This window comes from Homo sapiens, chromosome 2, assembly GCF_000001405.40.
Source record: "Homo sapiens chromosome 2, GRCh38.p14 Primary Assembly".
Lineage (NCBI taxonomy): Eukaryota > Metazoa > Chordata > Mammalia > Primates > Hominidae > Homo > Homo sapiens.
Window position 1 is genome coordinate 238,710,816 of NC_000002.12, and position 142,864 is coordinate 238,853,679.

At 44.9% G+C, this 142,864-nt stretch overlaps 1 protein-coding gene, 3 long non-coding RNA genes and 1 pseudogene across 7 annotated transcripts in view, besides 11 other annotated features; 3 read left to right on the top strand and 2 right to left on the bottom strand.

The window, feature by feature from the left end:
• Positions 1-684: 684 nt before the first annotated feature.
• LOC105373963 (uncharacterized) lies at positions 685-5,119 on the bottom strand. Its single transcript, XR_001739237.1, has 3 exons — positions 5,063-5,119; positions 1,696-1,949; positions 685-882 (listed from the first exon to the last, which is right to left on the bottom strand). It is a non-coding gene; the product is annotated as an uncharacterized LOC105373963 (long non-coding RNA).
• A 4,054-nt stretch (positions 5,120-9,173) lies between these two features.
• Positions 9,174-33,311, top strand: LINC01937 (long intergenic non-protein coding RNA 1937). 2 transcript variants are annotated; one of them, XR_924050.2, is made up of 3 exons: positions 9,174-9,606; positions 29,511-32,852; positions 33,098-33,311. It is a non-coding gene; the product is annotated as a long intergenic non-protein coding RNA 1937 (long non-coding RNA). The 2 variants fall into 2 exon arrangements; XR_007088244.1 differs by lacking the exon at positions 9,174-9,606 and having other exon boundaries at positions 28,937-32,852.
• Positions 19,649-20,148: an enhancer, noted in NCBI's record as "H3K4me1 hESC enhancer chr2:239639105-239639604 (GRCh37/hg19 assembly coordinates)". NCBI's record gives its function as "activates a minimal SCP1, AML or CMV promoter by ChIP-STARR-seq in naive and primed H9 embryonic stem cells {active_cell/tissue: H9 hESC(naive and primed)}" and the evidence as "EXISTENCE:reporter gene assay evidence [ECO:0000049][PMID:30033119]".
• Positions 61,039-61,539: an enhancer, noted in NCBI's record as "H3K4me1 hESC enhancer chr2:239680495-239680995 (GRCh37/hg19 assembly coordinates)". NCBI's record gives its function as "activates a minimal SCP1, AML or CMV promoter by ChIP-STARR-seq in primed H9 embryonic stem cells {active_cell/tissue: H9 hESC(primed)}" and the evidence as "EXISTENCE:reporter gene assay evidence [ECO:0000049][PMID:30033119]".
• Positions 64,784-65,284: an enhancer, noted in NCBI's record as "H3K4me1 hESC enhancer chr2:239684240-239684740 (GRCh37/hg19 assembly coordinates)". NCBI's record gives its function as "activates a minimal SCP1, AML or CMV promoter by ChIP-STARR-seq in primed H9 embryonic stem cells {active_cell/tissue: H9 hESC(primed)}" and the evidence as "EXISTENCE:reporter gene assay evidence [ECO:0000049][PMID:30033119]".
• Positions 65,285-65,785: an enhancer, noted in NCBI's record as "H3K4me1 hESC enhancer chr2:239684741-239685241 (GRCh37/hg19 assembly coordinates)". NCBI's record gives its function as "activates a minimal SCP1, AML or CMV promoter by ChIP-STARR-seq in primed H9 embryonic stem cells {active_cell/tissue: H9 hESC(primed)}" and the evidence as "EXISTENCE:reporter gene assay evidence [ECO:0000049][PMID:30033119]".
• Positions 72,673-73,176: an enhancer, noted in NCBI's record as "H3K27ac-H3K4me1 hESC enhancer chr2:239692129-239692632 (GRCh37/hg19 assembly coordinates)". NCBI's record gives its function as "activates a minimal SCP1, AML or CMV promoter by ChIP-STARR-seq in naive H9 embryonic stem cells {active_cell/tissue: H9 hESC(naive)}" and the evidence as "EXISTENCE:reporter gene assay evidence [ECO:0000049][PMID:30033119]".
• Positions 91,461-92,660: an enhancer, noted in NCBI's record as "BRD4-independent group 4 enhancer chr2:239710917-239712116 (GRCh37/hg19 assembly coordinates)". NCBI's record gives its function as "activates an origin of replication core promoter dependent on BRD2, P300/CBP, MED14 and CDK7 cofactors, and independent of BRD4, by STARR-seq in HCT116 cells {active_cell/tissue: HCT116}" and the evidence as "EXISTENCE:reporter gene assay evidence [ECO:0000049][PMID:35650434]".
• Positions 92,064-92,196, top strand: LOC124905451 (uncharacterized; annotated as a pseudogene).
• Positions 111,156-111,325: an enhancer, noted in NCBI's record as "experimental_57404 CRE fragment used in MPRA reporter constructs". NCBI's record gives its function as "activates a minimal promoter by MPRAs in K562 erythroleukemia cells, with activity observed for both the introgressed and non-introgressed 2:239730697 variant alleles {active_cell/tissue: K562}" and the evidence as "EXISTENCE:reporter gene assay evidence [ECO:0000049][PMID:34662402]".
• LOC100287387 (uncharacterized) lies at positions 133,731-137,092 on the bottom strand. Its single transcript, NR_157851.1, has one exon. It is a non-coding gene; the product is annotated as an uncharacterized LOC100287387 (long non-coding RNA).
• Positions 135,206-135,716: an enhancer, noted in NCBI's record as "H3K27ac-H3K4me1 hESC enhancer chr2:239754662-239755172 (GRCh37/hg19 assembly coordinates)". NCBI's record gives its function as "activates a minimal SCP1, AML or CMV promoter by ChIP-STARR-seq in primed H9 embryonic stem cells {active_cell/tissue: H9 hESC(primed)}" and the evidence as "EXISTENCE:reporter gene assay evidence [ECO:0000049][PMID:30033119]".
• Positions 135,717-136,227: an enhancer, noted in NCBI's record as "H3K27ac-H3K4me1 hESC enhancer chr2:239755173-239755683 (GRCh37/hg19 assembly coordinates)". NCBI's record gives its function as "activates a minimal SCP1, AML or CMV promoter by ChIP-STARR-seq in primed H9 embryonic stem cells {active_cell/tissue: H9 hESC(primed)}" and the evidence as "EXISTENCE:reporter gene assay evidence [ECO:0000049][PMID:30033119]".
• The window catches only part of TWIST2 (twist family bHLH transcription factor 2), a 62,450-nt gene continuing 56,855 nt past the window's right edge, over positions 137,270-142,864 (top strand). For 2 of the 3 annotated variants that reach the window (NM_001271893.4, NM_057179.3), the window contains exon 1: positions 137,270-137,918. In NM_001271893.4, coding sequence (NP_001258822.1) covers positions 137,401-137,883 — 483 coding nt within the window. In that variant the 5' untranslated portion in view covers positions 137,270-137,400 and the 3' untranslated portion in view covers positions 137,884-137,918. Of the gene's footprint in view, positions 139,283-140,248 lie in introns of all 3 variants that reach the window. The other variant, XR_007069137.1, reaches the window with a different exon arrangement.
• Positions 137,761-138,270: an enhancer, noted in NCBI's record as "H3K27ac-H3K4me1 hESC enhancer chr2:239757217-239757726 (GRCh37/hg19 assembly coordinates)". NCBI's record gives its function as "activates a minimal SCP1, AML or CMV promoter by ChIP-STARR-seq in naive H9 embryonic stem cells {active_cell/tissue: H9 hESC(naive)}" and the evidence as "EXISTENCE:reporter gene assay evidence [ECO:0000049][PMID:30033119]".
• Positions 138,271-138,781: an enhancer, noted in NCBI's record as "H3K27ac-H3K4me1 hESC enhancer chr2:239757727-239758237 (GRCh37/hg19 assembly coordinates)". NCBI's record gives its function as "activates a minimal SCP1, AML or CMV promoter by ChIP-STARR-seq in primed H9 embryonic stem cells {active_cell/tissue: H9 hESC(primed)}" and the evidence as "EXISTENCE:reporter gene assay evidence [ECO:0000049][PMID:30033119]".

The window sequence follows — 142,864 nt, forward strand, 5'->3', positions numbered from 1 at the left end:
GAGATAGAGTTTGCCTATAAGATGCTCCAGTAACTCTTGATAGTGTCACTCTGCACCCTGCCCACCCAAGGGTCACAGGTGACCTCTGCAACAATTCATGCAACAATTGTTAATTGGACACCTATTGTATGTGTGAGCCAATGCTGGGGCCTCTGGAGACTGCAACTCTTAAATAACATGCAGTCCTTACAATCACACTAGACTGAAAGGGTCATGCAGCACTTGGCTGCGCCCACATAGAACAGCATGGAAGGGTGAGTTTAAGGGAGACTTCATACAGGCAACCGCCTCCCGAGCTTCGCCCATGACAGTCTCTACATCACAGAGTTGTTTTGGGAGTCAAATAAGATATTATATGATAATAAACTTACTTCATTGTCTGGTTCATAGAAACCTCTGAGATATCTGTTTGATGTTTTTACTATTATTGGAAATCTTGAACTGTTTTCCTCGGATGATCCAGAAAAGATGCTTGAACTCTTCACATTTTCTTCCTGACTTCACAATATTACATACAAAATTATAAATCTAAGAAGTGCTTTCCTAGAAGAAACTTTGTTAGAAACAGAGCACTGTGGGGGTCTTTGATTTAACACAGGGTTGGGGTGGGTGCTGGGGGGGTGCCTCTGACCAGTGGAGATGGCTCAGAGAGCCAGACGGTGGTGGCCAGGAGTCACTGTGGGAGCCTGTGAAGGTCAGTGTCAGGAGAATATACGAGATCCCAGAGAGAGAGAATCGAGCCTGCCAAACTGCAGGTAGGGCACCTGGAGGAGGACTGTGGCATTGATCAACAGGAGACGCCTGGAGCGAGTCAGAGTCAAGACCACTTGGGCTTCTCCTGGTTCTCCCTGTGGACAGACAGGCTGTCTTCACCAAGATGGGCTGTAACAGAAAGGACAGGTATTGTTTTATTCAGTAAGAATTCCATTTCCAAAATTGATTGGAATTTTATTTTTTCAATGAGAATGAATCCTATGAGTTTATCTGCTCTCCTCATTCTTATCAAAATGACAAAAAAATGTGCAAATGAAAAAAATCTAACAAGGGTGCGTGGTTTTAAGGCCCAGATATTTTTTTTTTAGAAACTTCTGGAAGATATGAAGAATTGTGATCACATGGCAGGACAAGCCAAGCAGTGCCAACCATCCATAGTCTGTTTCAGGTTGGGAGGGAGCTATCTGTGAAGTGGGCAAATCAAAAGACCCAAATGATGGGGCCAGAGAGAAGCTGGCCAGTGCCTCCACCAAAGTGGGGCTGTCATAGCAAACTGGAAGAAGATACACTGGCATCTTAGTCCACTTGTGTTGTTGTAAAGGAATGTCTGAAGCTGGGCAATTTATACAGAAAAGAGGTTTATTTGGCTTCTGGTTCTGCAGGCTGTGCAAGAAGCATGGCGCCGGCACCTGCATCTGGTGATTCAGGCTGATTCTGGGGTTCAGGCTGCTTCCGCTCATGGTGGAAGGTGAAGGGAAGCTGACATGTGCAAAGAGCACATGGTGAGAATGGAAGCAAGGGGTGGGAGTGGTGCCAGGCTCTTCTACAAAATCAGTTCTCATGGAACTAACAGAGCGAGAACTCACTCCTTGCCTCAAGGACTGCACCAAGATGCTCATGAGGGATCCTCACCCATGACCCAACCAGGACGTTCATGAGGGATCCTCACCCATCACCCAAACACCTCCCATTGTACCTCACCTCCAACATTGGCGATGAAATTTCAACACGAGGTTTGAAGGGGACAAATGTCCAAGCTTTATCAGTGGGTTGTTGATATGTTTAGGTGCAATTCAGTAAGTCTTCATCGTGCTGTGCACTGCAGGGAGTGGACAGTCTCCGCGTGGTGCCCATCCCTTCTGACAGTGCAGCTCCTGATCTACTGCAACACCTGGGAGAAGGCGGCTCTTCACCTTTAACTGAAGTGCTTGGAGATCCAGATATGAAAATGAATCCTGTTAAGACATAAGCCTCACTAAGTAAAGGACTGACATCTCTAATCAAATCAAATAAGATGATGTAAAGTCCATGCAGTAGGTTGCTTGCATTGTTAACATAGGGATATTTTTGCTCTTCCTATGAGCATAAAGCAATGATTTCAAATCTTGTTGCTATATGTAAGATGTTTACTCTTTGTTTTAAAGTTAGTTTTTCTCTAAATAGAAAAATAATCCACAATCCTACTAAATTATCAAGAAGCAAATAAAGTACAAAAATGAAAATCCTCTTTGCATCTCAAACATCCCCTCTCCTGCCTGCAGCCACCACTGTTATTAATAACTTGGCGTAAAGAGACTCCTCCCAGAGGTATTCTGTATGTGAATTCATGTATCTGTAAATGGACCTGTATGTGAATGCACACACACAACCACACACCACACACACACGCCACACATACACACACCACACTCACCACACATACACACACAGCACACACACACCACACAACCACACACATACACAGCACACACACACCACACAAACCACACACACCACAAACCACACACACCACACACACACCACACAAATACACACCACATACACAAAAATACACACACCACACACATACCACACACACCACACAGCACACAAATACACACGCAAATACACACACACCACACACAAATACACACTCATACACACCATACACACACAAATACCCATATACACCACACACAAATACACACACGCACATACACACAAATACACATACACCACACACACACAAGTACACATACACTACACCACACACACACCACACGCCACACATACACATACCACACACACAACCACATACACATACACACACACCACACACAAAAATACCACACACACAAATACCACAGACATGCACAAATACACACCACACACACACCACACACACAAAAATACACAAATACGCACACACACCACACACACATACACACGCACCATACACACACAAATACCCACATACACACACACCACACACAAATACACGGACATACACACAAATACACATACACACACCACACACACAAGTACACACACACCACACACAAATACACACACACAAATACACACATACACCACACACACAAATACACGCACACATATACACACATCACACACACATACACACAAATATACACAGACACAAATACACCACACATGCAAATACACACACCCACATATACACACATACACACCACACGCACAGATACACACACACGCAAACACACACACCACACACACACACATACACACATACACACCCCACGTGTAAAGCAAAAACAGAATTTATTCTCTACATATCATCTTTAACTTGCTTTTAAAATTTATTATGGACATCATAAATACCTTCCCATTTCGAGAAGTAGGAGCCAGCCTCTTTCTTCTGAGAGTTATGACTCAGAACCCACTGAGAGTGGAGGAACAGCGAGGCAGCCAGAGGTCGCATTGACCCCTTTCCAGACTGGGGCTGCTGAAGAACGTGCTTTGGGGGCACTGCTCTGAGGCTGTGCAGTTGCTGGAAGACCTGCGCCCCGAAGACCCCGCCCCAGCAGCAGGGGCCTCGATTGCTAAGCTCAGGGTCTGGCCTGGCCATGAGCCAGGAAAAAGATGCATGCTCAGGTCCTGTTCCAAATCTGCCAACTAGAACTCAGGCTTCCTTCTCTGGGATTGAAGAAGGGCAGAGACATGCTGGGACTGTTACCTGAAGCAACCTCTGTCTACACAGAAACTCCAAGGAACGAGAAAGGAAATTCCCCAATGCATAGGATTCCTGAATATGAGCAAAATGTATGTGACCATTCCCTAATGATGGACACTTGGCATTTTTCCAACCCTTTTTTTTTTTCTTGAGACGGAGCCTCACTCTTTTGAGACAGAGTCTTACTCTGTTGCCCAGGCTGGAGTGCAGTGGCACAATCTCCACTCACGGCAACCTTTGCCTTCCAGGTTCAAGCGATTCTCCTGCTTCAGCCTCCCAAGTAGCTGGGACTACAGGCACACGCCACCAGGCTCGACTAATTTTTGTATTTTTAGTAGAGATGGGGTTTCACCATGCTGGCCAGGCTGTTCTTGAACTCCTAACCTCAGGTGATCCATCTGCCTCGGCCTCCCAAAGTGCTGGGATTACAGGCATGAGCCACCATCCCCAGCCTCTTTTCAACCTTTTTTATTGCCACTCATGTTGAAGTTAATATCATTATGCCTACAACTTTATTCACTCATTTATTATTTGTCTATGGTACATTCCTAAATGTGGAACTATTGGATTAGAGTATCTCCACATTTGAAATGCTAATAGGTATTGCCAAGTTAATTTCCAAAATGGTTTTATTGATCTGTAATCCTACAATCCTACGTGATAGAGCACTTGTTTCCTACTCTCTGGTCACCAGTGAATATTACCATTATTTATACATTTTGCTAATGTTATAGGCAAATGTATAGATGTGTATGGTATGTAGACACATACACATACACATATACACACATATGTACATGTATGTATGCATGCACTTATAAAAACAGATGTAAATACAATAGCTGTTCAAATCTGCATTTCTTTAACTAGAAATAAGGTTAGCTTCTTTTCACGTATGTATTGGTCATCTGTCTTTTTCTTTCTTTAATAAAATGCTTATTCATATCCTTTGCCAATGTTTTGAGTTATCTTTTTTCTTTGGATTGTTGCAGCCTTTTGTATAAATCATAGATACCCATTTTTTCTTTCATATATTGTGAATATTTCCATAAAAGCTGTCACTTGTCTTTTAACTTTATTTTAAAAATCTGTTAATTTTTTTTTTTTTTTTGCGTAATCTGTTAAACCTTTCTTTTATACCTTCTGGAGTTAGTGTATTTAGGAATTTTCTCTACCCCATGATTATTAATATATTTCTTTATTTTTTGAGTACCTATATAGAATTCTTTTTTTAATTTGGCTCCTTAAGTAATCTGGAATTTGCCTACCATTATGGCAGAGAATGCAACCTTGTTTTCCTCCAAGGAGTTAGTCATTTAGCCCATCCTCTGCTCACTGATTGGATGGGCTGTCTTGTTTCAAATATCAGGTCCTCACCTCATTCATGCTTGGGTCTGTTCCTCTTCTCAATGTTTCTGACGTGTGCTGTCAACCTAAACAACAGAGAGAGACTCTGTAAGAGAAAATGGTACTGATTTGGGAATAGAGTATTGCAGTGGGGATATGCATGCCACAGTAAGCTGTGTGCATACCCAGGGAGGTAAGGAAGGACAAAGGTTTGTAAAGGAGAAATGGAGAGGATTACAGCATTGTTTTGAGATCATCACTGGCTGCGAAGTCAATAACAAGAATAACAAGTGTGGCACCAGTCTGAGGTTGCACAGGCAGTTGTCTTTTTTCTCACACGGGAAAATCATTATATCATTGTCCACCGCATGGAACTCCCCCAGTTCCTGGCAGCCACCATTCCGCTTCCTGTGTCTAAGAGCTTCGCTACTTGAGGTGCCTCATATGATCAGAATCACGTAGAATATGTCCTGTGGCTGACCGGTTTCCCTTCGCGTAATGTCTTATGTACACCGGGACGGTTCAGTCTTAAAAAGGAAGAGAATCCTGTTATATGTGACAACATGGATGAACATTTTCCTCTTCATTCAAACATTTCACCAGAATAAATGCAGGTGGGGCATTCGATTCATCTTTCCTGGTGCCCTGTGACTCCTTTACGACCTTTACTCAGCTTGGGAAGCCCTTTTCCCAGCATCTCATCTCAGACCATGGATTCCCACCCGACGAGACCCGCTGTGCACCGATGCCCGAATCCTATCCTCCTGGAACTTTATCTTGCTTATTCCATGCGCCTCCAGTCTGTCTTCTCGGCGTCTTCATTTCTTCACTCTGTCTGAGTTCTAGGGGGTTTTCCAAGCTTGTCTGATCGGATGCGTCGTCTAGGTCTCTGTGGTGACGGCGTGGTGAGAGGTGGAGAGGAGGAGGGGCAGGTGAGCAAACAGCACGGAGTTGAGGGTTGGGGGTGGGGTGAGAGGCAGCACCAATGGAGGAGCCCCTGCAAGGGAAGAAATGTGTCCAGGAGAGCAGCGGGGCCGCGGGACCAGGAGAGCTACCCGCCAAGGCCCCGTGATCAAGGAGCAGTGCTTCTTTCGGGAACACAGAGAGAGACTCTGTAAGAGAAAGGTCCTGTTCCTTTCTAAGGTACTGTTCCTTCCACATTTTCTCTAAGGTCCTGTTCCTTTCTAAGGTCCTGTTCCTTTCGCATTTTCTCAGCCCTCTCCCGCCCCTCTTTTGCCTTCCACCCCCTCCCTTCTTCCCCCAGGGGCTCCTTTACCATTTCTTTCACACCACTCCTTGCCCAACACAGCTGGGCCCTGGGTAAGGAGGGATGGGCAGAGCAGGCGTGACTCCGGCTTCCTGGAGGAAGGCCTCAGTGCGGGGAACAGCATTTCAAGCTGTGATTTCAGTGGAGGGTGACAGTGACTGGGGCAGGGACCCTCAGGGATTGGTCAGAGCAGATGTCCTCATCAGCCCCTGGAAGGGGAAGAGGTGGCTCTGGATGGGAAGGACAGACGGGCACGGGGAGGGACGGGAACAGGGTTCACAGCAGGAGAAGCGGCACGGGCCATGGAGCCTCTGGAGCCCGGGAGGATGATGCTTCTTTACAGTTCTGCTGGCAGAGCAGGGCAGGTGGACTCCTGAAGGTCAGGAATATTTTTTTCGAAAGGAGACTCTAAGAACTAATTATTATTATTATTTTTTTTTCTTTTTCTTTTTTTTTTTTTATTATACTCTAAGTTTTAGGGTACATGTGCACATTGTGCAGGTTAGTTACATATGTATACATGTGCCATGCTGGTGCGCTGCACCCACTAATGTGTCATCTAGCATTAGGTATATCTCCCAATGCTATCCCTCCCCCCTCCCCCGACCCCACCACAGTCCCCAGAGTGTGATATTCCCCTTCCTGTGTCCATGTGATCTCATTGTTCAATTCCCACCTATGAGTGAGAATATGCGGTGTTTGGTTTTTTGTTCTTGCGATAGTTTACTGAGAATGATGGTTTCCAATTTCATCCATGTCCCTACAAAGGATATGAACTCATCATTTTTTATGGCTGCATAGTATTCCATGGTGTATATGTGCCACATTTTCTTAATCCAGTCTATCATTGTTGGACATTTGGGTTGGTTCCAAGTCTTTGCTATTGTGAATAGTGCCGCAATAAACATACGTGTGCATGTGTCTTTATAGCAGCATGATTTATACTCATTTGGGTGAACTCCCATTCACAATTGCTTCAAAGAGAATAAAATACCTAGGAATCCAACTTACAAGGGATGTGAAGGACCTCTTCAAGGAGAACTACAAACCACTGCTCAAGGAAATAAAAGAGGAGACAAACAAATGGAAGAACATTCCATGCTCATGGGTAGGAAGAATCAATATCGTGAAAATGGCCATACTGCCCAAGGTAATTTACAGATTGAATGCCATCCCCATCAAGCTACCAATGACTTTCTTCACAGAATTGGAAAAAACTACTTTAAAGTTCATATGGAACCAAAAAAGAGCCCGCATTGCCAAGTCAATCCTAAGCCAAAAGAACAAAGCTGGAGGCATCACACTACCTGACTTCAAACTATACTACAAGGCTACAGTAACCAAAACAGCATGGTACTGGTACCAAAACAGAGATATAGATCAATGGAACAGAACAGAGCCCTCAGAAATAATGCCGCATATCTACAACTATCTGATCTTTGACAAACCTGAGAAAAACAAGCAATGGGGAAAGGATTCCCTATTTAATAAATGGTGCTGGGAAAACTGGCTAGCCATATGTAGAAAGCTGAAACTGGATCCCTTCCTTACACCTTATACAAAAATCAATTCAAGATGGATTAAAGATTTAAACGTTAAACCTAAAACCATAAAAACCCTAGAAGAAAACCTAGGCATTACCATTCAGGACATAGGCGTGGGCAAGGACTTCATGTCCAAAACACCAAAAGCAATGGCAACAAAAGACAAAATTGACAAATGGGATCTAATTAAACTAAAGAGCTTCTGCACAGAACTAATTATTTTTTAAAAATTACTAGATTTCAAGAAAAAATGATTTTTCATGTAAACATATCAGATATGATGATTTTAGAGAAAATTCAGTTAACTTTTAATATTCTTAAACCAGTAAAGGGATTCCAGACCTTGAAATGTTGCATTGCTGCATACGCCAACATCATGTGAAAAATTCATATATCTAAACCCCCAACACAGGCACACAAATACTTTCCCAAGAGCCTCACAGTTTCCAGAAAAGTTGTGAATTCTGAGGCAACATAGTTTTTTTGTTTTTGAGGTAGGGTCTCACTCTGTCACCCAGGCTGGAGTGCAATGACATGGCTCCCTGTAGCCTGGACATCCTAGACTCAAGCGATTCTCCTGCCTCAGCCTCCCAAGTAGCAGGACTACAAGCATGCTCCACCACACCTGGTTAATTTTTACATTTCTTGTAGAGATGGGGTCTCACTACATTACCCAGGCTGATCTCAAACTCCTGGACTCAAGCGATCTTCTTGCCTTGGCCTCCCAAAGTGCTGGGATTACAGGAGTGGGCCATCATGCCTGACCCTAAGGCAATATTCTAATTAACAAATTGGTTTGTACACATTCACACGTTTTGCAGTATGTAGGTTATTGTTTGAAGCTTTGAGAACTCTCCAGTTTCTAGAACTGCTGAAGAATCTAGGCCTCTGCCTCTCTTGCTCAGATTCTAAACAATGGAGATGTGTGGGTTTGGCTCAGCAATGCTAAAACATTTAGTAAAACAGGACAACAGCTAAAAGTATCGAAAGCTTAATGTGCAGGATAGGTTGAATTTGCTAAAGGAGCAGTTTTTGTGGCACTGGAGAAACTGAGCATGTTTTGGTGTCTGCCTGGGCTGCACGTCCTCATCCTGTAGGGTCCCTATGTGTCTGGGTCTCAGCAGAGGCTGAGGCTTTGGCGGACGCCCATCATGGACAGACACATCCACATGGGGGTGGGGCAGCCTGGTCCTCACACATCCCGGCGCCCCGGCCTGTCGCCTGGAGACTGCAATTATGCACAGAAGACGCCAAATTGCTGCGTATTTCCAAACATTTGGAATCCTAATCCCTTCAGGAAAGTTTTTTCTTGGATGCCACACCAAATCTAAATGGCAGAAACAATTCTTGTGATTAGGTGCAGGTTGTATGTAAAGGGAAAGAACCCTGGAAAAGTGACCTGGGTTTTGATGTGGACATTTAAAGGCTTTAGCAAGATGCTTTGGTGATTTGGCCTCGGTCTCCTCAACAGAGAATGAAAGGGATGAACCGAACAAAGCCTTTTAAGCTTGAGAGGGTCTGAGGAGAGAATATGCTCTCTGTAAGTTTCACGCCCCCTGAAACTTACAGGAGACACCTGTGCCACCTAACAAATGTTTCTAGGGAAACAGCAAATGCGAATGCTTCCGAGTAACCAATCGGTGCGCACACTCCCCCGGCCCCACCACAAGAGGGCGGTGTGACTAGCAAATGAAGCGTAGAAGACCCATCAGCAGTGGAGGTTGCTGGGGACAACGGCTGATGAAGCCTTCTCACGGTGCAGGGTAAGCTCGAGCAGCTCAGCTCCAGGTGATGTGTTCTCTTCCTCTGAAGCGGAGCCTCACATTCCAATGGATAGGAGGAGGTTGAGTCATTAATGTAGCCGTGCTGCCCTATCCCAATGATGGGTTACAAGCACAGGGTCACCAAAACGGTAGGTGAATCACCACCCTACTAGTCCATACTTGCTCCCTCTTCCCAGCTCAACACTCAGACGAGGATAACGATTTCTATTGTGCAACCCAGTATTACACAGAAGAGGTGCACTGGGAGGTGGCGGCTCCTCCAACTCAGAAGAGATGGAATCCTCAAAGCATGAGGCAAGGCAGGAGGGGCAGAGGGCCAGGGAGGTGGCATAGCATTGCATGTTCTGCGTCTGTATCGACCAAACACATGAAAAACCTACAGAATGCACTGCATTCCATAGTGCTTTGGAGACCCGTCTCCATTCTCTCCCATCTTGAATCTGCTGGAGCCAGAAGAATGCCTCTCAAGAGCTGAATGGGGCAGGGCTGAGCACTGCAACCTGTGTGCATGAAAACAACTGAAAAGCAGTTCTCAGGAGGGCAAAGGCTCAGACACTGCACGACTATTCCTCGTTCCTGAGTTTCTCCAAACCTGCACTAGACCATCAAGGGGCAAATAAAAATCAACCACCCCCAGATAGCAAGTCCTCGTATAGGACTAGAGGTGGATATTGAAATTAGTAAGCATTAGAGAGGAACCGGAAATACACCAAAGCAAAGCAGAATATAAAATGGAAGGACAAAGATGAAAATAACTTGAAAAGTGTACTTTACATGAGAAAAATACTTAATAAAAGTCTGCGTATTTACTTCTGAGTAAATTATAGAAGATGGAGGAAGAACAGGGATTGTTAAAGAAGAATGAGAAACATGCAAAGCGACTTATTCTATATAGGGGGAATTAAAAGAGGAGTTTATTTTTGGTTCTTAAGTAGATTGACAACAACAATATCATTATAGACCAGTGACTTGTTCCACAGATAATTACTGAGCATCTGATACACATAGCACCGTTCTGGCACAAACAACTTAAAAGACACAGAGTACGGAAAGCTGGAAATTAAAACAAATAAAATGGCTAATTGGTAGTTTGTCAATTAGCCAATTTACCCAAAAGACAAAGGCCTTTTGGCACGGACAATTCATCCAAAGGCAAATTTGGCTAAATGATTTCTTGTCATAATAGCATTATAGTCATAAATAGATATTTCATTCTTTCTAATCAAAATTCCGACAATCTCAGATTTGGTGGAAAAAAAAAATCTCCAAGCAGCATGGAACACAGCACGAGCTTTGCAACCAGATAAATTTGGGTTCAAATCTCAGTTGGCCATTGATTAGCTGTTGAGTCTTTACCCTGCTACTTAATTACCTCAACCAAAAAACGGAGCTCATAGCTGTGCCTTCGAGGATTGCAAACATCAAATGAACCAAACAGTCCCAAGCAAATCGATGCTCAACACCGTATCAAGAAATACGAGGAAGAGGAGGAATTGCTTAAAATTAACACTTAAAAATGTATTAACACATAAAAGAAAAAATTGAAGAGTGGGGAAAAAGTGCGTCTACTTGACACAAATACAAAGAAAGCAAAAATTTAAGAATGCTTCAGAAGTATTTGAAAAGCATCAAATGGAAAAAAGTTCACGTTATAATAAAAGATAAAATCCGTGAATATAAAAAGTGCTAAACTTTGTTGACTTAATAATATGTAGGTTTAAAGTAGTCAGAAATATAAGGTTACACAAAAACGCAAATAGAGCAAAAGATATCAAAGTACTGTGTCCGGAGTTGGTGGGTTCTCGGTCTTGCTGACTTCAAGAATTAAGCTGCGGACACCCGCAGTGAGCGTTACAGTTCTTAAAAATTGCGTGCCCGGAGTTTGTTGCTTCAGATGTTCAGACGTGTCCTGAGTTTCTTCCTTCTAGTGGGTTCATGGTCTCGCTGACTTCAGAAGTGAAACTGCAGACCTTCGCGGTGAGTGTTACAGCTCAGAGAAGCAGCACTAACCCAAAGGGTGACCAGCATTAAGATTTATTACACAGAGCTGAAGAATACAGCTCCCAGCGTACAGACCTGGATCCAAGCGGGTTACTGCTGCTGGCTCTGGTGGCCTGCTTTTATTCCCTTATCTGGCCCCACCCACATCCTGCTGATTGGTCCATTTTACAGAGAGCTGATTGGTCCATTTTACGGAGAGCTGATTGGTCCGTTTTGACAGAGTGCTGATTGGTGCATTTACAATTCTTTAGCTAGACAGAGTGCTGATTGGTGCATTTACAATCCTTTAGCTAGACACAAAAGTTCTCCAAGTCCCCACCCGTGCCGGAAGCCCAGCTGGCTTCACCGCTCTCTGGCACTGCAGCGGGACTTTGCCACACCTAACCCAGACAGTCTGGCAGCCCAGAGGGAGCTCATTCGAGACAACCAAGAGGAAGAGGGGGGAAGTGAGAAAGAGACGGAGGCCCCCCATCGTGGCCAAAGACCCCGCGAAGAGGGAAGGGGGGCCCACGCATGGGAGCCAGCTTCCAGTCAAACCCAGCCGGCATTGGCAGGCCCCACGGAGTGCGGGGCCGCTGATCCCACGCCCACACAGAACCGGTGCAGGCCCACGAGCACCGCGACCAGCCCCACGTCTCCCTCCACACCTGTCCGCGAGCAAAGGGAGCTGGCTCCAGCCTCGGCCAGCCCCAAAGAGGGGCCCCCACAGCGCAGCGGCGGGCCGAAGGGCTCCTCGAGCGCGGCCAGAGTGGACGCGGAGGCCGAGAAGGCGCCGAGAGCAAGCGAGGGCTGCTAGCACGTTGTCACCTGTCAGTACCGTGGGCTTTTGCCACACAAAGTGGATGAAAAACAACAAAAATAATATAGTTTAATTTCAACAAAAAATAATATAGTTTAATTTCTCAGTGCCCTCCAGCATTGAAGACCACTGAGTACACATCTATAGTTAAGCAAGTCGGATTTATCGCTCAGCGTCACAAAGGAGAATGTATGCCACGGTGATCTGGGCTTGTGCTTGGTGATTTGGGGGGAAGAGTTTAAGGAAGGGGGACTTTTCTCTGCAGAGGTAATTCTCTGTGTAACCTAAGGAATCTTACGTAGGGGAGGAAAGTCAGAATGAGGCTGTGATGGGTAAGGAAGCACCTGCCATTCTTCTTAGATGGGAGAAGGGCACGTTTTGGTACTTTGCACGTGATACTGTTGTTGTCTCTGCTTAGACAAGACTCCAGAGTGGTGGTGTTTGTTGCCTCACTTTATCATGGTAATGAAAGGACTCGTCTGATGTATTAGTCCATTTTCACACTGCTGATAAAGACATACCCGAGACTGGGTAATTTATAAAGAGAAAGAGGTTTAATGGACTCACAGTTCCACATGGCTGGGGAGGCCTCACAATCATGGCAGAAGGCGAAAGGCATGTCTTACGTGGCAGCAGGCAAGAGAGAGAATGAGAACCAAGCGAAAGGGATTTCCCCTTATAAAACCATCAGATCTCATGAGACTGATTCACCACCACGAAAACGGTATGGAGGAAACCATCCCCATGATTCAATTATCTCCCACCAGGTCCCTCCCACAACATGTGGGAATTATGGAGCTACAATTAAAGATGAGATTTGGGTGGCAACACAGCCAAACCATATCATTCTGATGTTGTGTTCTTTAAGATTGCTTATGTTCAACAAGGAACACCAGGACTGAGCTGTGAGTGTCCAGCCTGCTGCCAATGTCAGAGGCTTTTTTTTCTCTTTCTTAGACTCCTTCTCAGATTGGTAGCTTGAAACGTGTTTCAAAGATAGAATGCCCCTTACTTAAAGCATCAGTGGACTATCTGCGAAAATGATCTTATATTTGTCATTTTAAAAATCTCATTAATTTTTTCACCCTTATTTTGTTAAGGATCTTTGCATTCATGTTAATGAAGGAAGTTGTTCTGTACTTTTCTTGTCATGTCTGTTTTTTGTTGTTGTTGCAGGATAATATTGACCTCATAAAATGAGTTGGAAAGTGTTCCTGTTTTTCTGTGTTCTGAAATAATTTGTGTAAGGGTGGTGGTATTTGCTCCTTGAATATTTGATATGTTTCTAGTGAAACGATTAAGGCTGCTGTTTTCTTAGAGGGAAAGTCCTTAGTTATGAGTTCAAACCGTTCAAAGAGATATAGGACTATTCAGACATTTTATTTCTAATAATAATTATCTAATAAAATACTTTAGTATATAGTACATATTAGTACTAAAACATATTTAGTACTAAGCTTTCAAAAGAAACCTGTTAATGAGGTTATATATCTTGATGCAAAAACTATGGTGATACTAAAGGGAAGTACAGGGGGAAAAAGAGATATGTTTAAGAATTAACAAAGCGTAGCCCTAAATAAATACTGGATGTCAGGGCTACAAGAGAAGAATGTCTAGGCTGCCTGCCGAATTTCTGGCTTCTGTAAGCGTGCTCTTGGAGGTGTAGGCAGGAAGAGCAGCAGGCTCAAGGGACAGAGACGCGGCTGTTGCACAGACTCATGGGATCTGAGATGCCTTTCTGGCATTCAGGTGGATAAACTCCATCAGCAAGAGTTCCATGGCAGCAGCTTGGAGGAGGACGGGGCGGGAGTCAGGTTAGGCATTTCCAGCAAAAAGAGGGCAGCTGGAGCCTGCGGTGTGAATGGATTCACTCAGGGGATGGTCAGAGAGTTCACTCAGAAAGGACCAGAGAGGATCAGGAGCCAGGGGAGACTTAGAGGTATATGTTTTGGTGGATTATGTGCTTTTTAAGGTAGGTGTGGCTAAGGGGCTGGGTAGGAAGGAGATTCAGAAGAGAGGATGATCATTGATTAAATAGGTTTTCAATGAGAGTTTTAGTAAATCCAAGGTTCTAAGGGTGAGTTTCTCCTTAGACAAGAGGACAGACACCTTGTCCTCAATGAGAAGGAAGGTAGGAGGACAGAGTAGGGAAAGGCTCCCCCATGGAGCTCTTGGGCGTCTCTGCGTAGGTGAGTCTCAGCCTCAGTCGGACCCATGTCTTGGCAGAACACTCTGTGATCCTTCCTGGGATTCAGCAAGCAGGGCAGTCTCGTAAGGGTCATCTGTAGGTCATTTTCCATCCACTTCCCTGTCCTATAGGAGGCTCCCTGTCTTGTGAGGGGCTGCCACAAGACACTGTCTTATCCACTTCCCTGGTTCCAGTGAGAAGTAAAACTTTCCACATGCCCCCCTTAGGGCATAGCTCCAGCTATAAAGGTGCTTGGTTGTATTTTAGAGTGAGATATCCCAATGGAGCAACCCACTCCTCATGTCTGTCATCTGGCTTCTCCAATTTGGTGTCATCCTAGGGATGTGGAAAGCTGACATTATGATGATGTTGCTTATGCCGTTAGTGTAAGTGATAAACAGTCTAAAACCATCTCCATATTGACCAGATCTATGTGGTCTGAATGTAGGTTTCATGTTGCAGCCTAATATCCAATGCGATGGTATTAGAAAGAGCAGCCTTGGGAGGTGATTGCCTCAGGAAGGTAGAACCCTCATGAGTGGCATTAGTGCCCTTATAAAACAGACCCCAGAGAGCTAGCTGGTCCCACCCACCCAGTAAGGACACAGCAAGATGGTGCTATCTGTGAGCCAGAAAGTGGGCCCTCACTAGACACCAAATCCATCTTGACTTTGGACTTCCCAGCCCCCAGAACTGTGAGAAATCAATTTTTGTTGTTTATAAATATTCAGTCTGTGGTATTTTATTATGGTAGCCTGCATGGTCTAAGGCGTGTGGCCACTCAATTTTGTGATGAAGTCAGTGGTGCTGCTGGGGATAGTGTAAGGCTTGACAGGAAGTGTGGGCAAGAGGGTGGGCAAGACGGTGCTCATTCTGTCTGAGAAGTAGGCAAGGTGTTCTAGGGCAGTGGTGAAGACAAAGTTCAGGAGATGGTGAATGTTTTGAAAGGAAAGTTTAATATGTTTTCAAATTATTTATTTGCTTTTTTTGAGAGTGGATCTCACTTTGCAACCCATGCTGGAGAGCAGTGGCACCATCATAGCTCATTGTAACCTGAAACTCCTGGGCTCAAGCCATCCTCCTGCCTCAGCCTTCTGAGTAGCTGGAACTACTGGTGCACACCAGCACTTCTGGCTACTTTTTTCTTTTCTTTTCTTTTTTTGTAGAGATGGGAGTCTCACTACATTGCACAGGCTGGTCTCAAATTCCTGGCCTCAAGTGATCCTCCCGCCTCAGCCTCCCAAAGTGCTAGGATTACAGGCATGAGCCACTATGCCTGGCCTAGAATGGGTAGTTTAGAACAGACCAGCATCTCTGCATGTGCCTGTGTCCTGTAGGAAAGACCCAAACTCTCTGGAGGTCTCGCTACCCAAGGAAACATGAGCCTGGCCGGCTTCTGGATGTGGGGAAGCCTTTCACAGAGAGCAGGGTTCCCCATTGCTGAATTAACCTCTTGTCCTGAAAGAAGTAATGGTCTCGTTCTGGGACATCTCATATCCCTCATGGTCCCAAATTGGGCCCTGTGCAGCACAGATAGAATTGAGGAGGAACCTCTCAGTCCAGAGGGACGAAACTTCACCTAGAAATGAAGCAATATCTTTCTCAGCAGCTGCTCACTGAAAAAGTAGGGTGCCTTGGCTAATGTGAAGGGTGGGGTCCCAGAGATGAGGCCTCCAGAGGTTCTGGCGGGAGAAACACGTGGGATTTTGTGGAGTACAGTTCAAGAGCCATAGGTCTGCTGCAAACCCGCACTATGACTGTCTCATGGAAGAGCAAACGAGGACACTGAGGCTCTGAGCAGTGAAGCAATATGCCCGGAAGCAGGCAGGCAGACAGTGGCAGGACCAATGCCGACAGCCGGTTTCTGAGTCTGGAATACCAAGTTTGTTGGGGAAATGTTCCAAATAGGTGTCAGGAGGGCACAGGGCCAGGGCCAGGTGAGATGTGTGCAGAGCAAGGTGGGAATGAGGGGTCCCTGAGGATAGCACTGGGGTTGAGGTGGAAGAAAAAGGGAACCCGTGCCAAGCTCTTCTTTCCTTAACAAATGTTTACCGAGTATCTCCTCCGTGTCGGTGTGACATTAGGTGCAAAGGACAAGGCAACGGGGACTGTTTCTGTCTGTGTGGCACATCGAGTCCTGTGGAGAGAGACTCCCAGCAAGGAGTAATGCTTTTGCATATAACAAGACTTACACGTGACTATAGATTCCACTTGCACCATGCTTTTCGTGGACTCATTTGTTCAGGGATGTGGATGTAATTGACATTCCATTTTACTAAGCACATCGTGTTATTCCATTCTCATGACAACACCCGGTTTATGGATGAGATATCTGGAGGTTGCATGGTTTTCGTAACTTGCTGAGGGTGTCACAGCTGGGAAAGACAAGAACCAGGGTTCCTACCCAGCTCTGTAGGAGTCAAAAACCCAGGCCCTTGGCACCTGCACAACACCTCTGCCTCATTTCTCAGTGAGCTCTTGTTTTGTCTGCTCTCTACCCTTGTGCCCCCACACGCTGTCATCTCCTGCCCTCCTTTGGAAGCATGAGGCTGGGGGTCACAGAGGGAAGCTGGCCCCTCTGGAATGGTCCAGGTCTGTTCAGTGGATGGGAGGGGCATTGGGCTGCAGAGCTCAGCCCAGGGGTGCACATCTGGGAGCCTGTCAACCACAGGGTCCGCCTGTAGACCCAGCAGAGAGCATCGTCACAGGAGCCAGCCTTGGCCCGGGACATTCAGTTAGAACAGCTCATTTATTTGGCAAATTCCACTCCCAAGTTGGAAGTCATGTTAGGATTTGCTCATGGGTGCAGGGTATTTCTGGAACATTGAGTGCAGATGAACAATGAAATTCCTCCCTGGAGGGCACCTAGGAGAACTTGCGGGCTTATTAAAATCGCAGCAGTGGGGAGATCACTTCACTTCACAAAAGCAAACAGCAAGGTCACTTAAAAATTGTTGCCTCTTTTCTCTCATTAAAAAAAAAAAGGAATGCTTGCTTGGAGCTAGGGCTATCTTGACTTTCAGCCTGCCAGGCAAAGGGATGCTCACGTCATGGACCATTATCTGATTGTAATCTACGAATTCAGAGAAGTTTCTGGGTAAAATCATAGTGGGAAAATCGAGTTTTTGGATCTGTGTCTTCAGAACGATGCAGTTATGTGGAGGAAGGCACTCCCGGGCCTGGGCCTGCCTTGCAGCGGTGAGTTACTAAAGCTGGAGAGTTCAAACTCTCCAGCTCCGTGCAGATGTAAGTTTTCAATTAGGTTGCCTGGGTCCAAGATTAGTCAGAAACACTGCAGTAAAACTTAATCCAATCATTCTGATTCTTCTCCAAACATGATTTATCTTATGATCATCAGTACTTCGATGAAAGGGGAAACGCCAGTTCACTTTTTTTTCCCTTTGCTGTGATTCATGTGTCCATTATCCCAGAATCTGAGTCCTGTTTCAGTTTGGCAATAGCTTCCTTTGGCATTCTATTTTTGTATGATCATTAGCATTCCTTTTTTCCTAAGCTTTCATAACATTCAAGTCAGCCTTTTATATCCTTCCCCAGAAGGGCTGGAGATCTTGTAAGCTCCCGCTGTAAGCAGGGCCTGCCTAACCTTAAATGTGAAACATGTTTTAGTGCTGAAGTCATTCCTCAAAAAGCAACGTGAACTTGGGAGGCTGTGCCTGGCAGAATTCAAAGTGCCCCGTGGAGAGACTGCGGGGAAGGACAAAGAAATTGGGACCTGCCTGAGGCCATGAGTCCAGACACAGGCATGAGCTCCTTTCCTGTGCTGTGGAAGCCAGTGGGACAGAGGGTGTTGTGCTGAGGAAGCAAGCCAGTAGGACAGAGGGTGTCACCCTGGTCTTAGGGCCAATCAGTCAGGCACAGAGCATGGAGTTCAAGTCCTGCCTCCGTTGCTAATTAGCCAGGAAATCTTGAGCAAGTGGTCCCACCTGCAGTGCCTCGGTTTCCTCATCTCTCACATGAGTCTTCCTCACGGGTGGTTTTGAGACTCAAATGTCATAATGAGCATGAAATGCTGAATATCTGACCAGGCAGGTTGGATACATTCGATGTCCCCTTAGTGAGCCCCTACTGTGTGCTAGTCCTGGAGGTGCAGGGATGGAAGGTGTGGTTCCTCCCTCCTGGGAGCTCCCAGTGTAACTCAGCAGTTACCAGTTGGAGCTGTTCTGCCCCTAGGAGACACTGGATATCGTCTAGAGACATTTCTGGCTGTTGTGATTTGATGTCAGGGAGCTGCTGCTGGCATCTAGTAGGTAGAGACCAGGGATACCGCTAAACACGCTATAATGCACAGGACAGCCCTGCCCCCAGAGCAAAGGATTATACAGGCCCAAGTGTCAACAGTGTCGAGATTGAGAAACCCCGGTCCAGCTGAAGAACTTCATGGGTGACCAGGCCGTTGAAATTCAATATGACGAGGGTCTTAGTAACAGGGTGAACTCAGGGGGCAGAGAGACCACCCCTTGTTTACTCTGTCTCAGTCATTGGGTCAGACTTAGTATGACACCCATGAGGCTCCCAGTCCCTGCCCATTTTTCAGGAGAGCTGAGGTGGTCCAAGCCCAGTTTAGCACACAAGAGGGCTCCTTCAACGACCCCCATACCACCATCTAAGAAAAATCTGCCAAAACGTGTGCAAAGTATGACAGCTGCTCTGTGCCAGGCACCATGCTAGCACTGCTCCTGCCCCTGCCCGGTCAATAACTAGTGCATGGCCAGCCTGGAGCTCCTGCCCCTGAAGCCTGAGCCTTGGCCATGATCCCAGGCAATGTCTCCATAAAGACGCCTTAGGACCTCGCGGCCTAGGCACTTTTCTTACCCCAAGTCTTCCAGAACCACGGATCAGGAAGAGGTACCCAGAGCCCTGGAAAGCTCCTGGGTTGCTGAGTTCTGGGAAGAATTCCTTCCCTCCTCAGTAGGGACCTCAGACAGAAGGAGCCGTGGACGGCCGCTCTGTTAGCTGAGGCTTAGCACAGCCTGCCCCTCCCTACATCGCTGCTGGGACCCAGCTTGCTGCAACACAGCGGTTCTCAGAGTGGGGTCCCCCAAAGGCAGTACCAGCGTCACCCGGGGACCTGTTAACTATGCAAAATCTGAGACCCTACGACCTACTGCATCAGAAACCCTGGGGATAGGGCCCAGAAGCCTGTGCTATGAAGAGCCTTGTAGGTGAGTCTGACGCGGGCTGGAGTGTGAGAACATGCCTGTGGAAGGCAAGCCCCTGTGGGTGGTCAGGTAAGTCCTTCCACTGCTGACAGTGCTGGGCTGAATGCAGCTGGGTTCCCTGGGAGCCCTCTCAGTACAGTCTCTCCCGCCTGCCTGGGAAATTCACCTTCAACTCCACGAAGCCTCAGCTCCCCTCTGCAAAAAGCACAGAATTGCTTTGAAGTTAAACCATGTGGCAATCATGATCATAAAATTCTTAGGTTGGTGCAAAAACTGCGATTACTTTTGCACCAATCTAATAAATTCAGCCCCCTTAGTAGAAGGCTCTAAGTTGAAGAAGTTTACTATAGTTCCTCTGTTTTGGTAAAAAGCAACATTGAATCAATGCAGGCAGCAAGCAGGAAACATTTAAAATGGACGCCAGTGAGTCAAGACATGGAGCGCTGAAAATGCTGGGACTGCATTGGAAATGTGCATAAAACTTAAAACAACAGAGATGAGAAAGATACATTCTATCTCCATCTGGCAAGTTAAAAAAAAAAAAAAAACCAGAATGCTGGTCGTGCTGTATCTTGAGTTTGGTGATAGTTACAGGAGTTTATTCATTTGTAAAAATTCATTGAGATGAATGAATGCATTTAAGATTACATATAAAGAATATAAATTGTCCAGGCACTGTGGCTCGTGCCTGTAATCCCAGCACTTTGAGAGGTTGAGGCTTGAGGATGACTTGAGCTCAGGAGTTCAAGAATAGCCTGGGCAACATAGCAAAGCCCTGTCTCTGCAAAAAATAAAAAATAAAAAAAAATTTACTGGGCATGGTGGTGCATGCCTGTAATCCCAGCTACTCAAGAGGCTGAGATGGGAGAATCCCTTGAGCACAGGAGGTTGAGGCTGCAGTGAGCCTTGATTGCACCACTGTGCTCCACCCTGGGCAACAGAGCAAGACTCTTTCTCACAAAGAATAATATAAATTATGCCTATATGTCTATAAACATTGAAAAAAATTCTGTATTTTACAGTTTGTATGTTACACTTTAAAGTATTTCAGGTTGACAAAAAAAAAACAGATAAATGAACTTTTGGTGAAAGAGCAAGGAGACTGAGACTTTCAGGAAGTGGTACAGGCACAATGCATGCTGGGAACGGAATGGGCAGGTGGAGAATGGCCTTAGGAAGCACTGTGCAGTCTGCACCACTAGTGATGAGCTTGTGAGTGTATGGTCAAGGCAGAACTAGGTATGGACTTGTAAAATCTATTGACAATTACAACTTAGCCCTGAATTTGAGAAAGCTGGAAGGAAGTCGTCTGGAGGACTTCTTGGGTGAAAAGGCGTGCAGTAACCAGACTTCCAGACTTTTATTTACAACTGGGCATTAAAGCCAACGCTTAGTCTCAGAAGGTTGTGGTGTGAATTAGAAGCCACCTGGGAGTTGAGCAAGACTGACTCAAACTCCAGTTCCAAGCCCTGGGACAATCTAATGCTGTTTCGGAAAGTCTATAACTTCCTCATAAAGTTTCTGGGTTTTTTCCCCTTTTTTTAAAACTTCTTACAAAATGAATACACATTTTTTTTAGAACAGTTTTAGATTTACAGAAATACTGACCACAGCCTTTTCAGACTGGCTTCTTTCACTTTGCAATATGCAATTAAGGTCCCTCCCTGTCTTCACAGTTCTGTGGTTTTCTTCTTGTTGCTCAATAATATTCCATTGTATTGATGTACCCGTTTGCTTGTACAACCACCCATTAAAGAACATCTTGGTTTCTTCCAGTTTTTGGCAATTATGAATAAGATAGCTATAAACATTTTTGTGCAGGTCTTTGTATGGATATACTTTTTCAATTCAATTGAGTGAGTACTTAGGAGCACAATTGCTGGATTTTAGGGTAAGACTGTATTTAGCTTTGTAAGAAATGGCCAACTGCCTTCCAAAGTGGCTGTACCATTCTGCATTCTTACCAATAATGTATGTGAATTCTTGTTGCCCTGAACCCTCATCAGCACTTGAAATTGTCAGATTTTTGGATTTTAGCTATTGTAACAGGTGAATAGTGGTGTCTCGTTGTTTTAATTACAATTCCATAGTGACAAATGGATATGAACATCTTTTTATATACTAATTCACCATCTGTACATCTTTTTTCATGAGATATCTGTTCAAGTCTTTTGTCCATTTCTAAATGAGTTGTTTCTTTTCTTAGATTTGAATTTTAAGAGTTCTTTGTATATTTTGTTCTTTATAAGTTACGTATTTTGCAAATATTTTTCTTTCAGTTTGTGGCTTGTTTCTTCTCTCTTAATAGTGTCTTTGGCATAGCAGAATTTTTAAATTTTAGGGAAGCCTAAACTATTAATTTTTCTATCATAGGTTGTGCTTTTGGTGTTGTATCTAAAAACTCATTGCCAAACCCAGAGTCACCTAGATTTTTCTCCTATGTGATAGTCTAGAAATTTTATAGTTTTACATTTTATATTTAGCTCTATGACCATTTTGAGTTAATTTTTGTGAAAGACATGAAGTTTGTATCTCGATTTTTTTTGCATATGGATGCCAAATTGTTCCAGTATCATTTTTGAATAGAATATGCTTTCTCTATTGAATTGCCTTTGCACTTTTGTCAAAGATAAGTTGACTATATTTGTGTGGGTCTATTCTATTCCATTGATCTATTTGTCTATTCTTTCACCAATACCAATTGTCTTGATTACTATAGCTTTATAGTCAGTCTGGAAGTTGGGTAGTGTCAGTCTTCTGACTTTGTTCTTCTTCAGTATTATGTTGACTCTTCTGAGGGTTTTGAATTTTCATGTAAGCTTTGATCAATTTATTCATGTCCACAAAATAACTCACTGGGAATTTGATCAGGATTGCACTGAATACATAGGTCAAGTTGATAAGAATTGAGATCTTAACAATATTAAGCCTTTCAATCCATAAATATGAAATATATCTCCATTGATTTAGAACTTCTTTGATTTCTTTTATCAGATTTTTGTAGTTTTCCCCATATAGGTCTTGTACATATTTTGTTAGATTTGTACTTAAGTATTTAGTTTTTATACTCATATGAATTTTTTAATTTTAAATTTCAAATTCTAATTGTTCATTGTGGGTATATAGGAAAGCAATTGATTTTTGCATATTAACTTTATATCCTTTGACCTTGTTATAATCATTTACTAGTTCCAGGGTTTTTTCTTGTTGATTCTTTGGGATACTTTATTTACATAAATAATCACATCATCTGAGAATAAAGAGTTTTATTTCTTCCTTCCCTATCTGTATATCTTTTATTTCTATTTCTTGTCTTATTGCACTAGCTAGGACTTCTGGTAAAAATGTTAATTATAAATAGTGGTAAGAGAAGACATCCTTGCCTTGATCCCAATTTTGGGGGGAGCATCCAGTTTCTAACCATTAAGTATCGTATTAGCTGTTGGATTTCTGTAGGTGTTCTTTATCAAGTTGAGGAAATTCCCTTACATTTCTAGTTTACTAAGAGCTTTGATCATGAATGGATGTTGGTTTTGTCAACAGTTTTTTTTTCTTCAATTGATGATTATATAATCATTCTTCTTTAGCAGTTGATATGATGAATTACATTAAAACATTTTTTAATGTTGAACCAGCCTTGAATACGTGGAATAAATTCCACTTGATTGTGATGTATAATTCATGTTATGCACGGTTGAATTTGATTTGCTAAAATTTTATTGAGAATTTTTGTGCCTATGCATGGGACATATTGATCTGTAGTTTATTGTAATTCTTTATTTTTGGCATTAGGGTAATGTTGGCTTTATGGAATAAATTAGAGAGTGATTTTTTTTCTCTCCTATTTTTCTGGAAGAGTTTGTAGAGAATTGGCAGTAGGTCTTCCTTAAATGTTTGGTAGAATTCATCAGTGAAACCAGCTAGGTCTGGTGCTGTCTTTTCAGAAGATTGTTATTTATTCATTCATTTAGAAATATTTATAGGCTTATTCAGATTATTTGTTTCTTCTTGTGGGAATTTTGTTAGTTTGTGTCTTATAAAACTGCAAAACTCTGATAAAACGCATTTCATCTCAATTATCAAATTTGTGGGCAAAGAGTTGGTCATAGTATTTCTTTATTATCCTTTAATGTGTATGAGATCAGCGGGGATCATTTTCTGTTTATGATAATAATACATGTCTTCTGTCTTCTTTTTCTTGGTTAGCCTGACTAGAGGTTTGCCAAATTTATTGGACTTTTCAAAGAACCCACTTGTGGTTTTGTTGATTTTGTTTATTGATTTCCTGTTTTCAATTTTATTAACTTTTGCACTAATTTTTATTATTTCTTTTCTTCTCCTTACTTTGGAATTCATTTGTTCTTCTTTTCCTAATTTCCTAAGCGGGAAACTTAGGTTACTTATTTTAGGTATTTCTTCCTTTCTAATATGTGCATTAACTACTATCAAGTTTCTTCTGAGCACTGCTTTCCCTGCATTCCCCACATCTTGATGAGTTATGTTTTCATTTATTTCAAAATATTTCTCTTTAGACTTCTTGACACATGTTATTTACTTATTTATTTGTTAGCTGACTTATTTATTTGTCAGCAAGTTTATTGTCTTTATCTTCAGAGTCCTTATAGACAATTATGGTTTGGTTTAGCTCTCATCTCAGCAGTCCGCTCCTGGGCTCTGAAGAAGGTTGCCTTCTTTTAAGCTATCTGCTTTTTCTTCTGGGCAAGGGATATTGTGGAACGGTTCCACCTCTTCTTTTAACTTCTTTTTTGGGCTTCTCTTAGACTGTATTTTGTCATATAGCAGCGTGAGTTTTCTTATACATCTCTGCTGTTGTGTCTGGAGTTAATGTTGTTCTTGATGTATTGAAAGGATTGTTTCTTGTAAGCATCTTGATCTTCTTTGATTAGGCAACACATATTATCTGCAATGTTCTGACCCGTGAGACACATATGTTGTTTGGAGGTGTGTTGTTTGATTTCCAAATATTCTGGGATTTTTCCAGCTATTTTTTATTATTGATTTCTAGTTTAACTCCCTTGTGGCTGGAGAACATACTTTGCAAGATTTATATTTTTAAATATATGTTAAGGTGCATTTTAGGGCCCAGACTGTGGTCTACCTGAGTAAAATGTTCCATGTGATCTTGAGAGAAATGTCTATTCTGCTGTGTTTGAATGAAGTCTTCTATAAATATCAATTAGGGCTGGGAGCTGTGGCTCATGCCTGTAATTCCAGCACTTTGGGAGGCTGAGGCAGGCAGATCACCTGAGGTCAGGAGTTTGAGACCAGCCTGGCCTACATGGTGAAGCCCCATCTCTAATAAAAATACAAAACAATTAGCCAGTCATGGTGATGCACACATATAATCCCAGCTACTGGGGAGGCTGACACAGCAGAATCGCCTGAACCCAGGAGGCGGAGGTTGCAGTGGGCCAAGATCGTGCCACTGCACTCCAGCCTGGATGACAGAGTGAGGGTATGTCTCAAAAAAAAAAAAAAAAAAGTCAATTAGGTCCAGCTGATCAATTGTAGCTCAGTTCAACTATATTTTTTACTGATTTTCTGTCTGCTGGAATCTATCAATCACTGAAAGAGGGATGTTGAAATCTCCAACTGTATTAGTGGATTTCTATGTTTTTCCCTATAATTCTATCAGCTTTGCCTCTTTCAGGAATGTTAGGAGAATGGATCGCTTTATCATTATGTAATGCCCTGATTTATCTGTGTTAATTTTCCTTATTATGAAGTCTACTTTGTTTGAAATTAATATGGATACTATTGCTTTCTCTTTATTAATGTTACCATGGTATACGTTTCTCCATCCATTCATTTATGTGTGTGTTTACATTTAAAGTGGCTTTCTTGCAGACAACATATAGTTGGGTCTGGTTTCTTAATCTACTCTGACCACTTGTCTTTTAACTGGTGTATTTAGATCATGCACAGTAAGAGAGATCATTGTTGATATAGTTGGATTAATATCTACCATGTTCATAATTATTTTCTAACAATTTAGATGTTCTTTGTTTCATTTTTTATCTTGTTCTTTTTTTTTGCTTTCTCTGTTTTAATTGAGCATTTTGTATAATTAAATGTTCTCTCCTTTCTTAGCATGTCCATTATATACTTAATTTTTTTTATTGGTTGCCATGGAGTTTGCAACATACGTTTATAATGGATCTAGTCCATTTCCAAATAACACTATATAGCTTCGTGGCAGTGTAGGTGCCTTATAACAGGGTATTCTCACTTTCTCCTTCCCATCCCTTATAACACTGCTGTCATCTATTTCAATTATCTATGTTATAATCACAAACTGCAGTATTAATTATTACTTAGAGCAAACCATTACCTATTAGACCAGTTAAAAACAGGAAAGAATAGGCAGTTTTATTTGATCTTCATTTATTTTTATTTAATACTTTTTTCTTTATGTAGATCTGAATTTCTGGCCTATATGATTTTTCTTCTCCCTGAAGAATTTCTTGTAGGATTTTGTGGAGGGCAGGTCTGCCGACCTCTGTTTTTGTTTGTCTGAGAAAGCCCTTATTTCTCCTTCACGTTTTAGGGATAATTTTTCTCAACATAGAATTCTAGTTTGGTGGTTTCTTTCTTCCAAAGCTTTACTTTCCTCTTTTCTTACTTACATGGTTCTGAAGAGAAGTCTGATGTAGTTCTTCTCTTTGTTTCTCTATAGGTAACGTGTTTCTTTTTCTCTCTCTCTCTTTTTTTTTTTTTTTTTTAACCTCTGGCTTCCTTCAAAATTTTCTCCTTGCCATTGGTTTTCTGCAGTTTGAGTGTGATATGCCTAGGTAGACATTGTGGTATTTATCCTGCTTTGTGTTCTCTGAGCTTCTTGGACATGTGGTTTTGTGTCCTTCATTAACTTTGGAACATCCTCAACCACTATGACTTCAAATAGATCTTTTGTTCTTTCCTCTCCTCCTGGGATTCTCATTATATGTATATTACACCTTTTGCAATTGTTTTACAGTTTTTGGATTATTCTTTGCTTTTTAAAATTCCTTTTCCTCTCTGCATTTCAGTTTTGGAAGTTTCTATGGACATTTCCTCAGCCTCACTGATTTCCTTCCTAAGCTGTGCTCAGTCTGTGGATGAACACAGCAAAGGCATTCCTCACTGCTGCTGTGGTGCTTCTGACTCCTACCATTTCCTTTTGATTCTTTCTTAGCGTTTTCATTTCTCTGCTTACGGGGCCGACTCGTTCCTGCATGTTGCCTACTTTTTCCATTAGAGCCCTTACTATTTCAATCATCCCTCTATGAGAATTCCAAAGTCTGTTGTTCTGATGCTTGATTTGTCTTTTTAGACTCTTTTTTCTTGCGTTTTAGCATACCTTGGAGTTTGTGATGATATCTCCAGTTATAGGAATTGATGCAAACAGGCCCTACTGTGAGGTAATCTCACTAAGTTGGCTAGAAGCCAACTGATGCTGAATGTTTGCTGTAGTTTTTGATGCTATGAACATATGAACATGATACATACGTACATATACAAGTATTCATGTGCACGTATGTTTTCATTTTTCTTGGGTGCCTACCTAGGAGTGGAATCTGTGGTAACTCTGTGTTGAGCCATTTGAGGAACTGCCAGACTGTTTCCTACGGTGCCTGCAGCATCTTACAATCCCACCTGCAATGGATAAGGTTGATTTTACTCTTCTTCCTTTATCCAGGGTCTTAAGGTAGTAGGTATTAAGGTAATAGGTAATAAGGTAGTAAGACCCTTTTCCAGGGTCTTAAGGTTAAGTTGTTAATTTGGGGTCTGTCCCTCCTCTTTCCTGGGTTGGATTCTTAGATGTATGAAGAGAGGAAGGTGCATGCAGACAAGGGGATTGGGCAAACCAGCAGGTGGGTGGCCATTCCTCCCAGGCTCTGGCATGCCTGTTCTTCTGTTACTCGATTCTCCCACGCCACTGACAGTGTTTGCCTTTCTCCTGGGATCTCACTGACACTTTACTAGGAGGTTGGAGTTGCGCTTTCAGATGCTTTCCTCTGCCTGGCTGAAGGCGATCCTGCAGCAACCCGAGCTGCTCTAACCACACGTGGCCTTCCAGTGCTTGTCTTTCTCTTAACTCAAGGTGTTTTTCTTATTACACACTTTGTATTCTTTTCTTAGAGAACATGACCTGAGCTGCATGATATAAGAAAAAATAACAGGTGGGTGGGATGCTCTCTGGAGTTGCTCCGACATAGTAATTGGATGCATTTAACAATGCCACAACATTTTGGAGAGTAGGGCTTCTTCCTGACTTCTTTTCTTTAGCCTTGTTATCGTTGGCATTGAAAAATAAGGACAGCTGAGTGCTGTATGTGTCTCCCCAAACCCTCTCCTTGTCAAGGGATATTTTCACAGGGCTCTTCCGTCACAGCAGGACTTCTCAGGATGTGGATCCTGCCGGAGTAAGCATCCTAAAATGGATCTCCACCTCGACATCTATCCCAGAGACTGGGAGCCCTGGTCTGTGGGCAGCAGGGCCCACTCCTGGCCCCGTCTCCCATGGAGCCAAACCTACTCAAGTGTAACTTGGCAGTCAGGGATAGCTGAAAATCGGACCCCTTGTTTTGAAATCCCTGCTGTTTTTGTTGGAGATTAACGGAAGGTGTCAGTTTCTTGGTGATAGCAGGGGTGATGTGGAGGACAGCTCAAGAACCTTGAAAGGAATCATTGTTCAAAATCTAAGTAAGCAACAACTGCCATTTCCCCCACTGCAGACCTATCTTCTTTTGCATATACACGGTTACCTGGATTGCCCATGGGAGCGTCTAGAACAAATTAGGTGATGTTGGGCAGTGTGTGTTGTGGGGAAGTTACATTTGTGGTCTTACTAGCTGCATTAATCTGTTCTCATGCTGCTAATAAAGACATACTTAAGACTGGATAATTTATAAAGGAGAGTTTAATTGACTTACACTTCAGCATGATTGGGGAGGCCTTCGGCAACTTACAGTCATGGCAGAAGGGAAAGCAAACATGTCCTTTTTCACGTGGTAGCAGGAAAGAGAAGTGCCAAGCAAAAGGGGAAAAGCCCCTCATAAAACCATCAGATCTCGTGAGAACTCACTATCATGAGAACAACAGCATGGGAGTAACTGCCCCTGTGATTCAATTACCTTCCACTGGGTCCCTCCCACGACACGTGGGGATTATGGGAACTACAATTCAAGATGAGATTTGGATAGGGGCACAGCTAAACTATATAGTAGCCAATCCCAGTTAAGCTGTAGAGTGTGTTCTAGAGACAGCGCCCTCTGGAGCCTGGGAGAAGGTGCCTATCTTTGTGATTTCCCCCCATGTTGTTTGATCAGACCAAGCACAGTGGGGTTGGACCTCAGGCTCTCGTAGCTGAATTTTGAGTTTGCAAATTCTGAATTTTTATTCACTTTGATTCAAAGAGTGCACTTAAAGCCCCTGGGCCAGGGCAGGAGGTGGAGGAGGGCTTGTTACAAGTCCAGGTTAGGGTCGGCTTCTCATGTGGACAGAAGAGCTTGCTACCCTCAGACCCTCTAGATGGGCTGCTCCAGCATGAAGCACAGAAAAAATGGCCACCAAGGCCAGGCAGTGTCATGGCAGGTGGACCTCCGAGGGCCAGAGAGCCGGGGGGAGAGAGACATGAGGTTCCTGCTGTGTTTGAGAACAGGCAGAAGGAAGCCGAAGTCACCCTGAGACATTCACTTCTCTCTCTCTCTCCTAGATACTTGTCTCTCCCAAACCAACCAAGGCTGCATTAACCTTTCCTGAAAATAAAAAACAGTTCTGCTTTTACCATTTGGGGGCCTGAGGCAAGTGTTCAAATAGAAGCCCTCCTGCCAGTCTATTAAATGAAGCTACTAAACTATTAAATAGAATATGTCTGCTCCTCTCACCTTCCTCTCTGCTCAGTAGTATGTCTCTTACCACCTGGAGGCTGGGTCTACTTACTGCCTTTCCTGCCACAAGACCTTGTCTTGTGCCCAGAGGGCCTCAGGCACGTGCGTGTGGACACCACATTCCCATCCACTAGAATGGCAAACATTACAAAGACTGTTTAAAGTGTTGTCAAGGACGTGAAGCAATTGAAACCCTTAGACACTGCCGGTGGGGATGCAAAATGGCACAGTCGCTTTGGAAAACAGTATGGCAATTTCTAATGAGGTCCCACATGCAGCTACCATGTGATCCAGCAATCCCACTCCTAGGCATGTACCCAGGAGAAACACAAACTTATGGACACAAAAACTTGTACGTGAATGTATATGGCAGCTTTCATCATAATAACTGGATACAGTTAAAACTGGATACAGCCTAAATGTGCCTCACCTGAGGAACAGATGAGCATCCCGTGGTATATCCACACAAGGCAGCACCACTCCCTCAGCAATAAAAAAAGAACAAACTACTGACCCATGGAACAACACGAGGGCATCTCCAATGCTTTGTGCTAAGCAAAAGAAGCCAGATCCCAAAGCTATACTGTATGTTGTTTAATTCCATTTATATGACATTTTGGAAATGGCGGAACTATAGGAGCAGAGAGCGGGTTAGTGGTTAGCAGCAGTAAAGGGCAGAGGAGGGAATATTTTGGGTGATAAAACTGCTCCATCTTGACTGTGGTGGTGGGTTCATCAGTGTGCACTTGTTAAAACACCACAAAGAATGAATTTTACTGTATGTTAATTGAATATACTAAAAAATATCAGATTGCTCTTTGGATAAAATCCAAAATCAGCTGCTTGGCTGCCCCAGGTGCTCACCAGTGACTCGGCCTGCCAGCCTCACCTGCATTTCTTTCTGTTCCTCTCCAGCCACTCCAGGCCTCAGGGCCTTTGCACATGCTGCTTGGTCTACCTGGCTGACCTCTGCTACCCTCCATTCTACAGTATGGGCCCACTTCCAGCCATTCTATACACACCTTGGTGTTCTCAGATCAGCACCTGCCAAGCCAGGTCAGAGCAACCTCCTATTGCTCCCTTAGCCTCTGTGTTTCTCCTCTGTGTCCTGATTACACAGGTGATGAACTCTTGAATGCTGGACTCCCTCTACAGCCTAAGCGCCATGAGGACAGGGATGGCATTTTTCTTTCCCACCACCGAACCTGGCTTTCAGGGTGGCTTGCACAAACTCCATGCTCAGTAAATGTTTGCCAGAGGGATGGACTGATGACTCCATCACTTTATAGATAAAGGTCCTCCAAGGCCTGTCGACAGAGCCAGGATGATCCCCCCGTCTCCAGGCCCGCTTCCCATGGGCTTTTCCTCTTGCACAGCTGCCTTTCCAAGGAAGGGACATGGAATGAGAGTCCTGCCTGATCAGAAGGGGCTACAGCCCTTAGGAGCTAGAGGTAAAAAAGGATGGAGACTTCAACCGTTTCAAGAGCTTCCCCACACAGAGCTGAGCACTACAGTCTGGACTTCAAGAAGTTCAAACAAAGGAATTCCAGAAGTGCATAATTGCAGGCTTGGACTCCACATGAAAAAGAACAGAGGCAGGGTGGAATTCAGATTCACAGGAGGGAAAATGGAGCTCCAGAGACATTAACAGACTATTGACAGAGCTCCTATGGGGAAACCTTGGTGTCCACATACCCAGCACTGTGGAAGTATGCAGCTGTGGGTTCACACCAATCTGCCTTTCCCTAAGCTGAGCCAGGGACCCACGTGGCTCATTTGGCCCAGGAAGAGAATCCGGGGGAGGCCACAGAACAAAGCAAAATTAACCAGCCTCAAAATTACATCACCAACCCAGGGTTCTAGCAATCGAGATAAGCAAATGACCACATTCAGGCAAAACCCATACCAAATGAGTGGCAAATCCCCACTTAACAGATGAGAACACTGAGACTTAGGCAAAGTGACTTGCTCAGGGTCACACCGCTGGTCGGTAGCTGAGCCAGGCTGGAACCAGGTCTCCTGGGTTCACTTCAGCATGGCCTTGTCTACCGCGGGTACCAGGATCTGCCTGGTGTGGCTACAGCTGCTGACCACCAGCATGGCCAACAAGCCACCCTTTGTAATAAGCCACCCCAAAACTCAGTGGCTCCCAATGACAATCAGTTATTTCTTGTGGTCATAGGGCTTGACGGGGATTAGCTGGACAGCTCTCACTTTAAGCATCTCACTGCAGGTGCAGTCCAATGGGGCTACCTAAAGGCTTGACTGGGCTGGACGTCCAGTGTGGTGCCTCCACATGGCTGCCAGTTGACTTTGGCTGTCAGCTGAGAGCTCCACTGGGGCCATCGTGTGACCTCTCCACGTGGCATAGGCCTCTCACAGCATGGTAGATGTGCACTGAGAGGAAATGCCACCAGAAGTCAGTATTCTAAGAAGCAGGAAGTGGAAATGGCCAGATCAGGTAAGGGCTATGCCAGGGACGGCCGGGCGTCCTCTCTGCTGCATGCGAGTGGTTAAAACAGCCCCAGGACCAGCCCAGGGCCAGGTAAGAGGAAATACATTCCACCCCTTCACTGGGTGAGGGAGAAAGCCAACTTCCAAAGAACCTACGTGATGAACAATGATGGACAACAGTGTTGTGGCTGTCTCTGGGAAAATACAATCTACCACCATAGCCATGGCAACCAGACCAGGCAATCCCTGTGACTGGACCCTTAGGAGAAAGCGTAGAGCTCCTACCAAGTGCCCTAGAAAGGACAAGCCAGGCCCACGTGCCAGCCAGGCTGGGAGCAGCTGCTGTGGCGAGTGGAAAAGCCATACTCTGGGAGCGGGAGACGCCCCTAGAGGCCTGACCCCGCCCAGCGCTTGCTCTCTTGGGGCCTCAGATCCTCGTCTGAAATGGGGGACCAGACCACACAGAGACCCCTCTGGGGACATTCGGTGATTCTGCTGAGTCAATGGACTAATTGCTCATGCAGACACAGCCACCAGCCCATCACACAGTGGGTCAGCAGTATCTTCCAAGCCACTGATTTGAGTGGATATTGAAGGAGGCCATGAAGCCCTCAGTAAAACTGAAGTCCCAGTCAAAGGCCTGACCTCGAAGCCTAGGGCATGTGTGAGTGGAGGCTCTCTACGTCTGCTGCAGAAAGGGGGAGAAGGGAGAGGTGAGTAAGGGTTGGGGGTCCTGGGGGAGCAGATCTCAGGCCGGGCAGTTCTGGCTAACGTGCAGAGCAGGAGAGCAGTGGGGCTGCATGTGAAGTGTTAATGATTTCCTCAACTGCCGTGGGGGAAGCAGAGGGGCCAGAGCCCAGGCCTCAGCAGATAAGTGGCTTGGCGTGGTGTTAAGTCCTGTATTTAACAGCTTGATTAATGGGCTGGAGGAGAGTGACTCAGCTAATGAAATGTGCAGGTGGCTGCTGGCGGGTTGGGGACGCTCATGCAACAACGGACATGGAGACCTCAAACACCGGGTATGCCGGAATGCCCTGCACAGACGGCACTCTCCAGTGTGAAGACGACAAAGCCAGCCTCTGGATTTTGTGTGTGTGTGTGTGTTTTATTTTTTAAAAATTATTTTACTTTTTCATAAGTTATTGGAATACAGTTGGTGTTTGGTTACATGAGTACGTTCTTTAGCGGTGATTTGTGAGATCTTGGTGCACCCATCACCCGAGCAGCGTCCACTGCACCATATATGTTGTCTTTTATCCCTCGCCCCCCTCTCACCCTTCCCGCCAAGTCCCCAAAGTCCATTGTATCATTCTTATGCCTTGTGTCCTCATAGCTTAGCTCCCACATATCAATGAGAACATACGATGTTTGGTTTTCTATTCTTGAGTTACTTCCCTTAGAACAATAGTCTCGAGTCTCATCCTGGTCATTTCAAATGCTGTTAATTCATTCCTTTTTATGGCTGAGTAGTATTCCACTGTGTATATATACCACAGTTTCTTTATTCACTCGTTGATTGATGGCATTTGGGGTGGTTCCACGATTTTGCCATTGTGAATTGTGCTGCTGTAAACATGCGTGTGTATCTTTTTCAAATAATGACTTCTTTTCCTCTGGGTAGGTACCCGGTAGTGGGATTGCTGGATCAAATGATAGATTTACTTTTAGTTCTTTAAGCAATCTCCACGCTGTTTTCCATAGCGGCTGTACTAGTGTGTTCATTCAGGAAGGTTTTAATGAGCACTTAGGATGGTCTGTGCTTCCCAGGAGATGGCTGGAGCAAGGCGTGGTGAGATATGGTCCCAGATTTCCAGAAGCTCACAGACTAGTGAGCATATCTCAAACTAAAAATACTGGAAAACAACTGCCTTGTAATTAAAAGTGCTTTTCCAAAAGATGTCAAAGAATTTCAGAGACTTGCACAATCCCAGGTGCAGGGAGGAGAAGCTTCGGTCCAGCCTGTCCATGGGTTCGCTGAAGGCGTCTGATGATTGAACTAAGAGCAGAAGGAGCTTCTCCTTATCCGCATCAGGGTGGTGCTGTTCTCAGACTGATGCTCGCAGGCCCCCAGGTCCTGGCCTCGGAGCCCCTGGGAGTCTGCACCACCTTTCATAGCCTGATTGGTTGCCTAGACCTCGAGACTCTGTTCTGCGCTATGGTCATGCGCTTCCCCCTTTGCCCTTCCGCCACCCTCCCACTTTGGGCTCCAGTCTCATCTCAACAAAGAAATAGCCCCTGTTGGCCTCCCTACTGCGGCGCTTCCCTGGGCACACTGCTGTCCACCTCGCCCCCTGCTCTAAGGTGCCATGTGTCTCCCCGTGACTGTGGGACCTCGGAGTGCCACCCTCCATCATTGCCCACACTTCCGCCTTCCCACCCACCCTCCCAGCACAACCCAAAGCTCGCCCAAACTCACTTCCTTCCTTACTGTGCGGGGCACACCCTTCGGGGGGTCCTCACTCTGCTGCCTGCTGTCCAGGCTCCTTCAGGATCCCACGCCAATTCCAGCTCCTTTCTGAATCATGGCTGATGTTCACAGCAGTGAGGAACCCTGGTTACCTAAGGGACAGGAATGCCAGCAAGGCTCCCAGAGCAGCCCCTGGGAGGGAGGGACTCGGAGCGAGACGCACCAGGCTCAGCCCCCGGGATCCCATAAGGAAGGAAGCGGGCTGATCTGGGTCCAGATGAGGAAGGACCCGCTGCTGAGTTTTGCAGGGGGTCTTTCTGAGAGAAGAGGGGAGCACGCCCTGCTCTCAACAGTCCAAATGAGCTGAGACGATGATGGTGAGGAGGGCTCCCAGGTCCCAGGCATGGCTCAGAGATGCTCTGTGTCTGCACCGTGATGCCGCGTCCCGAGGAGGAAGGGACTGGCACTTTCCTTATTTTACAGTCAATTAGGGTAGGCAGGAAGGGGAGGAGCCTATGCTGGCCACATCAATGACACTTAGTGGGGACCCTGCAGCCAGACACCAGGGTCCAGGCTCATGGCCTGAGCGTGTGGAGTGACATGAAATGCACTGGGGTGGGAGTTAAGGGGGCCTGGGCTCTATTGCTGCGAGCCATGCCATGGAGGAAATCATGGAAACCAACGGTCCAGGCAGACCTGGTGTCTCATCTTCCCACCATCCTCCAAGCCCACTGCCCAGTGCTGCTGCACCTCCTCTCCTTTCCCCACACACCTGCCCCCGCTGGGCACTGTTTGCCACACCTGTTCTATTGCACCAGTGTCCTCTGTGGCCTGAAGTCTGGTCCTGCCCCTCCAGCCTGTGCCCCCCACTGTGGCCAAATGATTCTTCCAAAGGAACGATTTGTCCTGTCCCTGCCTTCCCCTTCATGCGCCTTCCCAGTGCCCCCAGGATGACAGTGAGACCTTCTGATGGCTCCAGGTCCCCTGCAGCCTCCTCTCTCACTGCCTCTCCCTGCCCTGATGCTGCCTGAGCCAGGCTAAGTTCCCCACGCTCCTGAAACAGGGCCCTGGCTGTTTTGCTGCCTGCTGCGTCCCTGAGCATGTAGGCCTGGCTGGTCAGCACTCGCTCCCCACCCCTCCTCCCTCTGAAGCCAGCTTTTCTCATCCCTCTGATCTCAGGTGAGCTCTTGATTCCTCTAGAAAACCTTCCCTCACCCCCAAGACTGGCTGAGGCGTCTCTGCTCATCCTCCATGGTGCCTGGCACTGCCTCGGGATTGAGTCTGCAAGCCAGGCTCAGATGCAGCTCTATCCATGCACAGCCCAGGTGAGGGCTCCATCCACACTCCAGGGAACCCCTGTGCTCCCTCCTGTCTGCTTTGCCAATGCAATTCCACCAGTAATCATGGCCCATCTGCCAGGCACTGGAGTGGTGCTCAGAGTCACTGGCATGCAGAGATGACAAAGGCCCTTCCTGACCTGGGGGAGAGGAGCTGACTTGGAGAAGGCAGGACATGGTGGGAATCACAGACGTGACCCACACCCTGTGAGCTCCAGCCTGCCCTCCTGGGTGTCCGCAGAGCCTCTGCTGGTACCACTGCCCACCAGAGAGCTCCTCCAAGGCCACACTGTGAGAGATCAGGGAAGGTCTCGGCTGGGTTCCCTGTTACTTTGGGAAAGGACAGATTGTAAAGCAATGCATGAAGTTGCTCATCCTCAGTGAGCACTTCTCAGCTGCAGTGGAGCAGGGCAAAGGACACTGAGTCAGGAGCTGAGAGGGCAGATTCTTCCTGGTCCTGCCCCGTATGTTATGACCTTTAGCTTTGTCCCCTCGTCTCGGTCTACGAGACCAAGGCAGGAAGCACCAGGCCTTTCTGAGAGTGAGGACTTTGCTCCTCTCCAGGCCCCAGCCCCACGCTTTCCCACAAGCGCTTGCAAGGCCATTGCTCTGGTCATACGGCGTGGACATCTGCCGCACCCCGTAAAGCAGCAGCACTTGTCAATCACCCAGACATCACTCCGTAAATCTGCACGATGGCTCGGCGAGTTGTGAGGGGACGGCAGCTTTACGAGGTGCCACCTCTGTGACTAATGGGGCCAGGAGGCTGTGCAGGCGGGAACGGGGGGTTGGAGGATGAGAGAACAAACACTGGTGTGAGTGCATGCTCACACATCATATATACACATGCATACACACACATATACACATGCACAGTGCACACACACATATGTACCTACACAGTCTCATGCACACACATACATACACACATATGCATACATACATATGCATATACATACACACATATACACACGCATATGCATATACATGCACATACTTATATATGTATGCACACATATATACACACATGCACACACATACACATGTACACACACGTGTGTACCTACACATTCACATGCACACATACATACACACATATGCATACATACATATGCATATACACATATACACATGCACACACATATACACATGTACACACATATCTACACATGCACAATGCACACACACGTGTACCTACACATTCACATGCAAACACATACATACACACATATGCATACATACATATGCATATACATACACATACATATACACACATACACACATACACATACATATGCATGTACACACACATATTTTTATATATGCATACATACATATATACTCATACACACACATGCACAGACACACACACATATACACACACACTCGTGTATACATACATATACACACATACACACCCATGGGATTTCAGGCCTTGCCAGATTATGCCAGGGACATTGAATGCATTTCCTTTCAGAATTTACTTCCTGGGCTATGTCTAACCAGTGCTGGAATAGACAATTAAAAAGTGGAGAAACGTAACCGGAAATCCAGACATTTGCCTTTGCATTGATGACACGCCCACTGTGCATTATTTTCTCTATGTTGGAATTTTGTTTTAGGTATTTGGGCATTGAATAGATACACTTTGAAAAAATCTATTAGACATAGCTCATAATAAGAAAGCAGAGGAAAAGGAGTGGGCGTCCCTTTTACTGAGCACATACTATGTGTCAGAACCCCACCCCACCATTGTTTTACATTTGTCATGTCTTTTAATATTCACAGCTACTCTCTGGAAGAGACACTGTTTCCCACATTTTCCAAGTGAAAAGAATGAGGTTTATAGCATTATGAGGTTTATAGCATTATGAGGTTTATAGCATTATGAGGTTTATAGCATTCTGAGAATGAGGTTTATAGCCCGCCAACTTCAGGCTGCTGGGTACCACTGACCCTCTACTGATTCATGCCCTTCATTTCACTGATGATGAAGGCCAGAGTGATAGTCCTTCAGGCCACATGTTGGCTCATTTCTCCATAATCTTGAACTTGACAATTGTGTACCCACTTGTTTTATCACAAAATTGAGAAGAATTTATTTTATTCATTTATTTCTTTATCTTATCATTCTTTTATTAAACATCTGATGAGTATCTTCAATGAGGAGTTTTGGGTTGAGGTATGGGGAAGTCCCCAAGCTGGAATCTCCCAGCTTCAATGCTGTAAACTATAAAAATTAAAGAAGTTGAATAGATACCATGAATTGACAGCACCTCCAACTAAAATTAACTGTTGTCAAGAGAAGGATTTTAAAGAGTTATACATTTTCATCATAATTCATATCCTTTGTAAATACTGATTACATTTTGAAGGGATTTGTTAAGCATGTAGCCAAGTTTCAGGGGCAGTTTAATAAACACCTGTTACAACAGTAGGATGTACTAGAGCAAGCACAGACACTGGCATCAGCAAGCAAGTTTGGCTCCAGCCCTGCCACTGCCATCAGTATGGATTCAGCAAGTGGCAGGGACTCATCCTTTTGCACACAGTGGGCAGCCATTCTCTTACAGCCTGGTATTCAGGCAATATTTGGAGGCCACTGTCTGCAAGAGAGAAGATGCTGGCAAGAGTAAGGAGGGCATCAAACAATTCTTCTGGGAACAGAAGGAAAGTAATGGGCTGAAGGATATAACCAGAAGGCGGGGGGCGCCGTTAGGAGGATTTTGAATCCAGTCATGCAACGGGGCATGAGGTTGTGGAACAGCAGAGACAGAGGAAGAGTGGGGACAGGTAGACAAGGGGGAAACACCAATACGAGTTCAACTCCAAATGTGTGAGAGGGGCAAGGAAAAGTCAAGGATGACTCCCAGACGCTGATCTTGGTTGATAAGGTGAAGGAAGAGTGGACTCTTTCTTGAAAAGAGGGAAAAATGAGGGAAAAGAATGTGGTCACAGAAACCAAGGAAGGAGGCATGCTCAGAAGGGGAAAAATGAACCACATTGCCAATATCATACCTAGAAGCAAAATTTTAGAAATACTGAAACATGGAAGCAGTGATTCTTCTATTCCTTATCATGTTTGGAGAAATCTCCACTGCGGAACACCTAAAACGCTGGATACAGTATAGAAAGAAAACATCTCCTATGCATGGCTGGGTTAGTGGGGAAGTATGGGAAATTGTCTGATCCTGAAACAAGGAAGCATGAATCTGGAGGGGTGGTCCAGCAGCTGAAAACGGACCTTTGCTGGGGACATCTGCCAACCCCTGGTGACCTAGATCCTAGATTTAATAGGCCACTTGCTTAGGGACAGAGCACAAACCTGGGCGCCTGAGCCAAGTAGCAAGTCAAATTGGAGAATCTCAAATAAGGCCAGAATCCTTAAAATGTGATACTTCAAAAAGTACAACTTGCAGTGGGGGAGGGGGACAACACACCCTGCTGAAAGAGATGGTCCGGCTCTAGACCGACCTGAATAAACAAAGAGTATCTCCAAAGAATTCTTAAATCTCATCATACTCACAGGAGCTTGGGACTGGAATTCATACTACTTGTGTGGGGATGAAGAACTTAAACTTTAGTTTAAATAAAGTCTCAGGTGAGTCAAATCCCCAGGCAAATTTGGAGGAGTCAACTTTAAACTCAGGCTTTAACAGATAAAGTTTTATGGAACATAAGTTAACTATCAAACAACACAATCCACACAAGGAAATAAGCCACCATGAGCAAGAGTAAGCAGAAACTACAAAACGTAGTATGCGATTCACAAAAATCAAAGGTGTCATAATGATCAGATGCTAGAATACAAAATAAATCTCTTTTATATGTTTCAAGAAGTAAAAGAAGATTTTGAATGTATGATGGTAAGGAATTATCAAGGAAATAAGCACTTATGAAACAGAGCCAATAAAAGTACAAAATATGAAAAATATAATGGCTAAAATCAGAAACTCAATAGATGAAGTAAACAACAGATTAAATACAACTGAAGAGAGACTCAGTAAATTTGAAGGCGGATCTGAAAACATACACAAAGCTGAAGAGAGACTAAGTAGATTAGAAGGTAGATCTGAATAATTTAGATAAAATATAAAATATAAAGGAGATGGAAAACATGAAAGAGATAAAGAGATGGAGATGGACAGACTGTGAGAGAGGAAATATTTGAAGAGATAATTGAAGAGAATATTCTATTATTATTGAAAGACTCTAATATTCAGATTAAGAAACTAGTGAACACCAAGCAGAATAATAATAATAATAAGCACTCTACAAGCATCATAGTGCCTTGAGGGATACCAAAGATAATGGGAACATCTAAGAATGGAGAGAAAAAACAGATTACCTAAAGGTGAACAGTTTGATAGCTGACATTTCAACAACATAAAAGCCAAAAGACGGTAAAATAATATCTTCAAAATATTGTAAGAAATCATTCTTAGTCTAAAATTTTATGCCCAGAATATCTCTTCTCCAAGAATAAGGATGAAATAAAGATTCCTCAGACAAACAAAAATGGAATTTACAGCTGACACACTCTTTTGAAGATATGCTTTTGACACACTCTTCTAAAAGAGTGGAGGAAGAATAGTTTCAGAAAAAAGATCTGAATTTAAGAAGAAATGATGAGGGCTACAATAATAAGCAAGTGGGTAAATCTAAACATTGATTTAAAACCCAATAATAATAATGTATAATTTGTGGGATAAAATGAAATCAGAATAGCCAGAAACTAAGAAACCAATGGCATGTAAACTGGGAAGGGATTATCAGAGTTAAAGCATTCTAAAGCCCTTTTGTTTTTGGAGAGAAAGGTAATGATATTATTTTTTTAATTAAGTTAAAGTTTGAAAATAAAGGGATGGAAAAGGGCAAATACTCAAAGGAAAGCTGTTACAACTATATTAATATCAGATGAAATACAGCCTAAGGCAAAAAGCATTCCTAGAAATAAAGAGGGTCACTGTAAATTGACAAAACGGTCAATTTACCAGGAAAATGTGATTATTTTAAAAGTCTTTTGTAACCTGCTAACATAGCTTCAAAATGTATAAAATAAAAATGGACAGACCCACTTATAAATTGTTAAGAGAAATTTTTTGTTCCATTATAATAAATTATAAAAACCAATGAGAGAAATGGACAAAACACCAACCTACTGAATATGTTAACACACCACTCCTAGTAATCAATACATCAGGAAGATACCACCCAGCAAGGGTGTATCAGATTTAAACAACATAATTTAAAATCTGGGCCCAATAGGCATACATAAAATACTGCACCCCAAAACTGGAAAATATTCTTTCAAGAACACGTGGGGAATTTCCAAAAATTGACCACCAAGAAATTGACTCAAAAATGGACTCGGCCTGGCCAACATGGTGAAACTCCATCTCTATCAAAAATACAAAATTAGCCGGATGTGGTAGTGTGCCTGTAGTCCCAGCTACTTGGGAGGCTGAGGCAGGAGAGTTGCTTGAACCTGGGAGGTGGAGGTTGCAGTGAGCCGAGATCATGCCATTGCACTGCACCCTGGGCAACAAGAGTGAAACTCCGTCTCAAAAAAAAAAAAAAAAAAAGATTTATGGTATTGCACTAAACACAATGAAAAGTACAGAACTGCAAGAGGTCACTTTTTACTGCAATACTCAATTTACTGGAGAGATGAACTGCTCAGGTGGAGGTGATTAGGGGCACACTGGTTTTCCACAGATTCAATACTTGAACTCACCAATGTCAAAAAGAGGTGGCTACAGAATTATTCCAGTAGTGGAGTATGTACTTCAGTTTGTCAGTGTTTGAGTGCATCAATTTTGATAAATTTTAACTTTTATAGTAGGTTTGTGTATATTTTATGGTAGGAAATGATAAAACAGACTAGTACTTACATATATTTTGTGCATTCATGACGTATCTTTTTCTTACTTTTTTCACTCTTCTAGGCTACACAGTTCACCTGTGTTTTTTCAAATTGTGGAAAATCTCCAAAAATGTTTCCAGTATATTTATTGAAAAAAATCTGCATATATGTGGACCCATGCAGTTGAAACCCATGTTGTTCAAGGGTCAGCTGTGTGTCACTGATAGACTGACTCTTTTTTATTTTTATTTTTGAGGCATAGTCTCGCTCTGTCACCCAGGTTGAAGTGCAATGGTGTGATCTCGGCTCACTGCAACCTCCACCTCCCGGGTTCAAGTGATTCTCCTGCGTCAGCCTCCCGAGTAGCTGGGATTACAGACGTGTGCCCCCATGCCCGGCTGATTTTTTTGTATTTTTAGTAGAGAAAGGGTTTCACCATTTCTCTACTGGCCTGGCCAGGGTTGGCCAGGCTGGTCTTGAACTCTTGACCTCAGGTGATCCACCCGCCTCAGCCTCCCAAAGTGCTGGGATGAGCCACTGTGCCCGGCCCGATAGACCAACTTTTCTTTTTCTTTTCTTTCTTTTTTTTTTTGAGACAGAGTCTCACCCTGTTGCCCAGGCTGGAGTGCAATGGTGCGATCTCGGCTCATGGCTCACTGCAACCCCCGCCTTCTGGGTTCAAACGATTCTCCTGCCTCAGCCTCCCAAGTAGGTAGGATAACAGGCGCCCACCACCATGCCCAGCTAATTTTTGTATTTTTAGTGGAGACAGGGTTTCACCATGTTGGCCAGGCTGGTCTCAAACTCCTGACATTGTGATCCACCTGCCTCAGCCTCCCAAAGTGGTGGGATTACAGGCGTGAGCCACTGCGCCCGGCCTTAGACCAACTCTTAAACCATCACTTCCATTGATGGACTAGACACAACCTTTGGCTCCAGTTTAGACTGGCTGTTTTGGCTGCTTACAAACTGCTGTTCTTGAACGCTCTCTCACCATTATCCTGCTTAGAGGGTTCTTCCCTTTGTCACACACTCAGTCAATGGATACCTATCAAAATCTCCGAAATGGAAAATTCTCTCATGTTGCCTTCTGCCTTCTTGTTTTTTCTTAGCTCACAGGCGGGACTCTGGGCACAGACTTAGTCTACCCTAGGGCTTGGGAGCCATTTGTCCCACTCCACTCTTTCCTTTCAGGGCCCCCAGGTCGGGAGGTCCAGCAGGCTGCTTCCTGGCATTCACAGGGGGCAGTTGCACCCTCTGCTCTCTGAGAGGAATTACTCACAGTCTCCTGCTGCCCAACCTTCCAGAAAACCACCATATCCCATTTCCTCCCCAGGCGTGGGGCAAAACAACTCCAAGGCTTTCTGCTTTCAGCTACAGTTTATAAGCAGATTCAGTGAAGATACACAGAGTTAATCTCTGCCTGACAGTGAAGTGCATGCCTGCAATAATGCTGCAATGTCCACTGAAACAAAAGAAAACATTCCCACACTCTATGCGTGGTTATAGACCACATCTTCTGGGTCTGTAGAAGTGAGGTATGTGTTGGCGGTGGGCAGGGTGGGCGGTGGGTGGTGGTGGCCCTGATGAGGGACCACATATGTCCATAGCACAGATTCTTATTCCATTGCATTTTGATTTATTTGCTGGTTGCTTTTCACATTTTACAAACATTGTTTTGCAACAGTTTATTCCTTCTGCATTTACGGAGGGCCTGCTAACTCTGGGCTCTAGTGAGTTGAATATGGAAAAACGGAGTTCCTTGTTCTTGAGTTTACGAAGAGCTCAAGCTCACAGACTGAAAGGCTGGAGGAGATGGATATGGGGCAAAGCGGTCAGTAGTGAGAAATGCCCCCTAGAGGCTGGTGCAAACGGCTGTGGAAGCCCAAAGTAGCAAATGGTCAGCCTCAGATGGGCGTGGTTCGTGTGCCTGCATTGGCATAGACTCTGCAGAAGCTGTGACGTTGTGTGGAGTCCTGGAGGGTGACTAGCAGTTTTCTGGGTGGCAAATGAGGAGGACTTGCTGCATAAAAGGCAGAACTGAGGCAAAAGATGAAAACTTGATTTTCACAACCAATGTGTGTTTCAATGATTTCTTCCCAGAGCAGGGTCCAGCAACTACATCAGTGTTGATCAAGCTGGGGCCTACAGAAGTACTGTGTAGCTGAATTTTGCCTTTGTGTTCTGGACCGACGAGAAGGCCAACTGATCACCAACACAGTGATGTCATGTCAGCCCCATGTTTGCCTTAGTGTTCACAGTCAGGGGGAGTCCTTATTTAATTGCTCAAGGTGAAAAAGGAGGAACAAAGGCCGACTACAAGTAAGCAATGCATTTACACTGGGTGAAAACCAGAGGTGTCTGTGGCTCAACGAGGAAATAGTCATGAGAGAAACAGCCTTTCCTAAAGCACCATGGGTGTGCAGAGCTTACAGGAACAGGCAGCAAGTCGCTTAGTGCCACATTCTCTTCGGAAGATACGGATGAATCTCAGCAAAATCATATCATCCTTTGCGTTCAATTGATGCTGTCAACATGGACTTTTATGGTTTCCATTGTATCTGTTCCTATTATATATATTTCTTTTCATTTTGCTGCATACAAGTTATTGTAAAAGGCCAGCACTTTGGTTTATATTTATGCATATTCAAATGACATTATAATAAAATATAATAAAAGTAATGTAAATATATGTAAAGTATTGTAAAATACAATAAAAGTAATGTAAGACAATGCTGGGTGTCCATAAAAATTGTTTTTCCTTCAATGGATGCATGTATTCTTCAAGTTTGAGAAACCCTGATTATTGTATTTTCTTTTTAAAAATAATTATGTCTATATACCATAACACTAACATCCCATAACATTTTGCCCTTCCCTTATTTTTTCAATGTTTAAAACTCTGCTTTTCATTATCAAAAAAAGCAGGCTGGTCTATCCTCAGATCCACACTGTAAAATAAATAACATGACATTCCACTAAATTAGCCTCCATAAAATGTTGCAGTACAGTTTTTAAAAAGATGATGAAAAATGTGAAAACATCAATGACTTTTTATTAGAGAAATTTCCTTCACCTCTGAAAAAGACTGGAATTAATTTATGTAGCCCTGAAAATAGAAACGGAGGGCTGAACTGGCCAAGTTCTTTTTCAAATAGCAAAACTAAGACTCTCAAAGGTGAATTTTTCTCATAGTTCTCATGCTGACAAAAGTAACCTCGAAGATCCATCCCGCCCATTTGCATTTGGACAAATCACTCAGCTGTCAGGTGAATTGCTTGTGTGGGGTGTGTTTAAACACCAGCTCGCCCTGCGTCTCGAGCAGCTTCCACTTAGAAGTCATCCCAGCTTTTCAAAAGCAGATTGCCTCCCTTTGAAATTCCGTTATAGGAGAAATTCCACCTCTGCTTTTTATTATACTGTTGCATTAACTCTTATATTAGGATAAAAAGAAACACATTCTCTTCTTCAAACAATAGAAAAAGGAAATGTCACTCTCACCAGTCTTTTCTTTTTTGGGGGGGAGTTCTAATCCATTTATATCCTCAAAGGCATTTTCATTCTTTGGGGGAGATTTGAAGGCCAATTCTTATTAGCCCCTTGGAAACAGCTTAACAGTCTTCCTTTCCATGCCTTAAAAACCACCCATGTTCTTTCAGTTTTATCTTAATAAAGACACAGATGCCATTTAAGAAGCTTGAGATCCATGTGGACTGGGGCCAACGCTGTTGAGATGGTTCTGTGCAGAGTCATCTGGAAGGAGAGACTCTTGTGGCCCATGAGGACCTGCTTCGCCAATGCTGCAATAGTCTAACCTAGAACTACCAGATCTTTGGCTACAATGATTCCTCCTTCATTGTCAGTGAGCCCTGGGTAGTATTGTGGGCATGTGGGGAACACAGTGAAAATGCATCATCTGTATTGACTGGGGGTAAAAAGTTCTTACTAAGTCAATCCTGATGTTCTTGGAGTGAGGGCGGAAGCCTTCAGCATGGGGTCTTGATTATTGTTCCAAGAATAAGCAATAACTTTTTGAATTAGAAAACATGGTTTTGAATAGGAAGCTCAGAGTATGACTGAAAAGAATAGTGAGTGATTTAATATTGTTCTTAAGTCACTGTTTTACTGGCAATAACAAACTCTTTGCTTGCTTTTCAGGAGTGGCTTTCTATATATTTTATATCTTCTAACCATGCTTTGCATTGCCATTATAGTTTCTAGAAATATTTGTATTGAACATCCAGAGTGCAAGCTAATTATCAATGTATATTATCTAGGTATCAATGTATCTTATCTAGGTATCAATGTATATTATCAAGGTATCAATGTATCTTATCTAGGTATATTATTATAGATATTCTCTTATCTAGGTATATTATTTATCATAAAATATGTAAAATATCATAACTTATTTCTGATAAATTCATTTAGCATCATTGTAGCAAGGAGCATCAGTGTTCTAGGTCCATTCTCAGAATAGCCCCAGGACGGGATTCCTGCACCCGATTGAAATGTATTGATGAAAGTTGTGTTGTTGCATCAACTGAACTGTGGAAATTTACCAGCCAATAACTTTCATTTAATTCATAGATTACAAACCCATTTATCAGCTTTATTACAATGCCACAAGTCAGCTAGACTTCATTATTATATTTGTCTACTTTGCATATCATATAGCATAAAAGAGATGGTATGGATATAATCTGCAAAATATAACAGTTCCATACAATGGCAGCAACAAATATTTTGTCTTTTTATTTATTTCCATCTTCCCATTCTTCCCTTTTTTATTATTCAGTGAACAGTGGAGAGCATCTGTCCAACCAACTTGTTATGACTTGTCTCCTCTCTCACTTACGCTAATTATAACAAGGACAGGACTGGCACCAGACAAGTCATTTCTTGGCAAATCAGCCATATATTATAGTTAGGTTTTTGTTAGAGCAGTACTAGGTTAGGTCCAATTTATAAGACAGTATGTAAACAACATAACTTTGGGAACTGAAAATACAATATCTGAAATGAAGATTTCACTGGATGGGCTTAATAGCAGACTTGCATTGGCAGAATAAAGATTGGTGAACTTGAGGCTAGATAAATAGAAGAGATTCAATCTGAGGAGTAAAGAGAAAACTAGCAAACAATAGAGTTCAGTGACCTGTGGCATAATAAATCTATTAATAACCATTTCTAACATCATTCTTTTCTATTGACCACACTTAAATTGTCTTTCTTCCTTTCTTTCTTCTTTCCTTCCTTTCTTCCCCCCGTCTTCTCTTTCTTTCTTTCTTTTTTTTTCTCTTTTTAAAATTTTAATATTATTATACTTTAAGTTTTAGGGTACATGTGCACAACGTGCAGGTTTGTTACATATGTATACATGTGCCATGTTGGTGTGCTGCACCCATTAACTCGTCATTTAGCATTAGGTATATCTCCTAATGCTATCCCTCCCCCCCCCACCCCACAACAGTCCCTGGTGTGTGATGTTCCCCTTCCTGTGTCCATGTGTTCTCATTGTTCAATTCCCACCTATGAGTGAGAACATGTGGTGTTTGGTTTTTTATCCTTGCGATAGTTTGCTGAGAATGATGGTTTCCAGCTTCATCCATGTCCCTACAAAGGACATGATCTCATCATTTTTATGGCTGCATAGTATTCCATGGTGTATATGTGCCACATTTTCTTAATCCAGTCTATCATTGTTGGACATTTGGGTTGGTTCCAAGTCTTTGCTATTGTGAATAGTGCCGCAATGAACATTCGTGTGCATGTGTCTTTATAGCAGCATGATTTATAATCCTTTGGGTATATACCCAGTAATGGGATGGCTGGGTCAAATGGCATTTCTAGTTCTAGATCCCTGAGGAATCGCCACACTGACTTCCACAATGGTTGAACTAGTTTACAGTCCCACCAACAGTGTAAAAGTGTTCTTATTTCTCCACATCCTTTCTTTCTTTTTCTTTCTTCCTTCCTTCCTTCCTTTCTTTCTTTCTCTTTCTTTCTTTCTTTCTTTCTTTCTTTCTTTCTTTCTTTCTTTCTTTCTTCCTTCCTTCCTTCCTTCCTTCCTTCCTTCCTTCCTTCCTTCCTTTTCTCTCTCTCTCACTCTCTCTTTTTCTTTCTTTTTTTGAGATGGAGTCTTGCTGCTGTCACCCAGGCTGGAGTGCAGTGGCATGATCTTGGCTCACTGCAACCTTTGCCTCCCAGGTTCCAGCAATTCTCCTGCCTCAGCCTCCCGAGTAGCTGAGATTACAGGTGCCTGCCACCATGCCCAGCTAATTTTTGTATTTTTAGTAGGGGTGGAGTTTTACCATATTGGCCAGGCTGGTCTCAAACTCCTGGTCTCAAGTGATCCACCTGCCTTAACCTCTCAAAGTGCTGGGATTACAGGCATGAGCCACCGCACCCGGCCTTTCCTCTTTTTCCTACCTGCCTGAGAGCTTCATAATAAGGACTGGATTCCAGCTTCTCCTTGTAGCCTCAATACTAAGCTTAGCACATATTAAACACTCAACAAATACATAGGAAATAGACTCGTGGATATTGTTTGCAGAGTCACTTATAAGTGTGAAGCAATCCAAAATCCCCAATATAGGAAAATGGTTAAATAGATCATGTACATCTGGATGATGAAACAGATTACAGACGTTGAAAATTTTATTTTTGAATAATATTGAATGACATGAGAAAATTTTCCTGATGTGGTAATAAATAAAAATAGAAAAATATATAACTTTTTTATTATTTATTTTGAGATAGGGTCTCACTCTGTCACCAAGGCTAGAGTGCACTGGCATGAACATGGTTCACTGCAACCTCAAACTCCTCGGCCCAAGAAATCCTCCTGCCTTAGGCTTTCCGAGTAGCTGGGACCACAGGCATATGCCACTATGTCCGGATAATTTTTAAAAAAATTTTTTACAAAAAATTAGCCGGGCGTGGTAGCGGGCGCCTGTAGTCCCAGCTACTCAGGAGGCTGAGGCAGGAGAATGGCGTGAACCCGGGAGGCGGAGCTTGCGGTGAGCCAAGATCGCGCCACTGCACTCCAGCCTGGGCGACAGAGCGAGACTCCGTCTCAAAAAAAAAAAAAAAAAATGTTGTACATATGGGGTCTCACTATGTTGCCTGGGCTGGTCTCGAAGTCCTGGCCTCAAGTGATCCCAAAGTGCTGGGATTACAGGTGGATATGCAACTTTGTATAGAACATGGTCTTTCTTTTCTTTACAAATTGTGTCCTTTCATTCATTCATTCACTCAACAAATGTTTATTGATGCACATTATTGCCAAGTTTCACTGTTGAAGATTCTAGGGGGGTGTGTGTGTGTGTGTGTACACAAAACAAATCTCTGTCCTCATAGAGTTTATATTATAGACAGGGTAGATAAACAGAAAACAAAATAAGTAAGTTCCATATTTTATTAGGTGACATATACTGTGGGTAAAAACAAGAGGTATCAAGTTTTTTCAGGGGGTCCTTTCCATAGGATTACGAGGAGGACCATGCAGTCATTGGGCAAAGGCTTGAAGAGTGTGAGAGGGAGGCATTTCAGAAAGAATAGGAGGTGAAGGGCTCTGAGCCCAGAGTGATGCTGGGGGATTTGGGACCAGGAAGAAGGCCCATGTGGCTGCACCAAAGGGAATGAGTCCAGGAGTGGCAGGCGATGACCTCAGAGGGTCCTGGGGAACCAGCAGTTAGGACCTGGAAGGTGCTTGGAATGACCTTGGTTTTTACTTTTGCATCAGGTGGTTTTTAACAGAGAAGTGACATGATCAGACTCAAGTTTTGAAAGAATCACCCAGGTTGTGTTGAGAAAAGACTGGGGCCAAAGCTGTACATTGTGAGTGAGAGTGTGTGTGTGAGTGTGCATGTGTGTGTTTGCGTGTGAGTGTGCATGTGTGTGTTTGCATGTGAGTGTGAGTGTGTACATGGGATGAGTGTGAGAGTGTGTGTGTGCACATATGAGTGTGTGTGGGGGGTGGGTGTGTATGTGTATGTGTGTGTGAATGTGTATGTGTGCACCTGCCAACCACCATGTGACTCTGGGTAAGGCGTGAGGCAACTTCATAGAGGAGGCCTACATCTCCTAAACTGTGAAGTGAGTATTGTCGTTTATAGGGTTATTCTGAGCATAGCATGGGAAAAGGATTTGAGAAACCTTACCATCAGTTATAAAACAGTGTAAGTGTTTAAGGGGCCCCAGAGTATTAGTAACCTATGTGGTTGAAGGGAACTACATTGATACTTCTTGAAATAGTAAGAATTTTTCAGTTTTATTTTTTGACATTAAGACCAAGTTGTAGGAGAGAGGGCAGTGGGGATGTGGATGGAGAATCAAAGAGACCTTATCTTAGGATCCAAACCACCATTAAATATAGGTAATGATTCAGAGAACTTGTTGGGATCTACACTTTATTCTGCATTATAGCATTTCTTGTGCTTCCGCAACAGGCTGTGGGCTGCATGTGGATAAGAACTGGGTGTTCCTAGGTATTGTATATAGTAGGCACCCAATCTATTGTTTTGTCATAGCTCTGACCTTGTTGCCAAGGGGAACAGAATAACGAAAAAGTCTAACAACCCCTTATATGGTTCTGACAGTTTGTTACTTTCACACTGTTTTCTGGTCTACAGCAAATTGTATCTACTATCATTCCGTTGTATTAAGAATGGTAAATTATTCTTCCTCCTTTCCCTCTTTCCCTAATCAAACACTTAAGTCTGTAAACATCTTCATGAAGTTCCTTCTGTGAGTTTTAACTGGAGATTAAACCTGAAGAAGGGGATTAGAATGATCTCAGGAAGTCTTTCAGTGGAAGGTTGATTCAAACTCCGAACTTTCTGTCTGCTTCCCTTCATTGTGGGCCACCGTCGATAAAATAAGAAACATGTGCCCTAGTTAAATGTGAATGCCTCAGTGTAACAGCGAACCCCCTGCTGCTGGACAGCCCTAAACTGTTTAAGCCTGTGTGTCCCTTGATTTCATGGGAGACTCTGCGAGACACAATCCTGCTGATGGCCAAACCACAGCGACAGTCTCTCCAACAAGGTAGACGTTGGATTTATGGTCAGAACAGTGCTCTTGGGGGCCATTAAAGTGGCAAGGTACCAGTTTTGGCTCTTCACTTTTAAGTCAGTACAAATTATGGATGATCCCATCTATGATTTTGAGCAAGCTCCCTATTTGATTATGATTTCTAGGGGCAGGTGGATCCGAATGCCACAGAGTGGCCATATCAGGGGACAGCGTTTCCTCTGACTACCCTTCTGCGGTGGATCAGGTGGTCCTGGCCTGCAAACCTTGTCAGCACATCTTTTCTGAAAGTCCAGTTGCATGCTCAGATCTGAGTGTCCAAGTCTTGCCGCTAGAGAGTAGTGCTGAAGAGGACAGCTCCCGCGGGTCCCTTAGCAGATGGCAGTCAACACCAACAGAAGCTTGGTGCTCTCTCCCTCACAGGGTGCAGAGGGCGAGCAGCCAGCGTCAGAGAGAGGAAGAGCATGCTCAGTACCAGTTCTGCTTCCCAGGAGCTGAGATGCTGGCCCCGACCTTCCCCTGTGAAAATGACTCTCTAAAATCAACACTCTCTGCCTGGCACCTGCTTACATCACCTTACTCGGTGACATCCTCATCTCAGGCTCTGATCCCAGATCATGCACAGATGAATGTATAAAAATGGCTGCAAGTGTCAGAAGAATGACATCTGAAATACAAGCAGTGAGTGCATCAGTATTTCAGGATTGATCATGGTGCAGATACTTGTTCTTAAATGCCAGCCAAAGTCATGTAAATGAATGGAAATGTGGAAACTTAGCCATTTCAACAATGGAAAACAATTTAAAGCTTATTTCAAAATAATATCCCATGAAGCGCTGTACCAATAACTTGTATAAAATGAAAGCACAGAGCAACATATTTTATAAATTATTAAGAAATAATTATGTCATTAATTTGAGGGCTATGAAAAATATCTAGTATTTATCTTTGCCTTTTAAATGGCCTTTAGAAATTGAGATATAAAAAGTCTTTAGAATTAGAACACAAGATTAACAGTATTATATCAGGGTAAATGGTCTTGAGGTTTTCTTCTTGGTATTTCCATTAGTCTTAATGCCCAAATCTTCTAATATAAATTCTACTCATCCACCCAAAATGTGCTAAGACATCATTGAAAACTTTGAGCTGTGCAATTACAAGAGAAATTATTTGGCAATTAGTATATGGAGCCACTTAGAGTCATAATCAGTTCATTAAATGACTTTGATTTAAAAAGGAGAGAGAAAGAAAAAGAAAGCAAAGATTCAGAGGTTTGGGGGACCTCTTAAGAGCAATGAGATAAGAACTTATTTTAAGAAAAGCAATACTGTACATGAGTTAATTGGCTGTTGAGGTTGGTGAATAGAGAATAGTAGCTAGAGAAGCATGGAAGAACGTTTGGATAAGTTGAGGCAGTTTGTACTATAAGTCAATATTTTATTTCTTTTTTCTTTGAGACAGGGTCTCGCTTTGTTGCTCCAGGATGGACTGCAGTGGCATGATCATAGCTCAGTGCTTCCTTGAGCTCCTGAACTCAAGGGATCCTCCTGCCTCAGCCTCCCAAAGTGCTGGGATTACAGGCATGTGCCGCCACTATTTTTTTTATTTTTTATTTCTTTTATTTTGTAGAGATGGATTCTTGCTATGTTGCCCAGGCTGTTCTCCAACTCCTGGGCTCAAGCAATCTACCCTCCTCACCCTCCCAAAGTGCTGGGGTTACAGGCATGAGCCATTGCGCCCAGCCAAGTCATTCCACTTTCTAAGTTCCCAGCTGCCTGTACCTAATGATTTTTGTGAATAAATGGTTTTCAGAACAACAAAAATGGGAAGCGATATCTCTTTCTAGCTAGATATTAGCTAATCATTGTTTGTGGTCAGTGTGCATGGAGATTAAATTAGTGCTTTAAATCCTTTGTGCCAGTGCTGCTCAGACAGGGGCTCAGTTGACTTCTTAAGCCACCATGGAGATCCATTTAAACGAAGCCATTTATCTTTGCCCTGTTTGGTTAAATCTTATTCCGTTTCTCCTCCAAATCCCTTCATCATGCAGATCTGACCACCCGCCTCCCCTGGATAAAATGGGATTACATAAACTTTGATGAAATGAGATTCGGCTGCAGAACAGCAGCTGTCAGACCCCCGTCCTCTGTTGAGTGCTCTGAGCATCTCGTGGGCCCCACATCCCCGGCAGCAGATGGTGGAGATAAATCAGTGAGGTTTTTGAGAGGCACAATTCTGCCTTGGTGCATTTACTCCTCTTCATTTTCCTTTTCCTTTCCTCTCTTGCCCTCACTTCCATAAACTCACAGTGCAATATCTTTTCTTCATATTTGTATAGTTCTTTAATATTTGAAACATAATTTCACTGGTGCTTTTTGATTTGCACATCCTCATAGCAGTCTTATGATAGATAATAAAACTATTTTACAGAAGTTGAAAAGATTGAGAAATTCAAGTTCTCATTATATTCCCAAGTCAAGGTGTACTTTTGGGTTTTTTGTTTGCTTGTTTTTTGAGACAGTCTCACTCTGTCACCCAGGCTGCAGTGCAGTGGTGCGATCATAGCTCACTGCAACCTTGACCTCCCTGGCTCGAGGGATCCTCCTGCCTCAGCCTCCCAAGTAGCTGGGACTACAGGTGCTTGCTGCTATGCCCAGCTAATTCGAAAAAAAAATTTTTGCAGAGATGGGGGTCTCACTGTGTTGCCCAGGCTTGTCTCAAACTCCTGGGCTCAGGGTTTCCTCCCACTTCAGCCTCCCAAAGTGCTGGGATTACAGGTGAGAGCCATTGCAACCAGCCTACCAGGGCGTACTTTTAAATAAACTTCTGCCTGACTAGAAGTTGGTTTTACCTTCACTGTGCAGGGGACATACACACAGGGGCTTAGCATTTTTCTATTTCAGGGGATTTTCCTATTATATATTTGTGTAATGTAGTACTTGGCTTGTGGGCAAAGCTAACCAGGCATGGGTGTCTGAATGACCAGCTCAACTTCACAGTGCTCATGAGGATGCAGAGAGGGCAGAGCCAAGTGAAGGAGGGAGGGACACTCTCTGGGTGAGCTTGAGCAGGTTGTCCAAATGTCCTGAGCCTGCGTTTCTCATCATACCTGACTTCTCGGGATTGCTGTGGGGTTGATGATGATGGTCCTCACGCCCAGCCGTTGCTGGCATGTGGCGCACGCACTTGCCTGTTAGCCACTGCGGTGCTCCTTGCTCAGAGCGTCAGCTCCTGAGGGGCTCCTCTGTGGCCCACATGCCCATGAGATATGTCTATACAGCTTCGCCCTGTGCTGAGATGACACCAAGTACCACCGCTTAGAGAGTACCTTTGCGTGCACCTGGCTACAGAGCTCCCCCCCCAGTCTCCACGCCTTCTTAGCAGGAGTGAGAGGGCTCCAGGGTTCTGGGCACCCTAGCAAGAGCCCTGATCCCCATCCCTTGATGCTCACAGCCTCAGCACCACAACCTGACTTGGAGATGGTGTGGTCCAATTCTATTGCACCCTCAAAAAGCCCAGGGCCAGTGGACTCCAGGGCACACTCTCACCTTCACCTTCTGGAGCACTTGTCTGGCCCTGTGGTCTGAAGCGCTCCTTGCTGTCTTGCTTCCCCTTCCTGGTAGAGGTCCTGCAGCCCTCTCCGGTGGTGGCTGTTTTCTTTCCCTCACTCCCATACCCTGGGCCTGGACATATGGCAGGTGTCCTTCCTGCGGCTTCCAGATCATCGTCCTCCCCTCCCCCTTGCCCTTCCTGATTACCCTGCTCTCCCTCCAGCAGCTACCTTCCCTTCCATGATGATGCTTCCTCTCAATTCTTCAGTTTCAGTATCATGGTTGATGTGCCTGCTCGTGACCTGGGCTCTTCTGATCGCAGTCTCCCTTTTCTCAGTGATCCTGCCTCACCCCCATTAGCTGACCTGGTCATTCCCAGTGACAGTGGCCCCTGCAAGGTCTCTGTTGCAAACACCCCAAGTGTGGCCGCCCTCACCTACTCTTTCCCACTTACTCTCTGGTGCTATGACCCCAGCCTTGGGGTCTCACCTCCATTCCCCGGGGTCACCTGTTTGTGCTCCCTCCCTCCCCAGCCTCGATTCCACAGCCCCTCATCACCCCTGCCTTGATGGCCTCCCTTGCCTTTCAAAGCCACTGCCTCACCCCTCACCTGGTCCAGTCAGAGATGCACGTGTTGGAGAAACATGCATGACATGTGTCCGTCCCTCTCTGTGTGTCCTCCCTGCCCCAGTCAAGTGGGCCCTGAGGCTGCTCCTTCCCTCCTGTCCATCTGGGGTGACGGACGGGCCTGAAAGTGACCTCACGGGACCACTTCTGCCTTCTCAGACCTCCCCACGGCTCCCCACCCCCACCCTAGATCTTCTCCTCCCAGAAGCCCAGACACCATGTGGAAGCTCCATGGATTTGGGACAAGCCTCCCATGTCTAGCCTCTACAGCACAATAGGCAGAAAGGAGGAGGGGGCAGAGCTCAATGGGTCCCCAGCCAGGGCCACCGCCTCATCCCCACCCTTTGTCCCCTAACCCTTTGTCCTGACCACCTCCCCCTGCCCAGGGCCCCAGGCTTTGGGAATGAGGCACCGCTCCAGCACTCCTGCCTCTTTCCTGCCCTATTCACTTTCACCGTAGTTGGCCCCATCTTCTTGTCTAGTCCTCTGCCTATTTATCCCCTAGAATGTGAACCTAGCAGGGCAATGACTTTTGTCTAGTTTGTGCACTGCTGGTTCCTCAGGTTTGGGGTGGGCACCTGGCCCAGCATAGAAAGCAGTAAGTCCTTATGTGCTGAATGGACAGATGGATGCCATTAGTGACCTGGCTTCCTAGTTCCTAGGAAGATAGAAACAATCAGATGAGAATTGCCACATGCCCCATCACCTCTACTACCAAGGAACTGTGCCTGATTCTCTCCTCTGTGTTGAAATGGTTCTATCTTACTGCCTTCTTGGCTTATTTGCTATTCGTCTATGCTGTGTGATTTTTGGATGATTTTAGGGTTTATGGTAGACATGGTTTTACCACACTCCACCTTTAAGTGGAGTTACACCCTTCACATAGAGTGTAAGAACCTCACACCAGTAGACTTCCATTTCTCCCTCCATGACTTTGCACACTTGGCTTGCATTGTACTTCTACATATGCTATAAACTCACAGGACAGTGTGGTATTTCTAATTTAAAGGCATCAAAATAACCTAAGAAGTATCTATATGTACCCACCTGGTGACCATTTTCAGGGCTCTCATTCCTTGTTGCAGATCCATGTTTCCATCTGGTATTATTTTCCTTCCTACTGAAAGACTGCGCATAACAGGCTTTGGAGTACAGATCTCCTGGTGATAAATTCTTTCCCTTTTTATATGTCGACAGAAATCTTCATTTGACTTCTGTTTTTGAGAGATACTTTTCCTGGGAATGGAATTCTATGGTGATTGTCTTCACCCGTTCTTGTCTATGACATATGTACACATTGACTGCTCCTCTGTCTCACTGAGTTCTTGTCTATTACACAGGTGAACATTGATTGTGCCTCTGTTTCAGTGAGTTCTTGTCTATTACACAGGTACACATTGAATACTCCTCTGTTTCAGTGAGTTCTTGTTTATTACACAGGTGCACATTGATTGCTCCTCTGTTTCAGTGAGTTCTTGTCTATTACACAGGTACACATCGATTACTCCTCTGTTTCAGTGAGTTCTTGTCTATTACACAGGTACACATCGATTACTCTTCTGTTTCAGTGAGTTCTTGTCTATTACACAGGTACACAGTGATTACTCATCTGTTTCAGTGAGTTCTTGTCTATTACAAAGGTAGACAGTGATTGCTCCTCTGTTTCAGTGAGTTCTTGTCTATTACACAGGTACACAGTGATTACTCCTCTGTTTCAGTGAGTTCTTGTCTATTACACAGGTGCACATTGATTACTCCCCTATTTCAGTGAGTTGTTGTGTATTACACAGGTACACATTGAGTGCTGCTCTGTTTCAGTGAGTTGTTGTCTATTACACAGGTGCACATTGATTGCTCCTCTGTTTCAGTGAGTTCTTATCTATTACACAGGTACACGTTGATTGCTCCTCTGTTTCAGTGAGTTCTTGTCTGTTACACAGGTACACATTGATTACTCCTCTGTTGGAGTGAGTTCTTGTCTATTACACAGGTGCACATTGATTACTCCTCTGTTTCAGTGAGTTCTTGTCTGTTACACAGGTACACATTGATTGCGCCTCTGTTTCAGTGAGTTCTTGTCTATTACACAGGTACACATTGATTACTCGTCTGTTACAGTGAGTTCTCGTCTATTACACAGGTACACAGTGATTGCGCCTCTGTTTCAGTGAGTTCTTGTCTATTACACAGGTACACAGTGATTACTCCTCTGTTTCAGTGAGTTCTTGTCTATTACACAGGTACACAGTGATTGCTCCTCTGTTTCAGTGAGTTCTTGTCTGTTACACAGGTACACATTGATTGCTCCTCTGTTTCAGTGAGTTCTTGTCTATTACGTAGGTACACATTGATTGCGCCTCTGTTTCAGTGAGTTCTTGTCTATTACACAGGTACACAGTGATTACTCCTCTGTTTCAGTGAGTTCTTGTCTATTACACAGGTACACAGTGATTACTCCTCTGTTTCAGTGAGTTCTTGTCTATTACACAGGTACACAGTGATTACTCCTCTGTTTCAGTGAGTTCTTGTCTATTAGACAGGTACACATTGATTACTCCTCTGTTTCAGTGAGTTCTTGTGTGTTACACAGGTGCACATTGATTACTCCCGTATTTTAGTGAGTTCTTGTGTATTACATAAGTGTGTGTTGATTGCTCCTCTGTGTCAGTGAGTTCTTGTCTATTTCATAGGTGCACATTGATCACTCCTCTTGTCTATTACACAGTTGCATATTGATCACTCCTGTTGTCTATTACATAAGTGCACATTGATTACTCCCCTGTTTCAGTGAGTTCTTGTCTATTACTTAGGTGCTCATTGATTGCTCCTCTCTATGAGTGTTTCTGGCTTGCATTTTTCCTGATGAGAAGCATACTGGCATTCTTTTGTTTCCCCCTCTGCATCTCCTGTGTCTTCTCTCTGGCTGAGTTGAAGATTTCCTCTTTTCTCTAGTTTTAAGCAATTTTTAGTTTTCTTCATGTTCCTTATGCTTGCAACCCACGGAATTTCTTACATCTATGGGTTTGGAGTTTTCATCGAATTTGGAAAAAGTTTGGCCACGATTTCTTCTCACCTTTTTTCTATCTGCCTTTCTGAGTCCTCTTTCTGAGGGTCTCTAGTTACATGTTTATTAGGCTCCATGAGGGTTCCCCACAGCCCAGTGATGCCCTGTGTCTATTTTGAATCCTTTGTCTTTCTGTGTCTCATGCTGTATCTTCAGGTTTCCCAAATCTTCCTTTCCACAATGGCTAATCTGCTCTTCGTCCCATCCAGTGCAATCTTCATCTCAGACATTGTGGTTTTTACATCTAGAAGTTCAATTTTTATCCCTTCTATGTCCTCCATGTCTCTGCTTAGCATATTCAATCTTTCCTTTAGCTTCTTGAATATATGGAACACAGTTCTCATAGCCTCTCATGTCCTTGTCTAGTCATTACATAATTTTTCTTTCTTTCTTCGTTCTTTCTTTCTTTCTTTGCTTTCTTTCTCTTTCTTTCTCTCTTTCTTTCTTCTTTCTCTTTCCCTCCCTCCCTCTCTTTCTTTCTTTCTTCTTTCTTTCTCTCTCTCTTCCCTTCTCTTCCCTTTTCTTTCTTTCTTTCTCTCTCTCTCTCTCTTTCTTTCTTTCTTTCTTTCTCTTTCTTTCTTCCTTTCTTCTTTCTTTCTTTTTTTCTTTGAGACAGAGTCTCACTCCGTTGCCCAGGCTGGAGTGCAGTGGTGCAATCTCACTCACTGCAACTTCCACCTCCCAGGTTCAAGCGTTTCTCCTGACTCAGCCTCCCAAGTAGCTGGGATTGTAGGCACGCACCACCACACCGGCTAATTTTTGTATTTTAGTAGAGACAGGGTTTCACCATTTGGCCAGGCTGGTCTTGAACTCCTGACCTCAAGTGATCCACCTGCCTCGGCATCCCAAAGTGCTGGGATTACAGGCATGAGCCACCATGCCTGGCAGCCTGTGTTATTTCTAATCTGGTTTTGATTGGTTGATTTTTCTCCTTATTATGGGTCATGTTTTCCTGCTTCTTTACCTGCTTGGTCATTTTTGATTGGATGCCACCCATTGTACATTTCACCTTGTGTGTTTCTGTAAATGTTATTTTTTTATGACACATAGGTAAGTTATTTGGAAGCAGATTGCTCCATTTGGGTCTGATGTTTGAGCTTTGTGAGACGGGACCAGATCAATGTTTAGTTGGAGGCTAATTTTATCCCACTTTGGAGACATACCCCTTCTGAGGACTCCCTCTGATTCCCTGTGAACTTTGATTTTTCTTTTTCCCACTTTGGCTGCTGGTAATAGAAACTGTTTCCGGCTCTGTAGGAGCACCACATACTTTTGTTGTTGTTGTTGTTCTCCAAACTTTTCAGATCATAGTTTCTCTAAACCTGCCTTCTCATGCATATGCTGATTAGTGAAAGACTTAACCCATCTATGCCTGAGGTTGCAATGCTTTGAATTTTTGCAATCAGACCTTGGCGATGACCTTGAGGAGTAGGATATAAATAAGTCCCACATGTTTAGCATTCCAATAATGGAACACTAGGCATAAATGGGTTTTAAGGGGGACCCACTGTGGATCTCCAGGGCATGTGAGCTCTCTCTCTTCCAAAGCTCTCTCCTCCACAGAACCTGCCCCACACAGGTTAGCACCTTGGGCTTCTCAGGCTCTCAGCCCCATCTCCTCAATTCAGAGAGACCACTGGGCTCCTCCTGGAGCACGGCTTGTAAATTCTCTCCAGGCCATAACCTAAGACAATTATGTGGCTTGATTCATTGATTTCCCATCTCTCAGGTGTCCCTATCCTTTGTTGCCTGATGTTAAATGTTTTGAAAGTCATTTTTTTCACATATTTTGTCTGATATTTTATTTCATGCAAGAGAATAAATAAAGTCCCTCTTACTTCACCTTGGCTAGAAGCAGAAATCTGTCCTACTGTTTTAATTTCTATGGATTTGACCTTAGAACCCTTGGGATTACAGATAACAACTTGAAGGAAGTCCTGAGAAGCAAGCATCTCAAAATTATACACGGAATCAAGTTTAGAAAGTAATAACAGCACAGTGATTATGATATGTTTATTGTGATCAAGATAAATCACATTTTATAGTAAATAAACCTTAACATATAAAAACGGGCTATAAAATTAGTTTGGGGGTAAAGAAAATTGGAAACATGTCTTACTAAAATATTAGAATTAGAACTGGTTAGGAAGAATAATGTATAAATCAACATGCACTCCAGGTTTATAAATAATTACTTTTGGCTGGGCTATTAATATTTATAAAAATTAATTTGTTAGCAATTAAATCAAAATGGGTGACATAAAGACCTCACATCTTAAAAATGTTTGCATGAATTGCTTAATTATAATATTCCAGCAGAATGATGGTGTGATCGAGGTATAAATGAAGAATTAAGATGATGATGAAATGGGGCAGCTGCTATGGAAAACACCAGTGGCTCTTCAAAAAATTAAGCACACAATTACCAGATGGTCCAGCAACCCCACTTCTTGATTTATACCCAAAGGAACAAAAAGCAGGGACTCAAAGGGGTATTTGTACATCCTTGTTGGCAGCAGCATTCTTCATAATCGCCAAAAGGGGGAGGCAGCCCGAGAGTTCCCTGACAGATGACTGGATAAGCAACACGTGGTTCGTCCGCACTCTGGAATAGCATCAGCCTTAAGGGAAGGATTCCCTTTAATTCAGGACAGTTCTGCTCTGCAATAACCATTGGACTGTTTTGTTACGCTAAGTTTTTTTGTCATTGTAAAGCTGAAGCCCTACAAGTTTTCTCTATGAAATACTCTACTTTGTGCTTAAAAGAAAAAAGCAACAGCTGCCCAGGCTTATGTGTGCTCACGGCTCAGGAGCAACACCCATCTCTGGAAGAGAATGCTCAGGGGTTGCAGCTGATTCAGGCTTCATCTGAATCCGTAATGAGAAGGTGCTGCCAAGAAAAAGCTCACGGCACCAGCAGAAGTGTGAGGTCCGGAAGGGAAGGAGAGCGACAGCTCAGCGCGCTTCGTGTCCCTTCCTCTGGCCTCACACAGAGCCTGCGCTGAGTTCCAGGTCCTCACTGTGAAAAAGAAGCTGCCTGCAGGTGTGTCGGAGGGGAGTGAGTGCGAAAGCCTCGCTGGGCGGGGGAGGTTGCAACCGTGTGGAATGTTCTGCCTGGAAAACTGAGGGTGTTGGGGGATGAGGCAGGGGCTCTGTTTAAATAGCAGAAGGGTCACAGCAACAAACGGGCTCTCAACAGACAAACTATTTTTAAATCACAAAATAAACAGAGCGAGAGGGAGGAGATCTTCTCAGAGTAAAAATCCCTTCCACTCTCCCCCTCGGCATAGCTCCCAGGGGACTGGAGGAGCAGGTACTGGGGACAATAGTGGGTCCTGTCTCGGGATTAATTCCAAATCCAGAAATGCCCCTCTCCTGTGAAGCGTTCAGTGGGCAGAAAGCTGGGGTTGACACAAAGACAGCTGGGCACTGTTGCTGCCCTAAAGGTGCTCCTGTTCAGCGGAAGAACTCAGACATCTTTAGGCAGAGTCAGCAACATGTGAGAAGGGCTCAAGGAGGGAAGGACAGGGCGCTGTGATGCTCTGAGGAGGATGAGCCTCTGGTTGGGGTGTGTCGTGGGCTGGGGTGAAAGATGGATTTGTGGGTGCAGGCAAAGACCTGGCTGGAAGGACAGGAGTTGGGCGCTTGATGGGAAGGTGGAGATGGGAGGAGAATCGTGGGGGCAGGAAAGATAGGCTAGGACCCCCATTAGACCACAGAGGGCTTAAGGGATGAGATGCGCGCCCTGTGGGAATTTGGGTGGCCTGGCCCCAGCCTCAGACTCAATGAGAAAGCCGATGTGGGAGCCACACACCTCCCCTGAAAGAGGCGCCTCTCACAGGGTCCCCACAGGCACGGAGGCCCAAGACCTGTCCGTCAAGGGGACAGCCCCACCACCTGCACACCAGGCAGATCCGTAGGGTGGGAGTGTGTGTCATGGCGGCTCCGTCTCCGGCTGGCTCATGGGCACTGTTGGCTTGTGCAGGACCCTCGGGGCACATGCAATGGCCAGGGAGGACTAGCGGGTCTGGAAAGGAGGGGCAGCAGGTGACATCACTGACCCCGTCAGCTCAGGGGATGAAACTTCCCTCCAGGGAGCTCGCCCCTCCGGGACCACACTGTTCCTCCTGTCTCCTGGGGATGGGAGGGACCCCAGCCAGAAGGGTCAGCCACTTCTGCCACTTCTCCTGGCCCTTCTCGCACCCTGGGCAGCCCATGCTTGGCCCCAACCTCCCAGCCAGTGCAGGAGACCCGGGAGAGCAGCTCTGTCTTGGACACAGAGACCACTCTCTGCGGGCGGTGGGTCAGTCCTGTGGCCACTCTAAGAAAATGGCCGCGGCCTGGGTGGCCGACACAGAAACACATTGCCCTGCAGTTCTGGAGGCTGCAAGTCCAAGATCAAGCTATCTGCAGGGCGAGTCCTTCTAAGGCCATGAGGGAGAATCTGTTCAGGCCTCCCGAGCATCTGGGGCTCGCTGAGGCCTTTGGCTCCTTCATTGTCCTGTGGTTCCCACCTGCATGTCTCTCCATGGGGCCATCTTCTCACACAGACACCAGGCACAGGGGGCCAGGGCCCACCATCCTCCAGTGTGACCTCATCTCAACCAATGACATCTGCAAACCTCATTTCCAAATAAGGCCACATCCTGAGATACTGGGGTTAGGACTTCGACATACGAACTTGGCAGGGGACACAATTCAACACATGACAGGTGGCGTTTCCGGCCTGGGAACAAGTTGCTGAAGCTTTTTCATCTTTCCTGTCCTCCTGCCACAGAAACCTGTATCCATACCCTTCCTCCACCCTCGCTGCCCGGTCCACTGCCGCCATCCCGAGGGAGCCACCTGGCTCTCCCTGCAGAGCGGGTGGGGACACGGGCTGCAGGTAGCAGGCCAGGGTGGCCGTGAGGGGCATTCAGGTGTTCCTATCCTTCCCCCTCTGCCATCGACGCTGCATCAGCACCACTTTCCCTCTGTGGAAACCAGGCTGTTTTGTGATGTTTTTGCCTAAAGTTATCCTCCTGGCACGTAATCTCTTTATAGAAAGGCCAGCAAGCAGGAGATTTTCACATGCTTTTTAAAATAGACTTATTTGCTTCATGATTTCCACAAGCTGCCTATTAGCTCCTGAGAAAGTGAATATGACAAATGACCTCGCACCTCGTTCCAGGGAGGAGACTCATGCTCCTATCACCTGCTTGCACACAGTACCTGTCACTCAACCTCTGCTGGCCGAGGCCCTGCCTCCAAGCCTGCTATTTCCTCCAGTAATGCAGGCCCCATCACTTCATTAATGCTCATTACAGAATAAGAGGAATTTCACCTCTGACCTTCAGCTCCACCCACCATGGCTATCTTGCCAAATTCTAACTTCAGTCACAGAAACAGCTAACCACCGCCAAAGGGGAGTTCCCGCCCCAGACCCCTTTACACTTATGAATACTTCAAAAGATCATAAATGTTTTCAGAAGAAATCACAGCCAATCAAGAAGCCATTTGCAGAGCCCTTGGGTTAAAAGCTTCACACGCGAATGCCTAGAACAGCCATCCGCCCTCCAAACTCTGTCCCGGATGTGGTGGCCTGGCCAGATGCTGCAGGGGTTCCCTGCTGTATTAGTCCATTTTCATGCTGCTGATAAAGACATATCCAAGACTGGAAAGAAAAAGAGGTTTAATTGGACTTAGAGTTCCACATGGCTGGGGAGGCCTCAGAATCATGGTGGGAGGTGAAAGGCACTTCTTACATGGCAGTAGCAAGAGAAAATGAGGAAGAGGCAAAAGTGGAAACCCCAATAAACCCATCAGATCTTGTGAGACTTACTCACTATCACGAGAATTGCACAGGAAAGACCAGCCCTCATGATTCAATTACCTCCCCCTGGGTCCCTCCCACAACTCATGGGAATTCTGGGAGATACAATTTAAGTTGAGGTTTAATGGGGACACAGCCAAACCATATCACCTGCCTTCCTGAGGCCCTGACTCTGTGTCATGGATCTTTCATGCCTGGGCCCCTTGGAGTGTGTTTCCACAAGGTGTGGACTGCACACACTCCATTGGCTCTCAAGAAAGCTAGTGTTGCCCTGTTTCCTCAAGACAATTTGACCACTCAACAACCAAATCGGCCACAGCCCACCAAAGGCCCACAGGGACCTCTGCCATGGTCCCCTCTGGCCACCAGGGTCTGAGAAGCAGACATTGGATTCCCCATCTCAAGGTGCTGCATCTCCAGTAGGAGCTGGAAAGCCATGAGTTCCTGTTCCAGGGCTCAACAGAAGAGCAGGGAAAGTGACTGAGAGAGCAAAAGAGGACCAGGGCACGTCCTGGAAGACTTCCTGGAGGAGGCAATCCATGAGAAGGATTCCAATGGGCAGAAAAATATGGGAAGAGATTTGAACAAACATGAGCCAAATAGCAGGGTACCGGACATCTCCAGGCTGTTTCAAGAATTCATTCCTTTTGATCAGTAAGTCTTTGTTAGTGCTGAGGGCAGGCAGGGCACGATGTCAGTGCTGGGACAGAGGAAACAGAACAGCCCTAGCCTTGTGGAGTCCATGCCTTGTGAAAAGAGACTGTAGGCAGGTTAATAAGTAACCAGTCGGAATAAGTTGTGAGGCACCGAGGCCTTGGGACCTGGAACACTGGGGTGGGAGATCTTCCTGAGACAGGTGGTTGTGGGGCGGCGTCTGCAGGGTAACTCACAGCAGAGACCCCCAGGGTGGGAGGTGGCAGCGTGGCCCAGGGAGAGCCAGGCCCTGAGTCAGGGCTGGAGTCCAGAGAGAGGGGATGGAGTGAGCGGGAGCTGGGTTTTACGAACTCCCGTTGGAGGAAAAGAATGCGGCTATACTCACAGTGTGGTGGGACACCGGTGGAGGGTCTTGAACACAGGAGTGGTGCAATCCTGGTTGAGTTTTGGGGGTCACCCCCGTTGCAATGGGTGTGGAGCAAGCTCTGTAGCAGGACGATCAGCAGCAGTTTAGTTGCCCCCCAGAGGCCGGATTGGACAGGCTGGATGGGAGCAAGTGTGCTTGGTGTGGAGAGAAGCAGTGGGACTCGAGATATCTGGAGGGGAAATGGGCAGGACTGGGCACCGGCTGGAGGTAGGCATGAGAAAGAAGGATAACTCGGCTGCCTTCCCAGTTCCTGTTCTGAGCAGCTGGATGGCGTGTGGACCTGGAGTGGTGCAGTCACAGGCACATCGAGAGCGAGAGGCAATGCAAGTGGAAATGCCAAAGCAACAGAGGGATGCAGCAGGTGACAAGCTGGGCAACCCGGAGTTACCTGGGGCCTGTCGAGTAAGCCCTGAGGAAGGCGGCTGCTCATGAGAAGGGGAGTGGCCAGAGAGCAGGGCGGGGAGCCTGGGTGCGGTGGGGACAGACAGCGGGTAGGGGGGCCCGGATGCAGTGGGGAAGGGGAGATGTCGGCTGACTCAAGTCACTGTTAAAAGTCATGGAACACCTCTCAATACAAACGAGCCTTTCTCCAGGGTGCACACCTCTCTGCAGCCGCCCAGAGAGCCACACTGCAGCCTGCTTCTCCTCACCTGGAGGCTGGAGTCCGTTCCCAAATTTGCTCCCAATTCCTGTAAACCTGGGTAGGTTCAGGTGCTAAGAGGAAAAATCCCAGCATAGAAAGAGGAAGGACGTTTGTCAGAGAAGTCACTGAGCATGGAAAGAGGAAGGACGTTTGTCAGAGAAGTCACTGAGCATGGAAAGAGGAAGGACGTTTGTCAGAGAAGTCACTGAGCATGGAAAGAGGAAGGACGTTTGTCAGAGAAGTCACTCAGCATGGAAAGAGGAAGGATGTTTGTCAGACAAGTCACTCAGCATGGAAAGAGGAAGGACGTTTGTCAGAGAAGTCACTCAGCATGGAAAGGGGACGGATGTTTGTCAGAGAAGTCACTCAGCATGGAAAGGGGAAGGACGTTTGTCAGAGAAGTCACTCAGCATGGAAAGGGGAAGGACGTTTGTCAGAGAAGTCACTCAGCATGGAAAGAGGACGGACGTTTGTCAGAGAAGTCACTCAGCATGGAAAGAGGAAGGACGTTTGTCAGAGAAGTCACTCAGCATGGAAAGAGGAAGGACGTTTGTCAGAGAAGTCACTCAGCATGGAAAGAAGAAGGACGTTTGTCAGAGAAGTCACTGAGCATGGAAAGAGGAAGGACGTTTGTCAGAGAAGTCACTCAGCATGGAAAGAGGAAGGACGTTTGTCAGAGAAGTCACTCAGCATGGAAAGAGGAAGGACGTTTGTCAGAGAAGTCACTCAGCATGGAAAGGGGAAGGACGTTTGTCAGAGAAGTCACTCAGCATGGAAAGGGGAAGGACGTTTGTCAGAGAAGTCACTGAGCATGGAAAGAGGAAGGACGTTTGTCAGAGAAGTCACTCAGCATGGAAAGGGGAAGGACGTTTGTCAGAGAAGTCACTCAGCATGGAAAGAGGAAGGACGTTTGTCAGAGAAGTCACTGAGCATGGAAAGAGGAAGGACGTTTGTCAGAGAAGTCACTCAGCATGGAAAGAGGAAGGACGTTTGTCAGAGAAGTCACTCAGCATGGAAAGGGGAAGGACGTTTGTCAGAGAAGTCACTCAGCATGGAAAGGGGAAGGACGTTTGTCAGAGAAGTCACTCAGCATGGAAAGAGGAAGGACGTTTGTCAGAGAAGTCACTCAGCATGGAAAGAGGATGGACGTTTGTCAGAGAAGTCACTGAGCATGGAAAGGGGAAGGACGTTTGTCAGAGAAGTCACTGAGCATGGAAAGAGGAAGGACGTTGGTCAGAGAAGTCACTCAGCATGGAAGTGCCTTGAAGCTCCCCGAAGGCTGTGGAAAGCTCCTCCACGTCTTTGTTCTCCCATGAGGCTCATGGTCCCAGAGCGTGGTCTAATTCCTGAGGCCAGCAGGCCTGGGTTCTGTGCCTGTGTCTCTGGACTTCCAGCACTAAGTCGCGGGCAGGCTTGTGCGGGAACCCCTGAATATCCGGAGGCCCAGAGACCCAGAGGCCCAGAGACCCAGAAGCCCTGGACGTGAGGCCTGACTTCCTGCTTACCAGCTCCGAGGTGGTCTTGGGGTGTGGTCACCCCACAGTCTCTGAGGCAGACCCCCACTGTCCCTCTGAGGACAGGTCTCCAGGGCCCAGTTTCCCTTTGCCAGGCAAATGGGGCTGCCCAGCTCCAGAGCCTAGTCTGCCACTCCTGGCTGAAGGGTGGCCAGGGCCAGTTGAAGCCTGAACCCTCCTTTAGGTAGCATGGAACATTCCAGAGACATAATCTGTCTGCCCTTTTCTCTCTCAGACAGTGGGAGTGTTTCCTCTTTTTGCAGTTACGTGTCAGCAGATTGCTTTCTTTTAGGAAAGGGTTCATCTCACCGGTGACTTTGTGCAGAAGAGAGCAGGCGGGAACGGGAAAAGCGCACGTAAGATCCCGCCAGGCCCTCGAGGCCCCGCATGGCTGATGAAGAACATGCCTGTGTTTCCGGCCAAGGTGGTTTCCTGCCAGGACAAATGAGCCCGAGTCGCTCCACTTTCCCTGGGCCCACATAGCCGGCCCTTGGGGGACATTGAAGCAGTAGCCCCAGCCTCACCACGAGGCTGCCCAGGGAGGAAGACTGAGTCCTCCACTGTGCAGGGACCACATGGGGCAGCTCTGTTTGAGAACTGATGGGTGGTTTTGCTAAATGGAGCAGAGCGAGGAGCTCCGGAAGCTTCCATGTCAGGGGAGGGAGCTGCAGATTGGCACAAACCCATGGGAGAGGGCTCCTCAGAAGACAGAGCATGGCTGAGCTGGCAATTCTCCACCCTCATGGCTGTGCCTGGGACCCTCTATGCTTTCTGCACTCTGAGGAAACCTTCACATGCCTCAGATGGGTCCAGAGATATGCACCCACCACCCTGGCCCCATGCGCTGTTGCGTCTCACAGCAGAGAGCAGAGGAAGCACCTGTTCGGTCCAGGGGCCCCACATCTCCAGTTGGGAAGCTGGGGCAGGCTTTTCAGGGTACCCCACTGGGCCACCCAGGGGTCCAGGCTCAGCATAGTCATGGTTCTGGCATAGGACCCTGAAAAGAACTGAATTCTAGTTTTACATTGAGCCCAAGACCAGCTCAGGCCAAAGCCTCACTCATTTGCAAACACTGATGTGGCACCTGCCATGGTGCCATGAAGGGCCAGAGGTCAGGCAGGTGGGGAGATAATGCCCTTCCCCAAGAGGTATAATGCCCTTCCCAAAGGGGTATAAGTCCCACGGTTGTGGGGCCTGAATATCGGTCCTACCCTTTCCCAAGGAACTCAACAGCTGCACCCAGGGACAGCAGGGACACCAGGACTTAGGGTACAAGACACAGGCAGAGGCCCCTGAGCTTGGACGCTGGCCCCAGCTATGCAGCTGTGTGGCTCGAGTCAGCTCCCAAACCTCAGTCGCACATCTGAAAATGAAGACTAATTGCCCACTAAGGGTTGGGAGGACAAACTGGGTCTTTGAATTCCTGGAAATCTGGAGACTAGTCAGGAGGCCGCTGCAGGCAGAAATGTCCTATACAAGAAGAAAGAAGTGGAAATACACCTCATGTGCTGGAGGATGATGGAAACCGGTTGCAGGTGGTCCCGGCGACAGGTCTTTTGTGGCTGTGCGCCAAGCCAGGAGGAGCTGGTTCCATGATCTGGGTGGACAGACCTGGCAGCAGGTGCTGTTCAACTCTTCTATATCATTATTGATTTTCTGTCCATATGTTCTATCAATTATTGACGATATTGGAATCTCTGTTGACAATTATGGATTTGTCTAGTTCTTGTTGTGGTTCTGTCAGATTTCGCTTCGTGTATTTTGAAGCTCTATAATAAGATAAATGAACAGTTAGGATTGTTATGTCCTTTTGATGAATTGATCCCTTTATCATTATGAAATGATCATTCATTTCTTTATCCCTGGTGATATTCTTTGCTTTGAAGTCCACTTTGATGAGTAAACGCTCCAGATTTATGGTTGATTAGTCTTAGCATGGTGTATCTTTTTCCATCCTTTTACATTTAATATTTTTTTGTCTTTCTATATAAAGTGGGTTTCTTGTAAGCATCATAGACTTGCTTTTCATCAAAGCTGACATCTGCCTTTTAATTGAGGCATTTAGACAGTGTAGATTTCATATGATGATTGATATGGTTCAGCTTAAGCTTATCATCTATTTGTCTCATCTGTTTTTTGTTCCCCTTTTAGCCCTCTTTTAGATTAATTGAATAGTTTCTATGATTCCATTTTATCCACTCATATAGCTTATTAGCTATAATTCTTTCTTTTTTTTTTTTGAGACAGTCTCGCTCTGTCACCCAGGCTGGAGTCCAGTGGCGCAATCTCAGCTCACTGCAAGCTCCGCCTCCTGGGTTCACGCCATTCTCCTGCCTCAGCCTCCAGAGTAGCTGGGACTACAGGCACCCGCCACCACGCCCGGCTAATTTTTTGTATTTTTAGTAGAGACGGGGTTTCACCGTGTTAGCCAGGATGGTCTCAATCTCTTGACCTCATGATCCACCCACCTCGGCCTCCCAAAGTACTGTGATTACAGGTGTGAGCCACCACGCCCAGCCCTATAATTCTTTCTTTTGTTATTTCAGTGATCGCCTTAGGGTCTATATGCACCTCTAAGTTATGACGGTCTGTCTTGAAGTAATACACGACTTTAGGTATAGTATAAAAACCTTACAATAGTATACTTTCACATCTTCACTCCCAGCCTTGATGCTAAGGTTGCCATTCATTTTACTTATACATATGTTAGGAACCTCATGCTCTGTTATTATTTTTGTTAAATGGTCAATTTTATTTTAAAGAGATTCTGTATAATAAGAAAACTATCAATATATTTACTCACATAGTTACTGTTTCCGGTACTCTTCATTCCTCTGTGTAGATCCGAATTTCCGTTTGGTGTCATTTTTCTTCTGATGGGACTTTCTTGAACATTTCTTGTAGTGTGTCTGCTGGTGAAAAATGCTTTCAGCTTGAGTTCCTCTGAAAAAAGACTCTGTTTGACCTTTAGTTTCGGAAGGTAATGGAGACAGGCGTAGAGTTTTAGGCTCATGGCATTTTCGTTTTTGTAATTTAAATGTGTTACTCCACCATCTTCTTGCCCGTATTGTTTCTGATGAGAAATCTGCTCTCATCTTATCATCCGTCCCCTGCATGCAAAATGCCACTTTTCTCTGGTCACTTTTAAGATTGTCCTGTCCATCACTGGCTTTGAGCCGTTTGATTATGACCTGCCTTTGGTGTGGTTTTCTTCACGTAGTTTCCTCAAGATTAAGGCTCATTGAGCTTATTGGGTCTATCAGTTTATAGTTTTCATCAAATTTGGAAAATTTTTTGACCATTACTGCTTCAAATATATTTTCTATCCCACTTTCTCTCCTCTCCTTCAGGGACTTCAATTACACATATATTAGGCCACTTGAAGTTGTACCATATCTCACTGATACAATTTTCACTTAAAAAAACACCATAAAGGCACATGCATGCGTATGTTTGTTGCAGCACTATTCACAATAGCAAAGAGGTGGATCAACCTAAATACCCCACAATGGTAGACTGGATAAAGAAAACATACACCATAGAATACTATGCAGCCATAAAAAAGCATGAAATCATGTCCTTTGCAGCAACATTGATGGAGCTGGAGGCCATGATCCTAAGCAAATTCACGCAGGAACAGAAAACCAAATACCATGCTCTCACTTATAAGTGGCAGTGAAACAACGAGGACACATGAACACAAAGAGGAGAACAAGAGACAACAGGGCCTGCTTGAGGGTGGAGGGTGAGAGGAGAGAGAGGATCATGAAATTACCTATTGGGTACTATGCTCATTACCTGGGTGATGAAATAATCTGTACACCAAACCCCTGTGACACACAGTTTACCTACGTAACAAACTGCACACGCACCTTGAACCGAAAATAAAAGTTAAAAAGGGCCGGGTGCGGTGGCTCCCGCCTGTAATCCCAGCACTTTGGGAGGCCGAGGCGGGCGGATTGCGAGGTCAGGAGATCGAGACCATCCTGGCTAACACGGTGAAACCCCGTCTCTACTAAAAATACAAAAAAAAAAAAAAAATAGCTGGGAGTGGTGGCAGGTGCCTGTAGTCCCAGCTACTCGGGAGGCTGAGGCAGGAGAATGGCGTGAACCCAGGAGACAGAGTTTGCAGTAAGCGGAGGTCGCACCACTGCACTCCAGCCTGGGCTATAGTGAGACTCCGCCTCAAAAACAAAAACAAAAACAAAAAAAACAAAACTTAAAAAGAAGAAACTTGGCCCAACTTCTTCTCAAAAAGAAAAAATGACTTTTTTCCCCTCTATGTTTCATTTCGGAGAGCTTCTATTACCGTGTCTTCAAGTTCACTAATATTTTATTCTGTAACGTGTAACCTGCCATGAATCCATCCAGTGTGTTTTTCATTTCAGCCATTATAGTTTTCATCTTTAAAACTTTAATTTGTCCTTTTTATATCTTCCACATCTTTACTCCACTTTTAAAACATATGGAATACAGTTATGGTAACTTTTATTTCTTTGTCTGCTAATTCTAACATCTGCATCAGTTCTGGGTCTGTTTTGATTGATTTTTCTCCTTATTATAGGACATATTTTTCTGTTTCTTTATCTGCCTGGTAATCTTTGATTGGATGCCAGATATTGAGAATTTCATCTCGTTGGGTGCTGGGTGTTTTTGTATATCTGCACATATTCTTGAGGTTTGTTCTGGGATGCGACTGAGTTTCTTGATCCTCTTGGATCTTACTTTTGAAGTTTGTTAGGTGGAACCGGAACCTCGTTTACACTAAGGGTACTTATTCTCCAATACTCAGGCAAGTACTGATACGCCACCCGATGTCCTCTGAGATTTCCAGTTTGTCATGTGGGCACAGGTGCTATTTGCAGACCGATGTGAGTGCCAGGCATTATTTCCTTTCATCTTTAAGGTGATTCTTTGCTCGGTCTTGGGCAGTTTCCTCACACACACCCGCCAATCCTGAAGGTGAGCCTCTGCAGATCTCTGGATTCTCTCCTCTCTGGGACTCTGCCCTGCCAAGGGTAGTTGCACTGGTCTCCCCGAAATCTCTATCTTCCCAACTCAGAGAGTCTGCTGGGCTCTGCCTGAGTGGAGGAGATGCCTCCTTCTTGTTCTGTGGCCTGAAAACTCAAGGCAGTGCATTGGGCTACCATAGGGCTCAATGGTTTCCTTCCCATCCCACAGGGATCACTGTCCTTCACTGCCTCCTTCCAGTGTTCGGAAGACCGTTGTTTTTCATATTTGGTCTGCTTTTTGTGTGTTTTTGTTTCCTATGGAGGGTAAATTTGGTCTGTGACAAAGTCTTTGTGCTGTGGTTCTCTCCATCTGCGCTAGGTTGGCCTTCCTCATCTCAATGCCCCCATGCCTGACATGGCACCTGACATTCAGTCCATCTACACTAGGTCAGCCTTCCTTATCTCAACGCCTCCATGCCAGACATGGCACCTGACACTCAGTCCATCTGCACTAGGTCGGCCTTCCTCATCTCAACGCCCCCATGCCTGACATGGCACCTGACACTCAGTCCATCTGCACTAGGTCGGCCTTCCTCATCTCAACGCCCCCATGCCTGACATGGCACCTGACACTCAGTCCAACTGCACTAGGTCGGCCTTCCTCATCTCAACACCCCCATGCCTGACATGGCACCTTACACTCAGTCCATCTGCACTAGGTCAGCCTTCCTCATCTCAACACCCCCATGCCTGACATGGCACCTGACATTCAGTGGAAACTGCATGCGCGTAGATTACATGAACGGATGAGCAAATGAACTTAACTGGGAGTAACAAAGGGCGCTGAAGGCATTTGTCACCAGCTGAAGAAGTGTCACTGCTCTCTTCACACACATCTGTATATGTGTCTTGTTTCTCACGGTGATAGTTTTGAGGCCAAGGAACCTGTTGAATTAATTCATATCACATCCTTAAGGCTCAGTGACTTCGTTTTGCACAATGTAGGCTTTTAATAAATGTTTGCTTAATAAATAATTCATGGGTCGTTTAGACACGTGTCTGACAAACTTGGGTTGAAGTGTGAATGTAACAAATTTGTCTCTAATCCCAGCTGTGTGGAGTCTTTCTTCTCTGCTCTAGCACTGTGCTATCGACTACTGATAGCACCAGTCGGTAGCAGATCCCAGGACAAAATTATAGTTAAAAGATGCATGACCCATGGTGCCTTAACTTTCATATATGATGTCTTCATCTTTTCAAGGTGTTTAGATGACCATAGGAAGAAAAAGCGAGAGATAGAGGAAGTTAAAGAAGAAATGTTGGCTGCCATTGAAAACCAATCACAAATAAAGTTACAAAGTCAATTGGAAAGCAAGTGATTCTTCACAAATGCAAATCCTAGGACAGTGCCTGGCAGAGAGGAACTCCTCACTCCACCATTCTAATTCAATAATAGTCAGTTACTAAGGGCACAGCACTTTTAGGAGGAGCTCTCCCCTCTCCTACTTATGCAGAGGGGCCAAAGGATATATGACCAGGCTGTCAGCATGGGCTTCGAAGCGCTTGCATTGGGGATGCTAAAGGAAGCAGGTGCTGAGCATGAAGGAGATCAGAATCAATGAGTTACACAGGCGTGTATTCTCAACCAGAGGTGTGGCTGCACCATTAAGCCAGGGAAAGGTGGGCTGGGACACAGGACTCAAATAATCCCTCTGGCTGGACCAACGCAGAGGCCATGAAGACAGAGGAGTGGAATGTTGGGGAAAGGAGCTTTTCCATTTTTCTCTCCTTTCAGAGCCATTTTGCCTGTTTTCAAATCTAGTAACAGCATTGCTTCACCAGCGCAGTGTTGTAGATACAGCCTGTGGGTCACACCAGGATGCAATTACACTGCTGGCGGCACAGTGAGCCAAGAGGCTCTGGATGGAGCCTGGCCACCCAGCCTTCCCTCCTCAAAGTTTAGAAACTCGCCAACCCGACCCGCCTGCTGGAGGCATGGCTGCAAACCTGCAGGGTGCCACGTTTGATTTTTAAGCCTGGTGTGCTTCCTTGCCTAAATTACTTTGTGATGTATCATACTGAACCCTAAAATATTTTGTAGCCAGTTTTATTACGAAATGGATTCTATTTGGTGATTACAAAATATTCTGCTTTTAAGTAGTCTCAGTTCTTCAGCTGCTTCCACATGTGTGTTCAGCCTGTTGAAGAAGATGCGGGAGGCATTGAGCCTCCCAGAGAAAGACCCTGCAAGAGACTCCAGGGAAGAAAAACTCTCAAATTAAAGTTGTGAGCTCTGGCCCCCGCGTGCTGACAAAATCCATTGCATGCACCGCCCTCTTGTGGTCACGCAGCAGGTGACACACTTCAAAGGCAAGTTACACGGACTCTGCGCTTGGCCCCGGGGAACAGGTTCTCTGTTAGGAAAAGCGTTTCTGAACATTCCTTTATTCACATGTGCACGCACACAGCACTATAAGCAAGTGAGATCTGACATCAGGGCTATTCTCCCCTATCACAAGGAAATAACACAAATGTGGATTTTTTAAAAGCTCAGAACTGTGGGTGAAGATTCCAAAATCACAGGATGTCCAAACTGGAAAGGATCCTGACATGATCTTGATCAAATCCCCTCCATTTTTTTTTTTAAAGTGGTGGGGGGTTTGTGTGATCTTAGACAACTCACTGTATGTCCCAGAGACACATATTGACTTGCCTAAGATCACACAGCAAATCGCTGGTGTTGAGGTACAGGCCTCTGTCCCATGCCGGAAGTGGCTCTGGGACTCACCACTCCAGCTCTTCACTGGAGACGTCAGGAGACTGAGTCCAGCGAGGTCGAGAGGCCAGGGCCACGCAGGGAGCCCGAGAGCTGAGCTCTGGTGCTGGTCCCCTGGGCAGTGGGTCCCTTCTCCCATCTATGTCCTTCCCTGTTCTTGGGCAGGGACTGTCTCTTCCACCAGGACCTCTGTGCCCAGGACCGGACAAGAGGGGCTTGTGGCAAGTATGGACGGATGAAGGGGGCACCAACCAGGACTCAGGAAGAGCAGGGGCCAGAAGCAGGGCCTGGGCTAACTTATGGTTCAAATGGTAAATTTTATGTTATGTATATTTTACCACAGTGAAAAAGGAAACAGCAGTTTTAAACCCAAATTTAAAAAAAGGAAATAAAAAAAAAACTTAGGAACTTCTTTATGAGGCTACAGAGCAGCTACCACCAGCCCCATTTGACAAGAAAAATGCTATTCCCTTTTTTATTGTGGTGAAACATACATAACATAAAATTTGCCATTTTTATCATTTTAAGTGCACACTTCAGTGGCATTAAGCACATCTGCGCTGCTGTGCAACCGTCACCACTATTCAGCTCCAGAACTTTCCATCTTCCCAAATGAGACTCTGTCCCCCATGAAACACGAACTCCCTGTTTCCTCCCCCAGCCCTGGCACCCGCAATCCTACTTTCCGTCTCTATGATTTTGACCCCTTAGCTTCCTCATGTGAGTGGAATCGTGCAAGGTTCGTCTTTTTGTGGCTGGTTGTTTCACTCAGCAGAACATCCTTAGGTGCCGTCCATGTTCCCTTCCTTTCCAAGGCCGGGTGCTGTCCCACCCTACGGATAAATCACCTTTCGTTTCTCCATTCATTCATCAGTGGACACTGGGTTGCTTCCACAGTCCACGTGGTTTCACCGAAGCCTGGCAGTGGGAGCTGTCCCCTCTGGTGGACAGTGAACTCACTCTGGGGGAGGGGTCGAGTAACCATGGTCAGATGGCTCTTGCGGTGAGAGGTATGTGCCTGCTCTGAGCAAGGCACCCCGAAGGCTGAGGCCTCTCTGGAGGCTGGTAACTGTCACCCAGGCCACAGCATCTTGGGCAACCTGGATTCCTTCCTTTCCACCTGGGAAGCTTGGCTGACCTGGGGCCCAGCTCAGGCTGTAGCCAGGATCGGATGCTGTTTTAAATTTGGGATTGGATTCAGAAGGATCGGGAACCTGAAAGTCAACGTCCTTTCGGTTGATCTGAAAACACAAAACTCACTGGCTTTGCCAAAAAGGCAGTTCTCAAATTCGCAGCCAAAGAACGCATCGAACAGAAATAGCATTAGAGGGAGTGCGGGGATCCCTTCCATGTTACCGTGAAGTTCTCATACTGTTGAGCGAACGTGGGAGTCAGGGTGGAGAAAGCGTGGCCTGGCCGGCAGGGCACCGCACACTGTGCCGCTGTCTCCCCACTTCGTTTTCATTCTCTTTAAAAACCAAAACTGAAAAACCCTGCCCGTAACTACTTGCACTTATGTCCCAAACACCTCTGACTTCTCATCCGCATTCTCACTGAGGAACGTGATGCCAAGGAAGGGACTTTAAAAAATCTCTTAATTAATTATTGGTTATAATGAATGCCGAGGAGGGCACGTTTCCAAAACCCTCGTCTCCACGGTTTGCTTTCTGTTGTGTGTGCGTCCGTTGTAAACACAGCTTTCAGAATTTTCGCTGATGCTCAAGTGCTCTTTCCAGCAACAGCATTCATACACGCCAGGCCACTTCCCGCAAGTCATAATTACAACATAAAGCCAAATTAAATGTTCTAACGCTGTCGCTCCAACTCCTTCACATTTCCTTGCTCTTAGCAAACTTCCTTTTTTGAGTCCTGCAAAAGATTCGCTATTTTCCATTAAAGTAGACTCACTATTTCCTTCTAGAGTATTAAAAGTGCAAAGAGCCACAGGTAAAGCCTTCCTTTTCTCTGGTCTTACCGCATCCTTTGTCCAAACAAAGGCAGAAGTCCCCTGTCCCCCATGCAGTTGTATGTACGCAGAGAGCCCAGTCCCAGCTCCTAGGCGGTCAGACAGGCACCCCGAGTCACCACTGGCCTGCCAGCACCAGCAGCTCCAGGTCCCTGAAATCCAGCAGGCATAACCTAAGAGGTTACCTAGAGTTCAGTCAAGCTCCTCAAATAGCCACTAAGTGAAATGAGGAAAAGTTATGTAAAGTGAAGTAAAATCCTCAACAATGAAACACAAAGCTGTTATTCTCTTTTTATGAAACTCCAGTAAATTGTTTCAGAAAATGAAAGTGCCGGAAAAGAAATATTTCCATTGGGAACTAGAGATGCCCTGTGTTAAAATGGTCACACAGAAATCTGGACGACCAAGCTTTAAAGCTTTGGCTGTGTTTTAAGCTATAGCCTCGGTTCATTAGAATGGGATTTTTTTTTTTAACCAACAAACTTCTACTTTTTCTCTCTATGTGTTGTTCTGCTTAAGCCTCTGAAAACTAATTTATAAAATTGAAAATGTGTTCTTGTAGCAATTCCATACTTTCTAATAAACTTGATATAGACCCTTTTGTAGTTAATGGAATCCTTTTTTAAAATTATGTTTGAATTTTCATTTATTTGAGCTCTTAGAAAACTGTAGATTGCTAAATTGAAGTTTAAATGAATTTGTTCATTATAGCAGTTAAGAAGGCACCAAAGCCTCACCAGCAATTTCACAATTAATTAAAAATAAAAACTAATTTAAAATTATGCAGAAAAGGACACTACTTAAATCACACAGCTTTCTTTTTTTTGCTATAGCTGGGTGAGGTTTGAATATCCTAAACTCTTAAATGCAACTATTAAAATGATTAAACAGTGGGAGTAAAATATTGGCAAATGCAATATCAGCCTAGGTATAACTTCATTTTCATTATCTTGTGGTTTTTTTCTTTTAAAAATAATTTTAAATTAGTTTTTTTCCTTTTAAAAAGAAAAAACATCAAACCTGTGGCTTTATTGAAGGCTCTCTTTACACTTCATATTTTGGTGGAAATATTGCTAATTCCGAGTGTATCTTCTTGAAAAGCTTTCTGCAGAGGAAACGGGATGGTTCTAAATTCTGTCTTCTGATTTCTGACACAGCACGGTGAAATTTTTGATGAAACATCTATACCAGGCCTCCGGGCTTTCCTGAATTTGTCTAGATAAAGAAGAAGGACAAAAATCTTTTCCATCTGTAATTTTGTAAAGTTATAGAACATTTTTAAAACCTGCATTAAATTAGCAATGGAAAGAGTATTCTGTCTCCAAACATTTCTAGAATTGAGAATTTTTTTCTCTAATTCTAGTACATGCTTAACTTTACGCAACATTTTGCCCATATTTATGCATAGATATGCAAACACAATCATGGCAATGGAGAACACTTTTCTAAAAAGCATGGCCACAGTGCTACAATGAAGGTGCTTGGCCCATCAACTTGTTATATAATAAATACTTTTTAAAAAAAATCAGACTTAAAAATCCTAGTGGGCCTTGTGATAGAAAGTATATCATATAATTAGAAAACAAAATAACTGGAGTGGAAAGTTTCCTGAAACTAGCTTGATGCCGTATTCCACTTGACATTTACTGTTAAAGAAATTCAATGCACAAATTCAGCCACACCCAGACTCACCTTTGCATTTAAGTAGTCCAAGATGTTTGGAGGAGAACTGGTGTCCCAGTGTTCAGACATGGGTGAACCAGCTCTCCCTGCCCAGGCACACGAGCGTGATTCTATCCTGCAGTTTCCTGGATCTGTCATGTGGAAGCAGGCGACATCGTCTTTGATTTTATCATACGAGAGTGTTCCCACTGCATTTGTGCAGTGGCTACACCTGGCTGCTTCCACACCACACACTTCTGAAAACCCCACTGTGTTGTCTCTGTCTTGGAGGGAAAACAAGTTTGTGTGCTTTTTCTGGGTTCATTAGCAGAGCTGGTTGCCTGAGTTGGGTCCCAGCACTGCTCCTGCTGGTAAAGTTCTGCAGGTGTGTGGCTTGTCCTCTAGTTCAGCGGGAGAAACCGATTCTAAGGTTGCCGTATAATTAGCAGGGTCTCCTTTCCCTCCTTTAATCAGCTGCTAACACCTCCTGGCTGTTTAATATCACAGTCAGCCCAGTTATAAACACTAAAGGACATGCTCTTGAAATAATTAAAAAAAAAACTCTGCTCAGTAACAAACATAAAACCCGTCATTATTTAATACAGAGGAATGTTGTGTTATAACAAAATGGTGGTCTTATTCCTGATGCTTTATTCTGATTGTGGGATTTTTTTTTTTTTTTTGAGGAGGCAACTTCTCTGTATAAGGAAACATTGTATCTTTTGTTTACTTTCATCCATCTGATCTGAGACAAAATACACAACAATCTTTCACTCAAGAGCAATTAGTCCTATTCCTGTTTCAGAAAAGGGTTGAACATGTAGACTCAAAGAAGAGAGAATTCTCCCCAAAATGACTATCCATTAAGTCGTAAACATGACTTGGAGGTTAATTTCCTATAGCAAATAACCGTAATTTCCTTGAAATCTAGTTCTTTATGTAATTAAAGTTATTTATTTGAGGACTTAAATGTACTTTAACATTTTACATGCCCTTAGTATCTGTGTAAAATTCAATATTTGGAGCCTGGGGCTGCATTCCCCTGCATATATAATTGCACCGCTGCTCTAACTCACACTGATATTCTTGTGACGATAGATGAAAATGCTAATGTACCGAGGAAAGGGAACGGGAGACAATCTGCGAATACCAGGCCGAACCCCGTTTGCCCTGGACCCTTCCAGAGTCCCTCAGATGAGGGTCAAAGCCTGATTTCTAACAGCAAGGCAGAGAGAGGGTCTCAGAGCGTGTTTATTGATACAGAATGTTGGAGACGGACAGACAGGCCTTTGCCTATGATCAAGCGACTTTCTGTGCAAATCTTATGGAATGCGGCATTCCAGACTTTAAAGGGAAAGGGAGATCACCATGGCAACGGCACATGGGGGCTGGAGATGGGGGGGTTCCCTTGGGAGCTAAAAAGCCAGCAGAATTTTAAGCATTTGCAACTTAAAAAAGAAGAAGATGAAAACCGCACAACTCTGCCAAACACATCTACAGACATGGAATACGGTTAGAGGGTTCTTCAGAAAGATCCAAATAAACACAGCTCAGAGCCTGCACAATACGAGCTGGGAAAAAAATCGGCTAAAAAGTCCCCTGCAGGACCCGGTCTTCTCCATTGAAGAGGGAGACACTGTTGCCGCCAAAGGGCCAACAAGGGGGAGCGTTTGAGGAGGCCGGTGGCTGCCTAGCAAGGGTCCTGGGCCAGGGATTTCCCTGCCTGTCTGCTCTTGAAGCCCTGGGCCCTGGTCTCTCCCAGCTGGAAAACACGGTTTTGTAGATGTAGGACCCAGGCGCAGTGGGGCTGGCTCATCTCAGCCGCTCAGAACCACACAGACTCCAGCCCACCCGCAGTTGGCTCATGGCTTCCAACACCGCAGCAAGGCTGTGTGTAGAAACAGCTTAGTTATCACAGACATCTCTTAGAATTGCAGATAATAAGCCGAAGAGAACCAAGTGTAAAAGTGACTGTAAGCGAATGCAGTTTGTGGTTATAGTATCCGTAAGAGAAAAAAAAAGGACAGATTTATAAATGGGGCCAATTCAAACACTCTAGAAACTGCCTCCCCTGCCAGCTCTTTTATTTAAGAAAAAAAGGAGAGTGCTGAAAACGTGGGGCCAGCCCGTGCCCAGCTGGTCAAAGGCATCGGAGCGCCTGTGTCCCTGAAGGAGCTGGGCTTCAGCCCTGGCCTCTGCAGGGGTCTGAGGTGATGCCGGGGTAGGGGGGCAGGGTGGGGGACATCAATCAACACAAAATGCGGCAAATGCTTCCCTGGAAATGGCAACATAGCAGAGAGCCATGAGCACAGACGGGCCAGCTCCCGCAGCCGCCCTTCCGGTAGTGTCCATGCTCACGGGGCGGGAGGGCAGGCCGGGGATTATCTGGATCATGTAAGTCAGAACGTTGCTGTTCTGGGTGTGTGTGGTCAGGTCAGAGCAGACCTGATTTCTGGTGCAGTGGTGAGCCTGGTTTGTACAGGGACACACCCCAGACATGACCACCCTGCTGTATTTCACAGAATCTCTGCTAGGCAAAGCCTCCAGCTATTTAAAACAGAAATAGCCCCAGCAGGGATGATGAGCAGGGGATTTTGGTGTTCAGTGATTTCGCCTTTGCAGGAAGGCAGGGTGGTGGTGGTGGGGGGGGGCGGGGTAGGGGGCGGGGTGGGGTCCTGGTGACCCCAGCAGGATCTGGCCTGGTTCCAGGCATCACCAGGTACTGGGCTGTGGCCTTGGGTAATTCATTTTTCCTCTCAGAGTCTCTATTTTCTCCTTTGCAAAATGGGTCTAATAATATCTTTTCCACCTTTAGGGACAAGCACTCAAGAAGACAAAGGGAGGGTCAGTGGAAGGGAGGGGAAGAGGTGGGAGGTAAGGGGGCTTCAATAAGTGACCCTCTTTCCTTTTCTAATTGTAAAAGCAGCATATGATTGTCATAAAGGCACTAAAAAATGTAGAAATGCGTAAAGGAGATAATGGCCAGTAAAAGCCAGAGAGAGCCCTTGATAACCTCTCCCCTTCCTCCCTCTCCCTCTCTCACTTGCGAGGAGACCCATGACATAATTATTATTATTATTTTTTTGAGATGGAGTTTTGCTAGTCACCCAGGCTGGAGTGCAGTGGTGCCACCTCAGCTCACTGCAACCTCTGCTTCCCAGGTTCAAGCGATTCTCCTGTCTCAGCCTCCCAAGTAGCTGGGACTATAGGTGTGCATCACCATGCCTGCTTAATTTTTGTATTTTTAGTAGAAACAGGGTTTCACCATGTTGGCCAGACTGGTCTCGAACTCTTGACCTCAAGCGATCCACCCACCTTGTCCTCCCAAAGTGCTGGGATTAGACATACATTTTTGAAATTGTGATAAAATAGACATAACATAAAATATACCATTTTTAACCGTTCTAAGTATACCATTTAATGGCATTAAGAACATTCACATTGTCATGTAACCATCACCAGGATCCCTCTCCATAGCTCCTTTCATTTTGTAAAACTGAACTCTGTATCACTAAACACAAACGCCCAGTTCCCCTCTCCCAGCCCCCAGCACCCACCATTGTGGCACCCACCATTCTACCCTCCCTCTCTAAGAACTTGACCTCATATGAGTGGAATCATATAGTATTTGTTCTTTTTTTTTTTTTTTCTTTTTTTGAGATGGAGTCCCGCTGTTTTGCCCAGGGCTGGAGTGCAGTGGCACGATCTCGGCTCATTACAACTTCCACCTCCCAGGTTCAAGTGACTCTCTTGCCCCAGCCTTCCAAGTAGCTGGGATTACAGGCGCACCACCGCGTCCAGCTAATTTTTGTATTTTTAGTAGGGACGGGGTCTCACCGTGTTAGCCAGGCTGGCCTCAAACTCCTGACCTTGTGATTCACCCACCTCGGCCTCCCAAAGTGCTGGGATTACAGGTGTGAGCCACCGCGCCCAGCCAGTATTTGTTCTTTTGTGTATGGCTTATTTCACATAGCATAAATGCCTTCAGAATTCATCCACATTGCAGCAGGTACTAGGATTTCCTTCCTTTTTAAGGGTGAGTAATGCTCCACTCTGTGGATGGACCACATTTGGTTTAGCCATTCATCTGTTTGTGGACACTCGGGTTGCCTCCCCCTTTTGGCTATTGTGAATAATGTTGTTCCACATACGGTGTGCAAGTATCCATTTCAGCCTCTGCTTTGCATTATTTTGGGTATACGCCCAGCAGGGGAATTGCTGGATCATCTGGTAATTGTATGTTTAATTTTTTGAGGTACCGCCATACTGTTCTCCACAGCAGCTGCACCATTTCACGTTCCCATCAGAAATGCACAAGGCTTCCAATTTCTCCACATCCTTGCCAACACTTGTGATTTACATGTTTTTTTTGTTTTTGTTATATATATATATATATATAAAATAGTCATCCTGATGAATGTGAAGTGGTATCTCCTTGTGGTTTTGATTTACATTTCCCTAATGATTAGTGATGTTGAGCATCTTTTCGTCATCTTATTGGAATTTTTATTTCTTCTGGGAGGAATATCTATTCAACTCCTTTTTCTATTTTTAATTTTTTGTTGTTTCATAAACATCATTTTATAAGGGTTCTTCTCACTTCCTATATGAGAAACATCATTCCTCCTAGATAAATTAGAGTTTCCAGCCATGGTTTCCAGCCTGTCTTTCTGCCTCCCCTCCACGCCCTCCCTCCTGAAACGGGGACCATGTCACGGGTGAGAACGCAGACCCTCGTTCAGGCTCCACTCTTAGCCACTGTGAATTCCTGGGCAAACGGCCTTCCCTATACAACAGTTTTCTCACATGTAGCATGGAGATTGAGTAATGCTTACTGCATACATGGTGTGGATTAAACAAATTAATTTATGTGAAATCCTTAGCACCTGCAGGGAGCCCAGAATTCCATGAAAGAGTGGGCTCTGCTGTTACCAGTGGTGTTGTTATTTCTCATTCCACGCAGGGGGTCTCATCTGGGTTCTGGTGGAAGGATATGGCAGAATCCCCGGGAGGAGGGGGGCTCCTGGATATGCTAACAGATGAAAGCCTCTCCATGCAAGCAAATGGCTGGGAGGAGCCGATGGTTCCTTGTGCCTGGGCATTGCCCATCCTCCTGTCAACTCCTCTCACATCTATCTTTAGGTGGACAATGTTGTCATCTCCATTTGTGGCTGAGAAAATGGAAACCTTAGAAAGATCCAGTAACTATCCAAAGCCACTGACAGGATGCGACCTGAGGCCATCTGCCACGTGCTGCCACCCTAACCAGCCCCACAGGGAGAGCTGGCCGTGGCCTTCAATGACACTATGCCACGTGCTGCCACCCTAACCAGCCCCACAGGGAGAGCCGGCCATGGCCTTCAATGACGCTATGCCACGTGCTGCCACCCTAACCAGCCCCACAGGGAGAGCCGGCCATGGCCTTCAATGACGCTATGCCATGTGCTGCCACCCTAACCAACCCCACAGGGACAGCCGGCCGTGGCCTTCAATGACGCTATGCCATCAGAGCTGCCACCCTAACCAGCCCCACAGGGAGAGCCGGCTGTGGCCTTCAATGACGCTATGCCACGTGCTGCCACCCTAACCAACCCCACAGGGACAGCCGGCCGTGGCCTTCAATGACGCTATGCCATCAGAGCTGCCACCCTAACCAGCCCCACAGGGAGAGCCGGCTGTGGCCTTCAATGACGCTATGCCACGTGCTGCCACCCTAACCAGCCCCACAGGGAGAGCTGGCCGTGGCCTTCAATGATGCTATGCCACATGCTGCCACCCTAACCAACCCCACAGGGAGAGCTGGCCGTGGCCTTCAATGACGCTATGCCACGTGCTGCCACCCTAACCAGCCCCACAGGGAGAGCTGGCCGTGGCCTTCAATGACGCTATGCCACGTGCTGCCACCCTAACCAGCCCCACAGGGAGAGCCGGCCATGGCCTTCAATGACGCTATGCCACGTGCTGCCACCCTAACCAGCCCCACAGGGAGAGCCGGCCGTGGCCTTCAATGACGCTATGCCATGTGCTGCCACCCTAACCAACCCCACAGGGACAGCCGGCCGTGGCCTTCAATGACGCTATGCCACGTGCTGCCACCCTAACCAGCCCCACAGGGAGAGCTGGCCGTGGCCTTCAATGATGCTATGCCACATGCTGCCACCCTAACCAACCCCACAGGGAGAGCTGGCCGTGGCCTTCAATGACGCTATGCCACGTGCTGCCACCCTAACCAGCCCCACAGAGAGAGCTGGCCGTGGCCTTCAATGACGCTATGCCACGTGCTGCCACCCTAACCAGCCCCACAGGGAGAGCTGGCCGTGGCCTTCAATGATGCTATGCCACGTGCTGCCACCCTAACCAGCCCCACAGGGAGAGCTGGCCTTGGCTTTCAATTATGCCATGCCACGTGCCAGAATTTGCCAGAATTTACATCTTGACCGTGGTGGTGGTCACACAACTGTGGACATTTGTCAAAAGTAAAAAGGATGAATGTTACTGAATGCAAACCGTGCCTTAATGAAACACCCTGAATTGCATAAACATTTTTTTCCTTTTAGTTCAAAGGCATTTTCATGATATTTGTTGCACGGTTCGTTTGGTAATAAAGTCAAGAGGCAGCTGGAGGCTGATTTTGTCCAAGGCTCAGTTTGTAGGCTTTGAAATATCAGTGTTTCTTGGTCAGCATCACCTTTCCTGGAAAGAGGTGAGTCTGTGGGAGATCCCATGTGTAGACGGCAGATGCCAGGCTGGGCTCTCCAGGGTCAAATGAGCTAAGTCTGCAAGTCTAATGCAGGCGAGCACCTGCCGGGGAGCTGGGAGGCAGCGTCTTCCTGCTCACCTCCATTCTGAGAACTGTCATCAAGCTCCTCAGCCTCCGGGCTCTTTGAGCTTAAAAACACTACTCTTTTATGAGAATCGCAAAATTATCATAGGGTTCTGGCTCAGTTTAAAACTTAACCTGAGAGGTCTCTGGTGCTGCAGTTTTGTTCTGGAGGTGTTAGTACCCCTGCTTTATGGGGAGGATGTTTGCAGAGAGGAAACACGTGAGTGATCATACATGTATGTTGACGAGAGAAAAAAGCAAGGTGGCAATGACCTTTGTTGGGGCCCTGCCATCCTGGCCGGGATGCCGCAGTAGGACACCCCCTGCCCAGCACTGCCTGTGTGGCAGGAGGACAGCTGGTCACTGTGCCCACTGACATCACAGAGCCTGCAGGTCCCCTTCATGTCCGTGCCTGCCTCTCTGTCCCTGGACCACCCCTGCCCTGCCCACTCCCTGCTCCACATCAGCTTCTCACTAAGTCCTGGTTCCCTCCCATCCTCCTGTAACCTTTCCCTTCTGTGCCCTTCCCTCTGACAATAACTCCCACTGCGCACTGCTGCTCCGGAAAAGGGCTTCATTCGGCTCAACCTGGGTGGGCACCACAAGGACGCGGGGCTGTGCAATGCACGCTGGCAGGCGACAGAACACTTGGGTGGCTTTTGAAGTCAATTTTGTTGAATTAGTGTTGCCGGTATTAAGCACACAGGCGCACGCACATGCACCTTCTTCCTGACATTCTCACATTTTGAGCAAATTCAGTGTAAATGAGACGGGAAGGTAACTGGGAGAATCTCTGTCCACAAGAACTACTTTTAAGGCCAGATCTCATTTTCAGTGAACGACTCTCTGTGTCTTTACTTGATTGTAAGGTTTAGATACATTAGAAATTTAGGTGAGGAAGGTGACAGAATCATGTTATGTCTTGATTGTGTGGTGGTTACACGACAGTATACATTTATCAAGACTGAAAAGGATAAATTTTACTGAATGGAAATCACGCCTTAATAAAAAATGGAAAAACAATAGGTTGCAAGATGAAGAATTCAATAGATTAAACAGGTGTTTGAACTACATGACACCAACAGTCCATTGGCTAATGTTTGTCATTTAATTAGCTGATTCAACGGGCTGTTTGGTAAAGAACCGATATCCAATTCTAAATTTGGCCAGGTTGGGGGAGGACACTCTGTCTTTTTGTCTTTCCAGCTCTCTTCCTTTCTAAGAAGCACTCTCCCTCCTTCTGGAGATCTGATTTCCCCCCATAACTTGATAAAGTTCAGAAAGCTAAGATTATCCCTCATTTCGAAGTGTGTTCAGATGGGCTTTTCCATCCCCCATCCCGGATAGAGCAAGAACGAAGGCTGGGGTCCACAGGAGGAGGACGGGGTGGGCAGGGTCAGATGAGCAGCCGCAGAGGGAAGCGGTCCAGAGGGAGCTCACGGAGCCCACCTGGGCCATTCTGAGGTTAAAAGATGCCTGGACAAGAAGGGCAAGGACCGTGTTGCCCCATTTTCCAGCAGATGCCAGGTGTGAGGTCGCTTCATTGTCGGCTTGTTCTCTCTGGAGCTAGGGTTGTTCTCACAGTCCTTCTGGACAGTGAAGGAGGCCAGGGGTGTAATGAAGAGGGGACACTGCAGCGAGGAAGAACCTGAAGCAACCATGGCACCAAAGAAGGTGGCCTGAGAAACACAAATGGTGGTCAGAGCGTGCTTCCCTCGGAAGAGAGCAGGTGTGATGCAGGAAGAGGATGGAGTCCTTCCATCTCGCCCGCTACCCATCTGTTTACTCCTAACTCTGGGTCTGCACCCACCAGGGGAATATGGAGCCTAGAGAAGGGAGGGCTGGGAAGGACCTTGGCATGGCAGCTGTTGGCTGCAGTAAGAAGAGACCACAGTGAAGCCACACGTTCTGTAGTCTGCCCTAGGAACTGTAAAGGCTGAGTTCACAATGCTGAAAGTTGAATTCATGGTGAAAATAATCAAGCTTTTAAAACATCATCTCGAAATGCAGATATAAAGAATAAAAAATAAGAAAATGATGGGAGAGATAATGATAGACAGAGAAGACAGAATAAAGATCCAACTTATGAAAAATAATAATTTCTAGAAAAAGAAAAAAAAAGCAAATCAAAGTTATAATAGAAGAAAACTTTCCTGAGTGATGTGAAAATATCATTAAGCCCTCTGTATTCCAGGGTTTCCAATCTGCAGATTCAATCAACTGAGGATAAAAAATACTGGGAAAAACAATTAAATATAGTAATATGAAAATTAAAAATAATATAAATAAAATCAATACAATATAACAACTATTTATAGGGCATTTACACTGTATTAGGAATTATAAATAATCTAGAGGTGATTTAAAGCAAACAGGAGGATGTGTGTAGGTTATGTGTAAATACTATGCCGTTTTATATCAGGGACTTGAGCATCCTTAAATTTTGGTCTGTTTGGGGGTCCTGGAATAAGTCTCCATTGGATACTGAGGGATGTTTGTACCTGAGTATCCAAGTCAATAGGATTCTTCAACATTACCCAAGTAGTTCACATTCTAGTGAACATTTGGAAGCACAATAGGAGGAAGGGAGGGATGCAAGGAAGGAAAAGAGGAGACAACAGAAGAGTGAACAGGAAACAAAATTTATTACACCATGTTTTTAGATAAGACTAAATATTACAAACATACAAATTCCTTAATTCAAATTAAAATTCCTACAGGATTTTAACTTCACAAAATAAGGAAGGATAAGAGAAGATAAAGAGGAGTGGACAGGAAACACAATTTCCTACAGCATGTTTCTAGATAAGAAGACTAAATATTACAAACATATAAATTACTTAATTCAAATTAAAATTCGTATAGGATTTCTCTAACTTCACAAAAATAAGTGCATTTGGAAGTCATGTGAAAATGGCTTCAACAAATAAGGAAAGGAAAAGAAAGATAAGAAAGGAAAGAATGGGAAGTGAAGATAAGGAAGAGATGGAGGAGGCCTAGCCCAAATGGATGTTACAGCACTTTTGAATCCACAAAAATTAAGTAGATTTATAGTCATTACAAAGGATCCAACAGTCATGAGATTTGTCCAGTCTTCTCCAAACACTTAAAACTGCTGATCTAAATTTATTTATTTTGAGATGGTCTTGTTCTGTCACACAGGCTGGAGTGCAGTGGTGCCATCATAACTCACTGCAGCCTCCAATTCTGGGCTAAAGTGATTCTCTCAGCTTAGCAGCCTGAGTAGCTGGGTCTACAGGTGCATGCCACCACACCCAGATAATTATTTTTTTTTTTTTTTGTAGAAATGGAGTCTTGCTGTGTTGTCCGGGCTTGTTTCAAACTCCTGGCTTCAAAGGATCCTTCTGTCTTGGCTTCCCAAAGTGCTGGGATTACAGGTGTGAGCCACTGCACCTGTTCTTTAAATTTAAAAATTGAGCCAAGACAAAAAAGCAAGAAAGGGAAACCAGTTCCCAGAAATCAAGAGGAAGCTCTCAGTTGGAGCAGTGAACAGGAGTCTCAGTGGTGTGCTCCAAAGAGGGTGTGCAGGTGGGCTGGAGTTCTCACAGTAGGAGGGGTTCAAATGACCATGAGAAGAAAGAATCCGGAATTTCTCTTCTTGTTTGAATCTAGGAGAGGAGAGTTTGGAAGTTTCCAAGCGTGAGCAGGGAGGGAGCAGAAAGATCTGTGTTTTGGCCACAGGTCATAGCCTGGAAGAAGAAATCCTTTAAAAGGCTGTGAAGTGAGAAGAAGCTCAGCCTGTGCTGTGTGCAGGTGTGAGGCCCAAAGTCACACTTCTATGCTCAGAGTGTGGAGACAGAAGGCTGAAAACCATGCTCACGGATGAGAAGTAGCTACAGCTGAGCCCAGTGTCAACTAAAATAGACCAAAGGGTCCATTGCCCCAGAATGGGAATATTTGTACCCCAGGAACTAAAGTTAATAGAATAATCTGAATGAAACTGTAAACTAGACACACTTTAAATATTCAAAGAGCTAAAGGAAGGGAAAGAGTCCATTCCTGCAGCTGTAACAAAATTCCATGTACTGGGTAATTTATAAACAATGGGAATTTATTTCTCCCAGTTCTGGAGGCTGAGAAGTCCAAGATCAAGGGCCAGTAAACTTGGTGTCTGGTGAGGGCTGCTCTCTGCTTCCAAGATGGCGCCTTGTTGCTGCTGTGCCCTGTGGAGAGGACAGACGCCGTGTTCTCTCTCACTTGACGAGGGGACCAAAGGCTGTGTCCTCACATGCCAGCAGAGTGGAAGCTGGAGGCAGTTCTCTGAAGTCTATTTTATAAGGACATTAATTCCGTTCATGAGACTGGGGTCCTCTGGGCCTAATCACCTCCCACGGGCCCCAACTCTTCATAGCAACCCCTTGAGAGTCAAGCTCCAACACAAGAATTTTGGGGGGATACATACATTCAAACTACAAAAATCCTTAAAGCAAGAATAGGCAATTATGAAATAAGAATCAGCAAACGTGAAACATAATTAAGAAGGAATCCTAGGTTTATAAAAGAACCTAGGTAAAAAGAAACCTCCGAGAGTCGACGTGATGTCGCTGAAGTGGGAAGCCCAGTCATGGACCGCATGTACGACCGTGGTCCCGGAAGAGGATAATGGAGCTGAAAACTCCTATCGCCTGGTGATTTCGATGGCACCGCACATTCCTCACGTGTTTGTGGTATAAACAAACCTACTGCGTGCCAGTCGTCTAAAAGTCTAGCACATAGAATTATGTACATCCCGTAATACTTGATAATGATAACAAATGATGATGTTGCTGGTTTATGTAGTTACTGTATCATACTTTGAGTCGTTGTTTTAGAGTATATTCCTTCCATTTGTTAAAAAATAGAAAAATAGTTACCTGTAAAACAGCCTCAGTGGGTCCTGCAGTAGGTATCCAGAGGAAGACATTGTCATATAGGAGGTGACAGCTCCACGCGTCACCAGTGGGACAAGAGGTGGAGGTGGAAGACAGTAGTATGGGTGACCCCGACCCTGTGTAAGCCTAGGCTAATGTGTCGTAGCTTGATTTTTAGCACAAAAATTTAAAAAGTGAAAAATTAAAGTAAAAATTTTTTAAGCAGAAGGAAGCTTATAGAATAAGAATATAAAGAAAGAAAATATTTTTGTAGAGCTGTACAACGTGTTTGTGTTTTAAGCTAAGTGTTATTACAGAAGAGTCAAAAAGGTTAAAAAGTAAGAGTTTATAAAGTTAAAAAGTTACAGCCAGTTCAGGTTAATTTATTATTGAAGAAAAAAATATTTTTATAAATGTAGTTGAGCCTAAGTGTGCAGTGTCTATAAAGACTCCAGCAGTGTAGACCTTCACATTCACCACCCCTCACTCACAGACTCACCCAGAGCAACTCCCAGTCCTGCCAGCTCCACTCACAGTACATGCCCTAGACAACAGATGCATTCTTTTTCATATTTTACACTGTGTTTTTTGTTTTGTTTTGTTTTGTTTTAGATGGAGTCTTGCTCTGTCGCCCAGCTGGAGTGCAGTGGCACGATCTTGGCTCACTGCAACCTCTGCCTCCCAAGTTCAAGCGATTCTCCTGTATCCTCAGCCTCCCGAGTAGCTGGGACCACAGGCGCGCGTCACTACACCTGGCTAATTTTTGTATTTTTAGTAGAGATGGGGTTTCACCATATTGACCAGGCTGGTCTCAAACTCCTGACCTCGTGATCCACGCTCCTTGGCCTCCCAAAGTGTTGGGATTACAGGCGTGAGCCACTGCGCCTGGCCAACAGTGTTTTTGCTATGCCTTTTCTATGTTTAGATACACAAATACTTCCCATTGTGTTACACTTGCCTACAGTATTCCGTGCAGTCACATGCTGTCTAGGTTTGTAGCCTGGGCAAGAGGCTAAACCACATAGCCTAGGGGTGTAGGAGGCCACACCATCCAGGTCTGTGTAAGCACGCGCTCTGATGTTCACACAATGACAAAATCATCTGACGATGCATTTCTCAGAACATATTCCCATCATTAAGTGACGCATGACTGCAGAAAACTGGGGGAAGAAACCTGAAAACTCGTCAGCCTGCAGCACAGTGAGATAAAGAAATGGAAACACATATGAGAAATTAAGAGACAGAGAGAACAAGATGAGGTGCTTAAATAGGCACCTCATAGAAGTTCTAGAAAGAGAACAGTGAGACTCTGGAATAGTCAATATTTGTAGAGGTAATGCCTGAAGTTTTTCCAGAATTGAAGGACATACATGGTGTGGTTTTAAAATATCCTCAAGTCCTAGACAGGATAACTAGAAACCAATTCCTGTGAAGACAGCGTAACAAACTGCAAAACACAAGGATAAGGAGAAAAATGTGAAAGCTACCCGGGAAGACAGGATAACTAGAAACCAATTCCTGTGAAGACAGCATAACAAACTGCAAAACACAAGGATAAGGAGAAAAATGTGAAAGCTACCCGGGATTAAAAATCACCAAAAACAACAGATACAAGATGAAGGGTATACAGTGAGATGGTGGTACCCACCTCATCAGTAAGGCCGAATGTCGGCGTGCAGGGAAATTATATCCACAATCCTTACATTGTTCTGATCCAAGGACAGACAGACTTCACAGAGCAGGAGAGATAACCTGGAAAGAGAGAAACGAAGTGAATATTCGACAAAAAATGGATCACAAACCAGGACGACTTGGAGGATTAGACAGTAAGTGGTGTTCATATAATTGGTTGGCTATTTAGAAAAACACATTATCTACTGTATACAACCCCAAATATTAAGATTAAAGAGTTAATTTTAAAATAATCATAGTGCACAGCTTTGCACAGTGGTAATATCATAGCCCATGAGGTTTATCTGAGGCGCGATTATTGCTAATTAAAAGCTTCCCCACAATAATAATAGTGTAAAATGTGGGATGAGTAAATTAGAAATGTGCCTAACATTACTGATGGTCAGAGAAACGCAGATCAAAGCAGTGTTCTCATAAGCAGAGGTTTTTAAAAATGTGAATGCCCAGTGCTGGGAGTCAGGTGGGGAGGGGCTGGGTAGCCTCCTAGATCCTTGGCAAGAGTGAGGCTACAAAGTGCTAGAGTGCTTTTGGAAAGCAATTTGGAAATTTATGTGTTAAAAATGATCCAATGTCCATTACCTTTGACCCAGTAATGCCGTGATGAATCATCGACTTTGAGGGAATAATAAAGAACGGAGACAATGATTTATGCCTGAAGGTGTTCCTCACCACCTCATTTATAATAATGAAATCTAAGAGTAACTACAATGTCCATCATCTGAGAGATGTCTTCAAATAAATAATGGAAAGCTAAGTGATGAAATATTATACTGTCAGTATAAACTGTTTGAGAGTTTTTAATAACAGGAGAAAATGTACATGGGATAATGTGAAGTAAAAAAAAAAGCAGGTTATGTTACTGAATATAAAAAATAACTGCAAGGCTCTTTTTAAACAAGCGTGACGCTGCCACAATATTGCCACAGTTACCTTTGAGTGGTAAATTGTGGAAGACTTCTGTTGTCCTCCTCTTTTCTTCCATATAGATGACTGCTTTATGAGCACAGCACAGTCGGGAAGGACTGTTTACGAAATTTGAAATACCTGCTGGAAGGAGCATCCTTTGACCTGCAGTTTGCATGGTGCTTTAGAGAAAGGCAGCACACGTTGCCCTGGGATCCTGTGCCGCTGGGTGCGGGAATGGTGTCTGGGGAGAGAGACGCCACCTGGAGCAGCTCTGAGCAAGGGACTTTGATGACAGGTTTTGTCCTAGGACCAGCCAGTTGCTGAGAAGGTTCCAGAAAGTACATGCCCTCATCCCTTAGCTTTGTGTCCTTGAGCCAAGCCGCCTGTCACCTTCTCTCCTTTCCACGGAGAACTCAGTCTCAGCTCAGGGGACTGCTACGATTGCACCAGTGCTGCCAAGAAGGAGGCCAATTAGTACAAAGTAAATTTTTCTCCCCCAGGGAAAATGGACGGAGGCCACCAGAGCACTTCTCTGATGGCAGAAAACACGAGTTTCCTGTGTCCTGGGCCAACCAGCCACAACCAGAGATGAAAGAGACCAGAGAACGTCCCACAGCCTCCTGGGCCAGAGAGGACCGGGCAAGTAGACCTCAGCATTTATTTATGGAGCTAATTTTGTGTGTATTGCTCCTATTTCCGTCTGTAGATAAAAAGCAGAGATAATCAGCTTGGCTCAGAACATGGATACTCTGGGAGCCCCACCCGCGGACCACTTTAAAGCAGAAGGATCCCACAGGGAACGGTTCTGAATTGGGGCCGAGGAATTCCACTCCACCACAAGCTACACAAACCCCCTCTTCCCGCTGTGTCTTCCTCCAGCCGATTTGTGGAGGGGATATTTATAGGATTTCCACCATTTATGGAAGGCATTTTTGAAAGGAAAAATCAGGCGGGGGCTTTTTCCTAGTAAAAGCTTATGGTCGTCATCATTTGCTCTCATTAGCCCCAAATCCTCTTCGCTGCAGTGTCAAAGCCCTCCTCCATTCTTTGCTTCACCACATTTTTATTCACTAACTCCTTCCCTAAGTTCCGCCGTCCCAGAGGCAATTTGTAATTAATAATGAAAACCCCACCTCCCAAGCTGTACTGGAGAGGGGAGCATCTCACTAGCACGCATCTCTCCAGCAAATAGTGTTTCTTGGGCAGTGTTCTTAAGACTTCATCAAGTGTATCCCTACACAGAACAGACAGGCTGCCAGGTCACATCTGGGGACAATTGGGGGTTTGGAAATGTATCATATTTTTTCTCATGAAGTTTTCTCACCTGTCTTTGGAGCTGCCATCATTAACATTAGGGCAAAAATTAAAATAAAAAATAATACATGGTAAAACCAGTGGAGTAGTAGCTGATAAAACAAGCACAGTAACTAAAAAGAAAGTAATTTTGAGCTGATTGAAGAGAGAATAGTTTATTCCCCCTCCCAGAAATAACTGCTACCTCTTCAAACCTGACATTAAAATACCAGAGAGAAACAGATTACCTACTATGTTTTGAAATTTAAAGTTAACTTTATTATTTTAAGAATTTTAGAACAGTGTTTTTTCTTCTCATAACAATCAGATATCAGCTTCCTCTAAAAGTTTTTGAAAGTCTCCTCACACTAATTGTACTGCCTTTTTCAATTAAAAATACTTCAAGGAATGTGAAATGATTAGTCAATTCAAACATTCTCTATTCAGTGCTACGATGAAGGCTTTAAGTATTGACGAAAACATGCCCCATGTAGGACAACCAAATCATCTTTCAGGCGTTGGATCAGGACCAATAACTTGAGAAATAAATATGTTGATTCTTCCACAAATCTTAAAGTCTGATCTGTGTTATCTTTGTTGCAATTATAAAAATAAAATAAAAAGTGCTTCAAATATATACTAGCCTTGCTATTTGAAACAGACGAGAAAAAACAGGGCTTCAAATATATGGTATTCTTGCTATTTGAAACGGAAATCTGAAAGAATGAAGAAGGATGGCAAACAAGTAAAGATTTAATTTCGGTTTTCAGAGACAAATCTGTTATTCTAGGTGATTAAAAAAGGCAACCAGGCCTTGTATTGGTGCATTTTCATCCCCAAGTCAAATAAACCACGTCTGCAAGGCAGGTCTTCTGTCTTTCACTCTTGTCCAATTTACCTTCCAAAATGCAGGTGGGTGTCTAGGACACTCTCTGTAGTACCTGTGACTCTGAGCAGCTGATGACCCTTTTGTGGTGGCGATTGTTATCAACAGAATCTTATCTAAGAAAAGCTGAAGGAACTAGAAGAAACTGCTATTTGAAAATTTGGCTGCAGACCTTTTGTAACAGGGAGTCCTCTCCATGGAACACAGTCCACCTCAGGTTCTCCATTTGTCTAGTGGAGGAGGAAGAACTATCTGGAAGCACCTGCTACCTGTCCTGGAGTCACAGGTGCTCCGGGGGGCATGGCCATGTCTAAGCCCGCCCCTGTAGATGTGAGATCCTGCGTCCCTCGGAGCTCAGCGTTGACTCTTTGAACAGACACACACCCAGAGATCTGTGACCCATGGGCATCCCTGAAGTGCCCTGGCATGGTCAGGGGAGCCGCTGAGAAGTCAGCAGAGTGGCGGGACGGGGTGGCTCTTGGGATCAACCGCATCTGACATCTTAACCTGCCCAGGGCGGCAGCCGTTCTGAAGCCGGGCACATGGGCACCAACATGACAGAAAGACCACCCCTGAAACTCCAATTTTCTTTTCTTTATTCCTTTCTTTTTCTTTCCTTCTTTTTTTTTTTTTTTTGGAGATGGAGTTTTGCTGTCTCCTAGGCTGGAGTGCAGTGGCTTGATCTCGGCTCACTGCAACCTCCATCTCCCGGGTTCAAGCAATTCTCCTGCCTCAGCCTCCCTAGTAGCTGGGATTACAGGCAGGCACCACCATGCCTGGCTAATTTTTTTTTTTGTATTTTTAGTGGAGACGGGGTTTTGCCGTGTTGCTGAGATGCCAGTTTTTACAGGTTTCAACACGATGGCCGTTCTGGAGTTATCACTTTGGTGGCATGTACAACACCTCCATCCCACTGCCACGCACCCATAAAAATTCCACAAAATCACTCTAAGTCCACTGCACTGAGATTACTGATGGAGGAGCAAGTGCCTGCTGTGTAAGGTGAGGGGTGATGCCCACTGGGGTGGGTGCCCACATGAATCTCTTGGCCAAGGTATAGAGTTGACCGCCACTCAGAAGTCAAGTGAATGAGCAGAGGTCAGCGAGGCTGCCAATCAGCCAGAGAGTTTGGGCCATTCCCCTGAGATTTTATACGTAAATTAATGCTCCAGAGTTCACTGACACCAATGAATTTGGGGTGTGGGGGGGTTTGGTTGCACACGGAGATACTGTTGGGAGTGGTAGGGGTGGTCATTCCCTGGCTCCTCTCTTCTTCCCACCCTCCAAACTCCAGCCGCTGACTGGAGTGGACAGAGTGGCTCCCCAAGTTCTCACAACAGGCAGAGGCAGTGCAGGAACCGGGCTCAGGGCAAAGGAGAGTGACTGGGGTGCCTCACCCTGACTTCCTCTTGATCGCTTGGAACAACTTAGCTGAGTCTTTCTTCCACAGTCCCCTTCTTTCCTACATCCTGGGGGTCCTACCTGACACCGAAGGTACTAAGCTCCGGTCACTACTCCAGAGAGCAAGGGAGGAATGTGCATTCTATTGTCGGTGGTTGTAAATAGAGAAAAGATGGTTTATCTATGGTGTTAGCCCCAGTAGCTTGCCATAGGCCACGGCTCATGGCAGGGTGGGGATGATGTGACCTTTTCCGTCATCATGTCACGGCCTGGGTCACAAATGCAGATGGGGAGGCATCCGTGTGGAATGTGTCATTAGTGTCATGGCCTGCTTCTTACAGGGAGAGCTTCCAGCTCAGGCAGAGCAACGAGACCATGCCTCACAGCAAATGCAAACTGCTCATTTTCATAATGGAAGCTGTTACTGTGTCATTGGAAACCTTTTAGTGACATGTGATATACATACACAAGAGTCTACATATAAATGTGTACAAACTAAACACATCCAGGAAGCCAGGCACCAGAATTACCGGCACCAGATAAGTCAGTCCCAGAGGGACTCCTTCCAAAACCAATCACAATTCTAACTTGAAATAACATAGATTAGTGTTGCCATAGATTTGTGTTTGTACTTTATGTAAATTGAATTTTGTCGCATATAGACTTTTGTGGCTGGCTTCATTAGCTAAACATGGTGTTTGTGGGATTTGTCGCAGGTAGGGGTGGAGCACTCTTTTTCGCGGCTGCACAGTGCTCTCTTTGTGGTTATAGCACAGTTTATATGCTGGTGGATATCTGAGTAATTTGGGGATATTACTAATCATGTTCATATAACTGAACTTTTTTGCCATTTAAAAATAAATAAGTATAAATTGCAAATTTTGATTCCCTGTGCAAGAACTGATGGACAAAATGTTTCCACTGAGTTGACATCACTGAAGGTGTTATTTTATTGATGCAAAATGATGACCTATACTTAGTATAATAATCAATTGACTTGGATCATATCTTTATTTTTAATGCCTCTGTGTGTGTGTGTGTGTGTGTGTGTGTGTGTGTGTGTATCTGTGACTTACTGCAACATGTATTTGTTATCTCACAGTTACCATGGGTCAGGAGTCTGGGTCCTCTTGGCTAGCTGCATGCTCATCTGGAGTTTGAAGTCCTGTTCTAAGCTCATTCAAGTTCTTAGGAGAATTTAGTTCCTTGCAGTTCTATAACTGCAGCCCTCAACTCCTAGAGTCCGCCCTTCACTGTGGCAGTTTTGAACCTTGTAAGGTGGCTGCTTCTTCAGCATCAGTAGGAGAATGTCTCTAACCCCTGGTCCATCTTTATGGGGCTCCTCTGATTAGCTGGTACCCACCCAGGATGATTTGCTTTTGACAGGTCCTGCCCACTCTCAGGTGAAGGAGATCGTACAGCTTGAATCCTAGAAGTTGGTACTCAAGAGAGCCACACTGGAATTCTCCTGACCACATCTCTCTATCTCAGGGCAGTCTCTCCAGCAAACCAGTTTCAGACTGACTTTACTCCTGCTTGGTGACTCATGGCTGCAAAGCAGCATGTCCCATGTTTTATTCTTTCCACTCTCTTTCCTTCCTGATGGGCCAAGAGTCTTCTATTTTCTTTCTGTTTAGCAAACTTCCCTGAGGCTTTCTTTTAGGGTAGGCTTGACGGCAAGACATTCTCTTAATTTTCCTTTATTTGAGCACATCTTTATTTTTCTTTCTTTCCTAAAGGATACTTTTGCCAGATATGGAATTCAAGGTTGACAGCTTTTATTTCAGCACTTGGAAAATGTTGTGCCACTTCCTTCTGGCTCCCATAGTTTCTGTTGAGATACCTGCTGTCATTCAAACTGCTTCTCCCCCTGGGGGAAGGTATTGTTTTGCTGTCACCAATTTCAAGATTTTACTTTGTGTTTGGTTTCCTGGAATTTGATTATGCTGTGTTTTGGCATGAGATTCTTTGAGTCCATCCTGTTTAGGATTTGCTCAGCATCTCAAATCTGTAAGTTGATGTCTTTTGCCAAACTTGGGAAATTTTCAGCCATTATTTATTTGAATACTTTTTCAGGATCTTCCTCTTTATTCTCTCCTTCTAAGACTTAGAGGACATGAGAATTAGATCTTTTGTTATAGTCCCACAAGTCCCCAAGGCTCTGTTTCTTTTTTTAGTCTATTTTCTCTCTATTGTCCAGATTGGTTAATTTCTGTTGTTCTCTCAAGTTCATCCATTCTTTCTTCTGTACTCTCCATTGAGTTTTTAATTTGAGTATTTCAGTTGTATTTTTAAAGCATTAATTGATCAGATCATATCCTTATTTTAAATAGACTACACGTGCCTTTTAAACTGCTGTATTCCTTGTCATATCCTTCTAGCCCCTATCACAAACTCTACCTAATTCAGAAACACTTTTGGTGAACACCGTGTACTTTTAAAGCTATGAAATCAGGGCTGGGCATGGTGGCTAAGGCCTGTAGTCCCAACACTTTGGGAGCCCAAGGTGGGTGGGCAGATCCCTTGAGGCCAGGAGTTCAAGACAAACCTGGCCAACATGGTGAAACCCCATCTCTACCAAAAATATAAAAATTAGCCAAACGTGGTGATGCACACCTGCAATCCCAGCTACTCAGGAGGCTGAGCAGGAGAATCACTAAAACCTGGGAGGTGCAGGTTGCAGTGAGCTGAGATCCCACCACTGCACCCCAGCCTGGGTGACAGAGCAAGATTCTGCATCAAAAAAAAAAAAAAAAAAAAGAAAGAAAAAAAGAAAAAAAAAAAGGCTATGAAATCAGCCTCCAGGAATAATGTCAGTTCAGAACAGGTAGGTTCTGCTCTGAACAGATGAGTCCCCAGTGTTCAAAGAGCTTACCCAATTTGTGACTGTCTTCCTGTGGCAGGGCTTGGTGCCTGCATGGTGATCACATCAGACATGAGTCCTTCTTCCCTATTTCTAAGATTATTCCTAATTTAAAAATCCTAAAAGTACTTCCTGGAGTCCTGGGAAAACCTCCTTTTGGGACCTGGGTGCCTCCTCCCAAATAAATCATGTGTTATGAGACAAGCCTTTTTTAGTTGCCACACTCTGCTACATTAGTTGAAGCCTGAGGGTCTTAAAGATAAAAATGGCCAATTCATCTTGATTTTAATGCAAGGAACTTGAATTCAGGCTCAGTCACCTAAGTTTGAAATGCAAGAGTGTGACTGAACTTTAGCTGTGTGTCGTTAAAGGGTCTGTGTGTCATTTGTGTCTGGGACCAATCCAGAAGGCCCAATTGCTCTGACTAGGACACCACACCCCAACTTTTGGGACCCTAAGTCTGGCATACCTGTCGTCTGCTCTCTGGGACAGCTGAGGAGATGTCTGGACTAAGCCCCACTGATGGTGGATGTGCTGGTCCTTTCCATCCAGGTCACCAGCGCAGGTGGTCAGAAAAGTCCTCCCAACCTTGCTTCTGTTAGAAAGCCCTGGCCATCACTCGTGATGGCAACAGGTTGCCACCCCACCTCTTCTGTCTTCCCGCTCCTCCCTCTCCCCTAGTGGGTCTTTAGAGACTAGAAGGTGACACAGGGCTTTCTTTGTCTTGGTCATCTGTGTTCTCTGTGTCAGGGCCTATATTAATTTTCCTAGCTGCCATGACTAAGTGCCACAAACTTGGTGGCTTCCCACAAAAGAAGGTTATTCTCTCACAGTTCTGGAGGCTGGAAATCAAGAATCCAGGTGTTGACGGGGTTATGCGTCCTCTGAAGGCCCTGGGGGAGAATCCATCCTTGCCTCTTCCTTCTTCTGGTGGCTGAAGGCGTTCCTGGTCTTGCTGGGTGCATATCTCCACCTCATTTTCATACGGCCTTCTCTTCTCTCTGGGTCTCTCCTCTTCTGTCCCTTGCAAGGACACTTGACATTGGATTTAGGGCCTCTCGGAATAATCGAGGATGGTCTCATCTTGAGATCTTTTACTTAATTACATCTGCAAAGACCCTTTTTCCAAATATGATAATTCATAGGTTCTGGGCATTAAGACGTGGACGTGTCTTTTGTGGGGGCCACCATTCAATGCGTGAAGGGCCCGGTTGTTCAGAAGGGCAGGAGCCTGCTTCAATTCCACCTTTGGAACCAAAGGTCAGTTCTTAGTAAGCTCCTCTAGGACTTCCCCCTCATCTCTGGAATTTCATGCTCATGGTTTAGCTCGTTCCAGTCCCATCTCAGAACAATCCTGAAGATCCATGTGCAGAAACAATGGCCCAGTTCATTCTGACACCACCCCCATGTAGCAGGAAGTTTTGACCTATCCACAACTGATTTGAAACACTCCAGTGATAAAGACATTGTTTTCTTTCAAGCCATCTGGAAGTCAGAGCAAGGAAGTTCTCCAGTTAACTTTGCCACATCTGGGTGCTAGTGATTCATGGAGAAGCAGCCTCGTTCTGGTTTTCATTTCAAGTGATGTTTACAAGGAATTTAAGCAGTCGCCTCTTGAAGGGTCTTTCAATCTATGGCCACTGCTTCTTGCAGAGCCCACTTCTCCATCTAAAAGCAGAATAACGTTTTCCACAACCCTATTTTAGGAAACGTTGGAAGGATTAACAAAATCCTATTTGCAAATCAATTTCAGATCTAGTGGTCTGCAAGTATAAGATGTTGTTATTTTATTTGCTAATTAAAACCATCTCCTTAAAATTTTGCTTTCCTCCCTCATTTGAATAACAAAGAGAAACAGAGATAGAACCACTTCTGTTGAATCTTCTCAATTATTTTTGAATACGGGGTGGAGAGAAAACAGGAGACATCATGAACATGACGCACAGACACTGAGGAAACCATCGATGTGCTGCTGGCAGATGGTCAAAGCCCAGCGAGCAAATGTGTTTCTATTTCTGCTCTCAATTAAGTCTCAGCTCTCAAACCTCAAGTTCAGAGTTGGACCTGGTGTTCACTTTTTCTCCTTCATGACAAAATTGAATCAGTGTGATCCTGGTCTACATTTATTTGTTAATATACCTTCTTCCTTCTCGTCATCCTCAGCTTCAACTTTCTTTCTTTTTTTTTTTTTTTTTTTTTTTTTTTGAGACGGAGTCTCGCTCTGTCGCCCAGGCTAGAGTGCAGTGGCGGGATCTCGGCTCACTGCAAGCTCCGCCTCCCGGGTTCACGCCATTCTCCTGCCTCAGCCTCCCAAGTAGCTGGGACTACAGGCGCCCACCACTACGCCCGGCTAATTTTTTGTATTTTTAGTAGAGACGGGGTTTCACCGTTTTAGCCGGGATGGTCTCGATCTCCTGACCTCGTGATCCACCCGCCTCGGCCTCCCAAAGTGCTGGGATTACAGGCGTGAACCACCGCGCCCGGCCTAGCTTCAACTTTCAACTCAGAAAATGCTGATTACATTAGAACATCCAGGGTCAAAGAGAAAGGGAAACAGATGGACACATAGTGGGTTAATATTAAGTGATTATGAGGATTACTCCAAATTCTTAAATGGTCTTGACAATACAATTTTTAAAACATTTTAAATTCAAACAGTGCAATTTGTGACTCCGTATTGCCAAACAAGCCAATGAATATATTTCTTCTACTTCTTGTTTCTGCCCTTTGGCCTTTTAGACCTCAGTGTTGTCTTCTGACATGATCTTAGCCACATCCATCTGAGGGAAGACAGAAAATCCCACAGATCTGACAGTGATTGCAATTTCTCTGATCTGACAGACACATATTATACATCTCCTGCATGAGAAATCCCCTTTCCAGAGGCCAGGGACAGCCCTGGTTGGAGGATTCTGGTTCATAGCTCCTTTGTTGATTTGTTTGCGTGTGAAACTCTGAATAAGAAACCTCCAGAAGGAGACAGTTCTCTGGAGTTGCAGTGGTGGGCTTTGGATGAGGTTTCCCAGTTCTTCAGGTTCTTTGCATTTTAGAAAGGGCAAGTGGGGTAAGTGGGGAGAGTCTGGCGGTGTCTGGAGATCAGGGGGCCCGGGCAGCGCAAGTCTGTCTGCCCCGCTGATCTCACCCCTCCAAGGGCAGCAGGAAGCCACCTTGCCCACTTGCATCCTGTCCACGAGTGATACGGGTGGGGCTGATCCCACCTAGGTGTCCATGGTCCACCTTGGTTCCAGCAAGCCTGGCTTACGTCATGCATCCCTCTCTGACTCCTTCCTCTTTCAGCCTCACAGCCAGTTTGTCACCAGGTCCCTCTGAGGACAGGAAACATCAGTGCCGTTTCTTGCGTTGCAAGGAGCCAGCTGTGCTGGACCCATTACTGTCACCTTCCCACGAAGCCCTCAAGACACCGCTGCATGGTCACATGGTGACTGTCATATCCACATTGTAAAGATGAGAAACCTGGAGCTCACAGGCCATTTGTGCTGGTGGCTGGGCAGGGGCCAGGTTTGGAGCCAGCCTTCCTGCTGCTTTCCCCTTCCCCACTCACCCTTTCCTCTCCTGCCCCTGCCTCCTGCTCCCATCCAGACTCTGATGCTCTCTATCTTCCCAGGCTATTGTGGCACCTTCCAGGCTGATGGCCCTATTTCCAGCGTCACCTACCCTAAATCCTCCATCATTGCCAAAAGCAATTTTCCCTTGAAATCTTTAAACCATCAACCTCCAAAGCCTTGGCCAGGCCTTCCTCTCCCTCTATTCTGACCCCTTCCTCCTGCTGTTCTCCTCCTTCCAGCTCCCTTTCTATAGAGGGAGATCACTCTCCTCCTCACTCCTAGGACAACTCCCCTGCTCCTTCCGTCATGTGCCTGTCCCACTCTGGGAAACCACAGCCTGCCCCTGTTCCCAAGGACTTTGCAGTGCCTTCCCCTGCCCACACCCTGCCCACTTGGAAGCCAGGTATGACCACCTTCCACGGAGTCTTCCCTGAGCGCTTTGGACACAGGGAGCTCCCTGCATCCCTTGTCTGTATCTCCAGGGCCCTGGAGGCCTCCACAGTGGTGCTCTGTCTTTTGTCTCCAACCGGACAGAGCACTCGCTGAGGTCAGGACATGCATCCTCCTCCTCAGTTTCCCTACAGTGACTTTTTGGCTCTTTTTTGATGAATTAAACCCTTCTGTCACAACTCTACCATCAAAGCCCTTAGCAGCTTCACCCAGCCCTGCTTTCCTTCCTGGGACCTCTCTGATGTTCAGGAACCCACGGGCTGGCTCCCAGGCTCTCATCTCTCTTTCTAACTTGCCCAGTGATTCTCAACTGTGCTTCCAGAGCCATCTGTATTTTCTGGGTTCCACTGAGCAGGAGGAGGGGCTGAAGCTGATGGGGGTCTGAGCCTCTACCTTCCACAACCCACCCACAGCCAGAGCAGGAAGCCTTGTCCACTCTGTAGACTAAGCAGCTGGTACCTTTATGGGTAGACTTCCTGGTTCAAATCCCGGCTCTGCCTCTTCCTCTCTACGTGGTCCTTGGGTGACCTATGCAGCCACTCTGCTGCCTCCTTTTCCTCATCTGTGAACTGGAGAGGATATCAGCCCTCCCTTAAAGGTTGCTGTGAGGATGGGAGGTATCAGAGCATGCACTGAAGCTTCGCTGGGTGAACGAACCGGTGGAGGGTGGCCTCGGCTTCTTCCGTTGCTCCAACCCATGGAGCTCCAATGTCTTGGAGATTACAGCATGCCTTTGGTAAGAGTTTTCAGCCAGCTGCAGGCCAAGCCAGTGCCATTTCCTCCTCTATGGGGCTCTGGTGGCAAGTCCACCACCCTGTGGGAATCTCTCAACCTCTCCCACTAGGGCATTTAGCGGTTGGAGAAGACTTATGACAGCAGAGTGAGTGATGACTGAGTGCTCACTGTGTTTCCAGGGCTGTGTGGAGCCAGCCATGGGCAGCCCTCACATGCCTGGGCTGTTCCGGAGCCCACGCTCTCCATCTCTGACAATGCTAAGGGTCATTGACACAGTGCTGGAGTGGGAGTGCTTTCCTCCTGGTGGATCTCTCTGGCCTCTGCTCAGCCCTTCTGAACCACCATCATCTCCAAGTAGACATAGGCTTCCAGCCAAGAAGGCAAACCAGAGTGCTCCCACATGCCCTGGACACCAGGGCTGGCTGAGAACCTGATGACAGGAAGCTGGGATAAAGCTGGAAATATAAACGTGCAATGGGGTGAACAAAAGTACTACCCAACAGTGGATCTTTTTTTTTTTTTTTTTTGGAATTTAAAGAACAAGATTCAGACTTTGGGTAAAACTCATTGCTGACGTAAGCCAAGCACAGTGAGAAGGGTGATTTGATCCCACTTGGGACTTAACTGACAAATTGCATTGTTGAAGCAGTGATTTGTCAGAGAACAGCTCCAAGGGCTTGGAGTGTGGATACCAACTCAAGCAGAGGCTGCATGGAACAATCCCTCCCATTCAGGGGGAGCGAATCTAGGACCTCTGGGTTTAATCCTGTCTCTTTCGTTTGCTTATTTGTTTGTTTCTTTGATGTATTATTCTATTTTCTCAGAGATTTTCTTGATTTTTATCTCCCAAATATTCTGTTGAAAACTTTTTTTTAGCAATCACATGTTGTTGTTTCATAAAAAAGAAATTGTCCAAGGGCTTACTTTTATTTTCTGTTCCCTTTTCATATCATCTTATTCTTGTTTCAAAGATGAACTTGTCTTCTCACTGAAGATAAACATTATTTACTAGGATATTTTTGTTCCTAAATTATTTCCATTTCTTTTCTAGTCTATTCTGAACAGTTCACCCTCAGGCTGGCATTTGGTGCCCTTTTTTTTCTTCTCTACCCCTTGCCTTGATCATCTTCCAGGTTAAGAAAAAAAATTTACATTTAAAATCTGGGTCTCTGTAATTTTTGTATTCCAAATATAACTTAACCTAGAAAAAAATTTACTGGTTTATATCATAGTTAACTGACTTACTTCCATTATACATGTAGGCAATCTAGGCTTCAACAGTAAACTGAATTGGGTTATAGAAGGTAGGTATTTAAATGGCTAATTTGGGATTGATTATACTGACTACAATTCATGCTGTGACATGGTCCTGTTCATTTTAACAAGAATTTCATGGAACAGACATTACCAAAGTGTACCCATGTCCCAGCTGCCCTTGATTCACAGTGAGCCCACCTTGGTCCCTCTGGTCAGATCTGCTTGGGGTCAGCGTTTCTCCCACAGAGCTTGGGAAATGCTGTGACACTGGGCACCCTGTCCTTACACTGCAGCAAGTCTACCATGTTCAAGGCATGAGAACTCTGGGTAACATGACTTGCCAGGAGAAACTGTGACCCCCAGAAAGCAGCAGAGGACAGAAACTCTGCTGATTATATATATAAAAAATATGTCATGCTTCTGAGTGTGGTTTGGGGAAGGGATGGCATGAAGAGATACTAGGCAGCATGCCCATCTTGGAGTCCCAACACTCTTACTTCCAGGAATCCAGTATTCCTACCAACCAAAACATCGTGTTAGTAACCAAGGCTCCCACAAAAAGCAGGCTCATCAAGAGCTTTAAAAAGGAAGGCAGGAAGTGACAGGAGCTCTGCTTCCATCCTCATCTGCTACCCACCTCTCTCACTCGCTCTTCAAAGCAGACTTTGAAGAGAACTTTTTAAAAAACCATCTTTATTTGCCCAAAATGGAAAGAGTGATCTCATTAGACCCAGGGCTGTGATTTCACTTTAGGTTCAGTGGGAAGGATCAGCGAGCTCCTTGGTAACAAAGCCCATGAAACACACACATGTTCACTATGGCAAGTGGACGTTGGCAGGACCTCTGTCATTCAACGCTACATAAACACTCGGTTCCACACTGCAGACTTCTAAAAAAGAATGTACATTTGACTCCATTTCAAGTTGAAGAGAGTTTAATGAGCATCCACGTGTGGTGAGCGTGTTGACCTCTTCTTGGGGTGTGAAAATATGTATGCGTAGCACATGTGTGCACGTGCGTGTGACGGCGTCCCCCTTCATGGAGCAGCCAGTCTTGCTGCGGAGACAAGATCACCTCACATCTGATCATCAGCAGTAATCCCAATGACCTTAATAAAAACAGCAGTTCCCATTTATTGGGCACTTACTGTGTACCGCGTTCTGAGCAAGGAGCATTCCAGGGCTCGCACGGTGACTGGCACAGAGGACACTCAGTCAATAAATGTTAGTTTCTGTTACATCAGATTTTGCTGTGTTCAGTGTTCCTGGAAGGAGACAGCTCTGATTTGACCAGTGACTGAAACAGCCTAAAATATCGAGGCAGGCTCCGCACTGTCCTCTCGGACAGGTCTCATCACCATGGACATTTCAACTCACCAGGGTGGAAACAGCCTAGGATCACTCCAAAGCCAACCTCTGCATCCTGCTCTGTTCCTGCAAGATTCCCACTCCAGCCCGCATCTGCCAGTCTGTCTGATGATACCTTTGCAGCTTTACAGGTAGCACGCAGCCTCTACACCGTGATAAAGAACACACTGACCACATGCACTTTCCTCTTCCTGGAGGCCTGCAGGGTGTGAAATTCACTGTCAGTCACAGAGACCCTTCAGATCTGGGCAAGACCAGTCTCTCTGGAACCGAGGCCCTGAGTGAGGCAGGTTTTTACACCCAGTTGGTTTCCATTATTATTCTAATTGAATTGCCAGCTTCTCTTGAAGTTAGCAAGGTTTGTTCCTTCATGCTTCTTAATTTTACACATCGGATAGCAGCTCTGAATGTCAAAGCTAGAACAATTCAACGTGATTTTTAAATGAACAATAAGCCAGTTAGATTCCTCTGTGGCAAGCATGTCACAGCTTCTTTAACCCCAGGTCCTAAAAGATCCTGCTAATGGTTTTCTACATTATTACACTAATGTGCCTGGGGGCTGGTCTACTGGGAAACGGATCTGTAATAAATATGTCAACAGCAGTGAAGGACAAGAAGCTGGGTCCTCTGCCCCCAGGCCCAGTGGGGCTGTGGCACAACACAGCTCCAGGGCACCCTGTGCCAGCCCTGTTGCATCTTTCTGGGGTGGGTTTTGATGGAGAAAGAAGAATTATTGATCTTAATGAGGCTTCCCTGCACATTCGTCAAAACTGTTGTCGCATTTGGTCAGAGGCCTCACATGGGGCCCTGGTTAGGGCGAACTTTAGAAGGAAAATTAAGCAATTAAGCAAATCCAATTGCCTGGAGGCACAAGGGCTCCACAGACCACACTTCAGCCGGAAAGCAAGAGCACTAATGGGGCTGTGAAGCCTGAAGCTGTGACACCATCACTTTGGACTCACCCTGGGTGATGGGTCCAGAGGGAGCAGTGTCAGTTTCCTGGTACTGCTGTCACAAATCACCTCGAGCTTAGTGGCTTAAAACAACACAAATCTATGATCTTCTGGTTCTCGAGGAGGAAGTCTGAAATGAGTCTTATGGAGCCAAGGGGGTATCTGCAGGAATGTGCTCTTCTGGAGGCAAACCCGTTGCCTTGCCCCTTTCAGCTTCTGGAGGTTTTCTATCTGTCTTCCTTGATGTGATCACATTGTGACACTCAACCTCTGCTTCTGTCCTATTTCCAGTCTCTCTGATCCTGATCCTCCTGCCTCTGAATTATAAGGACCTTTGTGATGACATTGGGCCCATCCAGATAACTGAAGACAATTTCACTGTCTCAGGACTCTTAAGCTGGAAGTCTCAGCCAGAGCAATCAGGCAGGAGAAGGAAATAAGAGTCATCCAAACAGGAAATGAAGTCAAGCTATATCTCTTCACCAACGATGTGACTCTATACCTAGAAAACCCTCATGACTCCACCAAAAGGCTCCTGGAACTGACAAACAACTTCAGTAAAGTTCCAGGATACAAAATCAATGTTCGAAAGTTAGTAGCATTTCTATACACCAATAATGTTCAAGCTGAGAGCCAGTTCAAGAAGGCAATCCCATTACAATGTCACACACACACGAATACCTAGGAATACATCTGACCAAAAAGGTGAAACATTTCTACGAGGAGAACTAAAAAACACTGCTGAAAGAAATCATAGATAGCACAAACAAATGGAAAAACTTTCCATGCTCATGGATTGGAAGAATCAGTATCATTAAAATGGCCATATTACCCAAAGAAATCTGCAGATTCAATGCTATTCCTATCAAACCACCAACAGCATTTTTCACCGAATTAGAAAAAAAATTCTAAAATTCATACAGAACCAAAAAAGAGCCTGAATAGCCAAAACAATTCTAAGCAAAAAGAACAAAGCTGGAGGCATCACATTACCCAACTTCAAACTATGCTGTAAGGCTATAATAACCAAAACAGCATTGTACTGGTGCAAAAACAGACACTTGGACAAATGGAACGGAATAGAGAACGCACAAGTAAAGCCATACTTCTACAACCATCTGATCTTTGACAAAGTTAAAAAAAAAATAAGCAATAGGGAAAGGACTCTCTATTCAATAAATGGTGCTGGGATTACTGACTAGCCATATGCAGATGAATGAAACTGGACTTCTACCTTTCGCCATACACACAAATTAACACAAGAATTAAAGATTTAATTATAAGACCCCAAACTATATGCATCCTAGAAGAAAACCTAGGAAACACCATTCTGAACATCATCCTTGGGAAAGAATTTATGACTAAGTCCTTAAAAGCAATTACAACACAAATTGACAAGTGGGACCTGTTCAAACTAAGGAGCGTCTGCATAGCAAAAGAAACTATCAACAGAGTAAACAGAACAGCCTACAGAATAGGAGAAAATACTCTCAAACTATACATTTTACAAAGGTCTAATATCCCGAATCTAGTAGGAACTTAAATAATTGGACAAGCCAAAAACAACCCCATTAAAAATTGAGCAAAAGATACGAGCAGACACTTCTCAAAAGAGGACATACTAGCAACCAACAGACATATGAAAAAATGCTCAACATCACTAATCAACAGAGAAATGCAAATCAAAACCACAGTGAGATACCATCTCACACCTGTCAGAATGGTTATTATTAAAAAGTCAAAAACTAACAGATGCAGGTGAAGCTGTAGAGAAAAGGGAATGCTTATACACTGTAGGTGAGAATGTGAATTAGTTCAGCCACTGTGGAAAGCAGTTTGGAGATTTCTCAAAGAACTTGAAACATAACCATCATTTGACCCAGCAATCCTATTACTGGGTATATACCTGAAGGAAAATAAACTATTCTACCAAAAAGATGCATGCACACATATGTTCATTGCAGCACTATTCACAATAGCAAAGACATGAAGTCAACCTAGATGTCCATCACAGTGGACTGGATAAAGAAAATGTGGTACCTATACACTGTGGAATACTATACAGCCATAAAAAAGAATGAGATCATGTCCTTGACAGCAACATGCATGTAGCTGTCAGCCATCATCCTAAGTGAATAATTGGAAGACAGGAGGGTCTGTATCAGTGAAATTGGAACACAAGACCAAATACCACATATTCTCACTTATAAGTGGGAGTTAAACATTGGGGCTCATGGACATAAAGATGGCAACAATAGACACTAGGGGCTACTGGCGGAGGGAGGGAGAGAGGAAGGAGAACAGGGGTTGAAAAACTAACTTTTGGGTACTAAGCTCAGTACCTGGGTGATGGGATCTTTAGTACCCCAAACCTCAGCATCAAGCAACATACCCATATAACAAACCTGCACGTGTATCCCCTGAATCTAAAATAAAAGTTCAAATGATTTTTTTCATGAAAAAAGTAAAAAAATAAATAAATAAATAACAAAAAAACTCTTAATCACATCTGGAAAGTCCCTTTTGTTATGGAGGGTCACATATTTACAGGCTCTGGGGATTAGAATGTGGGCATCTTGGGGGCCATTATTCTGCCTCCATAGGAACATCGTCCTGAATCAGAAGACAGAAGTGCTCCTTGTGGGAGAGGAATTGCAGGAAGTGAAGCTCTGTGTTAGTCACAGGGCTCTCCCTGGGCTCTCTTGGGGAGAGGGGACAGGGACATGAAAAGCACAGCCTGTGAAACTCAAGGCAGTGTCTGCGAGAATGAGCATGAGAACGATCTCTAACGCCTACATCAGACTTCACTCTTGTGCACTCTTTGTCTTAGTCATTAGGGCCAGCTCACTGGATGTGTGCCGTTTTTCATCCCAATTTATAAAAAAACAAATGAGGTCATGAAACGTTGAGTTACTCACCCAAGATCACAACTCTACATATCTGTCAAGGTGGTGAGGTCTGCAGACAAATCAAGGACAGAATGCCCATCTTTCCCTTTTAAGGTGAATTCAAATATTTTAGAATCTCAGAGAAGCCCCTTCCAAAGAAAGGTGGCATTTTTCATGATCACTTTCCCACATGAAAGACCTCACTGAAGGAGCCAGAGGGTTGAAACCCTCAGATGCCGAAGGAGCCCTTCTTCCTGCGATGCAAAGATCTTTAAGCCACGATTCATGATGCCAACAATCTGTTGCTGACTCTTCTAAGTGTAAATCAACTTGACAATGCACATTCTCTGCCTCATGTGCTCTTCAGACCCAGCCTCTTCACAGGACGCTGCTTCGTGATGTAAGCTCTGGACAATGTGAGCTGTGGAGTGTGATTAATGAGCCACGTGTCAGCAGGAGGATCAGAGATTGTGTGTGTGTGTGCCTTCGTGTGTTGGTGTGTCCTCCCTGAAGTTCAGGGCTCTGGGAGTCCCTTCCCTACCGAGAAAAAGGAGGGGGAAGCACAAACTCCATTGTAAAAAGGATAAAACGTCAAAGGAGAAGTTACTTAGCATGAAATATTTTCACAACCCAAAACGATAAGGAATGTTAGGATGAAGAGAAAAAGGAGTCAAGGACAAGCATGAGCTTCAGGGTGGTGGGCAGTGGTCCCTCCTCCCTCCTCACTTGGGAGGACGTGAACATGCCCTTGGCTCCTGGGTCTGTGCAGAGCTGCCCTTCATCATCAATACCCTTGTCCCCAAACAAGTAGGAACTTCCAGGTAAATCTACAAGTGTGTGGGCCAGCTGTCCTATTCGATGCAGACTCCCGATCTAAATGCTCTGCCTCTCTGGGCTTGGGTTCCATTGTTCACACCGCTAAGCCTGCCCACACCCAGGTCCAGAAGCATCCTGGCCACATACCCAGTGCCAGGGAAGGGCCCTGGAGACTGGAGGAGCTGAGCAGGAGGCTCCCCAGGGCTGCTTCCAAGGGCAGAGTCATGCTAAGGAAAGTGAGGGTCAGTGCTCAGGGACCCGAGCTATCATTGCTCCAGGGGTGAGTCTGGGGCAGAAGAACACAGAAATAGTTCAGGAGGCAAAGCACTGTGCATCAAGGAGCTCTGACAATGCTGGGCAGCTGAGCCCCTAGGGGTAGGGTACCTGTTTATTTTCTAAAAAATGATACTTGAGAGTGAAAGGGGGGTGTGATTCATACCACCTATGAGGGGCTATCCCCATATGGGTGCTGCGGATGGAAGGGAAGGACCCAGGACCCCACTCGGGACTTCTGCCAAATCCCTGCGTGTCACCTACTGCACAGGCCGGGACACCGCTCTGTCCACATGGGTACTGGAGGATGGATGGCGCACTGATAGGATGCACTTTATGGTATCAGATCTTAAGTGGGGAAGAGCTCACACTTGGAAAACCCCAGAAGTCCCACCTTTGTGAATTTACAAATTAGTTCCCTTCAAGACTTAGAAGACTAGAAAAATTATTCTGAGAAAAAGACTCATTGGCTGCAAGTGGGAGTGATAACTGCAAATGTCATGAGTGATCTACAAGACAACCTAATTGCTTCTACTGACCAGAGTCCTGACCTGGTGAGGCAACCATGCCACAGGCTTTCCAAGTGAGGGAGTTCTATTTCTGCTTGGGCTGTAGAACGCTGCCAGAGAACACTGTTCCTACTCTAACCACCAGAAGACGCCACATAGTCTGTAAGATCATAAGTTTTCTTGAGAGCTGAGGGTACAAGGCAAACAGGTGAACTGAACCACAAAGAGTGACAAGCCCACTGAGGAGAGTTGGGACATATGGATTATTTTATGTTTGGCAAAGTGTAAGAAAAGTTAACACAAAAACAAGCAAAAAAGAAATAGTTGAAATCTAATCGTTTATTAAATGCTGAGTATGGATATATTGGGTTGAATGGTGGCCACCCAAAAAGGCATGTCCATGTCCTAACCCATAGTAGTTGTCATTTTATTTGGTAAAAGGGTCTTTGCAGATGTAATTAGGGATCTTGAAATGAGAACATCATCCTGGAGTACTCAAGTGGGTCCTAAATCTTCTGTCAAGTGCTCTTATAAGACATAAAGAGGAGAAGAAAGTCACAGAGGAAAAGGTGACATGAAGACAGGCAGGGATTGGAGTCATGTGGCCACAAGCCAAGGAAGCTGGCAAACCTAGAAGAGGCAAGGAATGAATTCCACACTAGAGCCTCTGTAGTAATAGGGCACTGCTGACACTTTGTTTCTAGACTTCTGCCTTCCAAAACTGTATGAGAATTAAGTTCTGTTGTTTTAAGCCACTAAGTCTGTGGTAATTTACAGCCCCCTTAACAAACCAATACAATGGGCTGGCGTGACAGTGTGGAATTGATGTAGGAGGCAGGACTCTGTATCAGATGAGATTGAAGGCTGGCTGAAAGGGGTAAGAGGCACCAAAAGCACCTGTCCATAAGACATGCCCACCAGCACCATGACAGTCTACCATGGCCATGGCAATGCCTGGAGGATACTGCCCCTTTCCATGGCAAGGACCTGGAAGTTACCACACTTTTCTAGAAATGTCTGAATAATCTTCCCCTTAATTTGTATGTAATTAAAAGTGGCTATAAATGTGACTACAGAACGGCCCTAAGATGCTACTCTGGGCACACTCCCTATGGGGTAGCCCCACTCCACGAGGAGCAGGACCTCTGCTGCTGCTCTATTTTGTGGCTTCAATAAAAGTTGCTGTCCAACACCACCAGCTTGCTCTTGAATTCTTTCCTAGGTGAAGCCAAGAACCCTCCCAGGCTAAGCCCCAATCTTGGTGCTTGCTTGCCCTGCATCAGAATCCCTGGTAATTCTAGACACAAGAGAGCCCGCACTCACTCACTGACTTTTTTCTATGGACCTTTACCAAGTACTTTTGTGAAAGATCACAAAGAGGGAAGGAGACCTGAGAGAGTCTGTATCACTAGACATGAAAGCCTGCCTACATCATGGACCCATGTCCAACATGTAGCAAAAGCCATGCTGGGAAGGGACAGCTCCCAGAAATCAGGCAAAGATGCTCTGTCTTTCACGAAGGGGAGGAAGCAAAAGCCATCTTCTTTACAGGAGGGGCTGGAACCTGACTCAGGCACAGTAAACTGCCCTGATACAAAGCGGAAGTCTACTACTTGTTGCTGAAGGAGGATTAGGAAACTCTCTTCTACCCAAGACCCTCCCAGACACTAACAAACAAGAATTTGGTTGTCATGGGGGAAAGTTAGGGATGCTGCCACAACCCCACCTTTGAGGCCCAGATGCACACCTATGACTGAGGCTGGAGCAAGAGAATTGAGAAATCTCTCCTGACCCTATCCTAAGGCTTGCACCAAGTAACAAGCATAGCAGGCTGTGACTGGAAGAGACTGTAAGTGGAGAAAGCCCTTCTCTGTGGTGCAGATGTACAGGGCACATTGAGAGCTGAAGGTATAGCAGAAATATAGAGGGAAACCCTATAGCATTCCAGACCCAAGTAATCACAGGGAAGCAGCAGACCTCCAAAGAAGAAATTTGAAGTCTACCCACTAAAGGTAACTCTAAGAACAGAAATTATACACCCAACTCAACTACTGAACAGATTGCCTCAACTCCTGTACAAAACACCTATCATCAGAAGACACATGCTCATTTCTAGGCATAAGTACTATTTAGATTAGTCTCTACTTTTATTTTATGTAGAATTTTCCACATTCAATAAAAAATTATGTAATACACAAAAAGGTATAAAAGATGACCCATTGTTAAGAGACAAAGCTATCAGCAAAATCAGACCCTGAGATGATCAAGATGTTGGAAATATCAGACAGGGATTGAAAATTACTGTAATTAATATAATAGAAGATCCAGGATAAGATAGAAAACACGTATGAACACATGAGAAATTTCAGCAAAGAAGTAAATACTATAAAATAATCAAATGGCCGGGCATGGTGGCTCACACCTATAACCCCAGCACTTTGGGAGGCCAAGGCGGGTGGATCACAAGGTCAAGAGATGGAGACCATCCTGGCCAACATGGTGAAACCCTGTCTCAACTAAAAATACAAAAATTAGCTGGGCATGGTGGCATGCTCCTGTAATCCCAGCTACTTGGGAGTCTGAGGCAGGAGAATCACTTAAACCCAGGAGGTGGAGGTTGCACTGAGCTGAGATCATGCCACTGCACTCCAGCCTGGCGACACAGTGAGATTCTGTCTAAAAAAAAAAAAAAAAAAAAGGGGGGGGGGTGGAGTCAAATGAAAATGATAGAGATTAAAAATTATTAAAAATGTATACCATAGCAGTGAAGAATTCCTTTGAGAAGCTTATCAGAAATGTGTAGAGACATTAGAGGAAAAAATGTTATTGAAGTTAACCAGTAGAAATCATCCAAGCTGAAACAAAGAAGAAAAAAGAGCAGAAAAAGAATAACAAAACAGAGCACTCAAGAGCTGTGAGGCAACATCAAACAGTCTACATATATGTCATTGTAGTCCCAAGAAGAGAAGAGAAAGAGAGCAAGATAGTGGGGCAGGAATAAGATTTGTGTGACAGTAGTTAATAATTTACTAAAATTAAGGAAAAATAGCCCAAGAAATCCCTGAAGATCAAAGAAGTTCAGATATATCACACCAAGATATATTTTAGGACAAATAGAAACAAAAGATAAAGATAAGATCTCTTTAAAAAAAACTGAAGAAAAATACACATCACACGCAGAAGATCAAAGATAAAAGCTAGGGAAGATTTCTTATTAGAAATGTTGTAAGCCAACAGACGATGGAGTGGCATCTTTGAAGTACTGAAAGAAAATGTTGCTGTGTACCCAGAATTCCATATAATGTGAAAATATTTTTCAGAAGTGAAAGCAAAACAGACTTTTTAAGATTAACAAATAAGGTGTGTGTTTCCTGCACACCTGCACAACAAAAAATATTAAGGAAAGTTCTTCAGGCAGAAAATGTATGATATCAATGATACCAAATGCCTATCTGGGTCTGTACAAACAAATGAGGAATGCTGGAACTCATAAAAATGAGTAATCATAAAAGATATTGTTTACTTACATTTTAATCTTTTTCAGAGATGATTGTCTAAACTAAAAGTGCAACAATGGTAAAATTCATAACATATGAAGAATCAAAATGCATGACAACAAAAGCACAAAGAATGAGCAGGAAATGGAAGTACACTATTGTGAGGTTCACATACTACATGTGAAAAGGTATAACAGTATTTGAAGATAGGTTGTGATAACTTAAAGATGCATATTGTAAACTCTAAGGCAACAACAGAGGGAGAAGGAAAGAGAGAACACTGTAGAAATAAACCAATTATAAGGTAAAATTGAATACACAACAATATTTAATTAATCCAAAGGAAGACAAGAAAATTGGAAAAAAGGAACAGAGCGCAGAATGAATAAATGATAAACAAGTGGGCCCAGCGCGGTGGCTCACGCTTGTAATCCCAACACTTTGGGAGGCCGAGGCAGGTGGATCACCTGAGGTGGAGAGTTTAAGATCAGCCTGACCAACATGGAGAAACCCCATCTCTACTAAAAATACAAAATTAGCCAGGCATGGTGGCGCATGCCTGTAGTCCCAGCTACTCGGGGGGCTGAGGCAGGAGAATCACTTGAACCTGGGGAGACGGAGGTTGCAGGTGAGCCGAGATCATGCCATTGCACTCCAGCCTGGGCAACGAGAGCGAAACTCAGTCTCAAAAAAAAAAAAAAAAAAAAGAGGCAAACAAGTTATAGATTTAAATTCAACCCTATAAGCAATTACATGCAGAGGCTCCAATTAAAAGGCAGAGATTGTAAAACTGGAAAGAAAACAAGACTCACTGTATGAGTAAAAAAAAACACAAAATACTTTAAGTGTAAAGACTTAAAAAGGTGAAAAGAGAAAAGATAGAAAAATAAATACCATGTAGAGACCAATTAAAAGAAAGCTGAAGTGGCTATAATAATATCAGAAAAACTAAAATTCAGCATAAGAAATATTACAAAGACAAAGAAAGACCTTATAAACCACTTGGTCAATTCATCAAGAAGATATTGCAATCCTAATTGTGTTTGTCCCTACTCCTGAGCTTCCAAATGCGTAAAGCAAAAGCTGAGAGAACTAAAATGATAAATGGACACATCCATAATGATAGTTGGAGAGTCCCATACTCTTCTCTCGGTAATTGACAGAAAAAGTATACAAAATAATCAGGAGGGCAGTAGAAGATTAGAAAACCAGTACCAACCAACTTGACTTAACTGACATTTCTCAGAACACTCCACCATCTTCAGAATACACATCCTTTTCAGGTGTACACAGAATATTCACTAAGATAGAACATGTTCTGAGCCATGAAACAAATCACAACATTAAAAGGACTGAAATCACACAAAGTGTATTTTCTGACCACAATTTAATCAATTCAGGAATGAACAACAGAATGATATCTGGAAACGCCACCAATAGTTGGCCGGTAAGTAGCAAATAATTCTTAGGTGGAAGAAGAAATACAAAATAAATTATAAAATGATTTGAATTATGAAATAAAAGTAAAACATATCAAAATTTGTAGGATGCAGGTAAAGTCGTGCTTAGATGGAAATTCATATCATTAACTGCTTATATTACAAAAGGTAAAAGGTCTGAAACCACTAAGCTTCCACTCTAATAAACCACAAAAGGAGGAGAAAATTAAACCTACAGTAGACAGAAGGAAGCAAATGATAAAGAGCAGAAGTAAAAAAAAATAGAATCATAAAAACAATAAAATATCAATAACCCCTTATCCAGAATGAATAAGAAAAAAGTGAGAAAATACAAAGTACCAATGTTAGAAATAAAGCAGATACTAAAAAAATTAAAGGGATAATAAGAAAATGTTATGAACAACCTTATGACAATAAATTGGATAACTTAGATGAAACAGAACAATTCCTTTAAAAACACAAACTACCAAAATTCACTCATGAAGAAATAAACCACTTGAATAAATCTACATCTTTTAGAGAAATTGAATTTATAGCGATTTGAATGTATTTGGATTCTACAAGGAAAAGCACAGGCCCAGATGGCTTCACAGATACATATTGCCAAACATTTAAAGAAGAAATAATACCAATCACATGCAAGTTTTTCCAGAAAGTAGAAGTGGAAGAAACACTTCCCAAATCAATTTATGAGGCCAGGATTACCCCGATACCCAAATCAAGAAAAGGCATTACAAGAAAAAAAAAATGAACCGACCAAAAAACTAAATTAGACACAAAACCCTTAACAAAATATTAGCAAATGAAATCCAGTAATATATGAAAGTGATAATATGTCATGTTCAAGTAGGGTCTATCCTATGGATGCAAGGTTGGTTCAACATTTGAAAATCAGTGAACATAACTTGCCATATCAACAGGCTAAAAGTGAAAAAAAATGATATGATCAACTTAATTGATGCAGAAAGAATATTTGGCAAAATGCAAAACCAATTCATTATTTAAAAACAACTCTCAGAAAACTAAAAATAGGGGGGAACTTCTTCAACCTGATAAGGAGCATGTATGAAAAGCCTACATCTCACATCATACTTCTTGGCAAAGACTGAATGCTTTCCTGCTGTGATTGGGGAAAAGGTGAGGATTTCTGTTCTCACTGCATTTTTCAATATTGTACTGGAGGCCTATCCACTGAAATAAGTCAAGAAAAAGTAACGGAAGGCACATAGATAAGGAAGAATAAAAACTCTTTATTCATAGGCAACATGATTATCTATGTAGAAAATCCCAAGAATTTACACAGAAGCTCGTAGAACAGTAAATGAGTTTAGCATGGTCACAGGGTACAAAGTCAGTATACAAAGACCAGTTTAATGTCTGTATACTGTCAATGAACAGCTGAAAAAGAAAACATTAAAAGTGCTGTTTAGCGTTGCACCAAACCAAAATACAAACAAACAAATAAAAATAATTGCCTAGGTATAAATCTAATAATACATGTTCAGGATCTGTTACAGTTTTGAAGACTCAATATTATTAAGATCTCAGTTCTCCCCAAGATGATCTGTAGATTTAAGGCAATACCAACCAAGATGCCAGCAGGTATTTTTGGTAGAAATTCAGATTCTAACATTTATATGGAAATGCAAACAACTTAGAATGGACAAAATAATTTTTAAAAAGAAGTACAAAGTTGGAGGATTCCCACTACTTTAAGACTTGCTATAAAACTACAGAAATCTAGACAGTGTTTTATTAATGTAAGAACAGATATATAGTAATGGAAAAGTACAGATAGCTCAGAAATAGTCTCACATGTATATGGTCAATGGATTTTTGAAAAATTTGCAGGAAAATTCAATTGGGAAAGAATATTAATTTCAATAAGTGGTGCTAGAATAATTGAACATTAATATGTAATAGAAATCAACCTCAACTATTAATCTTACACTGTAAACAAAAATTAGCCAGAAATAAATCACATAAATAAAAGAGCTAAAGCAATGAACGTTCTAAAAGAAAATACAGAAAAGGTCTTTTTGATATCTGAGTTAGGCAAAGATTTCTTAGATATGATACAAAAATACAAACCATGAAAGAAAAGGTGATAAATTGGACTCTATCAACATTGAAAACTTCAACTGTTTGAAAGACTGTTAAGAAAATGAAATTAAGATGAAAACTGCGAGAGAAAATACTTTCAAATATACATTAAATAAAGAAATTTAGAATTTATATTAAATTTTTACTTATAATTTATAAAAATTTAGAATTGTATTTAGAATTTACGTAAAATTCTTATTTAGAATTTTAGAATTGTATTTAGAATTTATATAAAATTCTTACCCATTTAATTGTATTTAGAATTTATATAAAATTCTTACCCATTTAATAAGAAGATAAGTGACCAAATTAAAAATGGGCAAAATATTTGAACAGACGTTTCACCAAAGATGACAGACAAATGGCCACTAAGTATATTAAAAGATGGTCAACAAATCTTGAGATTCTTGTAATGCCGAAGAAAAAGACGTGCTCAAAAATGATAGGACATTTGGGAGAGACACAGGTACCAACGTGAAAGTGATCCCAATGGTCAAAGCTGAGGCAGTTAGAGCAACAGCATAAATGGTAGTATTGGATTATACTCCACAGTGTAAAATAAATATCGATTAGTCAATAGTGATATAAATAGCAAATAAATAAATAAATGGGGAAGGGAACTGCTCTTCCTTACAATAGAATTCTAATTAGTAAATGGAGAAGAAATAATGCAAATAGAAAATCACTATTTGGCAAGCACCACAATAAAAGCTGTTGTGGGCAAGAATCACAAATAGATGTTAAAATTATTGAGTAAAAATAGGATGAAAAACAGGATAGTCTCCTGGTCTCAAAGTCCCTTCCCACAAGATTCTTACTAATTTGGAATTAGTAATTTCCACACTAAAGGAAAAGGGGTCACTTTATAATAGAGAAAACTAGCATTCACCTAACCCAGTTATCAAAGTTGCATCAGCAGTAATAATACATTCCACATACATTATATCGCTTCTGTGGTATTCTTACCCAAAATGCATAACCTCAATATGTTCATGAAAGAACATCAGATGAACTCAATTTGAGGGTCATTCTTTAAAATCACTGGCCAGGACTTGTCAAAAGTGCAGAAGTTATGAAAGACAAAGAAAGACTGAGGATCTGTTACAGATTAGAGGAAATTTGACAGTTAAATTCAATGTGGCATCCAGATTAAATCCTGGACCAGAAAAAAAAAGTGTAAAAACAGGAAAATTTGATGAAGTCTATAGATTAGTTCATAGTATTATATCCATGTTAGTTTCCTGGTTTCCACCACTGTACTATGGCTTTGTGAGATTATGGGAGACTGAATGAAGGGCGTATGAGAACTCTCTGAACTATTTTTGCAACTATTATGTGAATCTAAAATTATTTCAGAATCAAAATGACATTTGGTAGAAAAAAAGCCAACATCATTAGTCATTAGAGAAATACAAATTAAAATCACCAAGAGATAACTGTGCACCTACTAGAATGGCTAGAATTAGTAAGACTGATGCTAGCAAGTACTAACGAAGATGCAGAGAAACTGAAGCTGTTTCCTGTCTTTATTGTGGTAAAAAAGATGCGTCTGTCACATTTATGATGTTGCACAACCACTACCACTATATATGAATAGTTCCAGAGTCTTTTCATCAGCACAAATGAAAACCCTGTACCCACTAATACTCACTCCCTATTCCCCTCTGTTTTAACATATACCCAGGATTTGTTTTAATTGGGGGAAATAAGACATGCAGGTATGGAAATGACTGTCATGAAGGGAGGAGTTTTATACTGACAGGTCCGTGGAAACAGGAGGTGCAGTACACCTGGCAGGGTCTTATGGCGAAGCACCAGGATTGATCAGGAGGCAGAAGAGGTGAGAGGAAAGCGTGTGAGAGATCCTTGATCGTGGTTTTCACGGCAGAGGTAGGGCAGGGTGAGCAAGCTGAGCACGTTTAGGATTGAATAGCTGAAACAATTTCAGCAGGCTCTGGGCTATAGTGGTCCCTAGTTGTCAGTATCTGGCTCTGGGGTGATTTAGGGAAGGGTGGGTAGTGTTATGATCTGCAGGAGGCTGATACAATCAGGTGGATGGGGATATTGGTTGGTTTGCAAATCAAGACATGCTCTCAGACAAGTTGTTTGCTATCTCCAGGAATTAGTGAACCCTGGGAGGGGGAGTCCCTCCCTGGGTCTGCAAGGACCCAAGATGTCAAAGCACCGTAAAATACAGAAAATAAAAAACATGATTAACACATGCCCTCCTCCCAACCCCTGGCAACGACTCCTCTGCTGTCTGTCTTTTGGTTTGCCTATTGTGGGCATTTCATAGAAATGGAACCGTATAATATGTCACCCTTTGTTTTTGGCTACTTTCACTTAATGTACTGTTTTCAAGGTCTGTCCATGTTGCAGCATGTGACAGTACTTCATCCCTTTACATGGCATGGCTGAGTAATATTCCATGGTATGGCTGGACCACATCTTGTTACCCATTCATCCATGCATGGGCATGCAGGTGGTGTCTACATCTCAGCAATGGTGAATGATGCTGCTATAAATGTTCATGTACACATTTTTGTTCAAACAGCTGTTTTAATTCTTTTGGTTACATACCCAAAAGTATTAATAGGATTGCTGGCTCATATGGTCATTCTGTATTTCACTTATTGAGGAACTGCCAAATGGTTATTCACAGTAGATTTGCCGTTTTACATTCCTACCAACAGTGGAGGAAGATTCCCATTTCTCCACATCCTTGCCAAAATGTGTCATTTTCCAGTTTTTCTTTTTATGTATTATAGCCATCGGCAGCTGAACTTGTCTACATTGCTGGTGGGAATGCAAAATGGTCTGGCCATTCTGGAAAATAGTTTGGCAGTTTCCTCTAAAGGTAAGTGTACACCCTCACAGGACCCAGCAACCAAGCTCCTAGAAAGATGTGAGATTAAATTGTCTGCAAGAGACCCGAGAGAGGTGAAACACATGTGTACAAAGGCAGCTTGACTAAAAATCATCCTAAACTAGAAACAACCTAAATGATCATCAGCCAATGAATGCATGAGCAATTGTAGTATATACAGACCATAGAATTCTCAGTCACAGAAAGCAGCAGGCTCAAATATGTGCAACGGCATGGATGACCCTCCAGGGCATGAGTCTGAGGGTGAGAAGGTGGACGCGAAAGGCTGTTTTCTGTCTGATTTCATTTTTATGGCAGTCTTTACAAAGCAAAACAGAAACAACTGAGATCAGTGGTTGCCAGTGGCTGGGGAGGGGGAGGCAACTGAGTGCAGAGGGGTTCAAGAGGACTCACTGGAGTGATGAAAATGTTCTTATAGAGATAGTTCCACATATGAATTTTAAACTTGAAATGGATGGATTGTACTGTATGCAAACTATACCTTTTTAAAAATGTTTTTTTTAAAGCTTGCATGCTTTAGATGGATCTGCTTTTCTGCTTTGTATGTGGAGCATGAAAACCAGCTTGCAGGTGGAGGAGATCACGGTGTCTCGAGACACACAAAAGTTGCAGGAGGATGTGCACATGTGGGAAACTGAGTCAGTTTCTCAATGTCAGCAGCAAGGACTCACAAGGCTGTTTGTTTTGTTTTTTTACTAGATGTTGACAGTGCCTTCTCCTTCACCTTCTCTCTCTCTTTCTCCTTGTCCTTCCTTTTTAACGACTTGACCATTTTCCTTAATTTGAGCATAAAGAACATATCTTGTTACTTGAAGATTTCCACAACTTGCAGTTATTGATTATATACCAAAATATTACATGTGAAATCTTCCTGGAAGAAAATACAATATTCCAGAGTCCTTACACAAATAATTTTTAGAGAATGAAAAATTAGTGTCAATATTTTCCTCCTATTACATTTCAAACCTCTTTACTTCTGTGTGTGCATCTGCCAGCCGACCTGAGAGCGCTTCTGCTGAGCTGCTCAGCCGGGAGTCAGTGGAAATCCATGGATTTCAAATGGATGAAGATCACAGGTGACACACCCATCATGTGTGGCCCAGAGAAACAAAGGCCACACTCTCATCCTTTGATACCGGTTCATGAATTTCTCCTCAGGGGGAAAAGTAAGTATCTGTCAAATAATGCAATAAAGTCGTTTCACTTTACTCGAGTTCAGCATCTCTTCCGCGGGTAGGCGTGAGGGCCTTTTTGAAGGAGGAAGGAAAAATCCATCAGGAGTAGAAGAGGAAAAAGAAACTGGAGGAGGAAGCCTGGAGGGAAAGCCTGGAGCAGGCAGGCTTCGGCATCTTGGCACAGAGGGAGGGGAAGCGGCGGCACTCCTGGCCGCCATCTATCCATCTTCCCTGGCAGGAGATGAAGAAATAAAGAAGGGAAATGGAGTCAAGGGAAATCATTAAAAACATTTTAGAAACTGTACAGCCTAGAGAAGTAACATATCACTTCATATCCCTACCTACCTACCTACACACACACACACACACACACACACACACACACTCACTCTCTCTCTCTCTCTCTTTTCTGAACAAGGACACTCCATGTTTCTTTCCTGGTCACTTGGGAGAGGCCTGTAGCCCACTCCAACTCCCCCAGAAAAAAGAAATTTACCATACACCCAGAAGTATTCCCCCCAGAAGCCTGCTTTGATATGTTTTTATATTCCAGATATAATCAGTTTTAACACATGAGTTTAATTCCAAGTTTATTGCTTCATACATGTTAGGTCAAACCTGAGTGTTTATTTAGATAAGTGTTCAGAACTTTTTAAAGTCAAATTTTCAACTCATGAGTTTAAAGTTTTCTGAAGAACATTTTGAAACATAAACATAGTTTTAATTTAAGATCTGCTAAGGCTCAAAAGTGTCATGCGGAAGGGAGGCCATAATTTCTAATTATAAAGTATTGGGGGCGATAAATTCACATGACCTTTGCAGGAAAGTTTATGACCACGCCACCACAGGGCAGGGGCTTTATAAGGGGCCGGGGCATGTGTGGCCACCAAAGGCCCCTGCATGTTATTTAGACAGTGTGAAGAAAATCACACTCCCCGCATCCCCAGGCCTGCTCTTCCGACAGCGCCACTGAGCCACAGAGTGTGATGCGTAGCTTCAGTCCCAAACAGGGATTTCCATTTCTGAAAATAGAACCGGGACACTATCATGCTGAGGGAACCCTAGGGATCATTCACCCCAACCTGTTATCCACAGAGGGGAAACTGAGGCCCACAGTGGCGAAGGAATAACCAAGGTCATCTTCTAACCAATGACAGAAAACGGAATACAGACTTCCCCTGGCCCAGTTCTTTTTCTGATCTTCCCCATAGCCTCGTGCTGTGGCTAGGTTTTGCTCTTTTTGTTCTTCTCCTTCTCCTTCTCCTTCTCCTTCTCCCTCTCCCTGTCCCTCTTCTTCTCCCTCCCCCTCCCTCCTCCTCCTCCTCTTCTTCCCCTTCCACTTCCCCTTCCCCTTCCCCTTCTCCTTCTCCCTCTCCCTCTCCTTCTCCTTCCCCTTCCTCCTCCTCCTCCTCCTCCTCTTCTTCCCCTTCCCCTTCCCCTTCTCCTTCTCCTTCTTTTTTCTTGACAAGGTCTTGTTCTGTCACCCAGGCTGGAGGCAGTGGCGTGATCACGGCTCACTGCAGCCTCGACTTCCTGGGCTCAAGTGATCCTTTTGCCTCAACATCCTAAGTAACTGGAACTACAGGCACACACCACAACACCTGGCCAACTTTTGTATATTTTTTGCAGAGATGGGGTCTTATTATGTCACCAGGCTGGTCTTGTACCCTGGGCTCAAGTGATCACCCACCTCAGTCTCCCAAAGTGCTGGGATTACAGGCATGAGCCACTGCAGCTGGCATTTCTTTTCTTATATGATAAAAAATAAGTGTTTCAATTGCCTGCCTTCCCACTCTCAATTAGCATCTACATGCAGCAAGAGATGGTGGGTCCTAGTGAGCTCCCACGTTAGCCCAAGCCAGTCTCTAAACACTTCACAGTCATGGGAAGAGATGCCAAATTCTGCAGCTCCCACCTCTTGACTCCCCGCTCTCAACTCCCCCTCCGCTGCCTCCTGTCCCATCTGCTGCCTCCTGTCCCCTCCCCACCCACCGCTGTTCCTTGTCTGGCTGGGCACTGGGCTGGCTTCCGTCTTCCAGCTGGATCACTTTTTTCTTTAGAACTCTGGTTCGTTTCCAGTTGCTTCCAGAAGGAAATCCAAACTCCTAACTGGTCCCACAAGACCCTTGGGAGCCTGGTCCCCACCTTCCTCTACGGTGCTGCCAGCACCCCTAGTGGACAAGCCTTGCTTATCTGCCCAGCACCTCTTTCCACTCTCAGGGCACCAACCTGCCCTTCTTATCCCACCCCATCACAGGAGCCCCAGCTGCAGTCAGGCCAGGAGAGCCCCATGCCTAGTGTCTCTGCCAAGCAAGAGAGGAAGGCTGTTTAATGAGCACTGCTGTCCTGGGAAGATGTGACCCTGGAGTATCCCACCTCCTATCATGCACAGGAAGAAGCAAGGCCCACACACAGAGGGAGGCAGAGCTAAAGCATAGAGAGAAAGGAGAGGGATATAGCATCATTGAAACTCCTGGATCCAGCTAAGCCTGAAGCCAGCCCAAGCCTGAACTTCCCAAGTAGTGAGCCAATACATTTCTGGTAGGCAGGTTCAGGTTGAATGTCTGTTACCTACAACCAAGAGAGTGCTAACCACTGAGACCCTGAGGTCTGAGCCACAGGGTGCTCTCCATTTCAGGGACATGAATGCCTCTTGCATGCCTTTGGGTCTTGTCACAGCATCATCTCTTCGCCTGAATGAGTTTTTCTCCCTCCTATGCCTGGTAGATGTTACTTGCTGTATTAGTCAGGGTTCTCTAGAGGGATAGGACTATAGGAAAGATGTATTTATGAAAAGGAGTTCATGAAGGATAATTGGCTCGCATGATCACAAGCTGATGTCCCACAATAGGCCGTCTGCAAAGCCTCAAAAGCAGGGAAGCCGACACTGCAGCCTTCAGTCTGTGGCTGAAGGTCTGAGAGCCCCCAGCAAAACCACTGGTGTAGGCCCAAGAGTCCAAAAGCTGAAGAACTTGAGTCTGATGTTCAAGGTCAAGAAGCCCCCAGCACAGGAGAAAGACGAAGGCAGGAGACTCAGCCAGTCCAGTCCTTCCACGTTCTTCTGCTTGCTTTATTCTAGCCTTGTTGGCAGCTGATTAGATGGTCCCCTCCCAGACTGAGGGTGGGTCTGCCTCTCTTAGTCCACTGACTCAAATGTTAATCTTTGGGAACACCCTCACAGACACACCCAGGAACAATACTTTGCACCCTTAAATCCAATCAAGTTGAAAATAGTCACCATCACACTTGCCCCTTACTGAGGTCTTTCCAGGCACCCCCTAATCCTGCAGATCATTCTCTTCTCAGTCTTCTCAGTGTGGATTCGAAACCCCATTACATCCCTCAGCATACTGTCATAAAGTATCTGTTGGCTGGGCAAGGTGGCTCAGGCCTGTAATCTCAGCACTTTGGGAGGCTGAGGCAGGTGGATCACCTGAGGTCAGGAGTTCGAGACCAGCCTGGCCAAGACGGTGAAACCCCGTCTCTACTAAAAATACAAAAATTAGCCAGGTGTGGTGGCTTGTGACTGTAATCCCAGCTACTCAAGAGGCTGAGGCAGGAGAATCACTTGAACCTGGGAGGCGGAAGTTGCAGTGAGCTGAGATCACGCCATTGCATAGCAGCTGGGGCGACAGAGCGAGACTACATCTATCTCAAAAAAAAAAAAAGTATCTGTCTATTGGCTCCTACTCCACTTCTTAGAACAATATGAAGCACAGTAAATAATGGCTAATTAGAAGGTACTGTAGTAATAATTTGCTGTGTTTGATTAATTTCTACCCATAGTTGTACAATAAATCGCTTTTTTTTTTTTTTTTTTGAGATGAGGCCTTGCTCTTGTCCCCCACGCTGGAGTGCAATGGCGTGATCTCAGCTCACTGAACCCTCCGCCTCCCAGGTTCAAGTGATTTCCTGCCTCAGCCTCTCGAGTAGCTGGGATTATGGGTGCCCACCACCATGCCTGGCTAATTTTTGTATTTTTAGTAGAGACGGGATTTCACCATATTGGCCAGGCTAGTTTAGAACTCCAGACCTCAGGTGATCCGCCCACCTCGGCCTCCCAAAGTGCTGGGATTACAGGCGTGAGCCACCGCGCCCAGCCACATGTATTTTTAATTAGGGTGTATCCCCAGTGTATGGTGAGGAGAGATGCCACCATGATTCCTATGATCCCTCCACACTGCTTTCATTTGAAAGTGCTATGTCTGAAGAAGTTAAATGAATAGGGAGCTGAGCAGGGCAGGAAAGTGAGGGCATAGGATGTGAATGACAAATTTGAAGATTAAAAATCAGGGCAGGACAGTGAGAATTGGATGTGGTTTGGCTGTGTGCCCACCCAAATCTCATCTAGAACTGTAGCTCCCATAATTCCCATGTGTGGTGGGAAGGACCTGGTGGGAGGTAATAATCATGGGGGCAAGCCTGGAAGGAGCTGGAACGTCACTCTGAAAAATCTGAGCCCAAAAGGAGAACCTGGCAGTGCTGACAGATGAGAGGGTTTGTACTGAAAAGAGGGTAACTGTGTGAAAATCTGCATTCTGAATGATGAGATCCCCTGCCTAGGTCCCTTTCCCTCCTAAGTCTCCCAAGACTTAGGGAAAGAACCCAAGCTTCTGCCCCAGAGCAGGAGGTGGAAGAATTCCTCCCTGGAGAGAGGGTCAGCCACAAAGAAAAATAGCAATGACTGGGCGGTCTTCCCCCAAGTGTGACTGAGTCCCCAGCTGATCATCCCAAAGTAAGCCTACCAGTGACAATGGTCCCTCTTCTCACATATACACGTATACATGCACACACACACACACATGCACACACACAAATGCACACACACACATGCATACAGAGCTGCCAATCAACTCTTTAATGCCAAAGCCCTGAATCTGGGCTTGGTCTTGTGACTTAGCCCATGGAACATTGGTACATGTGTCAGGAGCAAAATCTTGGAAAGCATTTGCCTTGGGGCTTGTGCTCTTCAGACTGTGGTTGGAGTCCTGAGACCACAGCAAGAACAAACTCAAGCCAGCCTGCTAGAGAAGCCATGTGCAGGAGCACCAAGGGGTGAGAGCTGGTGCCTACTACCACCAGATCTGTGAAAGAGGCCATCAGGCTTAAGCCATGAGATGACCACAGGCACATGAGTGACACCAGGCAGGACTGCCAAAACAAACAAACAAACAAACAAACCAAAAACCACCTGGCTGAGCACAATCTGAACTGCTGGCCTACAAAACTGTAAGCAAATACAATGATTGGTATTTGAAGGCACTGCATTAGAGGGTGGTTTGTTATGTGATAATAGATATAAGATAGATTGGAAGGGTGTAAGAACATCAGCCACATGGCTATCTGGGGAGCAGGAAGTTTCAGGTAGGCTTTTGTGTGGGGACATGCACTATGCAGGGAGGAACTGCCAGCAGCCCAGAGTGACAGGGGTGGAGTGAGCCAGAGACATAGAACCTGGAATTAGAGAGGTCATGGGGCAGGATCTTTGTCAGATTGGGTGGGCCTTACAGATGCTGGCAAAGACAGTCATTTATACAAAGTGAAATGAGCCCTTGGAGGGAGCGGAGCAGAGGAGGGGTGAGATCTGACTGCATCCTGATGACACCATTGAGCCTGTCTGCTAGCCCTGGATTTTTCTGGAACTGGCTGCCCTAGCCAGGGGCTAGATGACTTGCAACTTCTCAAGTGGTGCTGGGTCCTGCCTCCAGGAGGCATACCTCTCTTTCTATGATGTTACTTAGCATGGACCAGCAGTGCCTGAATCCATTCTTATATAACAGAGATGTTATAATTCTACCGTCTGTCCTTCATTTGTTATCTGGAACACTTCTATAGAGTGAAATATTTTCTCATCAACTCATACATTACATTGAGGTATAATTCAGTAAGAAAGGCTAGTTACATGCCTGATTCTTTCCCTTTACTTACCAATTTTTGGGACAGTGAGTCCATTTCCTAGCAACAGCCAAAAATGACCAATAAGTTTTGTATTCGAGTAACATTGAGACTTAAGGATTTTTACCATCTGTGATATGTTTCTGTCTATTGCAGTTACTTTTCTCATTCATGCTCATTTGCCCTGAAGTGGGGAAACACTTTTCAGTTCCTTCCTGGTCCTTTTGACATGAACATGGTAGTTATTTATGGCTTCCTTGTCTTCTGGTATAGTAAGATGCTCCAGGCTTATCTTGTTTTGCCCTAGATCTAGGTCAACCATTTCTTCAAGGAGAGACCAAAATCTGCACACTAGCGGTGCTCATTGCAGTGGGCGGCTCGTTGTTCTAGTTCTTTTCAGTGGTCAGGGTCAGGAAATACAGACCCAAGCCCATAGCTGATGTTTCCAACAAATTTAGAATTACATGGTTTCACTTAACTTCTTCTTTTTTTTTTTTTTTTGAGATGGAGTCTCTCTCTGTCGTCCAGGCTGGAGTGCAGTGGCGAGATCTCAGCTCACTGCAAGCTCCACCTCCCGGTTTCACACCATTCTCCTGCCTCAACCTCCTGATTAGCTGGGACTACAGGTGCCCACCACCACGCCCAGCGAATTTTTTGTATTTGTACTAGAGATGGGGTTTCACTGTTTTAGTCAGGATGGTCTCAATCTCCTGACCTTGTGATCTGCCTGCCTCAGCCTCCCAAAGTGCTGGGATTACAGGCGGGAGCCCACCGCACCCGGCAACTTCTTTTGTTTTACATTCGTACCTCTTTTCTTTGAGGTTGGAGATCTTGATCCCCAAAGACATGAACATAATTATTCATTTGGCTTAGCTCACAATATAGTTTTGGAATAACAATAGCAATTTTATTACTAGAAACATGAATGCTGAAAGGTTTAAGCCTTTTTTTGCAGTTCTTTTTGCCTTTAGAATGTATTTCACTAGGGACGTAAGGCAATTATAGTGTTTTAAAGCTATCTTAAATTATTTCTGTCTGCATGGTTGAGCCACCAATATCATACACATTTGATAAGGTACATTTGTGTGATTTTGCTTTTGATTTTTTAGGGATTCTATTTTTTTATTTTACTTGATTTTATATATATAATTATATGAACATTTACATGATTCCAAAGTCAAATCTACAAAACAAGATTTATTTGGAGGGAATTGGCTCCCATCCCAGCCCCCTACACCCTATTCTTTCTGATTCTATTTATGTCTTGTTTGATCTTTCCATTTTCATTTTTTAATTGAAATTTGGTATATTTTCCAGGTTTAAAAAAGTCATATGAGTTTGATGCAAGAACAACTTTGATTAGATCTCAAAGGCATTTAAAAATGTGTGCCAGCTGGGCGTAGTGGCTCACACCTGTAATCCCAGCACCTTGGGGGGCCGAGGCAAATGGATTACTTGAGGTCAGGAGTTTGAGACCAGTCTGGCCAACATGGTGAAACCCCATCTCTACTAAAGATACAAAAATTAGCTGGGCATGGTGGTGAGCATGTGTGATCCTAGCTACTCAGGAGGCTGAGGCAGGAGAATTGCTTGAACCCAGGAGGCAAAGGTTGCAGTGAGCTGAGATTATGCCACTGCGCTCTAGCCTGGGTGACAGAGTGAGACTCTGCCTCAAAAAATAAATAAATAAAATAAAATAATAAAATAAATAAAAATAAAAACATGTGCCAAAGGCCAGTGTTAGCTCCACTTTACAAGCAGATGTGAATGATGTCAAGAAGTCAAAGCCAAAGGATAGGGGGAGCCCAAGCGTCCACCTTCTAAACCACAGCCCAGAAGTGTGGGTGTCGCACCAGGATTCCATTATGGAGAACAAGGCCCACATTGCTTAAGCAGGAAACGACTTATTAGAGGCTATGATAGAATTGTTTGTGGAGCTGAATGAGCAGGCTCTAGGTAGAGCTGTCAAGGCTGGCTTCTGAGCCATACTGCAGAGCTGGAGTTGCTGACTCATCACATCCAGAAACTGGTGAATCCAGAACCACCTGGAATCAAGGAGCCGCTCCTGCTGCAGCCAGCTTCCGAGCTGCAGCGCTCCTGCTATACGTCTCTCCAGGAACCGGATGTGCAGACCACACCTCTGGACATCTGGTGCCTGGACACCATGCTGCCAAGAAAACCAAACACCTCCACCCTGGGCTGACCAGTGACGTGCAGGCATCTGCCCATTTCCCTACATATCCCTAGAAGTGCACCTCACCGATCAGGGCTGCCAGATACTGAAAAAGGTCATTTTCATTTTCCCATCTGCTGCAATTCAAGAAGAAAGAAGAGAGGCTGGATGGAAAGGAGGATGAGGACCCAAAACACGGAGGAACAATACCACCAGGAGATGACGCTGTTCAACACTGCTGGGTTAGCGACGTCAGACACTCGAGGGCAGGGCCATTACACTGCAGCTGTGCCTTGGGCCCCCTACCCCCAGGGATTTCTCAAGGGGATTATTTTTTATCTTTTTTTTAATGTTGATCGGAATCTATAACATTTATATTTTTTCTTGACAGGTTGGTTGGACATATTTTTGGGGTATTTTGACACCTGTACATGATGTGTAACGATCAAATCAGGGTAATTGGGATGTCCATCATCTTCAACATTTGTCCTTCTTTCTGTTGGAAACATCATACAACTTATTTTCTAGCTATTTTGAAATATGCAATAAATTATTTTTAACTGTAATTTCCCTACAGCACTGCAGAATACTATAACTTATTTCTTCTATATGACTATATTTTGGTACCCCTTGGCCAACTTGTCTTTGTCCCCCTCTCTCCCTTCCCCTTCCTGACCTCTGGGAACTACGATCCTACTCTCTATCTCCATGAGATATGATTTTTTAGCTCCCACATGTGAGTGAAAACACAAGATATTTGTCTTTCTGTGTCTGGCTTATTTCACTTAACACAATGACCTCCAGTTCCATTCATGGTGCTGAAAGTGACAGGAGTTCATTCTTTTCATGTCTGAATAATATTCCATTATATATATATATATCTGATATATATATATATATCTTATATATATATATATCATATATATATATATATATATCAGATTTTTGTATGCATTCATCTATGATGGACACTTAAGTTGATCCAATATCTTGATCATCATGAAGAGTGGTATGATAAACACGGGTGCACAGATATCTCTTCCATATAGTGATCTTTCTTTTCTTTCCTTCTTTCTCTTTTTTTTTCTTTCTTCTTTTTTTTGAAACAGAGACTCGCTCTGTTGCCCAGGCTGGAGTTCAGTGGCTCGATCTCGGCTCACTGCAACCTCTGCCTCCCGGGTTCAAGAGATTCTCCTGCCTCAGCCTCCCAAGTAGCTGGGACTACAGGTGTGCATCACCATGCCCGGCTAATTTTTGTATTTTTAGTAGAAACAGGGTTTCACCAAATTGGCCAAGCTGGTCTTGAACTCCTGACCTCAGGTGATCTGCCCGCCTCAGCCTCCCAAAATGCAGGGATTACAGTTGTGAGCCACTGCATCAATGACTTCAAGATTAATTCACATTGCAGCAGTTACCAGGATTTCCTTCCTCGTGCCTCAGCCAGCAGAGTAGCTGGGATTACAGCCACACACCACCATGCCCAGCTAATTATTTGTATTTTTGGTAGAAATGAGGTTTTGCCACGTTGGCCAGGCTGGTCTTGAACTCTTGACCTCAAGTGATCTGCCCACCTTGGCCTCCCAAAGTAGCAGTTGGGATTTTTAAAGGAGAATCCTGCCTGTACAGGATGTGTGCCCTGGGCTTTAGGTTCTGGCTCTTTGTAAGTAGGATTCCATCCTGCTGGTGTCATTGCTGAAGTTAGGCAGAAGATTGGCTCTTGGACTTGACATCCAGAAAGTGTTCTGATGCCCATCACCAAGAATACATTGCACTTTACAACTAGATTCGAGAAGCATCTTCAACCCTGGTTTTTAGAACTGAAAAATGCTTTTACAGTGACCCCCAACCCTCACCGCTGCTCTATCACACTGGGGAATGTGCTGGATGATTGAAATCTTGGGGGGTGGCAGGTGGTTGCAGGTAGGCATAAAGTATTGCCAGAATAAAGCCAACAATACATGGCACAAGGATAGCTTTTTCCCAGACAGCATATTTCTAGCATTCAGCAACATGATGCTGAAGACCCCTAGAATCTACACAGAAATGCCAAAACTTTGTCAGATAATTCTCAAGAGTCCATCTCTGAAAACTTGTGGTTTCTTAAAATAATGGGTCATGTTCACTGTCATCTCAGTCTACGAGAGAATAATTCAAAATGAAGGCACCAAGACTAGTTTGATGGAAAAGTGTCAGTGGAGCGCTGTGTTAGTGTAAGACTGCTACTGCGCCAATGCTATTTGCTTTGCAAATAAGGAAGTGCTGTTTGGGAGATGCTGTTACCAACCCCCGGATCAATGTCATTGATTCATTAATCTGTTGGATTGATTCTGTCACACAAATATGGGCTGCTCTGTCATCTGCTCTCAGTTCACTAAATTCAAGTGGAGGTAACAACCCACCATGTCACTGGGAATGGAAACTAGACCTTTAACGATATCTTGGTTTTTGTCTCTTGCTCCAACAAGAACTTCATAGAGTTAAACTACAAAAGGATCTGCTGAAGAGCTCAGGTGGGTTCACCCGTGCAGGCATTTTGACAAAAGGTAGCGACAACAGCATTCAAATGTATAAATTCATTGCTTTATTTAGCTCCTGAGAGTTTACTAAATTTTTTTCACATCTGAGCAAGTACACAGTTTCTTATCCTAAGAAAGCCCAGGGGCTGTATAATTGCGTCGTATTCTTTTTTCTTTCTTTTCTTTCTTTTTTTTTTTTTTTGACACAGTCTTGCTCTATCGTCCAGGCTGGAGTGCAGTGGCATGATCTTGGCTCACTGCAACCTCCGCCTCCTGGGTTCAAGCGATTATCCTGCCTCAGCCTCCCGAGTAGCTGAAATTACAGGCATGCACCACCACACCCAGCTAATTTTTGTATTTTTAGTACAAATGGGCTTTCACTATGTTGGCCAGGCTGGTCTCGACCTCCCAACCTCAGGTGATCCACCTGCCTTGGCCTCCCAAAGAGTTGGGGGATTACAGGCGCGAGCCACCGTGCCTGGCTGCTATTCTTGAAGACTATCCCCAGGTGACAATCCCTGCAGTGTCATTCTACTGCAGCAAGATTAAAGCCAATCTAATAGCTGGCAAATTTGCTGTGAAAACATATCACCTTCTGTTACTTGCTGCCCTAAGGAAAATGTGCAATAGAAGAATCTTTCAGAACACCAGTTCATTTTTTTTTAAAAAACACAAAGTCACATGAAACAAAGCACACTTTTTTACATATATGAAAGGAAGCATTCACAGGATTTTCCATACTCAGTAATGAATAAGTACCCCAAGAACTGTATTTACTTCTGTGAATCTTTGTTGCGTGATATTTTACTGAAGTCCAAGTGAGCCTGGGTGGTCCTGCAAAGAGTATTCACACAGAGATATATTGTATTACTTATGCTATTAATAAATTGGCTTTATTAGCCTTATCACTGACTTAATTTTTGAAAGAAAAACTCAAACTAAATCAATAACCTGAGTATTATTTCCCAAATTGATGACATTTTCATTTGGGTTTTAATTCAGCAAATTCCCCTCCTCAAAAGAGGGGAATGCTGTCACTTCCCCAGCCAACATACAGGTGACATTGGAAACGCTGCTAAATGCCACTGTGCCTTAGCTTCTCCTATGTATGCAAGGGGTCACTGCCCAGGTAATGACTCTGAGGGGCTGGCAATACAGCATAAGAAAGTCACTCCAAATTCTGTTAAGCAAGGTTTTCCGCAGGCAGCCGTCAGTATCACAGCCTCCAGTACTATAATCATTGTTAAAGCATTTTAAAATAGACAAGACACGCCATGAAGAAAGTGCATCCAGACGGTTGAACTGGGCTGCTGGTTATGATAGCTCCAGGGCGCCCCGGGGGGTCGCAGGTGAAATCCTCCAGGTCCATCTCCCCAGGCAGAGGTGAGCCTGCAATCCAGCTTGCGCTGCCCTTCCAGGGCGTCCCCGGGGCCTCTGGTCTTCAGGGCTGGGCTGAGCCCTGGGCTGCTCAGGACCAAAGCTGAGCTGTTTTTCTTTCAAACTAAACTATGAACTCTCTCTGCTGGAGAAAGAGACAGAAAGGACAGAGAAAGAGACACGCCGACAGAGCCAGAGTGACACAGGGGCACGCAGACAGGGAGACGAGGATGGCGAAGCAGGCTACCAGGCAGGTCCTCTCCTCAGTAAAAGCCCTCCGCATCTGGGAAAGGGAAGATGTCCCTGGATCTGGGTCCTTGGACCCACACAGGGTTGGTAAAAGGGCAGCAAATCGCTACTGTCACTGCTCTGAGCAAAGAAACCAGGGAAAGGCCAGTTCGGGAAAAACAGGCCCTTTCCATCTGACGTGAAGCCCCAGGAAGGGCTGCAGCCCAGCACCGGCAGGACGGCTGGGGACCTGGCTTCTCTCTCTCTCTCTCTCTCGTTCCTTAAATTTTTATTTGAGAATTTTAAAGAAAGGGACCTGGAAAGCTATTTTGTTGGGCTAGAGGGGCCGTGGGCCTTCCCAGCGCGGAGGAAGGAGGGCGGTCAGGCCGGGTGGGGCTGGGTGCGGTGGCTCTGCAGAACCTTTAGGCACCGAACTGAAGCCGCGGGTCCGGTGCGCGGACACTGCGCAGGGCGCTGCTACCGACTCACATGCATGCGAGGGCCCGCTCCTAGGCGTTCTGCCTTCCTGGACGGATTGTTGGTAAAACGTCCCCTAGAACGGCCGGAGCCAGGGCCCTCGGACAGGGGCGCGAAGGGCCCGCTCTTTGCCGTCCTCGGGTTTCCCAACGCGGTGGTCGTGGCCCGCGGGCCCCACCTCGCGGCCCGCCTGGCCGGCCGGAGGAGCAGCGGAGGCCGAGCACTCCCCGGTCTCGGGTTCAACTTCAATAAAAGGGCCCAGCCCGCCCTTGATCACGCGGCTTGCCTGACAGCCCGGCTCAGGCCCGGGCCTAATTGAGCCCGGGTCACCTGGGAATAGGTTCAAAGGCATCAAAGCCGTAAAAACCACCTCCAGGCCCAGAGCCAGAGCGGCCTGGCGAACAAAGAGCCCCCCAACCACTTCAAACGCGCTCGCGCTCGCCGTCCAGATGGCCCGGGGCCGGGGTCCGTGGTGTCGCTCACCGAGGCCGGGCCCCACACTCCAGCCACCCTGAGCCTCCTGCTCGGAGCTGCCCGCGGGCTGCCAGCGCAGCGGAGGCTGGGCCCGGGGCAGCCTCGTGCAGCTCCCGGAGCGCCCTCCGTCCTCTGCTGACCCGCGAAGCGAAGGCGGAGCGCAGAGGCTGGGGCCGTACAAGGCGGGCCGGCAGGCGCCCCAACCCGCGCCCAGCAACCCGGGTAGGGCCAGGCAGGCGGGCGCGGCGGGTACCGGGCGCTCCCGCAGAGGCTCGCTGTGGCGTTGTTTTAAAGCTGTTAGAAGGAAGGTTCGGGAAGGGCGTCGGGGCCGGGGCTCCCCAGCAAGCCAGGGTAAGAAATGGTCCCCGACACGCACGCTGGCCGAAGGGTGGCATCTCCACGGATCTTGGCGGCATGTCCTTGGGCACGGGCGTCTCCAGGGGGCCCCGACTGTCCTTACACTGGCGGTCCGGACACCGAGACCCCTGCCCGCGCAGCTCCCCAGACCCCAGGCCTAAGCTTGCGGGCCGCGGTGCAGACTAGCTGTGCGCCCGGGGGCGGCCAAGACCCACACAGGTCGAGGAGGCTCCTGGCTGCGTCCTCATCTTCTGGGAGCGCATCTGGGACTGGACTCGCCTCTCTAGCCCCTCACGCCCAGAGAGAGAACCCCCCAAAGCCCAGTGGGGGCCGATCTCTACGTTGAGGCGTAGACAAAGCCAGGCTTGGCCGGGCCTAGGGCTCGGGGCGGCCTGAGAGTGCCCTGCGTTCGGGGTGGGGGCGCGGGCGGCGGGCGAGGACCCGGCCCCCGGGATGCCCTCCGCGCCGGGGCCGAAGGGGGAGGCAAAACTGAAAGTGCCGCGCCGGGGGGCGGGGGCGGCCGGCGAAGGCCCCAGAACTTGTCCTGCCCCCGGCCACCGCGGCCAATCAGCGCGCCGCCCTAGCTCCTGACAACTATTTAGCAACCCAGCCCAGCTAGAGTTTCCAAAAAAGTTAGAATAACTTCCTCTCCCGGAGACCTCGGTTTTGCACAAGCCGGCCTTGAAATCAGAGCCTTTCCAGCAACTCCGAGAGCGTGTGCTCGGCGACCGCGGGCTTGGCCAGCGGCGCGCGCTCGGCGCCCCGGCGCCCCCAGCCCCACGCGCGCCGGGCGGGCGCCATGGAGGAGGGCTCCAGCTCGCCCGTGTCCCCCGTGGACAGCCTGGGCACCAGCGAGGAGGAGCTCGAGAGGCAGCCCAAGCGCTTCGGCCGGAAGCGGCGCTACAGCAAGAAGTCGAGCGAAGATGGCAGCCCGACCCCGGGCAAGCGCGGCAAGAAGGGCAGCCCCAGCGCGCAGTCCTTCGAGGAGCTGCAGAGCCAGCGCATCCTGGCCAACGTGCGCGAGCGCCAGCGCACCCAGTCGCTCAACGAGGCCTTCGCGGCGCTGCGCAAGATCATCCCCACGCTGCCCTCTGACAAGCTGAGCAAGATCCAGACGCTCAAGCTGGCCGCCAGGTACATAGACTTCCTCTACCAGGTCCTGCAGAGCGACGAGATGGACAATAAGATGACCAGCTGCAGCTACGTGGCCCACGAGCGCCTCAGCTACGCCTTCTCCGTGTGGCGCATGGAGGGCGCGTGGTCCATGTCCGCCTCCCACTAGCGCCGCGCCACCCACCTCCGGACCGGCGCGCCAGGGTAGGTGCTGCGCGCGCGACGGGCGCCCTCCGCTGCGGGGGGCGGGCGGCAGGGGCGCAGGGGCATTGGGGCCTGCTCGTGTCTCCTCGGCGAGGCCCCGCGGGCCGCGGGGGCTTGGATGCCGTGCGCTTTTCCTCTTAGCAAGGAAGGCGGGCGGGCGGGACGCTCACAGTCCCAGGGACACCCCTGAGTGCAGACTTCCACGCGAGGGTGTCAGTTGGGAACCGGCGGACCGGTGACTCCCCCGGCGGGTTCTGAAGATACTTAGACAGATGGTCGCAGTTTTCATTCTCGGTGGTGTGTGGGTGTCCGTGGTTGGCGGTGGAAGGAGCGAGCATCAGAAAAACCTCCTGGGGCCGGCTGGGGACTGGGATATGAGGACCAGCTGCCCTTTGCGTCCGCCGCAGCGCAGGCCGCCCGCGAAGCTGCCCGAGCCGGGTGTTGCCGGGCGAATGGCTTCGCTTTCTTCCTGGGCAAGGGTAGAGCGCGTCCGTCGGGCGGACACTCAGATCTACCCAGCTGCTCGCGCCTGGGGTCCCCGGCCGTCGGCGCCCTGGCCTGCCCAGTGGGCGTAGAGGTGCGGGCCTGCGGCTCCAGGGTTTGCCTGGGGAGGACGGGAGGAAACTGCCCTGCGCTTCGGGGCCAGAGCAGCCACAGGGCCGGGTGTGCCCGAGAAGGGCCCTGGGCCGAGAGCGCAGAGCCTGGAGCGCTGAGGCAGGCGGGTCCGACGCAGCCGCGCGGAGCCCCAGGGCGCCCGCAGGCAGGTGGAGCTGACCTAGGAACTGGGAGCCCTGAGTCCCAACCTTGACCCTGGAGTACCCGGGAGGGGCCCCGCCCATCCAGCCCCGCAGGGATGGGCGAGGGGTCCAGGCTGGGAAACGGGTCTGGGGGACAGGGAGGCTGTGCGCGCCGGGCCCTGCGCGAGGAGAAGGCTCGGGGGACACAGCTGCCAGGAGCACTCCAAGTTCTGGTTTCCTCTGGAAGAGCGATTAGGGCGTCCTGCACCGGGTCCTTTTCACCAGACACCTTCCAAGTCCCTTTAGACAAGCTCGAGCCACGGAGGCGCCGTCCTTAGGCTCTGTGAGCAGGCGAGCCCCTCTCTCATCCGCCATCCAGGGCCATGGAGGGGCACAGAGTTCTTTTTGCTGGGGCCGAGTTAAAAATCCTTCCCCCTTAGTATGTTTTAGTTCCTCGCACATCTTGCGATGTTTTTATAAAAGACTCTACTTCACACAGAAGGAATTTAGATTAATCAAGAGCACCCGGCCGCCTATTCTCCCAAACATATCTATTTCTTTTTTTATGTGGTTCTATAATATCTGCGAATGTTGTTGCTGAGGCCACGAAAAGCTGATCCAGCACAGGTGGGTTTTATTTCATTTTTTTAGCTTTTATTTTGGTGTCACTGAAAATTCTGTAGCTGCAGAGCCTCCTGAGATAATGATAATTGTATAGTTTTTAAAAAATAATTTTCAGCAGAAAATAACTTGTGGGAATCTTCTCCTGTCTTTGTCAAAAACAGATGGAAAGTGTCTCAATCACATATTTCTCTAGGAAAGTTTGGATTGGCTGAGTACTAAACGCTACAGTGGGGTAATACATTAATTCTGGTTTTTGCTGCCTAAATAATGAGCTTCCATTAGTTACTTCCATTTATGCTTTACCTCATTCATGGTTTATAGCACATCTGAAATAAGAACAAACAGATGAGGAATGTCATCTTTTTAAAAACACACACATTGAGCCGTGTTTAAGGAAAATGTCACTTTAATTATCGTTAAGACTGCCCTCCAGAAAATTACTGAAAACAAATACCAGTAGATATGATGCTGCTAGAATTTAGTAGGAACATTTAAAATTCATTTAAAAATAATCGCACTCCTCAAAACTTAGAGAATCAGCCATAGGTAACCATTAAAGATTATAGAAAAATAAAATGCAATACATGTAATAAATAAATAAAAACAGTGCCAAGAGCTTGTTTGGAAAAAAGCCCTTGAAAATATAATAGATAATTACACAGTTAGTGGGAGAGCTGATGATCTATAAGGAGCCTATTTATTTTTATTTTTACATACTGGACTATAACTGAGTAGTTCAAACAAGCTAGTTTCATTAAATAGATACTCTAAAAGAAGAGAAAAGAAATATGGAAAAATTTTATCCATGAATGATTCTGGACACACCTTGTTTTTATTTATCAGGCACGTTAGGCAGACATCTTGTCATTCTTTTTGTCTTTAACTCATTATTCCCTATAAGATCAATACGATTATAATTGGTTTGATTTCCTGAAAATGTTGCTAAACAGCATTTGTTTTTATTTGTAGCATTTCTAAGAAGCATTAATTATATGCATCAGCAAAGAATCTCTAGACATTTCAGTACATTGTAAGTGATTTTAATGTTTGATGTGGGATGTTTTCACGTATGTGAAGAAAACTGTCAAGACTAACAGCAACAGCAGCACAAAGCCTAAATTGTCCTCTGAAAGGAAGAGAAACGCAAGAGATGGTGGAGTGCGGGTGCTGCCGATATCTATCCTGCCTTTCTTCTTTGGCCTGGTATTTAAAAGCACAATTAGACAATAAATCAGGTGTCTTTGTCCAGTCAGTTGGATTCATCTAATAGAAAAATCTCAAAAGGATTTTTTTAGTATTCTCATTAAATGCCTGAGTCTTCGGAGCAGGGTCCCAGACACCTGGCTTGGAGGGTGGGGGAAGGTGACCATTACTTATCAGACATTTGTCCTGTTCCCTGCTGTGTGGTTAAAGAAAACATCTTCTCTAACTTCTGCATAGTGTGCACAGATTTTCAGTAGATTTCCTCACTCAACAAACTTTTTTTTTTCTGAGAACTTTTAGCTACTTTGAAGAAATTGCATGACCCCTTCACCATCTAATATATGTGAGCCTTTTCCTCCCTCCTGAAAATTTACTTCTCATAGGTGTTTGTTAACTGCTGTATTCAGGATGCTAGAAAATCAGTTCTTCGTGGAGAAGAACAGAAATGCAGAATCCCAATGGAGCTTTTGCTTGCCTAGAAGAAGTAGAATGAAAGGCTGAGCTCCCTGGAATATAAGCAATGTTTGGTTACAAAATACCCATCAATAAGATCTGATGTAGGGATTTGACCTGTTAATGTGGGTCTTTCCCCTTAAATATCAGCAGTCCTTTCGGCCTTGCATCAGGGAAGTCTTGCTACTCATCTTGCTGGAGAGGGAATTCCTCAGACTTCAGTGGCTCTTTGAGGCCATTTGAGATAGAATACTTCACTGAGGTTTCCTGAAACTCATATTTTCATACAGATCTTGAGCTGAACCATGTTCTTGTCATCCTTGCTTCACTCTGTTCTGGGTAGACGGCACAGATGCCGGATTCCTTTTGCCTGGCAAAAAAATTTAAAAAAAGAAAAAAAAACACCACACACATAAAGTAAACTCTTTCTGAGCAGAGCACTATAACTCATAACTTTAGTTTAAATCTGGGCTTTAAAAAAAACAAATATTTTAATAAGCCAATTTTAAAGGCTGAACTTTTATGACGGTTTTTAAGCTTAGTATTTATATTAATCTATTCTCACTGGTGTCTTTAAAAACCCTGTGAATGCATGCTGGAATGTCTGTTTATGTTTGTGTCTTTTCCTGGGAAAGGATAAATGTGCTGCAAAAAGCAAACCAAATACAGAACTCTCCGCTAGCAGAGAGTTCACAAATGAGGCAATAAAATTCAAAGAAGAGATGAATAAGTTACTGTAGCCAAGGACTGGAAAACCATAAAGGAGAAACAGAATCTAAGAGATACAGACATGGATGCTTTCAAACGTAAAGGCAAGATGAAACACTACAAACAGAAACTGATTAAAAAGATATTCCACATGGTCACCTGAGTCTACACGTGATAAAATTGCATAGCACTAAACACACACACACACACGCACATGCACGTGCACACACATGTACACACGAGTGTATGTAAAACTGGTGAAATCTGAATGAGGTCTGGGGACGATATTGACGCCAGTTTCCTGATTATGATAATTGCAAGATGTCATCACTGGGAGAAGGGAGTGAAGATATGAGAATCTCTGTATAATATTTCTTGCAACCTCATGTGAATCTATAATTATCTCAAAATTAAAATAAAAAAGATATTCTACAAAAGTATTAAATCTATATATTTAGATAAGCAAATTATCTAAGAAATTACTACTAAGATTTATCTCAGAGTAATAAACTAAAAATGTGACTTGAGCAAAACTCCACATATTTTTTCTGACGCCATTTGAGGAATCTCAATATATTTCCAATATATAACTAATTAGAAGTGGTTCCCTGTAAGTCTTAAATAAAGAATAGTATCCCAGAAATATGAAAGGTGAAATACCAATTATAATAGCAATACATTTATTCCTATACTAATAAAGAAAATATTTTACACAAAATTTTGGGAAATATCTACCTTAAACTGATACCTGTGTTATATTTGCTTTTTAAGATACTAATTTTATATTAACTTTCATTAAGCATACACACACAATTCTAAAGCCAATGATTTATAAAAATTATTCGCCAAGAAGTATAGAGATTGAAGTTTTAGTATTTGGAGCCATAAGCAGTGAGAGGGAGAGGATATAGCAGAGGAGGGAGGGAGAGAGAGAGAGAGAGAGAGGGAGAGAGGGAGAGATGGAGAGAGAGAAGGAGAGAGGGAGAGATGGAGAGAGAGAGAGAGAGAGAGAGAGAGAGAGAAACTCAAACCCTAAGCCCAGTTATAGTTATTTTTAATGAATAATTGTTTAGAAACATATTTTCTGTTTTTGTTTGGTAGTAACCCTTTGGATGAGATTGAGTGATATTAAACTATGCCTTACCTGAATGCTGATTTGGAAATGAGGGCGGTAGCATTAACAAGGTGAATTTTAAGCTCTTGTAAACTGAGGCACAGTGT